Genomic DNA, 144,179 nt, shown 5'->3' on the forward strand with positions numbered 1-144,179 from the left:
AGAGGAGATATATCCTTTCCCCATTACCAAAAGTTTCAACTGCTTCCTAGGTACAAAACCACACCTTCCTGAAATGGTGAAACCCCCAACTATCTCCTAACACAACCTGACAGCTTGTATAATGCACTTACTTATTTTCAATACAAAAATCTACAGCACACTGAAAATTAAATACATGGAGGAAGTGTAAACTAAAATGACTCTCTCTGTCACTCTCTATCTGAAACACCATCAAGGAATACTGTGGTGGTTGGAGAGGCCTCAGAGGGGAACGAGATTGGGGGATGGTACAGCACAATTCTGGGCTCCTTCACACACAATTTAGGTCTGTCTGCTGCATAGGATACAGGATTTTCTACATTTGTACAAATAATTCTTGATCTGCAGATTGGCTTGCAAGCCATTCATGCAATTATTTGATATTTGAAATTAAAATTGTGTTGTTTAGTTTTGACAGGACATGTAGATCACATGCTATTAGTTCTGTTCCTAGACTGGATGAGAGCAACTCTTAGTAACAAGGTTCTGGTGTGAAAACTCAAAATTCAAAGTTCATAGTTTGCATTTCAGGAATCTCGGTGTTGCCAACTTTTGCAATTTTTTTGTTAGTCTTGCTCTATTTGGTATTTTTCAGTTCCAGAAGTGAAGGGACAAAGTGAAAATCTTAGTTATCATTTTTTAAAAAAAGAAAGTTTCTAGCCCTCAAGGTTGCAGAAAAAAGCTTTACAAGGTTGCAGAAAAAAGCTGACTCAAGTGTACCCTAATGTCTCAGAAACCAGAAGGCAAATAAAAAGAATCCCACATTAATGCTAGTTGAATATTGTCCATCAAAACTGTTTTTCAATGGAAAACTAGGTTTTCAACTAAACAAAATATTTAATAAAAGTTTCAGCTATCTTTGGGTAATTTCAATGTTTCACTGAAAAACTTTAACACGTGAAAAACCAAAATATTTTGGCCAAAACCCAAAATATTTCAATTCAGAATGGCACTGCTGTGCATCATTAAGGTTGTAGTTTAGGTGCCTTATTCTCCTACCCTATGAGGTTGATACATTCACATTGTGAAGGTGTTTATATTGAAGCCAACTACTTGCAACAATTTTTATGAGGCTTGAGGAATTTTTTCAATTAAAACTTTTAAAATGCAATTAAATGTTTCAATTCATTTTGAATTTTTAAAAAATTCATTTAGATTTTTTTTCTCTTACTTTTATGTGTCTCCCTCTTTTATACACTTGAGAAGGGGAAGGAGAGTAAAAAGTGGAAGAATGGGCTTTTTACTCACATTTTCTTACTTTTTTCCCCACTGGAAAAGTGGGGAGGAAGTAGGGGAAAATAGTTTTAGAGATGAGAGAAGGGGAGCATAGAAAACAAACAGATCTGAAGCTTTTTCTAAATTTTTTTTGTTTTAAAATTTTTGTAACAATAAACATTAAAAAATGTGTATCAAAACAATTTTTTCTGCAATTTTTTTATGTTGGTTGCAAAGACCTTTTTAGTTATTAAAAATTGCTACCATTTTTCTCTAACTTTGGTAATGTGAGGGATGCACAAACAAGACCAGCCATCAGACTGACACTGCTGTTTGGCTAAATCTCCTCTAGCGTCTGATATAACACAGATGAATGCCAAAGATTTATGACTCTTGAGATCTAATTATTTTATATCTTTTATCCTACATAGCTGCCCCCAAGTTGTCAAAGATGAAACACTGTCAGTAATGATGAATGGTGAAGGTGCAGAAGCAATGTTTAGGATCCAGATGTTCAAGTTTGTTGGCATCAATTACAATGACATTTTCCTACACTGCACAGTTCAGATTTGTCACAGTACAGCAGCTGTTTGCAAGCCAGTAAGTTTTTTATATATCCATGTGTACATGAGGATTGGGGTGGGGTTATTAATTGTTATTATTATTATTGGGCCAACCTGAGAAACTATGTGGTCTAGTAGACTGAGTGCAGATCTGGAAATCAGGAGCTCCTAAATTCTAATCTCTATCACTTGATGGGCGGCCTTGAGCAAGACACCTAGCCCTCTGCCTCCACTTCCCCACCTGCAAAATTAGAATAGTAATCCTTAGTGTAAGTTGGTAGAATGATTAAACAGCAAACTCAGGAGCAGTCAACATGGTTTTTATTTAAGGATATTGTTTATAACCAGAAATCAAATCAAGTTAACCAAGTAAAAAAGAGTAATAGAAAACTCCCTCCACCAGAGTTTCAGCCAAGTTTCCAACTCTGGTTGTGGACTCCATTCCCACTGGCATTCCCCCTCCCCACCCCAATCTCCCAAGTAGCCCATTTTTAAGTCCTTCCCTCCTGTGCCAAGGGAGGGGGAGCTGAGCTTACCTCCTTGCTCCCTAAGGACAACGGTGTGCCCCTGCACACCATCACACTTGCATAATTCTCAGCATTGTCATGAGAAATCAATGTTTGTATAGCAATTTGCAAATGTGAAGTGCTATATTAATTACTGTTGTGTGGTGGTCCTTGTTCAGACCTTCCAGAGGCAAAATTCCCATTGACACCAAAGAGTGTTTTGCCTGAGCAAGGTCACATAGTTTGGACTGATTTATAATATTATTTTTAGAGCATCATCAATGTAACCAATATTGTACAAACACCTATGGAAGATGAGGGCCCTGCTGCTGGAAGCTTGCAGCTTCATGCAGACATGTCAGTATGGTAACAAAACATATAGCAGAGTTTGCATCCTTTTCATCAGATAATATAATGTGGTAGGAAAAAGCATGAAATATTAGTTGGTCCTAGAGGAGCTATAACTAAGTGACATTTACCAGCATTCAGCTGACAATTTATGGACTGGTGCCATAGAAGGCAAGTTTTCTAAGGGGATTAATATAATATTCCACCTCAGAACCACACTGTTCCTTAAAACTGTCCATGCAGTTGAATTTTATATGATTAGCAAGGAGATTGATTATATCTTTGCTCGCAATACAGAACAGAAGAGAAACCTTTTGGACATCATAAAGGAAGATATAGTACAGTTTGCTCAGTACTTGTCTGACATTATGGCACAAAATGCAATATCAGCATGAATGATTTTTGATGGTAGATGTTTAAGCATTAACAGCAGCTGCATAATGATAACAAGGCTTTGTACAGTGGTTTGTTTCCTCAAGAATTACATCTGGAAAGCTACCAGGGAGACATATTAAGCAAGAAAAGAAATCAAGAAAGAAGTCAGTATGACATTTTGGAAATTGACTAAATAAAACCAGATGCTTTGTCTGAAAGTCATACAAGACTCAGCATAAGTAAAATATGCCACAGACAATATAGGGTATGTGTCTGTTTCTTGATACATGTGTCATTTGTTGCTATGCACCTAGTTACGTAGACTGATTTTTACAAGATGACCAGAAAACAATGTACACTTTTAAAAAAAAAAAATCAACCTCTTTTGACCTGTAATCTCTTTTCATGTATACTGGTGTAAATTGGAGTAACTCTATTACAATCAATAGCCTTACCCTCACATAAAGCTGATGTAAGTGAGAAGAGAATCAGGCCTTAGATATTTCGGACCAAATTCAGACCCAGTAAAACAAACTGCAGTTCCACAGAGAAATAGCATAGTTCAGCCTCCATTGCAGTTGAATCCTTTTACGCCAAGCCTGAATTTGGCCTCTGGTGTTGGGTAGATTTTTGCAGTCCTTTACTGCTAACCAGTTTTTTTCAGGTTTTGGAACAGGATGAAATTGTGCATGCTGGTAGGCTAATATATGGATTGGGACTTTTTAAAGCCTGACCGAGATGAAAATGCCTATGTGGGCTGGGACTAGGGTGACCAGACAGCAAGTGTGAAAAATCATGACAGGGGGTGGAGGCTATTTGGACTCTATATAAGACAAAGCCCCAAATATCAGGACTGTCCCTATAAAATTGGAACATCTGGTCACCCAAGCTGGGACCCCAAAGGTTGGGAGGATGTGGATCCCAGTTCCTCAGTAGAAAGGTCAGCCTGCAATAGAAGCCTTTAAGTAAAGGCTTTGTAGCTGCACATTGCAGATCTACCCAGGAGGCAGCAGGACTTCTGTAAATGAGCCAGCCCTCTTTCTATAGGTCTGCACAACTCCCACGACTCAGGACATTCACAAATTTCCCACAGTACCACCTGGATAACTGCAGCCCTAGTAACTTCCCTGCACAGCTGTGAGTGGAGGGATTGGTGGGCTCAGAGCCCAACCAATGAACAGAGTTTTATTTTTGTCTCTGCAGCTGACCTGGATGTCCAGTCCCCAGTGTGTTGCAAGGGAGTGAAAGGGTAGAATTTCTGCCTCCTGATTTTTGTTTTGTTAGGGATGCAAAGGGTTTCTTGAATCCTGATCCTTGTTTTTTAAATTCTTGTCTCTCAAACTGTACAGCTATTCAGACATATAAACCTTTTAAGTCCTCTCCTACCCCCGCCCTCCAGATTACTGAGCGCTGAGGAAGAACCCAGTCTCCCACAAGAATGCTAGAGATTCCCTGTCATTGCTAAGTGGAATTCCCCAACATCATCCCCAATAACTAGAATGCCAATATAGTACTTGGCCTGGGAGAAGCCTCTAATTTTGTCCTTGGAAAGGGGAAAGTACAGCATGACTGATTTGACCTGTGACTGCAGGAAAGGGGACATTTCTTCCTCAGACTAGAGATTATCTTCCATGATAGCAAAGACTAATGGACCTGTACAGTTTCCATGGGACAGCAGCCATGAAGGATCATTTTGGCTGGATCAAGATCATTGTTTATTTTGGGGTATAAAATGAGAACAGCCAAATGTATTACTATCTGAAAATTGTCCCTTCTGGATATGCAGGACCTTCCAAAACAATATTTTTAAATATGTGCATCATTGTGCTATTGCTACCCCGGCTACGTCTCCTTCCCAGCAGTATTACTCACTTCTGAGTTTCAGTGTTTTGTACTGAGAGCCCTGTGTCTTTCATAAAGCTGGCAGAGGTGCTCCTGATTTATCCACTTGTGATTTATCCACTTCTTACTGCAGTGCCAAGAGGGTGCTACCCTTTTTACTATAACAGCAACTATCCTTTGCATCTGCAATGCACCAAAAGTTAAACCATAGCTGTGCTTTCTTGGTGTGTGCATATAAAATTGCCCTAGATGGGATTAGGCTCTGCTAAAGAATAGCATTTCTTTGCATTGGATGAGCTAATATGGACCTATTCCTTTAGTCATACCTGTTAATGTTTGAGAGAAAGAAAGAAAGAACACAAGTCCGCAAAGTGAGTAGGTACCTAAGTGGGTTCAGGGGCTTGTCACAACACCCCAAACTTTTAACTATTACCCCAATGCTTACTGTTCTGAAGTCTAGAAACTACATTTCAATTTACTTCTGTATCCAGTACTTTATTAGAGGACCTGGTACCAGACCTGAAATATAAGTACAGCTAGAAATTATGCATTAAGGTATCAGGCAAGAACCCTGTAGTTTGTGATCAAATGTCCTGGTCTGAATCCTATTACTTCCTCTCTCTATTGTTATTACTGAATGTATCTATTTGTAATGATTTGTTCATATAAATACACACAGAAATATACATATACACAGATGAGCAGATCATTGTAAATTCATTCTTAGATGGTAGCTTGTCTTGAATATATAGATTTCAGAGAGCCTTTTGTTTTTCTAAATGATTTTCGTGCTTGTAAAAGTTCAGCAGCAGAGGAAAATGCACCCCAATTTATCCACAGAATAAGTACAGAATGATCAGCAACTGGCAAACTTTCCCATGCTTTCCTAACACTAAATTGTGGGGGATGAGAGAGCAGTTCCATCTCCAAGTCTAATCAATCCTTTGTCTTTTTGCTGACAAAGGCATAAAAGGTGCCAGTTAGTACCATTGTGCAGGTGAGGGATTTTTTTTCTTGTAATATGTACTCTTGTCCACTAAAATTGAACCTACCAAATTCATTTCTAACATGTCACTGAACAGCTCCCAGATGGTAACAATTTAGCTTTGCTCACAGCTAACCCCACTTTGCTTAATGACACTGCTGTTCAGCAAAGAGAAGCGTATGTGTCTGCATGATCAGGTCACTACTGACCTGATCGGAATTTGAGCCAGTGACCTACATGATAAGGGTTTGTGTTCCACTATGACTTTCCTGAATAGCCGATACTCCTGCTTTGGACTTCAGGACAAGCTCTGTCTTAAGTACTGAGTATATGATGTGTGTGTGTATGGTTATCACTGCCCTCTCTTGGAGCAACATGACTCTGCTCATCTCAAACATTGCTCCATTAACAGCATTGCTCTATTCTGTTGCTCCTTCATCCAATCAGAGGACAGTGCTTATCCGGCAAACAGTTTTACGTGTGAATTTCTTTACCTCCCTTTGAGGAGCATGTACGCATATAGGCTTGGATATTTACTCTTTGCAATTTCTTTTGTTATTAGAATTGTACTAATTATGGAAGAATAACCAGGAATAAAAGAGAAACCACACCATTTCCTACCCACACAGTCTCTTATGGTCCTATCAAGCGAAAACTGGCAGATGATGGAGAAGGTAACATAAGTAAGTGATTCATAAAGCCATGTTTCAAAAAATAATGTTTTCTGTAGCCTGGTGTGATCCATTTTGGTATATTTTTAAAATGTCATAAATACTCCATTAACAGGAGAAATTTTTTTAGACACACAAAATCCAGGACATTCAAACTCATGCATATCACAGACAACTTAGCTTCCTTGCCCAATGCACATTATTTTTTATTATGTGCCAGTTCCTGGATGGCTCTGGAACCCTTAAACTCCCAGAGAAGTCAATGGTCCTGTGTCATCACCCATATATGATTATGCCTTATTAGGAGTGAGCTGCAATGGAAACCATAAATATGAGTTTTCTTATTTATGTGATTAAGTAAATCTATGTTTTTATGTCAATCTATCCTTTACCTTACTTCTGTGACTTCAGTGGACCTCCATGACTTATTTGGCTTTAGCCTGCTACAGTGGCAAGGCTGGAGCAGCTTTCAGCCCCCACTCAGGAGCAATGGTGGGGGCTGGAGTAGTGGCTAGGGCCACTGAAGCAGCAGCTGCCACCGTCAGACCAGGAGCCTGGGGTTGGAGTAGAAACAACAGGGCCAGGTTAACCACTAGTGGCGGTCATCCCCCACCACAGGAGCAGTGGCTGCGGTCAGCCTACTGTAGGGATCTGACTGTTCTGTAGCCTGAGAGCACATCTACACAGCAGAATTCTGAGTCTACAGAATCTGCGGCAGCAAGTCTCAGACTCCCGGTCTACAGGCTTTGGTTTGTGGGGTTTGCACTACGGTGTTAAAGATAGCCATGTAGATGTTCCAGCTTGGACCGGAGGAAACTCACTCTCCTTCCTGGGTGTCAGAGCCCAAGTCAGAATGGCTATTTTTAGTGCTGTAGCATGAGCCCAAGTCTACACCTGGGCTCTGACAGTGCCATGATTTTGTCTGTTTTTTTTGTTTTTTGTTTTTCTGTGTAGAGACATACCCTTAAAAGCTAATCTCTGTCCTGAGCTGGGGAGGTCCCCTGGAAACAGTGATGTCCAATTCAGTTATCCACCCAGCTCCTCAGAGTGGTGGAGTCGGAGGACCTGATTCTTCGGTCACTGACACTGTTGTAAATCAGGAGTAATTCCATCAAAGTCACTATAGTTACCACAGTTACACCATTGTAGAAGTTGTGTACCTGAAAGGAGAATCCAGCCCTAACACTCTGCCCAGCCCAGTTGCCACACATGGGATATCAGAGAATTAATTAACCATTCTGATCATCTCCCCAACTTCTCAGCAAAGAGATCAATTCTTTCCCAGACAGAAAAATTCAGAAAGGGCCTAGTGGTCTGAAGATTTCAAGTAGCTAACTGGTCTGAAACAGTAGTACAAATGACCTACTAGATCAAGATAATCACCTCCCCCCATAGCAATCAGTAAATGGAGAGAAGGAGGACATCCACATCTTGCAGAGCAGACTTTTTGTTGTTTAGTTTAAAAACAAGACCAGAAACCTGTTCCTTTCCTCACCTCCACTAAACACACCATATGCCACCTGCAAGTAGAAGGGATAGTGAAGGCTGATGATATGCAACGTAGAAGATGGGGAGATCATTTACATGAATTCATGTTTCACCCCCAACAAGCCTCTTGAACCTGAGTTTCAGGTGTGATTTCCTTCTTCCTGCCATTACACATCAAACTAACCGTCCCCAAGATAAGTGAGTCTAGTGCCCCTCACTTCTGCTGCCTTCTGGAGCTTATGCATTCAATAGTGCTATGTAAATGTTGTTCAGAATTGGATCCTAATGAATTCTTCCACCATTAAGACTGGAAAAACACCTTTTGTCCCAAGTAACAATATCATCAGATGGATTTGATGACAGGGAATTCCTTTGTAAATCCTCTCTGTTTTTTCCCCCCAGATAAAGGAAAACTTCCACCAGTTGAAACCTTGATCCTTGGAGGACTGCTAATGGCATTTTTAGTTATAACTGGAGTCTTTGGAACACTTTTGCTTCAGTCAAGAAGAGCATATCCTCCTATGCAAGTTCAGCTGACAATGTCACATTTTCATAACTCAGAAGTAGCATCATGATTAGCTGATTTCCCCCATTTTACAATATTTGATCCAAGTCACAGCAAGGGTTGTGAGGCCTAACAGGTTGCTGATCTCAGATTAACATTTATTTTATACGTTTATGATTTTTATTTTTGATTCAATTGAAGGCCACAGATTAATGAGGCTACACTTTCCTGTTCATTTTCATAATAAGCAGTACAGTTTATTATGGATTGGTAAAGTAAGGCATGCTGAGAACCTATGTTTTTTGGAGTATTTTAATTTACCACCAACTTGTCATTTTCCCCTATCTAAAAAACCCAGGTATTTTTCACATCCTCCTACTCCACTGAAAAAGGCCACCCCAATTGTTATGGCATAATCACCAATGGGCTAGTGCCTCAAAGATAAACAAACTGTTTCTGACTGAAGCTGATGCTGAGTCACTAGTAGAAGTCATGAAAGGCCTACTTCTGTTTCAGTGACTATGATGGTATTAAAAATATCATTTGCAGGATCGTTAAAGTCATCAATGTTCTACTCTTCCAATCCAATAGACAAGTTTCATTCAGTGGCACATTTTATATTGAAGTACATGAAGAAACTAAATTTCTGCATTCTTTGAGATGAGCATTAATCCTTTGTATCTTGCTACTTGACACTTTTTGACAGACTCAAGGGATATGGTTACATCATGATCAAAATTAGTAGTCTAGACCTAATCCCATCCCTGTAAGTGTTAGAACACTGGACAGGCCAGGATTTGCTATTGAAACCTAGTTGGCAGTTTGCTGTCTACATTAAAAGTTTTAACTATTATAACTGGGCATGGGAATAATTGTGTTGAAAGCAGGGACCCTGACTCAGTCATAATAGTAATGTAGAAGGGAGTTAAAATACCATTTCTTCCTACAAGCAAACAGGTCTTTCATGATTAAAGGCAGAATGCATTGAGGCAACAGTAAGAGAAATCTAACAGGTCATGGGAGCTTCTCAAACCACTTCTCTTATAATGTCAGTGTGCCAAATGCTGAGGCTTAGTATTAGTATTGTTCCTATCCTATGACATTACAAAATGAACCCCAGTTTTACTGCTTGATGTTTTTAATAGGAGCAGATGAGCTTTGCTGGAAAGGATTGTGAAGCGCCACCACGTGGGATTTAAAAAAAAAATTGGGGGGGAGAGGGGGCACGCAAATCTTCCGGTGTGCCTTTGTTTGAAAAGTTGGCCCTTGATGTGTATTTTGAACTTAGTATAAGGTCTCTGTTGTTTATATATATTGCCCTCTGAGATCTGTGCATGCAAACAGTAGAATTTGCATGTGCAGATCTGCAGGCAGAATTCAATACCAAAACTTTTTAAATTTTATACCCTGCTAAATAGAAATACTTATACTTGTAAATCTGTTGCAAACATGTGTTGAAAGCATTTGCACCTATTTTCATATTTACAGCACTCACCAAAACTTTAAATATTTTTGGTGTACACACAATTCTCATGCACAGATTCTTGCAAGAGAAAAACTCTTCTGAACTTGGGTATTTATATCTACTTGCAACTTGAGATAGAGTTTATATATTTTAAATTTATGGGAACAATTGACATGTAAGAAGACTGGTTCTTGGCAAATAATTGGAACCTATTTGTAGACTTGGAAACGTCTAACATTTTACTCACAATTACTAATTTGCAGGAGTTTCTCAGAGCCTGCACACACAACTGAACAGGTTGACACTTGATCAGAGTTTTTATTTCAGACTTGTACAAAGAACTGGATGGCATTTGGCCTGAGACTCAATTAGATTTTGCTTAATTCACACCCCAACCTCCCACTGTTTTTAATAGGAGTTCCACATGCAAAACAATACTGGCCCAAGCATATAAAGAATGAAGTTTCATTCATTTTGGACCTGAGCCAGCAGAAAATTGCCTCCACAGTTGCTTACTCACAGAACCCTCATAGGCCTTCTGGACCATGAAGCACTGAAATACACTGCATACTGTGCTGAAGGAGTACCACCTCTTCTTTAGTAACCACAGAATGCCAACTGTGTGATTCCATCCAGCCTGATCACCCTAAAAGGCAGCTATGCTCATGGAAATTATGTTGATTGGTGGAGTAAATAGCAAGAGCTCCCTAAGCATGAGCAAGTCCACTAATGTATTAATGCAAGGGTGGATTCTCCCCTTGGGGACTGAACGTCTATGGGTGAGATCAGCCAAGGGCATGAACAAGAAGTCCATGTACTTGAAAATTATTCTCCCTACTCAAAAAAGTAATTAGAACAAGGAGAACCACTATCACAATAAAAGTCCTGCCATAGCACACTGGAAATTGGAAGCATAAGTTCTGTACATCAATGTTTTTCAACCTGTGGTCTTCGGACCCCTAAGAGTCTGCAGACTTTGTCTAAGAGGTTTGCAAAAAATTGTTACCATATAACAGTGGTTTTCCACCTGGGGTCTGTCTAGGATTTAAAAAGTGAGCCACACCTCTGAAATTTTTTAGGGGTCTGCAAATGAAAAAAGGTTGAAAACCACTGCTGTACACAAATGCACACAGTACTAAAGAATTAACAATGTTTAGCCAGGTTGATCTCAAACTAGACATAGAATTCAGTTCACATTCCCAGTTGGAGACAGTAGGACTACAAAAACTCCCATAGGGTGCACCAGCCCAAATAAAGATACAGGGCCAATAAATGAGAGTTGAACTTCATCAACTCCTTGGGAATCTCTTTAGTTGTCTGCTGCATAGTTTAAAGGATTTTTTTTTTTTTTTTTTTTTTTTGCTTTTGCAGATAGGAAGGACTGGCTCCATGCCTCTCTTCTTGAGCTTATATGCAGGATACTTGTGTCCTGATCCTGTAATCAGATCTATGCAGGAACAAAGATCTCTCCACAGGAATCTGAATGCAGGATCAAGACTTTATGTAAATGTTGGCAAACTTGCAAATATTCATTACAGGTAAAGCTGGCAGTGCTTCCTATTATTAGACCCTGTTTTCAGTTTCATGTCTTCTCTGTGTGTGTTTGTTATTCTGAGAACGAGAAAAAGTAAGAAGTTATGTTCTAAATAAAAATCCGTGGGTCCAAGTCTGTATTTCTTATAATGCACTTATCAGCTATGGGCTACATCCTGAGAGATACTCAGCATCCACAGCTCACTGCGGGTGTCCAGAATTTCTCTGGATTTGACCCTTCCGTAAGGGTTGGCCTGAGCGATGGCCAGAGAGTCTGAAGAAGGGTTTTGACAAACACATGCAGAAGTTAGACGTGAGCTAAGTGTGTCTTTGGCAGCGGATTACAGGCCCACGCTGCTCCCTCTGGCTTTTCCCATGGGGGCAGAACTTAATTCATTCCAGCTGCTTCACCTCCTGCTTTGGAACAGATTTAAAGTGACAATAAGTTACGTTTAAAACGTTTTCTTCTCCCAGGGCCCGTACCGGGTCACACCGACCGACGGGCCCGTGTAAAACACCAGCCAGCACGTCAGGCGAACACAGCCCCTCCCGCGGCAAGGCACCGCTCCGCCCCTCTGCAGCCGGCGCCCGGCTTCCAAAGCAGGCGGGCCCGTTGCGCTCGGCACGGCGGGTAGCAGCGCCCCCGCGGGGTGACCCTCCCCGTTGTGACGAACATAAGCCTGCCCCGCCCCCAGCCCAACCCCCACTCGCCTGCGTCTGGCCCAAGTCCCAGCCAGAGGCGGGGCGGGGACCGAGCTCCGCGGCCCCAGAGCAGCCCACACAGGGGCGGGGGGATAACATCCGGGTACTTGACGTACACGCGCTCACCTTTTCCAGTGGGATGTTCCATCCGTCCCTTCCCCCTCCCTCCGGCGTGCGTCATAGCGTCACCGTCGCCCCGCCCCCACTGCATGGAACCCGGGGGAGAAAGACGCCGCTGGCAGCGCCAGTCCTGGGGGGGAGTCGGCGCGCGGACTCTCATCCTTTCATCCCGGAACCGGATTGAATGCGGAGGGACTCGCTCGCTCTCTCTCCCTGCGCGCGTGTCCGGCCGCTCGCGCGGCGGTTGGAGGCAGGAGCGGCCGGCAGCGGGGCCGCGCAGAGCCCTGCCCGGGACAGAGCCGCCGCTCGGACGGTGAGTGACCGGGGCAGGGAGGGGTTTTCTCCTCACTCCGCATCTTCCCCGTCAGCGCCGCCAGGGCCAGAGGGGGGCGGGGTCTCTAGTCCGGGCCTGGGGCCGGAACAGCCCCTCGCTGGCTGGCCGGGAAGCGGTGAAAGTTCAGCTGCCGCAGCCGCGAGAAGCTCGGCGACCCATAGGAGAGTCCGGGCGGGGGGGTGGTTCTCCTCTTCCCCACGATCCGAGGGGTGGGTAACCCCGGCCCTGGCTGCTTGGGTGGCTGCCCGGAGCCGAGGCTCTCTCGCTGCAGGGAGGGTTCTCCTGGCTCGGCCCGTGCAGGCCCGCCCGGCAGGGACAACCCCGCGGGGCTCTGTCGGCGGGGGAGGGGCGATCGTGTCACCCCTCCCTTGGCTACTGGGTTTTAATCCCGATCTCAGGGTGTCTGTGGTGGTAACATGCCATTTAGGGTGGCTGGCGAACCAGCTCCACCCCTTTTCCCTTTATGGGCACTGCCTGGGTAGGTTTCTTGCGGAGCACACAATGGCTATGTGGAGGAGACGTTCACCATATGGCGGCTTTCCCTCTCTGTTTAGCCTCCCCGTTGCTGCTGTTAATATTAATAAACACATGCATTACAGTGCCCACCTCCCCAAAGAGTAGGGTCAGGATCCTATTTCGCTAGGTGTGATCCGAATACAAAAAGTCAGCCCCTGCCCCACAGTGCAGTCTTGCTCTTTTATTCATAGACAAGGGGAGCAAATAATTAATTCCTAGTTGTTGCCGAAAGGTTTCTCTGACCCTGTGTGTGTATTGTAAGTGACAGCTCCAACTGTCTAAGAGGGGACTTGGTCCCTGAGTTGCTTAATTCGTGGAAATAAAAAAACAGGGGGCAACTTGTTCCTATATAAACATAAGGAGATGGTATAGCTGAGCACTGATAATACTTCATCTTGCCATGAGTACAGGGAACTGGACTAGATGACCTCTCAAGGTCCCTTCCAGTCTTACCATTCTATGATGATAAAGAATAAGAAACATAAATATAGGGGGGCTGGGCAGTGACTTTGCCTAAAACTTTTAGCTGTAAAAAAAATCATGCAGTCTATTTTGAGATGCTGTAACACCTTTGACATTTGGTAGGGAGAAAGCTGTAGGGTTGGAGAAGTGTTTTTTCTTTGTCCCCTGAAATTCCATTCAGATTTGTCTGAGAAACTTTTCAAATCTGTCAAGTATCAGAGGGTAGCCGTGTTAGTCTGGATCTGTAAAAGCAGCAAAGAATCCTGTGGCACCTTATAGACTAACAGACGTTTTGGAGCATGAGCTTTCGTGGGTGAATACCCACTTCCTCAGATGCATGCATCTGAGGAAGTGGGCATTCACCCACGAAAGCTCATGCTCCAAAACGTCTGTTAGTCTATAAGGTGCCACAGGATTCTTTGCTGCTTTTTCAAATCTGCATATCTCTTCTGTTGTTTGTATTATTAACATGTTAAATAAGCAGCAACAGCCACGTTGAGAGCCGAGGGAGCAGATAACCTCCCCCAGGAAGTGAGGAAAGAGAGAGGTGGGGTGGGCTGGGCTGTGTTCCATTCCCTTTCTCTGGGCCCAGAACATAGCCCAGTCCCCCACATCACCCAGGATAAGAACCTTCTGTCACTGCCAGGTAATGTAACTAATCCTGTAACTCAAGGGGTGTTGCAGTTTTGAAGGTTTAAGGTTCAAACTCTGCAGATGATGTACAATAGTGGGATTGTCATATTTGCATATACTTTTGTTTTTACTTAAAAAAAAAAAGTCATAAGAAATTACACACACAAAACTGTTTAAAAGGATATTATTTAGGTTGCAAAGTCAAACAGCTAAAAGGTTAAAAAGTATCTAAATTTAAGCTGCCTGTGTAATTTTAATTCAGCCTTCTTGTGTGTATGCATTATGATAGTCTTTAATTACATGATCACATACTATTTTTTTTTTTTTACAAGAGCATTCCTTTATTCAGTGTATAAGAATGAATCAGGCTTGTGTGAGGCATTTTGTATGATCTTTGCCTCATTTGTTGCAGAAGTGGAAAGGTATTTAGAGAAGAAAGGAAGAGACTGCAAGAAGAGAGAGAATGATCTCATGTTCAAGGCAGGTGAATGCCACATGAAAGCACAGTTTTCTCACTGCCTCTGTTTCAGACTTCACATGTGATGTTACACAAGTCAAACAAACCAAAATTTTGACAGGGAGCTTCTTATGTATTTCTTATATTATGGGTGCTCAACTTGAAACACTTGGAGCCTGATAGATAGAATTAGGATTCCTAACCCTATACTCATACTTCCAGACCACATTGTATTACTGACAGAGTGCAAAGCATCCACTTTATTTGCAGTGGGAGCACTCAACACTTCTGTTTGTCTGGCATTAGGCAAATCTCTGTCTTATTTTCCCCATCTGGGGATATTGCTCTTATCTCACAGTGGAGATAAATTCATTTGTTAGTGAGGCATTCAGTCAGATACCACAATGATGAATACCCTAGAAAAGGCCATGAAGAAATTAATAATTCTGTGTTCACTGAAGGCTATGGATGGTATGCAGGAGCCACTACTACAGGATAAAAAGAAGTATTGAACAGTTGACTCATTCTGTGAGTGTAGTCCATCCTCTCTGCACTGAATGAGGCAATGATCCTGTTAAAAATAGTATGTGATCATGTAATCAAAGACTATATTGTAATGCATACACACAAGAGGGCAGAATTAAGATTGCATGGGCAACCTCAATTCTTAGATTTTCTAACTTGACTTTGAAAACTAATGTCTTTAACTTTTTTTGTGTATACACTGTAATTATGAAAGTACTTATGACTGATGTATAGTATGTCTGAATATTTTCGTGTTGAAATACCTCTCATTACCACTTGTATATAAAGAATATGCAACAGACATTTATGGATAAGTGGGGGGAATATAATCACATAGAAACCAATTGTTATGTTTACCAAAGGCAAAACAATTGTTCTAAGCACTACTGTAAAATAAATCCTGTCAAATGTTTTTTTAAAAGCAAATATAAGGTATATTGTTGGCTAAATTTCTAATTAGTAAGTTTACTGCTTTTTAGTACAAAATCTTAGCAGAAGTAATGGTCAGTACAAAAACATTTAACAAAGATTTTGGTTCAAGTTGTTCATCAAACTACTGGTATATGTTGCAACAGTTTAAAAAAAAAACTTTATGTAGGTGCTAAAATTATCTTCAGTTTTGCCAATCATACTTAAAGTTAAGGTAAATTTGAGTTGCTTAGAAGTATGCCTCTTATAGAATCAGTAGTCATCCTTGTCATCTCCCCACCCACCCCTGTCCGTCCCCCCCATGTGGGTATGTTTATGTGCTGTGAAGAAGCATAACAGTTTTGAGTGACAGCTCAGTAACAAATGAGGTAGTTTTTTTTAAAGTATGCTTTGTTTACCACAGCCACAGTGCATTGCAATACTCAGAACACTCTGTTTTAGCTGAGTCACTATTGTCATCAGCCCTTGAAAAGGTTTAGACAAGCATGCTCATTTGGAGCCCGTGGATTATATATCTTAGTTTCATGTGTGCTGACTTTTGGAAAATACTTCTGTTTTTAACTGGCAAATATAGATGAGAAATGGGTGATTCATTGTCCTCTAAAAATTATCTCAAAACAGTCGTGAAGAGCCAATCTTTTTTTCTTTACACAATCTTCTTCATTCTAATTCAATAACTATAAAACAGCTAGTATATTGACAGATATGATCATTGGGCAGTTATCAGTACACATTCTCTTTTGTGTTGCTAAAAGGTGCATTCTAGCAACTATTTCAGAGAGCTCTTCAAATTTAAGCCCTTGTTTATATGTCCTTATAACATTCTGAAAGTTACTTTAACATTCTGAAAGTTACTTTGGGGGCTTAGATGTCTCATTGTTACTTCTAGCTCAAAAGTGGCTTTTTAAAGGTTAATGAAAAGCATTGAATTCTTTTTCCTCCCTGGTAAAAAGGGCCTCTGATTTCTGATGCTCTAAAACTCAAATAGAGGGGGAAATAGGGAAAAAACATGCTAGACTCCAATGAGTATGAATGTTTTTGATTGTATAATGAGGCATGGTTTAATGATACTGAAGTTTAAGTGCCTGAAAGTAGAAGGGAGGTTTATTTTCTTAAGTTTTAACACATAGGATGGACTTAAGGGGACTGATCATCCTGCTGTTTGCACATATGTATGGTGTATCCTTCTCCTCTCTGTTGTATGTCTTGTTTATTTAGATTAGAAGCTCTTTTGGGACAGAGACTGTCTTAGTGCACTGAAAAATGGGGCCCAGTTGGGACCTTTAGGTGCTACAATAGTACAAAATAATGATCAGATCCCCAGATACGCATGCATATATGTAAAATTAAACAGCAATGCATTGTACCTGCATTTTAGTGCTTGATCACTAGATACAGGATTTCATCTGTTCAGTTTGCATTTAAATATGCTTGTTCATTCCAATATGGACATCTACAAATGTATGTGTAGAAACCACAGAAATAAAGTTTCAACAAGGTTTTATGATTGACATCTATAATTAGGCAAAGGTCACAAATTTAGATGTTTTTCCAGCAAAAATGTGACAACATGCATGAATTAAAGTATTAAACATAACACATTCTGCAGAAGTAATGTATATCATATATGCAAGAGGGTGTATGTAGCTGTGGTTTTGATTGTGCAGCTAAAAATGTCAACCATCGTGCATTAATGTAGATCTTTGCATTTATCAGTAAAACACAGGTGCATAATTATTCTTATGCTTGTGCAGTGTTTAATTACTTCTCTAGGTCAGACTGCTTCCCTCTCATTTTGTTTCTTAACCTCTGATTTAGCTTGTCAGAACTTTTCTGAGAGAGGGTACAGTCTTAAAGGATACGTTTTCCCCCCTTTGTTTTTGCCATCCCTGTGCCCCATATCCCCTAGCTGCTACAAGCAGTGTGTGGCTACATGCATATGCAGAGCAAAGATAGGGCACTTGAAGCTCTTTGATGCTGCAGATAAATGCTTAACAAAGTCCAATGTCTGGAAATTGAAACTACACAAATTCAAATTGGAAATACAATGCAAATTTTTAAGAGTAATTAACCACTAGAACATATACCCATGGGCTGTGGTAAATTCTTCATAACTTGGAATCTTTTATTCATGATTGGAAATCTTACTAAAAGATATGTTCTTATTCAAGATACCAGTTTTTGAACTAGATGCAGGAATCGCTATGTGAAATCAGTGGTGGTTTTTATGCAGGAGGGCAGACTAGATAAACTTAATGATTGCTTCTGGCCTTAAAATCTATGAAATAGCAATCTCGCGTGACTGATAACTGGCATCAGACAAGTGTTTAAAAACTTACCATCTTTGGTGCTAAGGCTGTTTGCCCTATTCTCTATTAAGATTAATAATAAAACTAATTGCATTTTATTTGTCCTTTTTGGAATATAGAATTTTGCAAAATGCTAGTCATACAAACATACCTGCAGTCTGAGATAGGCAAGCACAGAACTCTTTTTAGAGGATTGTACAAGTAGGGAGTAGTCCTTACGGTACAAAATGTAGCCTTTTATCTTTTTTGATTTCATCTTTTGCAGAGTCTGCAACAATCAAGCAGTTGTACTGAGTTCAAGTTCAGAAGTATTTTATACATGAAGCCAAACTGGCTCTCTAGCTGACATCCCTCTGCCACCATCTCAGCAGGTAGAGTGCTATTGTGCCTGAGCCATGCGCCAAGTATAGCTGCTCCAGGTGTAGTTGTCATGTAGTAGTCCATTGCCCAAGGTTAATCAAAGTTTTGGACTGTTTATTGGAGAATGGGGCAAGACACCAAGAAAGCAGAGCAGACCTGTCACAAAAACACAAAACAGAAATCCTGGTGATTCTTTTTAAAATGACAATGTTAAATAATTTATTTAAAACTATTGGAAAAAGGACTGAATTCCACCTGAGAGAGGCCTGCATTCTGAAGTAAGACTGGTGTCTTGCAGACTAAGACACCAACTGGGGGAGGTGCAATCTAGATGCGGTAGATTTCTTTAAATTATTCTATTTCTGGACTATAGTCAGAAGGTTTTCTGAAGGAAGTATGTCTTAATAAATACTCTGAAGAATGGAGAGATAGTTTTAGGACAAGAAAACAGAGGCATAAGGGGCCTCTAGACAGGCTTATAACTCCTAGAGCTAGTAAAATGTATAAAACTTTCTCTCTAATATTAAAATCTAAAAATGAATAATAAGTGCTGAGGATTTTTATTTCTTCCGCTCAGTCTCACTGCTGGACTTCTTAGAAGCAGCTATAATTTTGCGTCAGACATGATTTTAGGTCATTTGCCTTTCGAAGCGTTATAGTATTTGTTTTGCTCATTCATCAGAAATAGTTTGTTGATGCATAGAACTGTAAGATGCTAACTGAATCTTAGTGTTTTTTTCCCGATAAGATATCATGAAACAGTGTTGTGAATGTTGTTTTTCTGCTTTCTATCTTATAGTGGTTCTAAATAGTCATGCTTTGTGACAGAAAAGTTAGTAGTATGTTACTTGTGTGTTTTCAGAGCTTTCTCTACTGAATTTAGTGATTAAAGTAAGTTTACTGCTTTTTATTCATGTTAGCCATAGAGAGCCAGCACTTTAAGAAAGGGAGTGGAATTTTGTTCCTTCTTGGGCATCAAAAGCCTTGTTTACTAAGTTCTAGTTCAGGGGTAGGCAACCTATGGTACACATGCCAAAGGCACCACGCGAGCTGATTTTCAGTGGCACTCACACTGCCTGGGTCCTGGCCACCATCCGGGGGGCTCTGCATTTTAATTTAATTTTAAATGAAGCTTCTTAAACATTTTTTAAAACCTTATTTACTTTACATACAACAATAGTTTAGTTATATATTCTAGACTTATAGAAAGAAACCTTCTAAAAATGTTAAAATGTATGACTGACGTGCAAAACCTTAAATTAAAGTGAATAAATGAAGACTCGGCACACCACTTCTGAAAGGTTGCTGACCCCTATTCTAGTTGTATTCACCTGTGCAAATGCATTGAGAGCAGTTGCTTTGCACAGGTATTGCTGAAGATGTAAGTGGCCTGTAGAACTTTATGATGATGATATGTGAGAAGAAAAGAACCCAGCATGACTTATAAATGCTATGGGCAAAACCTCTTGTAGACTGAATACATATGATTAGATGTAATTATGAGAGAAATATACAAGTCCATGAAGCTGACTTCACAGTAGTTTTTTTCTGAAAACTGACTATGGGATTATAAATCCATATAAAATCCTGTTCATTGTATATGCTTTGACAATTTATCTATGATCTTTTTTTTTATGCTGCTTTCAGACAGATCATGCCTTCTCAATTCCTTTTTTCTGAACAAAATCTCTTTGTTCAAGTACACCTCTACCTCGATATAACGCTGTCCTCAGGAGCCTCCAGCTTGCTTTGATCTGCCAGAGTGCGCAGCACCTTCCCCCCTCCCGGAGTGCTGCTTTACCGTTTTATATCCAAATTCATGTTATATCGGGTGGCGTTATACCGGGATAGAGGTGTATCTCCTAAAACTCACTTGACTCTTGCTACAGGAAGTGTTAATTTGCCCTTAAAAAAATAAATAAATAAATTCTGGAATCAAGATGTGCACATATCTCAGCTGAGTAGCTGCTTAATCTTGAAACTATAAGCCTTACCCTTGCTAATTCATCCTGCTTGCTGTTATAGTTTTATAAATTTAAAATTAGATTGTAAACTCATCAGGGAAGTGCTATATTGTTTATTTATCTGAAGTGCCTAATACCATTGGGTGCTGTATCTATAATCACATTTTTATCCAAGAAACAATTAAAAATTGCATAATTGCTGTACATCATAAAATAAAGTTCCAGTCAAAGGGCTTACACGTGTGTATTAAATACATACTGAGATCAGTGTCTAAATGTAACTTGTGATTATATATACAGCATTATATATGACCATCTACTTGTTTTAGATAATTATTTCGTATGAATGATTACCAAATAACACTAGATGTGACTGGAACTTGATTAATAGCTCCTTTTTAATACAATAGTATGCATTTACAACGAAAATAAAGATTTTATTTATTTACAGTAAAAAAACTAATACTGGGTTAAATTCCCCTCACAGTCTGCACTTGCTTCCAGCAGTGCAGAAGTGGGGAGGGGAGTTTGAGCAGGAAGTTGAGGCTGCACCCTCTGTTTTGTGGTGACAGAGACTGCATTGGCTTTGAAGAGGTCATGGCCAGGGGATGGCTGTATTCAGCTTATCTGAGCATCTTTGTTCCTCTGAAGCCCTCAGTGGGCATTAAAGCTACCCTCCTTTAGTCAAAACCCATAGGGATGACAGGTTGTGGTATATCACCTGCTTTCTTTTAGGGTAAAACTTCCTTTAGCAGAAGAGTTCTAGTTGAAGCAAGGATATAGAACTTGCATGTCCTTCTGCCAGTTCAATGAATCTGCCTCATTATTTGAAACTTAATAAAATGGAAAAAAACAGTGCTACAACTAATATGCATGCTTGAAATGTTAGTGTAATTATCCTGCAATAGTAGAGAATGAGTTCTTATCTCACTTTTTTCTAACTTGTAAATTATTTTAAACTTTTGAAGGTGGCAAGGATGGGCTGGGGAAGATTATATAAAACTTTAAAAATTTACCCAATGCTTACTAACCTGAGAACTAAATTTACTAGTTAAAATGAAAAATTTCTATCCAAGCATGCATCATGTGGTTTAAAAGAGTAAAATAGGTCTTATCTGTGTTCTGTATCTAACTGTAACATTGTTGATCCATTTTCTGTAATGCACTTGAAGCATGCATTTCATTGGGAGGGTGGATTGATTCACCGCCTTTCTCTTTGTGGGTTCCTTCTCCCGTGATGAATCCTGATGAGTATTTTCCTGAGTTATCTTCAGTTTTTCTTTCTCCTGCTTCCATGTACTTATCTTTTTATCTACATTGTGTTCTTTACCTTCTCTGGTATTTTTTCTCCTTCTCCTCCAGAATCTTTCATCCAATTGTTTTCTAACACATATCATAAATCTTGACCCAATTGGCTCTCCTGGCCACCTACACTCAACACATAAATCCACCCTCTCAAATACAGGGTATGAAATTTTTACCAGACACAATAGACGACTAAATATACTAGTGAAAAACCAGTATGAAAAATGGAAGGGTCAGTAGGGTGGCACTGTCCAGGAGCCATTCCAGATGAGATGCCAAATCTTTCCACATCCTCCCCAAACTACCAGGATTCTCTTCTGGATGTGCTTTCTGGATTCTGCCTTTTGTATTAACTGTCTGGCTGCTAAAAGGAAATGTCTGGCTTCATTTGAGTCCTCTTCTTCATTGACTGGCTGCATTGCCTATTTCTGTTCCTTGTTTTTTCCAAAGCAAAAGTTAGAATGTAACTATCAATTTCAAAGGATTCTGAATAGACTGGTCAATTTTCATTCTGCTGCAGCTTAGAAGATGCTGAGGCAGGGCCAGCTCCAGGCACCAGCATTCCAAGCAGGTGTTTGGGGCGGCAATCTGCAAGGGGCGGCTGTCTGTGTGTTTTTGCCCCCAAGCAGCGCGGATGGCGGGGGAAGTCTGTGTGTCGTTAGGGCGGCACGCGCGTTTCCATGGCGGTGGCAATTTGGTGGCAGCTTCTCTGTTCAGCTGTCCGCGACAGCGCAACTTCTGTCTTCTGACTGAAGACAGAAGCTGCTGCCAAATTGCCACCGCCGCGGAAACACGTGTGCCGCCCTAACGTCACATGGACTTCCCCTGCCGTCCACGGTGGCAATTTGGCGCGCTGCTTGGAGCAGTGAAAATAGTAGAGTTGGCCCTGTGCTGAGGAGCAGTAGAGGAACAAAGATCGGTCAGTCAGCATTCAGGCAGATGCTATAACATCAGTTTATACTTGATTCACATTGGAAAAGTTCCCTTCAAAATCTTAAGGGCTAGTAACTTTTTTTTTAAAAGTTAAAGCAAGTAGGAAAATGGCCTTTTGAGCATCCTGACTATGCAAGTTGTGACAGAATGAGACAGGACAGACAGCTACCAGAGAGTGGTGGAAAAGCGGTTACTTCAGGTCAACTTAAGGACACCTAAGGGCTCCCTGTGACCTTTTAAAAACCCCTTTTCTGGTGTGTGCGTGTGCGAGGGAGAGGGAGAGGGAGAGATGAGAAATGAGAGACAAGCTGCAGCAGGGAGAAAAATCTTCCTGGATGGAAGGCTGCTTTCTTACTTATAAGGGAAGCAAGCCAGCTAACAGACTCTTTGGGGAAGGACTGGCACCTCAGAGCAGCATAACAAGGCAACATCCCAGAGAGGGGACAGGGAGAGGTATTTCCTTTTTATGTTATGAACTTGTTTCTCTTTGGCTGGCCTTGGGCCTACCCTGAGGCCCACCTTGTAAATATTCAAAAATAAAACCTGAGTGAGGAATTTTTATATTCCAAAGTGGGACTGATTTGCTCTAGGCCCCCAACTGCCAGAGGGGGAAACGTTGAGCCCTGTGAAGGTGCCTTGCTACAAGGTCTGAAAGATACCTCAACTTAATCTTGTAAAATTTTGCTTCTCAAACACATAAAACAAAAAAGGCAAGCATTTATATCAGAGGAGAGTGTGGGGGCAAGCAACTATTCACTCTTGAGTTTGATATTGTGTCAGTACAGCAGCTTATTTGTATGATAGAAGAGGCAGAGAGAGAAGGTTCCCTTCACTGCATCCAGAATATTGTATGCCCACAATTTGAAGCCATTATTAAACTCTGTCTTAATATTTGTATTAGCACAACAGCTATCATCATGAGGTTGTTCATAACAGCTGGAATTTTAATCCTTTTCATTATGGCAGGTTTTCAAAGCATGTTCTGGTTGATCTAGTCAGCTGACTATATTGTATGTACAATAACATCAAGTGACCCTTCAAATTCTGAGAGCGGTGGTCACCTCACTGGAACTGGATGTATTTTTAGGTTTCTCTGCTAGTAACAGTCAAGCGTAAATACTTCAGCATCTCAGATGAACTGAACATAGTTGCTGACATTACATAAATCAGAAAAGTACAGCTGTTCGTTCTTTGTATAGTCACTAATTTGACATAAAATATGGTAAAAAACTGGTATCATGTAGGGTAACATAAGTCAGTTCTTTTCAGGGCATGTTCTGTCTGCAAATAATGTTTATATTTTCCCTTGTCATTTCTCATATTATTGCAGCACAACTACTTGATCTGTTTACTCTTGGAGTTTTATATTACTGTTTTTAAAGAACAACTTTCACACAGTGTTAAACATTTAGATATCTTCAAACCTAAATCCTTTTTTACCAAAATTTTTCTTCACTTCAAGTTAACACATACATTAGTGTTTCGAGGTTCTTGCTCTCTGTTTTCAGTGACATAATAGTCACTCATTTTTCATGTAAAAGATTGTAGCCTGAAATTTGAGTAATAAAGATTTCTTTACTTCCTGGATCACGCAGAAGCTTAGATGTGAGGGATATTGTAACTAATGAAAATGGCAAAATAAAAAATGAGGAACTTCAGTAAGTGTGCTAGCTTGAAAAATTAAATGTAGTAATGGCAACTAACTCGTCATTCATATGTTTGATTATTCCTAAAACAACTGAATACTACTTAAACTTAAATTTCCCCAATTGGAAAATGTACGAATTTTGATGTAGACTTAAACATTTTGTGTTATGGGTAAGGCTCAGATTTTGTCTCGGATATTTTTAGTAAAAATCACGGACAGGTCATGGGCAATAAACAGAAATTAACAGACGCTCGTGACTGGTCTGTGATTTTTACTAAAAATATCTCCGACAAAATGGGGAGGGAGGAAGGTCCAGCACCCATAGTGGCTGGGCTACTGTGGGGGGACCTCCTGCCTACCGCCACGGCTGGGCAGCTGCTGTGAGCCCAGCCGCATGTGGTGAGTGGGAGCTCTGGGGGACCCCCAGAGAGGGAGCTCCGGAGTCCCTCTGCTGCCCAGTGGCTAGGAGCTGCTTGGGGCCTCCACAAACAGCAGCTAAGAGCTGCAGGGCTTCTTGCTGACAGCAGTTCAGCTCCGAGGCAGAAAATGTCATGGAGGTCATGGAATCTGAGACTTCCAGAGACCTCCAAGACATAATCATAGCCCTAGTTATGGGCAATTAATTTTTGGGTTACACTGACAGTGTTTTAAAGTATCAGTGAGTTCATGGTTTGTTTAAGCTAGTGAAAGTCCACTGTAGATGTTCAGTGTTGATTAGCAGGGATTAAAATAACAAATTCATGAAAAGAACATCCAAAAAGATTTCGTGTTTGGTAATAAGATATGACTAAAACACTCTGCTGACAAAATTACACTTCTTCAACTGGTGTTCTGAAGTCCTAACTGTGGAGCCTGCAGAATGTTGGTGAAATTGAAGTACTAATTGCCTACTGAAAATGTAAATCTACCTCTAAAAGGTTTTTTAAAAAACATTTTTATTAAGAAGCAGATATACATTCAGTGCAAACACAAAAACCTAGTTAATACTGGGCTAAATTAGTTGAGTCTGCCTAGTATAAATGATTAAAATTTAGTGTCGGATCTGGCATTAATATAGTGTCCATTAAGTTTATTTGAAACGTCTCCACCATATCTTTCCTCCCTCCTCCCCCCAAATAAATTTGTTAGTCTCTGAAGTGCTACAAGGACTCCTTGTTGTTTCTCCCTCCCCCACACACTTTAAAATTTTGTCTGCATATGTGTGATCAATACTTGACTCAGTACTAGTGAGTGCCAGCTAGTGGCTGCGAGAGGAGGCTGGAAACTTAACAAAAGATGAGTTACTAATCACAGAGCTCAAGTTTCACACAATCTAACTTTAAAGACCAATATTGCTTACTAGGGTGCATTAGTGCTATAGTAGCGTGCTCTTGGGTAAACTTGTATAGTCTATTTAAAGGTAGTGTTTCATGATGGCTACATTGACTTCTTTATTTGTTTCACATTTTTGCATTCACAGAGCCAAGCAATAGCGTTTTTAGGGCAGGTCTTCACTACCTGCCGGATCAGATCGGGTAGTGATGGATCTATCGGGGATCAATTTATTGCGTCTTGCGTAGACGTAATAAATCGATCCCCGATTGCTCTGACGTCAACTCTGGAACTCCACCACTGCTGAGATGCAGAAGCAGAGTTGACAGGAGAGTGGCGGTAGTCAACCCTCTGCCATGAGGACACAAGGTGAGTCAATCTAAGATACATCGATGTCAGCTATGCTATTCTTGTAGCTGAAGTTGCGTATCTTAGATCAATTCTCTTCTCCCACCCCCGCCATGTAGACCAGGTCTTAGTGACCAAGTGGAGCTCTCGGAGCCCACTGCCGAATTTGGTTAGCAGGCATCGTTGTTTGATCTGGGCTGCAGCTGAGTTAGTGAAGTCACTGGTCACGTTTAATGATGTTTGTAGTTCTCTTGAAAAATAACTATGGGAAATTGAATAAAGCAGGCCTTGTTGCTACGGGGCTATTTCTTCCCTGCCCGCACACACACACACACCCCAAAAATCTCAGGAGGGTATATAGTGGGGGAATAGATGACATGAAGGGGCAGGAGATACACAAAGGGTCATGGTTGGGAGGCACCCAGAGTATGTGCGCCCAGTTCTTGGCATTTTAAAGATGCTGCATTTTTATTACATATGTCTCTTCAGGGAATATATGTTAATGTACATCAGTGTTAATTGGCTGCCATAGTTTGCATGTTTAGTAGAACAAAAAAATTGGTAAACTGTTGGTTTGGGTTTGTTAAAACATTTTGATGTTGACTTTTTTTTTAAAAAAAAAAAGTTTTATTATAACTAACTTAAATGTTACATACATTTAGACCCAAAACCAAGAATGCTTCACAGTTTTGAAACTTTCCAAAAGCTTTTCAGACCAAGAAACTTGGGATAACTGACCCTTTCCTGAAAATAGGTTTGGTTTTGACAAATCAGCATTTTCAAACAAAAATGTTTCAAAAGATTCCTGACCAGCTCTAATATTTATGAAAGACAAGTTTTGAACATCAAGTTTGGGTGACTAGATTTTAGGGAACAGTTACTAAAAATCATAGAATCGTAGGACTGGAAGGGACCTTGAGTGGTCCTCCAGTCCAGTCCTCTGCACTCATAACAGGGCTAAGAATTCTCTAGACCATCCCTGACAGATGTTTGTCAGACTTGCTCTTAAAAATTTCCAGGGCTGGGGATTCCACAACCTCTCCAGGCAATTTATTCCAGTGTTTTAACCACCCTAACAGTTAAAACGTATTTCCTAATGTCCAGCCTAGATCGCTCTTACTACAATTTAAGCCCATTGCTTCTTGTCCTATCCTCAGTAACCAGAACAGTTTTTCCTCCCTGTAACAACCTTTTATGTACTTGAAAACTGTTATCACGTCCCCTCTCAGCCTTTTACTCTCCAGACTAAGGCTTTGTCTACACTACCAATTGAACGACAAAAATTTTGTCGTTCACAGGTGCTTAAAAAAGCCTCCTCCAAAAGACAAAAGTTTTGCCACGGCAAGTGGCAGGGTAAACAGCTCACTGAAGGCAGGAGTGCTTTCCTGTCCACAATGCGAACCCTGCTTGTAGGGGATGGAAGTATTTTGTTGTCAAAAGTGCCAACAAATAGTGGTTACACTGCCTGACTTTTAGTGACACGGCTGTAGTGTAGACAAAGCCTAAACAAACTCAGTTTGTATTTGAGGACTGCTGGCAATTTGCTCCTGCAACACAAAATCTCATCAGTTAGCCCAGGGGTCGGCAACCTTTCAGAAGTGATGTGCCGAGTCTTCATTTATTCACTCTAATTTAAGGTTTTGTGTGCCAGTCATAGATTTTAACATTTTTAGAAGATCTCTTTCTATAAGTCTATAATGTATAACTAAACTTTTGTATGTAAAGTAAATAAGGTTCTTGAAACCTTTAAGAAGCTTCATTTAAAATTAAATAAAATGCAGAGCCCCCTGGACTGGTGGCCAGGACCTAGGCAGTGTGAGTGCCACTGAAAATCAGATCGCATTCTGCCTTTGGCACCCTTGCCATAGGTTGCCTACCCCTGAGTTAGCCTTTCAACCATACGTTAAATGGCTGGGTCACTTGTTGATGGGGAATTTTGTAGTAATTTTGTAACATCCCCTTCAATAAACTTGCAATAAAGGATGCAAACTGCCTGTGTGTGTGCAGGATGAGGCGGTCCTATCAGAGAAACTAATTCTAATATGGTGAAAGGAATGCTTCCTTTGAGTCACCTGCTTGATGTTCCTTTTCAACTAATGGAATCCGAAGGGGAGGGAAATATTTTTCCATAGCTGTACAGAGGTCATTTTTAAACTATTTCTGTTCAGATTAGAAATTTGTGCATGAGTCTCAACTTAAAAGGAACTCCTGGCAGAATAGCTTATGGAAAATTCTGATATGGACCTTTCTTCCCCCACCCTCCTTTTAATTTTTTACAGTCAATACGTTTTAAAACTTCAATGAAGAATTGCCTTAGACACTGTTGACTTAATCTGTAGGATGTATGCAAGAAGCCTTTGACAAATTGTGTAACTTTAGTGATTGGTAAACTGATAATAGCTCATCTTAATTAATTAACCTCTTAGAGTTGGTATGGCAACTTCCACCTTTTCATGTTCGGTGTGTGGGTGTGTGGGTATGTGTATATATATATCTTCTTACTATATGTTCCATTCTATGCATCTGATGTGGGCTGTAGCCCACAAAAGCTTATGCTGAAATAAATTTGTTAGTCTCTGTGGTGCCACAAGTACTCCTTTTCTTTTTGCGGATACAGACTAACACTGCTGCCAATCTGAAACCTGTATTTACAACATACTATGAAAAGCTAATTTGTTACCTATAAATAAAAACAAACTCTTCATAGTGGGGAAAAATAAACCAGCTGTGTTGTGCCTATCAAGTGCAGCACATATGCTTCTTTGTTAGTAGAGTTCAGAAAAGTGGGTGGCCAAAACATCTGAATTACTCAAATTTAGGGGGCTGATACTTCACATTTTGAAATTCAAGCCAACTTTAAGTATCGGAGCATAGGTTTAAAATCCCATGAATAACTTTCTGTGATAAATAACACCTTAAGTTACTAAAAGTAAAAAATATAAAAACTTGTTAGTTTGTTGGTTGGTTACTGACATTTGTCAGTTTAGACCAATGAAAAAAATTCTAGTCACTTTCATTTCTATTTATTGTCAGTTAATTTCATTTCAGAGTTTTTCTGCAATTGCATACTGCTGCATTTCTTGAGTTGAAAACATTGCAGGGTATATTTGTTTGCCATTGGAAATAAAATCAAACATGGAAACATTTCTGTTGTATTAAATTTAAGTTTTATATTCAGCTTGTTTTTAGAAAACCTATTTATTTTGGTGGGCAGAGGGATGTAAATTTGTTCTGTGTTCCTTTAAATTTCTACAAAAAATTAATGATTTAAGAATATTTTCTATACTTCATCGGTTTAGTCTTTCAGTAAAACATGTCATGAGAATCATGGAGTGATGCAGTATGATGCTTGTGATATTGTGAGATTGCTATTTGTGCTAAAGCAGGGGGTTAAAGCATAAATGAGCAACCCATACATTAATTTTTTCCCAAGATTAATAGAGTTTAACCACAAGAGTTTGGGGTAAACATGGACTGAATGTAAACAGCCCCGTAAGAAAATGTTGCTGAGCAATTGTCTCCTTTACCCTGCCCTCTAACTTTTAGTGTATTCCTCCCCGTATCTTAAAAATGTGTGAGGGAGGGGAAGATAAACTGACTTTGAAACATAGTAATGCAATGTACTTTCAAATACAAATGTTTGCAGTGGTGAAACATGGAATGCCGGGTTTACTCTGCCGTCCAAATCAGAGTAAGGAATCCACCTTTCTAGGGCCAACGTGCTTTTTAATTGTGCGTGCTTCACAATAAAACTTAACACATGACTCCAATTATATGGAGTTCCTTTATTGCTCCCCATCTTCTCACTAGCATTAGCATCACCAAATAGGGAGAAGTAAAAGCCATTTTAGGACACTTGGAAATGTGCCTTTTTGTTTTTACTGATCTGGGAGGAGGGGGTTAGCAAATTAGAAAAGATAGTAAAACTGCTGCACACTAGAGCTTTGAGCAAACACTTTTCATAAAGATATGAAACTATTTTAAAAATTTAAGAAGTGTCCATGATCTTGTGAGGTCACTTTAAAACAGTGTAACTTGATTTCTTCCTTGAGTGGCCATTATATATTCCCACTCACAGGATGCACTAGCAGTGCAGCTCTGCTGGTGGCCATTGGAGTGCCCCCCTACTGTCTTCCCCTCGCTGTTCCTCAAAGTTTTACAGGTAAGATTGTAAAAGGCACCACAACACTCCAACTACCTTATTACCTTCCAGCTGTGGCAGCAGATGGACTAGGAACCTCTCCAGACTTATCCATGTTCTTTAAACACTCAGTGCCTTAGTTAGATTTCTTAGTTAGGATTAATATTAGAAATTTTAGTTCATTTGTTTTCTTTATAAATGTATTTATTACTTCCTGCACCTTGCTTCAGGCTTACTGATCCTATGGTTGATTCAGAGGGGAAGAGACCAGCATTTAAGAGGTTTGCCTCTTGTCCTGCTGTGTTCTCCATCTTGAAAAACTCTAGGTTACAGTTGAATAACCTTCATTTCTCTGTTACATAAGCTCTCTTTTTTTTTTTTTTTTTTGGAGGGGGGAGACGGTAAAGTGTCACTTATTACTGTACTTATGGTTTGTGATCAATTGGTGTAGTGTTCATTTATAACTCTCTATACATTATAGACCAAGAATATGTAGTTATTTGTTTTATTAGTAAACTTTAACAAATACTGAGTTAAAAATTAAGATTGTTTTATCTCCTTTCTCTTCCTGCCCAGAACTGGACTTGAATCATGGAGGAACATCAGCAGCATTTACACTGTGTCAATTGCGTCAGTCGGCGTTGCATGACCAGACCAGAGACTGGAATTTCCTGTGACTTGATTGGCTGCCCACTGGTTTGTGGAGCAGTCTTTCATTCATGCAAAGCTGAAGAGCATCGCATTTTGTGTCCATTTGAAAGAGTACCTTGTTTGAATAGTGGCTTTGGATGTCCCTTTAATGTAGCCCGAAACAAAATCGCTGAACATCTAGAAATGTGTCCTGCAAGTGTGGTTTGCTGCACTATGGAATGGAATAGATGGCCAGTCAGTTATGCAGACCGGAAATCTTATGAAAATCTAAGTAAAGATGTTGATGAAGTAGAGCAGTTAGACATGGCTTTAGCCCTTCAAGACCAGCGCATGCTATTAGAATCCCTCAAAGTAGCAACTATGATGTCAAAAGCAGCTGATCAGATATCAGAACCTAGAGAGCAGACTTCTGTTAAGTCAAGTGCTCCTGACACAATGCTTTCAAATGGGTTGATACCTGCAGATGGAGATTCCTACAGTGCACTTTATCAAGCTACTGTAGAAACTACTAAGAGTTTAGCTGCTGCATTAGATATACTGAACACTGCTACAAGAGACATAAGCATGTTAAGTTCAAGACTATGTATTTTGCCATATGAGATGAATGAAGATTTTCAGATCAAAGAACAAACTACTAATGGATGTATTCAAAGTAAATTGTCAGACCATGAATATCCAGATGAAGATAACATGGGAGCAGTTGGTGGAATTGACTTCGATATTTTGAGCCAAAATTCACAATCGGAACAAAATGGTTCAAGTGATTTTTGTTATGATATAGTGCAAAAACGTGACTTGAATGTGAATCTTGGTAATGCTTCTGCTCTGTGTAATGGTTTTCATGCAGAAAATATAGGTACAGAGGCATTGGACCAGAATGAAGATCTAGATGTGTGTGATTCAAAACCATCTAATGTAGCAAATGGTGAATGTATTGCATCTCCTGATGATGGAGCATTGAAGTCTTGCAGCTCCTTTCCTGTAGCAGCACAACAACTTAGAGAAGTGATAACACCCCACAGTTTATTTAATGGCGCTGTTAACCATATACAACTGCCACATGTGTCCAGTGGAGAGGAAGTGTTAGAGAGGCAATTGGAACAAGAAAGATTGAGAAATGTAGATGTGTTTTCTCTAATTCACCATCGATCATACAATTTTCTTGTTAACCACTGTTGGTCTACACCAAAGGAAGACAAAGCTGTTGATACATCAGATTTGGAGATAGCAGAAGACCCTATGGGTCTTCAGGGGATAGATCTAATCACAGCAGCTTTGCTGTTCTGTCTGGGAGACTCTCCGGGTGGTAGGGGGATATCAGATAGTCGCATTGTTGATGGATATCGCATTGATTTTGGGACTCAAACATTTTCCCTTCCATCTGCGATATTGGCCACAAATACAATGGTAGGGGAAATAGCTTCAGCTTCAGCATGTGATCATGCCAACCCACAGCTCTCAAATCCAAGTCCTTTTCAGACACTTGGTCTGGACTTGGTATTGGAATGTGTGGCTAGATACCAAACAAAACAGCGTTCAATGTTTACATTTGTTTGTGGACAATTGTTTAGGCGAAATGAATTTTCTTCACATTTTAAGAATGTGCATGGTGACATTCATGCTGGCCTCAATGGCTGGATGGAGCAGAGGTGTCCCTTGGCATACTATGGCTGTACATACTCTCAACGTAGGTTTTGTCCTTCAACACAAGGGGCAAAGATTATTCATGATCGCCATCTGCGATCATTTGGGGTTCAGCCTTGTATATCTACAGTATTAGTAGAACCAGCCAAAAGCTGCCTCATTGGTCCATGTAGTGATCATCTGAGTAGTCTGCCTTTTGAGGTTCTACAACATATTGCTGGTTTTCTAGATGGTTTTAGTTTGTGTCAGCTTTCAAGAGTGTCACGATTAATGAGAGATGTATGTGGAAGTTTGCTTCAAGCACGTGGAATGGTCATACTGCTTTGGGAAAAAAGAAAGTACCCAGATGGAAGTTCTTCATGGCAAATAAAAGAAAAGGTAAGGTAATTTTGTGTCTTGGAGATAGGAAGGAAGGTATGGGACATATCTGCTCTTGTTCTGAGGATGACTGTTTTCCCTAACCCCACCCCACCCACACACCCCTAGTTAATTGACATCATGGTGTCTGTTGAAAAAGACCATCTTCTGTGGAACGCAATGCTATTCTGAGAGCCAATTTGAAAAAAAAAAAAAGTGCTACAGTAAGTAGTTTGGTTATCACCTTTTCCAAGTAATGGAAAAAATAACCCCAACTATACATACGATATGATGCAGGCTAATTTAGCTACAAGAAGTCAGGAAAAAGATCTTGGAGTCGTCATGGATAGTTCTCTGAAGATGTCCATGCAGTGTGCAGTGGCGGTCAAAAAAGCAAACAGGATGTTAGGAATCATTAAAAGGAGGAGAGAGAATAAGCCTGAGAATATCTTATTGCCTTTATATAAATCGATGGTATGCCCACATCTCGAATACTGCGTACAGATGTGGTCTCCTCATCTCAATAAAGATATAATGGCACTAGAAAAGGGCAACTAAAATGATTAGGGGTTTGGAACGGGTCCCATGTGAGGAGAGATTAGAGGCTAAGACCCTTCAGCTTGGAAAAGAGGAGACTAAGGGGATATGATAGAGATATCTAAAATCATGAGTGATTTGGAGGAAGTGCATAAAGAAAAGTTATTTACTTATTCCCATAATACAAGAACTAGGGGTCACCAAATTAATAGGCAGCAAGTTTAAAACAAATACAAGGAAGTTCTTCATGCAGCGCATAGTCAACTTGTGGAACTCCTTACCTGAGGAGGTTGTGAAGGCTAGGACTATAACAGCGTTTAAAAGAGAAATGGATAAATTCATGGTGGTTAAGTCCATTAATGGCTATTAGCCAAGATGGGTAAGAAATGGTGTCCCTAGCCTCTGTATGTCAGAGGATGGAGATGGATGGCAGGAGAGCGATCACTTGATCATTGCCTGTTAGGTCCACTCCTTCTGGGGCACCTGGCATTGGCCACTGTCGGTAGATATTGGGCTAGATGGACCTTTGGTCTGACCCAGTACGGCCATTCTTATGTTCCTAGCACATTCAACGTATCCCCAACAGTTTGGGGAATGGGATTTGAGGTAATTCCTGTCCATTGTTTTCTATCATGGTAATATGTAAAGTAATAGTTCTGTAATACTAGGAAAAATGGAAAAATTTATCTAGAAATCATAATATAGTTATGCTTCCATAACTTTATTTAATATATAAAAAAAATTTGAAAGCAGGAATTTTGTCTAATTTTAAATAGTATAAAGATAAGAAATGAAAGCATATAATTCTAAGTTCTATTCAGGTGTTTATAGCATGTCTCTTGCCATGGTATTGAGTGTCTTCGTCAAGTAAATAATTTTGAAAAATCAGGCACTAAGTTACACATTACATGAAGAAGAGCTGAGTACTTGCATCTCCTTTCTCTTCAGTTGGACTTGCAGATACTTAGCACGACTAACAACCAGAACCTTACTTTTCAAACTAGAACCACACTGACTTAAAACCACACAATGTTTTTGCCTGACATGTAACTTCCTGATCAAATGTGCTCAGTTTAAAAGTAAAATGATTCTCTTCTCCATCTCAGCTCCTACCCCAAACTTCCATCCTATAAACTCAGCCTAGAATTTGAAAGTCAAGCTGGATATTACTGACTGGAACTTAGCTGGTAATACTGATTTAGCTGTAACTAGTGGTGGACCCAAATTAGTTACAAAATGAAGTGTTCAGGGTCGTACTAGTTTGATTCTCTGTTTACAAAGAACCAGTTTGATGCTAAGCACATACTTGTTTTCCAGGTGTGGCGGTTCAGTACAGCTTTTTGTACTGTAAATGAGTGGAAGTTTGCGGACATCGTAAGCATGGCTGACCACTTGAAGAAATGTAATTATAATGCTGTAGAGAGAAGGGAGGAGGCTGTCCCGCTGCCATGTATGTGTGTAACACGAGAACTCACTAAAGAAGGACGTTCACTCCGCTCTGTCTTGAAACCTGTACTTTAAATGCAATGTCACTCCACTTGCACATACACTCAAGCACCTGATATAACCTCTATGTAATATTATGTGACACTTTATTAATGTACTAAAGATAATTTCTAGTTAAATCTACTCTGTCACTATGTATATAATGTTTTGAAGTGACATTTATTTTTTATAATACTGTTTAGTTGGAAGTATTGAAAGTTGCCTTAATGTTTGAAAAATTTGGAACTTGCTGGACAGGGTAGTTTTATCTAACTTATATAATTTTAAAAAAAAATCTCTAATGTATTTTTTTTTGATTCACTGGTGCCCATATTTTTGCTGAATTAATACAATTTCAGAAATGAACTTCTATAGGTATGCACATTCAAATAGGATACTTTGAGTTGTAGTGAGACAAGATCCCAACCAAACACATTTTGTGTGTTTGGTCTTGTTACAAATTACTAAACATTCAAAAGCTGAACACTATTCAAAACTTTGAAGTAGATTTCTCAGACAAACCCTTGACTTTTTAAGCACATGTGTGCGAATTTCTTAGTTTAATCAGTGTTCTAGTGCTCATCCTAGTTTAATATACATGTGATCTAGGATATGCATTTTTAAAAATATGTAGCAATGAGCTAAGTGAACTCTGATTTATGGCAGATTAATTTTAGCACAACTTTCTTTTGAAGAGTCAGCAGTGGTTACTTTTCTTGCGAACTAACAGTTATTTCACTTTTGGGAGCAAACCTCTTGAAGTTAAAACTATGAAATATTTATTAGCTGTTAGGTTGGCATTTGAGTTTATAATTTTTTTAAATCCCATTCATCAATCCTATAGTTGATTAAAGGAGAAAATGCTTGAACAAAATCTTTCTATTTCTTGTCATAAATTGGAATATGGAATGCACAACTGTGGATTTAAAATGCAGCTAGTGAAAGGGCTTAAATTGTTTTATGGTATTGTAACATGTATTGTCTTTCATTTCTGTTAATTTGTCTATAAAAATGCTACACTTATTGAGGGCATATTAATTGCCTAAGTGCATCAAAATGTATCATCTTCATAAAATGAGACCGTTTCCATGAGTTGCATGTGGCATATTCAAAATGTTCTGTTCAGTCACATCTTTGATAAATGAACAACTCTAAATTGTTTCCATAGTCTCCTGTAATGTTGAAACTTGCATAGCATTTTGTGACTAAGTATGTACTATGAGAAATGCCCTGGTAATAGCAAAAGTACACTAGCTTAATTCAAAACAACTTTCAGACTTTTGTGTTGGTAACCACGGACTGTTGCACTTGGTAACTGTGCCACACACTAAAACAGAAACAGACCAGAGTTTGGAATGATGAAATACAGTATGTATTTCAATTTTAGGTAAAACAAGGTACCCTTAAGGAGAGAATGCTACAGATTACATTTAAAGCTTGTAACTTCTATAAGAGATACTTGTTTATGGCTAACCTGGCTACGGTTCACAATTACAGCATCTGTGTATTGTCCATTCTGGGTCCAATCCAGCTAAACAGTCATTGCCTTTTTCTGTTCGGAATGCTGAAGGTGCTCCAGAAAGAAACAAAACCCAGTTCTTCAGTGCCATATGACAAAACTGTTGAAGAGCTCAAGCAAAACAAGCTCTCTGCGTCCCGTTCTCTGGAATGTCTGAATCTCTGGACCATGTGTCTTTTTGGCACTTCTTCCTCCCACCTTGGTTGGGAGCAAATGGGGTAAGAACCCTCTGCACACAAAAAAAAGTTAATCTGGTTTCGGTAACTCTCCATACATATCCTTGGTGGTGGCTGCAGGGAACATAGATGATATACTAATTTGGACATACAAATTAGGTTTTAGCTGTAGGTAGAAGGATCCCTATCTCCCTGCCCTCTAGTGTGTTGCAATGCCCTTTACTCTCAAAACCAAGAGAGAGAAACCTCCAGTCCCATGCAGGGACAGTTTCTCTTTCAGCACTGTATATCTTAGCTGTAGTGGACCCTTACTGCTTTTCCCTGACATCCAGAAGTAGCTGTTATACTGGAAGAACTCAGACTATTCAGGCTCCATCTTTAAAACTGCCTCCAACGTAGTAGATATTCACTTAGCCAAGGACTGCTGTGACTTTGGTACTTAGTATTGTTTGTAACTACCAGGATCCTGCTTCCTGTAGAATAACTGGGCTGGGCAGAGGTGTTTCTCTAGAGAGAAGAGGGTACTGCAAGGGCTTATATTGACAGAATCTAGCCTGTAGCTCAGTGCAAATATGCAGCTAAAGTAAAGTCAGTTATGCTGCTTTGTTAAAATAGGCATTCTAAATACTAGATATTTTCATCTTGACAGATAACACTACATTCTCAACACATGCACTTTTGTTCTCAAATATTAGATACTGACTTCTTTTGTTAATATAAGTTTCTATTTTTATGAAAATCCAGAGCTATTAAAATATCAATGATGTAAACAAAATTTCTGCTTGTAAATTGTTTCAGATGCAGGAATATGTTACGTAATTAGTATAACATTTATTTTACACTGCTATGCAGTCTGTAAAACATCGGTAATATGTAATCAGTCTATCAGAACTTTCCTGGTTTTGTTCATATTTGTCTTGGGACTTTAAAAATATCATCTTTCTCATTTTCCCCAAATCCTAACTCCCCTGTTGCAATCTCCTTTACAGCATGTGTACACAGCTGTTACATTCTTTGTCTTTTACTTGATGCTGCATTGCTACCTTTTTAAAATATTATGTTTTCAATCATTATGCAATTTTTTTTGCAATGTCTGTTAAAATTCTAATAAAATACATTTGGAGTTTCCCTTTATTTGGTATGAATTTACCTTATTTTTTGTTAAGCTTCTGAACACTCCTTTCAGTATTTAAATATGGCACTTTGTAGCTGGCTGTTGGATTGCATTTAGGAGTATTTTTAAAATCACATTAACACAAGGGAATTTCACCGTCAGATCAGACTTCTGAAAACTGGAAGATACATTATCTATAAATACACTTAATCTCTAAACCCAAATTCACTTTATACTCCTGAAGAAAATAAATTTTCTCTGAGTGTGTTGATTTCCACATAATGATGTACTTTGATGTTTTGCTTTTGAAGCTGGCAGATGCTGATACGTAGGTTTTCCTCCACCATTAAAGATGGAACTAGATTAATCAAAAGCCACTATCAGTTGTCCTTATAACTCACTCAAAAAGTTCCAACTGAAAGTGATAATAAGGAAAAATTAAACGGACCAAAAGGTTATATTTTATTGGTTGTAATGCTCCCCATGGCCACAAAGAACACTTCAATATCTAGTTTGGCCTATGGCTAAAGTTTTTGGGCATATGGAGAAGGCTGTTGCTTAAAATAATAGTAGCTGCAATGCAGAGCAACTAGGCTGTGAGTAAAAACTATAGTGGAAATAGGCTTTGTACTAGGAATGTTAGGAAAAATGTAAATAAAACTCTTGAATTTTTTTTAATATACTAGGATTATTCATGAAAGAGTAGGACTCCATCCACATAGCAGCTTTTTACTATGCTAAAGACTGGTGTGGGGAGATAGTTTTAAAAATAAAAAGGTTGTGTCCACACAACACATGATTATTAATCATTTAAATCACAGCAGCCTACTCTGACTCATAGCTATATTCCTATCAGTATATAGGCATATGTGGCTATTTTGTTAAGTAAATCAAATTTTCCCTTCTCCACACTGAACATCTCACAATGTGGAGGATGTCACTTTGTCTTTCCTCTGGGGACTCTTCCTGTGTGCATAAGGTGTTCCAGAGGACATACCTGATTAAGTTAGCAGGAAGCCACAGGCAGATTTAAAATGTTTTACCTATTTTGCTGGGCAAATTATTGATAGCTGTGACTGGCTGTTTGGACAATTTGGCCCAATGGGAACTTTGGTTACTCTGACAAGAGGAGAGCATTCAGGCTGAACTGAATTCTTTCCAACAGTCAGAAGGTGTATTGGAGCATCTCTTATCTTGTGGAGCGCAGGATCCAGTGAATTTATGCAGAATGGAGAGAAAATAATGTTCATGATGGTGCAGTATGGTCAAGTGAAAGATGTTGAAAAGGCCTCATAACCAGTGCCCTGTCACTATTTCAAGGAGCTGGTTTGCGTTTTCACAGACCTGCTGTGGAGTTGGTTAATCTCATGGACAAGTGGGTAATACAAACTGGAGGAGGAGAGCAATGAAAGTGCTGATGAAGTGGTCTAGCCATAAGATGAGGACTTTCCCACTTCAGATATTGTTTGTAAGAATGCAGTGAATTCATGGCATGGACAGGGTTGGGATATAGCCATGGTTCCTCATTTATATATCGTGTGTGATGGGGGTGGCGAGATGTGCCGCTGGATCCATCCTTCAATGATGGCAAAAACTCTGCTTCTACTACTGCAGTTTGTTTTTGAAAATTTTACCCTCAGGTTTAAAATTTTTGGCTGCTGTTGGATAAAATTTGCAGTTAACCTGTTTTCTATGCATATATTTTCACAGACTTCTCTTATTGAGACCTTTTACTTTCCATTCAGGGATATGTTAACAAAGGGTTGTCATGACTACATTTAGCCAGAGGTGTCTGTGCCATTCTGTATGTGAATAATCCTTTTGATAAGAACTCCATCCAAGTAGAATCATAACTGCTGGCTAATCTTAGTTCTAAAGCCTGGCAGTGTTACAGATTTAGGTTGCATTATGCACACTAAATCTTTTGACACGCAGACAAGTAAGATGCTCATGATTTAGCCATGCAGTTAAAGAAATCTGACAGCAGATAGTGTTTTATACAGCATGGAAAAGCATGTGCTAAAGCAGGTGCGTGCAAAATGACACCTGAAGGACTTAATTTTAGTAGTACATTTTGATCAAATCTGTTCCAGCGGATGCCATTTTGGGCAAAAACTAAAATAAGGGTAAAAGTACTATTAGTCATATAAACAGAACACCATTCTGCCTCTGTGAGAAGCATGTGTCCACAGACTCTTGTAGTGGAATTGTAGAACTAATACTAATTGATGATGGGAAATGGTGGTGCTATTACACAAAAGTAGCAATCACCTCTGCTACATGTGCATCGGATTCTACTTGTCCATGAATAAGAAATGAAGTTCCAGGATGGCCATCATAATCACTTTCTTATGCTTTTAATCTTCAAAGTATTTTTTAAAATAATCCATGCAGAAAAAAAAGAAGCTTAAATCATTATATTTAAAATCACTGAAAAAGATTTATTCAGATACTATAACGACTTCATCTTGGAAGTCTAGACACTTGCTAGTCCCTGTCTGAACAAACACCCGAGACAAATCTTTCAAGCAGGGAAAGAGGATTCTCATTTTCCGTTTATTCAAGCAGTCAAACAGATGTGATTCAAACATGGTCCTTTTTTATTTATTTTTTTAAGACCATATGTGTAAAATGTCCTAAAAATTATCTCACTCACTCAAAAAGTTAGGAGATACTAAAAGCAATATTTGGAACTGAAGTGGTTTTCTCAACCTTAGCATTCATGCTAACTGTCAATGAGTACTATTCACTACATGAGCTACATAGGTGGGTGTAACTCAGTATGTACAGTTATGCAATATAACTATAGGAAAAGTATTCAAAATCTTAAAATTCTCTTGAAAAAAAGGCAGCTGCAAAGCTACCTTTATCAGCCTCCTGGGAGCTGAGCAGAACTTTCCTTTTCATAGATTATGGTTTTTTCTGAGATAATCTGTTAATAAGAAATCTTTGTTCAAAGAGATAATATATTTATTTTTTGCCCATCCTCCTTGAGTTTTAAATATGGCTGACCTAAAAGGCCCAGTTTTGCAACCCTTCCACAGTTGAGTGAAGTACTAACTCAAGTAGTCCCATTGACTGCAGCAAGACTATGTAGGTATGTGCTTGACAGTCTGAGTGATAGTTGCCCAATCGGATCCAGGAAGTGTGGAAGTGATGATAATACTGAAATATTGTCCCAGTAGCTCCTTGTTCGTTCTTGTAGTAGGACATTATATTTTGCTATGTCTGCAGAAGCATCTAGTCACTTGGGACCAGAGATGGTGTGGCACATTGATCTAAATGAATCTTGTCTGCCCATGGTAACTTGGCTTTTGAAAATGTGTGCTGAATCTCTAATATTAAGAAGGCAATAACATCTAGTGAAGAGGATCTGCCAGATTCTCAGCTGCTGTAAATTGTAGGTTGAGTTCAGTATCCTGACAAAAGGAAGAAAGGAGAGCAGCAGAATACGGGCCCTGGACTTCAGAAAAGGAGACTTTGACTCCCTCAGGGAATTGAGGAAAGGATCCCCTGGGAGGTTAATATGAGGGAGAAAGGAGTCCAGGAAAGCTGGCTGTATTTTAAAAAAACCTTATTGAGGGCACAGGAACAAACTATCCCGATGTGCAGAAAGAATAGCAAATATGGCAGGTGACCAGCTTGGCTTAACAGAGAAATCTGTGAACTTAAACACAAAAAGGAAGCTTACAAGAAGTGGAAACTTGGACAGATGACTAGGGAGGAGTATAAAAATATTTCTCGAGCATGCAGGGCTGTAATCAGGAAGGCCAAAGCACAATTGGAGTTGCAGATAGCAAGGGATGTGAGTGAAGGGTAACAAGAAGGGTTTCTACAAGTATGTTAGCAACAAGAAGGTGGTCAGGGAAAGTGTGTGACCCTTACTGAATGAGGGAGGCAACCTAATGACAGATGATGTGGAAAAAGCTGAAGTACTCAATGGTTTTTTGCCTTGGTCTTCACAGCTTAGTGTCATCTGCAAACTTGCTGAGGGTGTGATCCATCCCATCATCCAGATCATTAATGAAGATGTTGATCAAAACTGGCCCCAGTACTGATCCTTGGGCACTCTGCTTGATACCGGCTCCCAATTAGACATCGAGCCATTGATCACTACCCATTGATCACTACCCATCTAGCCAGCTTTCTGTCCATCTTATAGTCCATTCGTCTATAAGCTGGTATCATGCTTTAGGGGGATTGCCTTGGCAACCTAATCCATAATACAAGGTGTTTGAGAAAAATCACTTATTTATTTATTGCTCAGCATGGATCATATAGAAATAATCACATTAAAATCAGTGAAGTGAGATGCTAAACAATTAGTGTGACTAGATTAATCATGTGGAGTTCATTCAGAGTTCATTCAAACCTTGGTTTGATCAATACATCAAAGATGCTTTGTTTCCTTGAATTTATGTTGGCAACAATGTTAAAAACAAGCTGTGGGATAGTGCAGTATATATAAATGAATTCTTCATAGAATAATAAAGCTGTCTAGGACAAAGACATTTATTCTCTGCCAACATGGACAAAGCTCTTATTAATAATAAACTTGTTCACAGTTAGAAACCTTGTTAGTGACTGAATTATTTTATTAACTAGAACATTCCTGAGTGAAAGGTGATGTCTCTTGGATTTATTACCTAAATTAACCTATTTAACAAATAACCTCTCTTAGCACCAAGAACTATATTAGGAGAAGAGCAGCCTTTTAAAAATGGCAGCTAAAGAAATGTATTTGCTGTTCACTTCCATGTTCAGACAGCTGTGTGATGACAACAGTAGAATATTAAATCATAATTAAAAAAAAGTCATTTGGAGGAAATGAGTAGAGCTTTTATTTAAAGTGGATTCAAATGGTTTGTCATGCAATTTTCAAAATTTGCTAATCAAAGTCAAACTGTTTGCTGCTCCGAATGTTTCTCAATTAAAAAGCCACTAAGTGGTTCTGAAAATCTGAAATGAACTCCGATAGGTGGTAATGTGCAATCCATCCATCACTCTTGTTAGCTGACAGGTAATAAATAGTTCAATTGTTTTCCATTTTATATTTTGATTTGCAATCATGAGGGATGGTATGTCCTTAAAGGCAAAGTTACAATATTTGCCATACTTTCAGAAAAGCAGTAAAGAATTACATTTATACAGTATTCAAATCAGTATCTGGAATTTAATTAGACTATTAGAAACTTGACAGTTGATTCTTCAAGTGCTTGCTCATGTCGATTCCATTGTAGGTGTGCATGCGCCCACGTGTGCGGTCATCAGAGATTTTTGCCTTACTGGTTTCCGTAGGGGCTGTGTCACCCCCTTGAGTGCCGCGCTCACACACTGGTATGTCAGGAGCTGCCAGCCCTACGCCCTCACAGCTCCTCCTTATTGCCCATGGTGGTCAGTTGGACTGCCTTTCTTTGCTCATCATGGACTTGCAGTTTTCCTTATCTTGGACTTTGTGCCGTTAGGCTTGTACATAGTTATCTTTAGTACCTGTTAAGTGTTGTAGTTAGAGTTAGGTCCCAGCGGAGATTTTGCCCCCAGCAGGGCACACCCTGATCTCTGGGCTTTAAGCCCTGCAATTCCTGTAACAGGCCTATGCCTGTTAGTGATCCCCATGGCAGCTACGTCAAGTGCCTGGGGGAAGTGCATGTTAAAGAGAGGTGACAGATTTGTAAGAACTTTCAGCTTCACACCCAGAAGGAGAGGGATATCAGGCTCAGGGCTCTCCCTATGGAATCTGCCCTCCGCCCAGCCTCCGAGCTGGTCCGGCGTGAGTCGCCCAGCATCTCAACATAGGTGCAAAGTGCACCACTGGCATTGGTGCCTGCCCAGCTCCATTCTTCATCACTGGTTCCTAAGAAGAGTGCTAAAAAACACAATTCCCTGGCACCAACAAAGAAGGTGGCAGTGAGCAAGGAACTTGCCCTAAGTCGCAAGCCCGTGCCGGAGCCCCAGTCAACCATTTCTTGCTGGGACTGTTAGCCTGGGGAAAGGTCCAGCTCCAGCAAGTGGTATGGAACTGACTCTCCTGCAGGCACCAACGCCTTTGCAAACTCAGGCGCCGAAGGAGCTCAGGCCTCTCCCCATGCTGACAGCACAACCAGTGCTGCAGGTCTCGACGAGGGCACCCCAAGAGGGCCAGGCTTCCCAGGGAGTGGTGGAGTGCCACCAATTGCTCAAGACAATGGCGTGCTCTCCACCTCAGCACTGACAGAAGCTGTACCATCACCTAGATCATTGTGAACTTACCGTTGGTCTCCAGCGTTACGGTCACTGCCGTTGCGATGTGATTCACCGAAGGAAAGGCACTGGTCCCTCTATTATCAGTGTTGATCACAGTCCTGGAGGTCCTTGCCTCAAGGCCGTTCCTGGTCACCAATGCCATGGGAACAATTGCCCTCCTGATTCCAATCTCCTCAGCACCACCGTTGGTACCAGTCCCTTGGGGCAGGACACCGGTCTCCGGTGTTGGTGGTCTTGAGGCAAACTCAGGCCTTGACAGCCGCTCCGTGGTCTTTGGAAGGGGACTCCTCCAGAACTGAGGGGCATTTCAGCCTGTCGCCCCGACCTCAGTAGCGAGACTGGGCATCCAAGCCAGTGGCGGCATCAAGACAGTGGCAACCAGGACAGTGGCCTGCTCAGTGGCCATGTTGGAACACCTGGGAGGATCTGGTCATGGCATTGTTTCCTCTCAGCTCAATCGTCGGCCGCAGCCATGAAGCAGCAATCATTGGCACCGGGCCTGGCGCCGGAGGCACACCCAGTGTCCAAGGTTCAGGAGGCTGCACCTATGCCTAAGCCATCCTCCTCAATGGAGGAGGAGGCCCAAGCCCCCCTCTATGGTTCATTCCTCCTCCTCATCCCCTGATGAGGCAGCCCTCCAGTGCCAGCCCACCTGACAACTTAAAGGACCACCAGGCCTTGCTCCAACGGGTGGCCGAAAACCTGCGAATGCAAGTGGAGGAGATGGCTATGCAAGAGGACACTCTCTTCAGCGTCCTGTCAGCCTCCACTCCTACCTGTATTGCACTACCCATGCATGAGAGGGTCCTGAAAATTGCCAGAGGAATCTGGCAGATGCCCTCCTCCATCCCTCCCACCTCAAAGCTGGCCAAGAAGAAGTACTTCGTGTTGGCCAAAAGCTTTGAATACATCTATACTCACCCTTCTCCTGACTCACTGGGTGGTCTCCACGGCCAATGAAAAAGAGAAGCAGAGGCACCAACTCCACTCCACAAAATAAGGAAGCCAAAAGACTTGACTTGTTTGGAAGAAAAAATTATTCCACTGGAAGTCTACAGTTTTGGGTGGTGAACCACCAGGCTCTCCAGGACCACTACAACTTCAATTTATGGGACTCTCTCCCACAGGACCGAGTCTGGGAGTGTGTTACTCTGGTTGTGTACTCTGGTGCACCTCAGTGGCCCATTCTGCTCTTCAGATGGCATGGGACACAGTGGACTCAGAAGCCAGGGTGGTAGCAGCTGTGGTGGTTATGAGACACAGCTCTTGGCTTCAGGTCGCTGGTCTCTCACAGGAGATGCAGATCTCTATCCAAGACCTTCCCTTTGATGGGAATGGTCTGTTTTCTGAGCAGACTGATGTGAGCCTGTATAGGGTGAAGGACACCAAGGACACCCTCCATTTGTTGGGTATCCACATGCTACAGTTGGTGCGTAAGCCATCTTGGCTGTCCCTGTCGTCGAGGTCATGGCAGTCTTGCCCCAGACCTGCAAGAAGGAGGGGCAGGGACACTGCTTTTAATCATCACCACCCTTCTACCTCCTGCTCACCTGCACAAGCTAAGCATTCTACAGAGCAGAAATGCTCGTTTTGCTGGTGCGATTGAGAGCAATGCCCCAGCCAGTTCCCTAGATCTTCTACCTTTCCTCAACCACCTGTTCCCCTACTGCTCAGCCTGGTTGTGGGTTATGTCAGACCACTGGGTCCTGGACATAATATCACATGTCTATACCCTGCAATTTTTGATAGCCTCTCCCTCCTATCCCCTCCCCACCACCACCTTCCCCGTCCCTCTCCAGGGACCCTTCTCACAAGCAACTCCTTGTTCAGGAGGTCGAGAACCTCCTGCATCTGGGGGCTGTGGAGGAGGTCCCTGGGGACATGAAAGGGATTCTACTCCCGGTACTTCCTAATCCTGAAAGCAAAAGGGGGCCTCAGACCCATCCTAGACCTGGACGCCTCAACAAGTCTCTCAAGAAGTTGAAGTTTCACAGCGTCTCCTTGGCCTCCATCATCCCCTCCCTGGATCCAGGAGACTGGTACGCTGCTCTCGACTTGAAGGATGCTTACTTCCAAATTTCTATATTCCCAGGCCACAGGCACTTCCTCTCTTTTATCAGAGGGGTAGCCGTGTTAGTCTGGATCTGTAAAAGCAGCAAAGAATCCTGTGGCACCTTATAGACTAACAGACGTTTTGGAGCATGAGCTTTCGTGGGTGAATACCCACTTCTTCATCTGACATGCATCTGATTCTTTGCTGCTTTCCTCTCTTTTGTAGTTGGAGGGTGCCATTTCCAGTTCACGGCATTACCCTTTGGCCTCTCTTCAGCCCTGAGGGTGTTTACAAAGTGCATGGTTTCGGTGGCTGCTTACCTCAGATGTTGCAGGGGTCCATCTGTTTCCATACCTCGATGACTGGCTTATCAAGGGCAGATCTCTGGATCAGGTACAGAGAAGTCTCAGCTTGGTGCACTCCATCTGCCGCTACCTGAGTCTGTTAATAAACACAGAAAAGTTGACATTCATGCTAGTCCAATGCATAGAGTTCATCTGGGCTGTTCTCGATGCCACGTGGGCCACAGACATCCTTCCAGAAACACAGTTTCAGGCCATGGAGGACCTGATTTACCACTTAATAAGGCACCCGCTCACCACAGTCCACGCCTGTCTGTGTCTGGTGGGGCACATGGCCGTGTGCACGTACGTGGTCAGCCATGCTTGACTTTATCTGCGGCTGCTGCAGGCATGGCTGGCCTCGGTCTATATCCCCAACAGACACTCCCTGGACCGAGTGGTCACAGTACTGAGCCACGTCCTTTCATCCCTGAGTTGGTGGTGGGACCCCAAGTCGGTGTTGGAGGGGGTTCCCTTCGCGGCCTCTTCCCTGTTGCTGATCCTGGTCTTTGATGCCTTGGATCTGGCCTGGGGAGCCCACCTGGGCAAACCTAGGGTTGCTGGCTGTGGGACAATCTGGCTCTCCATATCAATGTCAGGGAACTCAGAGCGGTTCAGCTGGCCTGCCAGGCGTTCTTGTCCCACCTGAAAGGCAAAGTGGTGCAGGTCCTGATGCCATGATGTACTACATCAACAGGCAGGGAGGGGTCAGATCCTCTGCCAGGAGGCGCTCAGCCTATGGGACTTCTGTGTACGGCATGCCATTCATCTGATCACCGCCCATCTGCCTGGGTCCAGATCCTTGCAGATCACCTCAACAGGACCTTCTCATCTCGCCATGAGTGGTCCTTCTATCTGGAGGTGATCAGGGTGATTTTCCAATGGTGGGGAACTCCCCAGGTGAACCTGTTCATGTCCAGGCAGAACAGGCAGTGCCACCAGTTCTGCTCTTTCCAAGGTCTGGTCAAGGGTTCCCTCTCAGATGCCGTCCTCATTCCATGGATGGGGGCGCTCATGTATGCCTTTCCACCGGTGCCATTAACCCTGGTAAAGATCAAACAGGACAGAGCAAGAGTCATCCTCATGGCTCCAGCATGGCCCCATCAGAAGACCATGCTAAAACAAGTGTTCTTTATACTTAAATCATGTGGTCAGGACTGTTCTTTTATTTATTGTTCCTCATCTAATTCTGCAGTAATAGCACTGGAAGCATTCATGGGTTGGCACTGATATTCTTAGAAGTTCTTCTTCTTGAAATAAAGTCCTAGGGGCTGGTTTGGGACACTTAGATATTTGGGAGTGCCTGTTGGTTCAGATATACATCAGGTAAGCTTGTTTTATTGCAATTATTTACACCAATCATTAGGGCTGAATGTAGACATTATTATTATTGCTGATAATGTAGAAATGAGAGAGTTTTTCTAATTTACATTCTCAAACTCAAAAAATTAGGGTATAATGGTGTGACACTCTGTACCTCAGGGGAACATCCTACACCCCCATGTTCATCCTTATAATATCATTGTGTGGTATTATAGTGATGTTATAGGTTGTAATTTCCTGTATGTAGTTATGAGGCTGAAAATGTGTCCTCACAACTTAAAGCAAGCCCAGACAAAAAATCTCCAAGAGCAGAGGGGCAGTTCACACCTCATCAGGGCATGTATGGGACAAATCCAACCCAGCCTCACAGGAATAAAGGACACCGGTCTAGGCAGCAACAAAGGATCTGTTGGACTCTCAAGTGAGTCACCCCCATTCTTGGTCAGTTTGAGTCTACGATGAGGTAATGCTCACCTGACCCTGAAGAGGGGGGCAAGCCAAGAGGGAAGGAAGAACATGATAAAAAGGAGAGATGTTTGCCATGCTCTTCCTCTCTCTCTTCCACCTACATCTGCAGACACCACACCAAGCGACTGAAGTACTGATCAAAGGGGATAGCCTGGCTGAAGAGCTACCAGGCAGCCTGTGGTGAGAAACAGCTAAGTTTGTAAGGGCACTGAAAGTCTTAAGATCAGCTTAGAATGTGTTTTGCTTTTATTTCATGTGACCAAATCTGACTTGTTGTGCTTTGACATATAATTACTTAAAATCTATCTTTTGTAGTTAATAAATTTGTTTATTCTACCTAAAGCAGTGTGTTTGGTTTGAAGCATGTCAGAAACTCCCCTTGGGATAACAAGCCTGGTGCATATCAATTTCTTTGTTAAATTGACGAACTCATATAAACTTGCAGCATCCAGCGGGCATAATGGGACACTGAAAGATGGAGGTTCCTAGGTCTGGGACCGGAGATATTGGCTAGTGTCATTCGGTTGCACAATCCAAGAAGCAGTTTACATGCTAGAGGCTGTGCAGGAACAACCCAGGAGTGGGAGTTCTCACAGCAGAGCAGGGTAAAGCTGGCTCCCAGAGTCAAGATTGGAGTGACCTAGCAGATCACTGGTCCAGATAACACTAGAGGGGAACATCACAAATGGTAAATAAGATGGCTGGTTTTGGTTGCTTGTTTGTTAAAATTATTTCAAATGATGATGTTTATTATGGAACACTAATAGCTGCTCCATAGTTAGCATTCAGTCTTGATGTCCTCTATGAGCCCAATTCTGGCTGTCAGAATATCACTTTTCATGAATACTACATTCACACTCCTTCCCCCTTAATATTTTGTTTAGTCAGTAGATTAGCTGTAATTCTGAATGACTAATTTTGGAATTGTATTAAGTACGTGTAGCATAAACAAATAGACTACAATGAAAATGAAGCTAAGTACTCAAAATACTGCTAAGCAATTTCAACATTCCACTACAAGAATTCATTAAGAACTAAGTAGAAGAATGGTTGGCTGGTATTCAAAACCCTTGCAGGAGGAAATAAAAATAGCTGTAACAATTTACATACAATTATACCCATGCAAGCAAAATATTTTACTAAATAAGCAAGAGATTCACCTCAATCGAATTAAATCAATTCTACTGGTAGAATTTCTTGAAGGGAGAAAGATCAGATCAAAAGTTACCTGGTCTGGAAAACTAATGAACTGCTAGTTCAAGAAAGCAATTCTACTGATTTGCAGTTATATGTAGTGAGTGGGATTAAGGAGGTTTTAGAAAACCACATAACTATAAAAATGTACTTGAGGTAATAACTACATGGTTCTCAATTATGCCAATGTTGGTCAGATTAGTGTCTGGCACTATATCTTCAAATCCCTAAATTCTTCAACTTCAGTTTACCCCAGATTCAAAAAGACTTTGGGCATTTGTATTCCATAACACGTGAGAATCTTCTTCTGAGGATAACTATGTGGATATGTGAATGATTTTAATTGATGTATGTAGATAAACTGAAAAGGCAACTTTAAATGGGACAATTAGGTCCTGTTGCTACTTTCCAGTGGGATTATCAGCTACCAAGATATAATTTCATGCAGCAACCAAAAAAGTTAAACTGCTGATGTGTCTCAAATGGCCTAGACGCCAACTGCTTTTTTTTTAATCTAAATAAAGTCAAAGACAGTGAGTACCAAATAGATGAGTGCCATTTGAAAATGGAGAGTTGCATATAATTGTTCAGGATACACAAGGTATTCTGTATTCTAGTATACAAGTCCCTGATAGGGTCAGTAGGAATAGTTCATGTGCTTAAACCTAAGCATGCACTTATGTGCTTTGATGGAGTAGGGCCTTAGTATATTTTATTAGTACAACTATGCCATTTTCATCTAGTTTTCCTTTATAATTATGGATGTCATTTAGGAATTGTAGATGTCTACACACTTGATTATTCCCAAAAACACTTATTAAAACATCTAAACGACCTATATTTTGAATGCATATAATTGCACCTGCAAAATGGCAATCTGAAAACAAATGATCCTCTAATTGTTAATTTAGTCTTAATCTTTCAAATATTTTGAGATTATTTTTATTCCTGAATCCTTTTTGCTATATAAGTAAAATAATGTTTCAGTTCCTATTGAGGCTATGCATACTGTTTACTGTGTTTGTAAATATGCTGTGTGCATATATACATATTATATATAATTAATTTTATATATGGTATATAAAATTGAGAGATTCTAAATAAACAAGGATTAAATCTTGAGTTTCTCTAGCCAAGTAGAAGAATACTAAATACATACCATATGTCATTAAGAAAGGTAATTTTACCTATTTTTGCAAAATATGAAGCAGGCGTATATAGGGGGGTGTGTGTGTGTATATATATACATATATAATATTTATGCTGAATATAGACATAAAACTCAGTGGATAGTGTTGATGTTGACTGAAGCAGCCAAAACTCCCTCTAGGTATCCTTGGTGGCTGTTACTGGGAACACAGCCAGTTACCCTGATGGAACCAGGCAGGCAAAAAATTGGAATTAGCAGAGTAATGCAGTTTAAGTCCACACCAGTGGCTCCTGTTTCTATATTCATGCATATTTATATCCTTTTCCTGTGGATCTCCTCCACATCACTCCCTTAAGGTCCCTGAAAGAGCCACACAGTTGACTCTCTGACTGGCCCTTTCCAGCTAGTTTCCATCACTCCTTCTCAGTGGAAGGTTTGAACAACATCTGATTTGATTAAAAAATTGTCCACTGCCATGAACCACTCGTGTTAAATTTGAAGCTGTAAGGACTTTCCTGGGGAATTCAGAGAAACCTGTGCATAAAGGACTTCAAAATCAGAATATCACTTATGAGATCTTATGATATCATTAATGCTTTTAGTATGATAACCAAAGACACAGGTTCTCTGTGACAAGTGCACTTAAATTAACAGGTTTTAAAGACATTAGGAACTATTGTGTTAATCCAATCTGTTCTCCTGCATAATACAGGCCAAAATTTTCAAACAATACTTCCTGCACGAGTCATAATTGCTGAAAGAGTTACTGCCTAAATTCAGTTGCAAGATTGCTAGTGACTGCTTCAGATAAACCTATAATACAGGTTTTGTATTGAATTAAATATGAAAAAGAAGAATATAGTCGGTGCAATAACTCCTGTGTTGTTTTTGTTATTCAGTTTACTTTACACTCTTCCTACATTTTCATTTTTCAGTATACCACAGATTGTCATCTTTAAATTTCAGTGTTAACGGTCTATTGATATAAATGGGGCAAGTCATGCCTCTCCAGAACTATTGTATCAGGCTGTTAGCAAACTCCGTCAGACATCACTGCATTGATTTACACTCGGTTCATATTTTCAGGCTTTTCTTTGCAGCCATGTTGACTAGAATCCTCAGCAGGTATTATTCTATGTTAGTCCATGGAGTTCAAAAAGAGTTATGCTGATTTATCCCCGCTGAGGATATGCCCCAGAATTTTTGTTTAAATGAAAGATGAAATTCTGGAGCACAATTCTGTGGCTGCAGAATTGCTGAATACAGGGAGCCAAGAAGATGATGAAGGAATGTGCTCAGTACACTGGTGCAGAAATAATATTAAAGTTTATTTAAATATGTAATATTACGTGATAATTCCATTCACCTCTAGATTATGGAATAAAACATGATTTTTTTAAAATACAGAAATACTAAATGCTATTGGATACTTTTCATCAATGTGTAGTCTTATTTTGGTAACTGTAGTGAAATACTCAAATTAGCAGAAGCTATATCCAATTCCTTTAGGACTCATCTTTGACGGCTTGACTCTAAAGAAACATGTAATCAGCCTTATTGTGGTTGTGGGTTGCTGTTTAACTATGGAAATAAAAGATTCAGGATGCAGTATGATATCTTTCATGGACTCCATAACTTCTCTGGATGCCCCTCCAGTGACCTTTGTATTGACACAGGAATAACCTTCTAAGGATAAGAGTGTATTCAGGGTACCTATCTGTTCACTTCTGAATGGATGCTAATTAGATTTGCTTTTCGGGTGTGATGGGTGCTTTCTAATCCCAGTTTTTAATCACAAATCCAATTTTCTTCTATTTTGCCTTTTTCTCCTTCCATGATGAACAATGCTACAAGCTGCTCAGTCACTCTCCTGTGTCAATATAAAGGAGACAACAATAGGAGAAGGTTAGAAGCCTACATTTTTACAGAACTGGAGGAGGTTGTCAAGGCGTGAAATGAGAGTCCGCCTGCACCATCTCCAAATATGATTTGATTTTTTTATGTTGCACACCAAAGAGCACCTAGGCACTGTATGTTTAATAACAACGATGATAAACCAATCTAACTATATTTCCCTCCTCCACACCATTTCCTCCCCTTTTTACAAGGATTGATGGAAACACAGTTAAATGATCCAGGAGGTACAGGGGAAGCCTGACTCTTCTCCCCCTCCTGCTACCACTATTATTATTACTATTATTAACTTTAATTTTTGAGCAGGAAATGGGTTACAGCTGCTATATTAATTATTACAATGGGGTCAGCTGGATCTAGTCTCAAGCATATTCCCATCTATACATAATCCCTTTCATTTTTCTAATACCATTATAACTTCCAATAAAACTATGGAGCTGTAGCTATGCTAAAAGCATAACATTGGGTGCTGGAGAGCATAGTGAAAATCATCTTTTTCTAATTTCACTCTGTTTCCCATGGTTGCTTGGAAACTGACCATGGCACTCCCATGCCCCACCTCCCCTTTTATACAACAGTGGGGATTTTGGTTTGTTCCTGAATTCAAAACACAAAATTGCAGCCACCATTATTCTAAAGAAGGCAAATGAAGCACAATTAATATTACTTAAAGTAAAACTCAGATCTTCCAGATGATTCAGTGCCTAATGTTTTGCCCTCTGCTGTTTGGACTTCTTGAAGTGTTGTTGGTTATGCATAATGCATTTACAACAGAGAACCCCACATAATAGTGAAAACTAAGCAATAACTCTTAAAGCAAGTGACAGGAAGGTAAAATATAGGGAATTTTCTGCCAACTGGTATAAGTTGCTGAAGTGCACTCATTCCTAAGGACACTGCAACTATGCACTGTTACAGATACTACATTAATTGAGTACCATTGCAGGTCTGTTACTATGGTTTGTGTTTGTTTTTGAAAAATGAAAGGTTTATATTAGGTTTGTTTCTACAAAGGAAACATTTTTTCTTTGTAAACACTCACATGGTGTGTGTCACGTTAACTTTGGGTCACTCACTCCTTCATATAACTAATGGAATAGTGTTTTGATGTCACATACAGCCAAATATGTTGTTGTTTTGTTTTGTGCCTCATTTCAAACTGAATCTTTTTTTCTTCTAAGATTCATGCTTAATGGGAAGCTTGACATTACATGGGGTAGTAACAGGTTAATTTAAGACCCCAGTTGTTATAATTAGATTGACTTTGTAATAATAATTTGCACTTACTGTTCTGCAGCACCTTTCACCTGAGGATTTCAAAGTACTTTGCAAACACTAATTAAGTCTCAACACCAGGGTGGATTTGTTTTAAATCAAACTGATTTAAATCACTAATCAGGAAGACTCGATTTAATCATGGATTTCTACATAAAAGTGCATTCTTCTTGGTTGCTATAACCTTAATACATAGTCTTCACAACTCAGAGATAGATGTAGGTTTCATTTTTAGAAGGTACACACTATACATTTTTTTTGTGATTTATTTTGAAAACTTTTCAGATTAGTTTTACAGCTATATCAGAAAATGAATAATTGTTTGGTTATTTCATTTACTAAATGTAATTGAAGCAGATATTTATGAAGTCATTAGAAGGTGAACTATCTCCAATTCAACAGGTAAATCATTAATATTTGGAGGATTTTCTTGCCATGCTGTATTGGGAGGAGAACATCATCGGACAGACATTTAACTTGTTTTATTTAACTAAAACAACAACGTTATGCATTATGGATTTTTTTCTTCAATAGCAAGCATATAATAATTTAACAAAATAAGTATATGAATTTTTGAATTTAGTTATACATTCAAGAATTTTAAAATCAGGTTTGTTTTTGTTAAAACTTTTTAACTAAAATAGTTAAATGAAATATATTTCTTAAAAAAACAAAAATTAAATCAACTATGTCAGTCAGGTCAACACAAGAAACTTAAAATATTGGCTTCTGCAGCTAACTCAGTTATCTTCACCTTCATTTTCCTGTTTGTTCATAATCTGGAAAAGAAAAACAAGCTTTCCTGTTTTTTCAGGTCCCAAACAATTTCTCAGTTTAGAATGAATTAGTCCAAAGGAAGAAAATATTCTTTTTACACTGGCAGAAGAAGCTACTGTTGTTAAAAGTGAGATTATCATTTCAACAGTCTCTGAATCCAAGTGCTTAAGTGACTTCCACCAGTTCACTGGTGTGACTTTCTTTAAAACATCATCGGCAAACATATATTTCTTGAAACGTTCACCCTTAGCTCTGATGTTTATTATAGTTGGCATTATGGAGGAAAGATTGTTGGATGTCCATGTCATAGCCAACTCATCTTCTTCAACAGTTAATATTTTACCCTGGTACCGAGCATTCAGAATATTTGCAAGAAAATGAGCTGGAGATAGTGCTTGTCCCATTTGTTTGTTTAATGCTTGTAATTTAGCTCTGTCATTCCATATTTCTATTTTTAAGATCTCACTCAGTTCCTTCCAAATTTCAACAGCATCAGCAATAAAACAGCTATTTCCCTGCATTTTGTTCAAGGCTACAGAAATAGGCTTCAGTGTTCTCAGCACTTGTTCAACATTTCTCTTAAACCCAATGTTGTGAACTTTGACTGTGACAGTGCTATCTATTTTTTCACGAGTTTGTTCACAAACTGTCATCAGATTAGGCCTCTTCTTGATACGGTGCTCAAAACAGTCCACTAGGGAGTTCCATTGCACGTCTTGTGGGAGAGTTAGCTTGGTTCCTCCCACTTTTTTCAGAGCAGCTACTGCAAAGTGGTTGTTACAGAAGTATTTTGCAATTTCAACAACATTAATCTTTATTTCTGGAACACTGAAGTCTTTGGCTAGGAGGTGCATCAAATGAGCACTGCAATTGTATGTTGTTAGGTTGGGACTCTCTTCAAAATAATTTCTTCTTATCTTGGATACATTTGCAGCATTGTCTGTGACCAAGCTGCATACTAGACATTTGAATTTTTTTTCACAGTTTGTTATAGCTTTTACTGCCACTTCTTGTAAGTATTCTGCTGTGTGTGCATTTCCTGATGTATCAATTGTTTCTGTAAGGAAAACATTCCCTTCTTCTGTTGTCACACAAGCACATACAACAGCATCACTGTGGACATTGCTCCACCCATCAAGACTCAGGTTAACAATTTTATCCTCTAGACCTTTTGCGTACTGCTCAGTTTCTCTTTCATAGACTTTATTTAGCAATTTGCCTGCAACATCTGCTCTGTCGGGTGGACTGTACCCTGGTCTTAATAACTGAACCATGTTAATGAAGTGTGGGTTCTCAATCATACGGAAGGAAGAGTTTGTTGCATAAACAAACCGGGCAATTTTTTCATTATTTCTTTTAAGAATCTGCTGGTTCTTATCACAAATGTATCCATGGATGATGGAGATTTTTTTAATTCATTTTTTGCTACAGGTGATATTCTGTGGCTATGTGACATACACAATGTGACTGAAACACTATCATTAGCAGATAACTCTGAAACTATAGAAAATGATGGTGATCTTGAAGGTGGATAGTCTTCAGAATCCTGTATGTTGAGGATGGATTCTCCTAAACAAAATAAGTCAATGTAGTTATTTAATTATTATTACCATACTGCTCATTTAGTATTACTCATTGCATTCACTGACACTCAGTACTATTTTAAAGGTGAAATTGTAAAAGGAAGATCTGCCTATTTCAGCTATTTATTTTTTATCACAACTGCATCTAAAATTTAGTACCATAGAGTAACAACTATATTTTTTGCTCAAACATGAGAATTCAAGAATAGTCCAGAAGGAAGACAGGCAGTCCTTAAGGCTACACTGGGGGTGGGGTGGGGGGTGTCAATCTAACTTGAAGATTCTGCATGTTCAGATACGTTCCTTTCATCATCTTCAACGCAGCTTCCTCCGGAGAAGGAACACTTCTGATGACATTGTTTCATTTGGGCACCAGGCAGGGCCGGCTCCAGGTACCAGCGCAACAAGCAGGTGCTTGAGGCAGCCAACGGAAAGGGGTGGCACATCTTTGGTGGCAATTTGGAGGCGGGTCCCTCAGTCACTCTCAGAGGGAAGGACCTGTCACTGAATTGCCGCTGAAGAATGAAGCGCTGGCGGTAGAGCTGCAGCCGATCATGGCTTTTTATTTTTTTTCGCTGCTTGGAGCAGCAAAAACGCTGGAGCCAGCCCTGCAACCAGACCTTGCATTTCTTTGTTGCTCGCTTTGCATTTTTTATGCATGGCTGTCTTACCCACTGGTAGAGGAACTTCATTAAAATATTCCCGAACTGGGTCTCTTTTATGGCCTGCTGCCATTATAGGTTTTTCCTTCTAGTGAGAGAATGGCATGGTAGATCTCAAATCAATGAAGGCTAAACTCAGAAAGACCTCAAGACTTGTGGAATATGCTGCTCAAATAATTTCACTTTTGTTTCTACTGCCTGTCCCTCCCTTCTCACATTTAGCTCCAGACTTCTTCTCCTTGTCCAGATCTATTCCGCCCTCAACAATCTTCTATTCATTGAACTTTTTGAAACTTTGCACTTTTACAGAGAGGTAAGGGATTGACTCTGTGTACGCAAATTTGCAGAAGGACAATAGGGTTGAGGTCTGTTATTTCTCACCTCTCTATATTTATTTATTTATTTATTTAAAAACATTTTTGCTGTTAACAAGCTTGTTATCTCTGGAGACACAAATCCACAGTTGAAGAACTGCAAAACTAAGCATCTCTGATGGTTTCTTCTAGACTGAGCACTGGGTTCCATTGGGTAGATAGAAAGATTAACCTGAATAATCTATACAGAAGCCCTTGGAATGCTATAAGGTTGTGTCCCTATTCCATGAACTATTGGAACTCATTTACAAAACTTTTCTTAAACATTACATGGATATATTGTCTCATACTATAGGATTAGAATTTATAATCCCTATTCCATGATGAGATATTTTTGAGCTATAATGTATCTTAATTAAAACTATCTTTAGATGAGTTTTTTCCTCAAAAAGCATTTTATCAAAAAAAATCCGATTTAAATAAAATAATCCAATTTTTAAAAAAATCATTGATTTTTATCCACCCTGCTCAACACCCCTCTGAGATAGATAAGTGGTATGTATAAACCCTGTGAGTGAGATCCTCACCTCCATTCCAGCCCCTTCAATGAGGTTAAAGGGTCAGAATGGTGTAAGGGGGCCCCAAAAGTCCTGTACTCGGCCAAGGAGAATTGCCTTAGTGAAAGCACTGCAGAAGAAAGCCATGGGGATGTCTTTGCAATCCCTGATATATGGGATGTTGCTGGAGGACATCTTGGGGAACGAGTTTGCATCATGCAGTTCTGTAGCCCACAGGGTACTTGGGAAAACCTTCATAGCTTGTACAGGCCCTCTGGGCTTTTAAGTTACAGCAGAGGGCATGTCCAACACCCAAAGCAGCCCAGGATGGGATGATGCATAAGTGGCTTAAAGCCCCCATAGACCCTCTCCTTCTGGGCTGTGACTTCTGTAAGAAGTACAATTTTTACCAAAGTTCACATGCAGCAGAGCAAAGAGTAAAACCCCAGAGTTCTGAGTCCTCACACCATCCCTACTTGAAACCACTAGACAGTATTGCCTTTACAGACATTTTTAATAGTCTACGGTGGTTATATCTTCTTTCTATATTGGGAATCTTTATAATGTATCACTTCCACTTTTTTTTGCCCATTACTGTAGTGACACTTGTAGAGAAATACTTGACTGGAAGGATCTCCTAGACTCAAGGCTGCTTTTGCAATTAACATACAACTATTCTCATCCCTGTCTGGGGTCAGCTATGTTGGTCAAAGTAGGCGGGGATGAGAGTTATGACTCTGGCCTCCATCCTACCCCCAACTGAGGTAGTCTTTTGTGGACCCCCTGTGGTATCTCAGTTCAAGTACTAAGAATACACTCAACCCTGGCACTATTAAATACTTTAAGATTTTTTGACCATCTCCAGCTTTAATAAGTACTGAACAATGTATTTCAATATGCTGCATTATGAATAAGTAATTACTTTTTTTTTTTTTTGGTGGTCATCCTCCAATACCCACTGAAGTCCAATGGGGCATCCTTCCATTGACTTCAATTGGCTTTGATCAGGTCCATATAGCATTAATTACTACCTCTTCATAAAATCACTAGTAAAAACAAATATCAAGAAAGTATAAGTAAGAGAACTACAAACTGGTGTGATTGTGTGAAAAAGGTCATAAAGGCAACGTTAAAAAGATGAATGTTATTTTATATAAATTATAAATGATATTGCCCAAGGGAAAGGTTTTTAGCAATTCGTGTTTTACCAAGAATACCCCAGTGTGTTTCAATATGGTAACAGTGTAACTGTTTTAAATTAGATGAGCAAAGTTATTGCTGCCACAGTTCATTTAATCTCTAGACTAGACTTGGTTTTGAAAATGAATCACATCTTTTCGTATCAAGTCAAGGAAACAAAGAGAAACAGCTTAGATGTTAAAAAGAAAAGGGAGTATTAGCACCTCCAAGACATCTCATTGTGTTCCTGCGGTACTGTGGTAAATGCTAGCCTTATGATTAAAGCCTTCAAAACAAGGTAGCAAATGTCTTTATAGTACTATAATGCTTTATAAACTAGCATATGCAGACACAGTATAACTTATTCAATAATTTCTTACATCTTCACAAACAACCAGTAACATCATATAAGCTTTGCACAACTGAGCCCAATGAGCTCAGATGGCCTTTGCCATGATCTCAGCTAGGTCAATATAATGTAAAAATAATTCAGTTTGATTAAAGCCGTTAGGATTTGATTTAAGTCTTGAGATAGACTCTTAAGGAGAAAGTTTTATCACCAGCTCTTGCTATGACTTACATCCCCTGTACATAAAAATTCAAATTGGCTGGATATTTTCATCGTGATTTTAACAGTCCTGCAATATCTATGTTAAATTTGGCATTTCATTACAGATACAGGCTTCTGGAAAATCAAATACAAACTCACAACAGTAGCAAATTATTTACTCTATAAACATGTTACTGCGTATTCATACTACCCTATGCTTCCTTTTAAACAGGGCTGGCTCCAGGGTTTTTGCTGCCCCAAGCGGCGGGAAAAAAAAAAAAAAGCCACGATCGGCAGCACTTCAGCAGTAGCTCCCCCGCGCCACTTTCTTCTTCGGCAGCAATTCTGTGGCAGGTCCTTCCCTTCGAGAGGGACCAAGGGACCCGTCACCGAATTACCACCGAAGAGCCCGACATGCCGCCCCTTCCCCTTGGCCACCCCAAGCACCTGCTTGCTGAGCTGGTGCCTAGAGCCGGCCCTGCTTTTAAATAATACTAATAACAATCCCTGGTGTTTAGCCCTATCTAATATCACAGTATAAATCTCAAGATTAAGTGCACCTACTAAAATGGATATTTTTGCCATAATTTTTATAATCTATCCTGCACAAAATACACTCTTACATCATAAACCAGCAGCAAACAGTTACAGTAACCTCTGGAGTTATTATTTCTGCTATGCAATAGCTCCAAAACATTGTTGTTCTCTTTATCAACAGAGTTTTATGTGATAACCAGCTTCTTAACTTGCTTAATAGTCTTCCCCCAGACATCACATATAAAAGCTAAATTCTCCACTTCTTTTCTCTGTTATTGTGGTATCATTAGATTAGAGCAAACAGAGATCTGAAACAGTTAAGTCATACAGTTAGACTTTAATTACAGGAGTTGGGTCTGTGCCTCATTTATTGGTTTAGGCAGTTCAATAGTGTTAGTTTCCTATTATTAGCATAATAATTTTAATATCATATTTTAAATCCCTGAGTTCACTTTGTGGTGTTTCTTTAAAAAAACAAATAATGGTTGCTGAAATTTTCTGCAAAGAATCTTTCTTTGATTCTGGGTAGTGCTGTCCAATTAATTTATGCATCTAAAATCAAACATATAAATTAGACAAATACATTTGCACTCCTCCTAAAAGAGTGTGTGTTTTAGGTATAGGATAGATATATACATATAAAGTGTACTTTCTCTCTTCCAATGGTCCTTGCCCACCTGCTGGAATTCAACTGAACATTCCAAGATGGTTCCTAGCAAACAAAATGCATTTACAGAGTCCTCAGATCTTACCTCACTGTCTCATGTCCAACCACAGGCCTCGCTTCCCCTATAACTCCGTATATAAATAATACTAACTGAACACATTACCTAGCATTCTCCACAGGCACCAATCCTGCAAACACTTCTAGTGTGAGTAGGTGTTTGCAAGATTGGGGCCTTAAACTGTAAGCTACTCTGTGTAGACACTCTCTCTTTGTCTGTACAACACCTAGCACAATGGGGACCTAACCTCTACTGGAGTCTTACAGATTCTATAGTATAAACAGTAATGTGAGCAATGCTATATTAAAAAAGGTAGTTGGTTACAAAACCAGTTTCTTTCTATATGAGGAAAGGAATAGGTATTATTTGTTTGAGCTTGCTCAAATCTTTGTTGAAACCCTTTAACTATGTGGTCGGTAGCCAAGGATAAAAGACATCAGGTATACTGAAGATATAGGCTTGTAAAATATTTATCTTAGCCAAATTAGACCTTAGGATAAGTTAGCTATCCTAATTTTAAAAGGTTAAATTAGCATAAGTAAGTTAATAATAAACTTGCTGAGCTTGTGGTTGTTTGTGATATACTGATATTTTGAAAATAATTCTGTTTGGATAGTTGTGTCTAGGAGAGATGACCATTAGTAGCTAGGGTGAAATGTTAGAGACTTCCTTAAGGTAAACTGCCTAATACTATGATGATAAGGTGACGTAAATGTTAATAATGGGAAACTCACAAGTTGACCTATGGAAAATGGGGCACCCCAAAGTAGTGGGTTTTGGAGGTTCAAGTAAGGAAAAGAGGTTAAAACCTCCTTAAATATATATGAACCTAACACATTATAAAAGCTATATCCCAATCTGCATGCCCTGAAGGGCAGATGGCAGGATGACAACAATGGTGTATCCGGATGATGACTAACAGAGGATTTTTCCAGAAGATATCATGCAAGTAATCCAAATGCTAGATCTCTCTCTCCTTTGCTAGATTGCTGTTTGGTTTGCTAGTAAAGGTGATCATTATGAGCAGAGCTGAACCGTGTTGTCCCTGTTGCGACCCCTGTTATCCTGTTGATTATTTCTCCACCGTAGTGGGCGGTGTGGCCGAACTCTCCCGGAGTAAGGCAGGTGTTAGCCCTCCCCTGGGGTGGGTACCAGGTTGCAATCACCCACCGCAGCTCAGTATCTGTTGCACAGACGGTTGGCACCAGCCAGTTTCACAGAGCTGAACTGCGCACAGGCAGCGCCAGACCCGCGCGCCCAGGAGTCCCTCCCCCTTCGCCCTCCCCCCAACACCCTAAACGCGCTCACGCCCACACTTCCAGCCTGAGCATGCGCATGAGGCACGGCACCCGAACGCTCTGCGAGTCACGTGATATCCCCCTTCCATGCCTGGCGCCCGTTTGCCAGCGTGCCACGCGTTTACGTGATGACGACATACACCGGAAGTAAGCCGTGTCTGTGTTGTCCCCCTGGTGGCCGGGAGGTGATAAATCACCCGGCTGGGAGCGGCCCGGTCGCTGCCATGTTGTTCCGCTTCGGGGTGGTGCTGCCGGCCGGGCTGGCCGAGGGGGGCGTGGTGCTCCTGGTGGCCGGCTCGCGGCCGGAGCTGGGCCACTGGGACCCGCAGCGCGCGCTGCCCATGAGGCCCGCGCGCCCGGCGGCCCCGCTCCCCGCCCAGGAGCCCGCGCTGTGGCTGGCGGAGGCGGCGCTGCCGGACGAGGAGGCCGCGGGCACCTTCTGGTACAAGTTCCTGCAGCGCCGGGGCGCCGACACCGTCTGGGAAGGTAGCGGCGGGGCGCGGCCGCCGGGATCCCCCCTCCCGCGCTCTCTGCTGGCCCCTGCCCCGGGCTGCTGCTGCTTGGCCCGTGGGCGGGGGCTCAGCCAGTCCGGACCCGCTGAGAGCAGCCGCTTTGCGGGAGGGGGCGCTGCCCGCCGCCGGGCCGCTCCCGTTGTGTTTCGGTTCTAGGGAGCTTGGGGCCTCCTTCCGCCCCTCCCCCCGGACACCCACACCGAGCTCTGCGGCGTCCTCCCGCTGCTCCCCCTCCGCCTGCCCTCAGACCCATCTCCCCCGCTCGGCCTGGGGTGAGCAGCTCCGGCGGGGGGCGGGCACCCAACAGCAATCCCGATTTCTAACCTAAGGCCTAATTGCACCGAAAGACTAACATGACCTCGCTGTTTCGCTCCGGGCTGCGAGCAGTGTCACGCTGTGCTACGCTTTAAGGGTGCTGGGCCGGCTCGATCGCTGCAGGGCGAAGTCTTCCAATCACCTGTGGATTAACTACAGCGACGGAAACCCCCTTTCCCCCATACAGGAGGCATCTGCACTACCGCGCTGTAGGGGCACAGCTTTGCCGCTGTAGTGTAGAGGTGCCCTGTGTGCCTAGTAATAAGGAAGGAGAGGGAAAAATTACAGATTTTGGGTGGGCATCAGCACTCTGTAATCCCTTTATTGGGATGCGTTTCATACCTCTTGTTTTGCACGTGTGAACAAGCTATTCAGCAATGAAGAAGTTAAATTTGCATTTATTGGCATATACTGTCAATGAAAGGTCTCAAGAAAGAGAACCATGTGCAACCACTTGTATAATGGTAAAACACCGTCCGCTGTACACCTAGGGTGACCAGATGTCCCAATTTTTGGATCTTTTTCTTATATAGGCTCTTATTACCCCCATCTTGATTTTTCACACTTGCTGATCCCTTATGTACATCACAAAGTATTCAGTGTGTGTCCAGTACAAAGGCCAAGAGAAATCAATCTGTTAAGAGCTTTATCACAAAGTTTACTTTTTACAGAAGGAAATCAGCACATAGCGTAAAATTTGCTACCTAACATAACACAAGTCAAACTGCTAATTATAACCCCATGGCATATAAAAAAATATAGCTTTCCATCAAACAATCATTTGACTGAATTGTTTAATCATTTTGTAATTATTATTTGTGCTGTGATAGCACCCAAAATGTGCTAGCTGTTTTTACAGAGAGAGCTCTTCCTTGAAGAGCTGAAGAAGCCAGACACTGATAAAAGATGGGATTATAGTAACATAGTAGATCACTAAGCTCAGTGTTTGACCTGAATAAATCTCTCAATTTATAAGAAATATACTTCCCTGGTAATCAGTATTTATGTAGAGCCCCATTCTAATAAAACTGTCACTGTGGCTCAGATTTTATCCAACAGGGTTACAGCAGTCTGCCCCAAAAATATATAAGTATGTCAATGTAGCTGGCTCAGCTTTCTTTGGAGCAAACCTGCAGCTTTATTTTTCTTGTCAAGGAAAGTTTAGTTCAGAGGCAGTAAGCTTCTCAGTATTTTTCTCTTGTATATTATGTGAAACTCTGAGATTGGTTCAGAGTCCAGAGAATACAGTAGGAGCTTTCTTTCTTATCAGGCAACTTTAAGGATTCTGTCTTTATTGAGGAATCCAGAAAATACGTGGTATGGTAGTAGTAAAGCCTTTCTGCCTTTATCAACAATCTGATTGCTTGAAAAATGTGGGTTTTTCTTTATAAAGTGGAAGGATTTTGGTGCTCATCTTCTTGAAGGTATTAGAATTGCAGCTTCTACTTTTTTCTTGTAGACATAGAATAGTTGAATTATGTATCCACAGAGGATTTTCTAGGATTTCGGTTATGTGCAATCTTGTTCCTTTTAAATTGGTAACAGAAAAGTCAGATAAAGCATCCTGTTTTCTAGATTTTTAAGACCACCAGAAACAATTCCATTTGTCATTCTTCCATATATTTTTTCTTCCACTTTGTGCATTCATAGAGTTTTAATGAAACGGGAAGATTATGATCATCTCATCTGACCCAACACAGGCCATAGAATTATACCCAGTAATTCCTGCTTCAAGCCCAGGATTCATTAAATTTTTTAAAATGAATTGAACATCTGGTCTAGCGTGGTGGCCTTTTGTAGCTGGTGAGCTTTTCCATTACAATAATCAAGGGCAGAATTGGAAACGACATATTACATTACTTTTTCTGTTCTGCCAGTTCCCTGCAGCATTTTCTAGTGCTTTAGGCAATATAGTTTTTAGAGGAACTTTCACTTCCCTTAGATTATATTTACAATACAAACCTGTGGTGGTGCATGTCCACACTAGTCTCTTTGTGTTGGTGGTGTGCGTCCTCACCAGGAGAGCTTCCGCTGACCTCAGGGGCAGTGTGGGGAGCTGAGAGTCTGGTCTTCCATGGGCTTCCAGTGGGCTTCCCCCTCTTCTTCCTGTTCCCCACCAGGAGCCAGGTGGAAGCAGCCAGGGCCTCTGACCACTGGGGAATGGGGCAGGGGGGGGCGCTTGGGCTTCTCGCCCCAGTACCCAGCCAGAAGCAGAATCTGAAGTTACCCTAGCTCCCTGCCAGGAGTAGGGTCCAAAGCTGCCCCAGCTCCCAGGGGAGCTGGTGGTTTCTTGTCAATTTCATGGCTCCTGCAGTGAAATTGACAAGACAGCAGATGTAAAGGCACAGTGTCTACACAGACAGTGTCACCCTAACTACACCGACTTAAGCCTCTCAGGGAGGGTGGAGTTATGATGTCAGTGTTGTACTCGGCTCTGTGAGCTAAGGTCAAGTGCATTTGTATCGGTGAGAGGAAGGCTGTAGGTGTAGTCACTGATATAATTAGGTCATCATAAACTTCCTTATGTCGACCTAACTGTGTAGTGTAGACTAGCGGTTCTCAAACTTCATTGCACTGCGACCCCCTTTTGACAACAAAAATTACTACATGAACCCTTGGGGGGAGAGGGCTGAAACCTGAGCTGAAGCTCCGGCTTCAGCCCCGGGTGAGGGGCTCAGACTTCAGCTTCAACCCCAGGCCCTTGCAAGTCTAACATTAGTCCTGGCAACCCCATTAAAATGGGTTCTTGACCCACAGTTTGACAACCATTGCCTTAGACTGTTTCAGTGACTTTCCCTGTAATATCTTAGACACAAGTGAGAATAGGCACTTAGTTGTTTGCTTAATCTGCTAAAGATCTGATTCTGTGCATTCTCAGTGATGGGAGCTTGAGACTTAGTGTAAGGGGAAAAGATGCATTGAAGGATATTATCTTTTTAAATAAGAAGCAACTTGTATTTTAAAATGTATAAACTACTAAAGTTTAATTCTGTGCACAGAAGAAGCAAGTGACAATACAGCTGTGCTTTGCACATTAGGGAGGATACATATCAAATTTCAGTTATCTGCACATACAGGTAATGGAGGAACACATACCATAATTATATATCAAGGAAAGCAAAATAAATAGATTGTTCGCTGTATATTCTTTTTTAATTTATGTCTTTGAAAACAACTTTAGATGTTTTGATGTACTTGGGACATGTGACTAATGAAATTTGTTATATATAACAACTAAATTAGACATACTCAGCCTGTTTTGACAATTTCTTTCTTTTGCAGAAGTCCAGGAAAGGTGAACTTACGAAATCAAAATCTCTCATCCATCCAAAGGAGCAGTAAATGAGGCCCTTTTCTAGAAGGGGCCAAGTCCAAAATAACTCATTATCTTATCAATGATGTGTGTAATGAAGGTGTGTAGGAAGGCCCGACAGACTTCCACTCTAAAATTACACAGTATATGGCAAGCAATAAAGATAAGTGTTTCAAATTTGCTTTGGTGTCAGTCTGAAGTTGTTATTCTGGAGCTTGAATGAGAAGAGACACTAGGAAAGTGGGGGCAACTTTATCACCAGTTGTGTCAATACTTTTACAATCATTTACTGCTAATAATCAGGATAGGACCCAGGGCACATGCAAGAAATGTGCAAGTGAGGCTTTTGGGTGACTGATTTTGGTCAGAAGAGCCCAATTTAGCTAGGGTGAGTGAAAACCCCTTTTATTTTATTAAACCATCATTCAGCTCCCCATAGAACTTAGCTGCAGTGAGGCTAACCTGTACTTATTGGGAAATGTTTCTCCCCCTTCTCTTTTACATTGTGAAAATGTCTTGAACCAATTTACATGTAACCATGGAGGCCCAGTTGCTGTCCAGTTCAGACATACCACAATATAAAAGCTTCTGTTAATCTCTGGGTGCTTGTTTAATGGGTGGTGTACTGAGTATGTTCTACTTTTGCCATAAATACTCTTTCAGGACTAACATGTATGGAATTTTTTTCTTTATCATGGTGAGTATTCAGCAATCTGAACTTCCTGCCTGGCTGCAAAGGTTGAAAACAGTCTGTGGATTGTCAACATACTGCTGAGCTTTTATGGTAGTCATCGGAGTGGTTCCTCCATTCTCAGTCACCAAAAATGGTTGTGTCTTTAACCCTCAGATTCCTGGATATCATTGTTCTTGATGATAAGGTGTGGAAAGGAGCTTAACAAGAGGCTTTTTCCTTCCAATAATTAAAAAAAGGACTGCAAGACACCCCTGTGTCAAAGATGGATCAATAAACACTTTGACTATTATATTGGTGATCCTCTGTATTCTGTTGTAAAAATTACAGTTTAAAAACAGATCTGGATTCTTTTCTTTAAAAAAGATTTATAAAATATAAATCAACGTGTCAAATGTTCAATACCATCTGTTAAGGTGAAAATGAACCAATTCTCAGGAAAACATTTATAACACAGTTATTAGAATATCTTTAACTCTGAAGGCATACTCACAGTCAATAGTGGGGGTGCTATAGGAGTGGGCAGAATTATTGATTACAAATAGCTGGGCTGAGACACTCCTATGCAACTAAAAGGATTTCCAGCCAGTTAAGTGTATAGCATATTATATCACATCAGTTATGATGTAATGCTTGTTTGTTCCACATTGACAGCTGTAGGTAAGAAAACTATTTTCAAATAGGATTTTAATCTGATAATGTTCCTTAAAATGTACATCAAAATACTGTGTATAATACTTATTTACATCTTCAAAGTATATTGCAAACATAAACTTAATTAATCCTCATAAATATTCCTGCAGGATAAGTAGGTATTACCACTATTTTACAGATGAAGAAACTGAGACACAGAGATAATGGTTCTTCCAAGCCAGTGAGACAGCCAGCATCAAAGCTATAATTATAGATAGATTTATAGATTTGTGCTTAGACCACAAATCAATATGCATCGTGGCCAAAATAAGGCTACTGCAGCTATATTACTTTGCTGAGCTTGCTCGCTATGGCCGTCACCCTCTTTATGTTCAAGTCCCTCCTGAATATACACCTCTGCCAAGATGCCTATGGAAAAATTGATGGCTGACAATGATAAACTGGAGGAGTAATTTGGAAAAAGTTTGTTTCATATAAATATATATATTTTTGCACATAACTATATATCCTATGCACTTTCTACACTGTCTGCCTTTGTATCGAAAGCTCCTTAGAGCAGGGATTGTTCCCTTTTCAGTTTGTAAAGTGTGAGCATATTGTGGCTGCTACCAGAAACAAATACTAATATTTGTGTTTATAGTTTCAGTCTTAACATCATACTAATATAGGGTTTTTTTTTGGTGAATTCAGTTATTTAAACAGTAGAGAACGAGCAGGGCATGTTTAGTATAAAATGACATAATATACACTCAAAGCACTTAATAAACACATTTTGTTTTTCCCAAAATAATCTTGTTCACATTAATCTTCCCACTTTTGTTTTCTCGGGATTCTCTGGGTTCCAAATGAAATCTTGATGATCTCTCATTTTTCTTGCTTTCAGGAACAGCTGATGCCTTATGGCAAACCTTGAAAAACAATTCTATTTAAAACAATTATGCTACAAAGTCTGGGGCTGAGCATGTTGCCTCTGCAGCATCCCAGCCCCTGCCAAGTTGGGTTAGGCAACTGAAGCAGGATTTTTCTGTCTTGGGAAATGTACATCTTCTGAAAGCAGTTCAAAAAGTTTTGTAATTTCAGTTAGACGTAGTTAGTGTTGGTTAATAAAGTGATATAAATAATGGAAAAAATAACAAGTAAAATATATTCATAATTTTCAAGTGGCTTGAGCATTTAATGGTCTGAAAATTGTAGCGGTCATATGGCACATTACAGCTTAAATAACAAAGCAAACTGCATATTTATAGTGAGTACACTCTTTTCTAGTGCAGGAGCGATCAAGCAGGGTTGGCAACTCTTGGACCTATGCGTGAGTTCCTTCCATTAAAATGTACTACTTCTTCTCTCAGTATGGAATAAAAAGAACACTCCATAAATGGTAGTGGATCCTTTGTCCTTTAAAGCCTAGTTCTGTTGGCTACTGAAGAGAAGAGCGTATACTTTCACATTAAACTAATCGGTTAAGTGTCAAGATACTGGTGTTAGTGCCTATATGCCCGGTGTGTTAAAAGTACTGAGATCAGCCATGCCTATGGGTTTAATTGTCGCTCTTCAGACTCCAGTGAGATTTCTTGCTTCCCACTGCTAGGTATGTTTAGTCACTATCTCTTATCAGTGCTCTGCTCACTATCTTACTCAGCATGCACTATCAGTCCAAGTAGGGAGTGCTCCTATGAACGCTGCTCTATTTTTTCTCTGGATTCTGTTGGTGCGGGTCTCAATATTCTGTGTCCACTTCTTAATAGGTGTCTTGTTAAGTTACTCAAGCCCGGGCAATAGTACAAGTTGCTGCATTTGAATTGCCTGATTATATCCCTCAACCAGTCATCGTGCAGGGATTTGCTTTGAATTACTCTGTCCATCCATTTTGAGTTAATGGGTAACGTCTAGATAAAATTGCAGTGTTCCAAAATCATTTTCAAAGACTAGTTTTGGTTTTCTTCTGTTCTGAGCAGTTAAGCAAAGGACTATATCAAGAAGTAGTTCCCAAACTTACTGTAGTCCCCCTTGCGATGAACTGGTGAATCCCCTTTAACTTCTCCCTGTTACATGGTTGCCATGTGCTTTTCTCTCTCCAGCTCTCCTTTCCTTTTCTTCAGCTGTTTCATTCCCATCTTTCCTTCTCTTTACTTTTTATTTTATTGATTTTTGTAGCTTCCCTTCTTTCAATTTTCCCCCACTCAAGGAAAAAAAAAACATGCTGCTTGGAATAGGTGGTCTCCACTTTTGGCTCGGAGGGGCCAGCACACATACTGTAATGGCTGATTGAATGTTACAAAAGAAGATGTGTGAAGTCTGGGATTCTTTTGAGTTTGCAGAACTCAGTGTGTGCTGCTTTTAAGGACTCATTAATTTATTTTTATATCATAGAATATCGGGGTTGGAAGGGACCTCAGGAGGTCATATGATCTAACCCCGTGCTCAAAGCAGGGCCAATCCCCAGACAGATTTTTCCCCAGATTCCTGAATGGTCCCCTTAAGAAGTGGGCTCACAACCCTGGGTTTAGCAGGCTAAGGCACAAACCACTGAGCTATCCCTGGCACTGTGTTAAGAGTGTGGAATTCAGTGACTCTAGCTTGTCAAATTTTATTTAACTCTACAGTTTGTGCAGGTTTCTTCTCAGCACTGTAGCAGAAGGCTAGTAGAAATCTCTGAAAGGGGAAACTTCAAAGGAGTGAAAGGTAGTTAGATGCCTAATTGCCATTTGTGTCTTATTTTAATCCTTGAGGGCAACAGTAGCAGTAGAGCACAAGTAAGAATCTTTCATGATATCTCTAAGGAAGCAGAATTTCAGGCAAATAATTCTTCCTTCCCTGCCCTATTATTCCTTTCTGGTGAAATTCACATCACCTCCTTCCCCCAAACTAATATGTTGATACCCTGGGTGTGGGAAACAGATGTAAAGTAGAAAAACAAAACCTTCTCAACCCTGTTTTTACTGTAGATATTTTACTTGCTGATTATTACTTCCACTAGGTGTCACCATTTAACTTGTATATAACAAATCCCCCCTCAACCGTTGCAGAATGCAGCTACATAGGAATTTAATCAATAGCATAATTTATTTTGTTTTTTAAGGCAATGTGGGCTTTTATTCTCTCCTCTGACACCAAACTTGTTTTTCAATGAGTAATGTAAGGGAGGGAATATCAAGTATAACTGGATGTTAATGTTGACTAATTATGTGTAATACACAATGGTTTGCTGAGAACCTATTGCTTCGTTGAGAGAGAAAATGTTAGCTATATTAATGCTTTTCAGTTGTGAAGAAACATTATTGATATGAGTAAATAGGAATCAATTTGAAATCAGCCCCAGAATCATCCTTTCCTTTTTTTTATGTGACTACATTTAAACACAGTTTCTCAGTAAGGCCTGGTCCACACTACACAGTTAAATCGATTTAACTCTGTACCCATCCACACTACAAGGCACTTTAAATCGATTTTAAGGGCTCTTAAAATCGATTTCTGTACTCCTCCCCAACGAGAGGAGTAACCCTAAAATCAATATTACTATATCGATTTAGGGTTAGTGTGGGCGGAAATCGAAGTTATTGGTCTCATTCCTTTAATGTAGCTACCCAGAGTGCACCGCTCTGAAAATCGATGGTAGCCTAGGACCATGGACGCACACCGCTGAATTAATGTGCCCTAGTGTGGATGCATAAAATCGATTTTATAATATCGGTTTTATAAAACCGGTTTTAGTAATTTCGATTTTATGCTGTAGTGTAGACGTAGCCTAAATTTGTTCAACCACATTTTCAGCTTACAATAGCATATAGTGTTTTATCTTGTCCACCTAAAATATCACTGTGACTTAGTTATGACATGATTGAGAACTAATTTTCATTGATTGCTTCATATCAGTTTACTATATAGCAGTATGTCTTGTAAGTCTTTAAGTTCTGATTCCAGGTGGTAGTGGTGGTGGTTGTTTAAACTGATACTTAAAAAGGAGGCAGGAGGTTGGGGAGCAGGAGATGGTGAGAGATGTGGGCTCTGGGAGGGAGTTTTTGGCTCTGGGCTGGGGCCCAGAGTGTTGGGGTTGTGGGTGTGGGTGCGAGGTGCAGGCTCCGTCTGGGAAGCGCTTAACACAGGCAGCTCCTGGTCTGCAGCGCAGCGGTGCTCAGGCAGGATGTATAGTAGTCAAGCCTATATCTGCTCATAAACTTACCCAGATTCTTTGTTCTTACATTAGAAAGGCATACATGACTGGTTAGAGAGGTCTGTAGATGGTATGTGATGGATTAAATACTTGAAGAGCACTATACAGGCTGGGTTTTATTTCACAACTTTTTTAAAATTTGCCACCTTCTAAAAAATTAAACCAACATTTGTTCCCAGGAAAAAAAATCAATACAATCAAGATTAAATAAAAAGATCCATATATAAAGTGGCCTGAGCTTTTAAAAATATATCCTTTTAGTTGTATGTGGCCTTTTTTCCACAGAGTATTTGTGCTTGTTTTTGTTTTACCCCAAGGATAGAGGGGTGAGTGTAAACGTTGATTTAATTTTTTTAACACTGGTTGTAGCAGGAAAAAAAGTGAAAAACAAATCCTGGGGATTAAAACATGCAGGAACTTTGAAACTACATAATACTGACTTTTTGTGATTATTCATAGATTCCAAGGCCAGAAGGGACCATTGTGATCATCTCTCTGACCTCTTGTAAAACACAGGTCATAGAACCTTCCCCCCGTCCTCCCCCAAAAAAATATACCTAGAGCAGATCTTTTAGAAAACAATCAAATCTTGATTTAAAAAATTGTTAGTGATAGAGAATCCACCACAATCACTGGTAAATTATTCCAGTAGTTAATTATCCTCACAATTAAAAACTTATGCCTTATTTCCAGTCTAAATTTGTCTAGCTTCAGCTTCCAGCTACTGGATTCTGTTATGCCTTAGGTCTGCTAGACTGAAGATCCCATTATTAAATATTTGTTCCCCATGTAGGTACTTATAAACTGTGACTAAAGGCTGGTCTACACTTGGGGAGTGGGTTTCGAACTAATATGTGGAATTCAGCTACGCTATTTGCATAGCTGAAGTCGAAGTATCTTAGTTCGACTTAGCTGACTGTCCTCACAGTGGGGAGTCGACTGCCGCCAGGTAGTATAGACGATCTGGCGGGTAGTATAGACATACCTTAAGTTCCTCTTAACCTGTCATCAGCTCTCAGTCATGGCAGTAGTGGCTGCATTCCTTCTAAGATCAGGAGTGTAGGTTTATCCCTATCTAGATGACTGGCTTGTCAAAGGCTGGTCTAAATGGCAAATGCATAGCATTAACCTGATCCAGTCAATGATCTGGAACTGTTAACACACAAAAGTATCTCCTCTCCCCAGTCCAGAGGGTAGTGTTTATGGGGGCTGCACTGGAATCAACTCAAGCCAGGTCCTTTCTTCCACGTTCCAGGCAATTCGATCAATTGTCATAGGTCTGCTGCTCACACCACCAAACTGTTTGAGGCTTCTGAGTCACATGGCCTCTTGCACCTATATGGTTCACTATGTCAGACTGTGACTCAGAACTCTGCAGGGCTGACTGGCATCTATCTACCCACCAAACCGCCATCAATTGGACTCACTGATAAGAGTGCCCTCCCATGTCCTCAAGTCCCTAGGTAGGTATTCCATTTGTTCACCCACAACCAACTTTCATGCTAGAGACAGATGCTTCGGTCCAAGGATAGGGAGCCCATTTTAGTTCTCTGCCGGGTCTCTGGTCCTCAGAGAACTTAGCTTTACACATCAGTGTCAGAGAACTAAAAGCTGTGCCAAGTATTTCTATCACAGATCAGGGGAAGCAGGCTGTTAGTTGTCACAGACAACATGACAGCAATGTTTTACCTCAACAAGCAGAGGGGAGCCCACTCTTCCCCAGTCTGTCACGAAGCAGCCCTTCTCAGGGAGCTTTGTCTTGCCAGCTCAGTAGATCTAGAAGCATCTTACCTGCGGGGTGTACAGAATGACTTAGCAGGCCACGAGCAGATGGTTTGAGTCACCACAAGTGGTTTCTTCACCTAGTTGTGGCCAGATACATTTTCTAGCTGTGGAGTTTTCCCCAAATAGAGCTATTTGTGACAGTCCAACAGAACGTGTCAGCAGTTCTATTCCCTATGGAGCCACAGCTTTTTATTATTGAAATGGCTCTGGAGGACAAAAACTAAGAGACATCAATGCTAAATGCTATTAAAAGTAGTTTATGAATTATAAATGATTGCTATATCACTTCTTTCCTTCAAACTTATTTATGTAGCTCTGTGTAGCTAGAACTTTTTCATTGCATTGCCACTTTACAGTATCTAAATAATTTGGGACAGCCCATGAGAGATTGTGACAGTAAAGACATCATATAAACTGATTCGGTGGTTTTTTTTGTTTTATTTTTATATCCCCTTGAAACTTGTATCCTGTATTTGTGAAACAAGCATGTTTTAGGAGATACTTCTGGTGGAGGTGGCATCTTTTGGATTAGACTTAAAGGCACAATCCTGATCACTTGCAATAATTAAGATCTCATGGCACTTCTTATATGAGATGGATGTAAACTTCAGTGTCCTAGGTCAATATTGACTGGGTAACTTCATTCCACCTACCTACTTTCTTGTCTTTGGTTTCAATAGGATGCGGTAGTTGTCCTCCCTTCCTGTTTCAAATTGTTGTGTTGCTGTGCGCATTGTTGCTGTATTTCAATGGTGGGTGGAATGACTGACGTGTATGATGTGCATGAAAAATCGCTACTAAAATAATTTGGTGTAATTTTGAATGAAATGCACTGTATGGATGGAGGGTGTTTGTTTAAAAAATAAAACCCAAATGAAAACATACCTCTTTTTTATTTGATTGTTTACTCCTCCACCTCTTTCAATGATAAATAGTGATCAGAGAAAGGAAGCTACTTGGAAGTGACAAAAGAGAGGGACCAATGCCTAGTGAAGACTATACAATGAAGGAGTGGCTACAATTTTGAGTATGGTTGTAGCTCCAGTGCCATGTGGGAAAGGAAGTGAATGATGGCAAAGTTGAAAGGATCATTAACACAGCGGTTGAGGGAATCAAGAATTAAGATGGAGGATTGGGAAGAAAGGAAACAGAGGACCAGGAATCCAAGTTGAAGAGGAAGTAGGTTAAGGATGCAGGGGAAATTTAGTCAGCAGATGGCATAAACCTCAAGAGGGAGGAGGGAAAAGAGTTAGAAATGGGAGAGCAGGAAGCCAGTGCTTCTGCTATTGAGAGCATGATGAATGGGAACATTGCCTGGGTTGCTGCTTTCTCCTTTGATTGGCTGCCATGCAGGGAAAGCCAGTAAGAACAAAGATGAAGGAAGTGAGAGAGAGAGAGAGACATCACAAGTTGTGTCTGCTTTCTAAAAACTAAAGCAGGAGCCCCAGAGGGAATAGGGAAAAAGGGAACTTGAGCAACTCTGAACTGCACTAAAGTGACAGAGGGGTTTGCTCATGGGGGAATTCTGCATCTAAAAATTCTGCCCACAGTATTTTAAAATTCTGCATATTTTATTTGTCAAAATAACACACTATAATCATGCCAGTTTCAATTATTTTGATAACAAAAAAGATTCAAGTTGCAGTGCCTGGAGTCTGAAACTGTACTCGCCCTGCAGAGCTGGGTGAACACAGAGTCTCCTACCCCAACCCCCATGGGACGCAGGACCCACCATGCCCAGGTAAATAAACTGAAATAACACAAAAAGACAAAAATATCACAAAAAATTATTTAACAAGAGAATTTCATGAGCCTCTCCTCAAAATAATCAAATATAAAATGTAATATGATCTCAGACTATTAGAGAAAATTAAGCGAAGTAAAATAATCTGTATTATCAGTGAAGCCTTATAGTGGAGGCCGCATAAGTGGATTTTCACTATAAGCAGAGTATGGTTCAGAAAATATTATTCAAATGGCCAAAGTTCATTGGCTATTATCTCTAAGTCACTTTGCATAAATTAATGTTCAAAACTAGTGCACAGAGTTTACAGTCCAAGAAAAAATTCCTCTATGCCTGTTTCCCCCCAGAAGATAATATCTATGGTAGCCAGTCTCTGTGCTTGGTAAAAGACTTCCATATAAGTGGTGAGACAAGTGCAGTCTTGTTAAATGAACACCAAGCTAGGAACTGGGAACTCCAGAGTTCTTTCTGTGGAACTCACTTGGTGTGTGACCTTGGGCAGAAGGTCACTTACGCTTTCTGTGTCCTTATTTTCTAGTATATAAAATAAAAAATGATTTTTCTATATCTCTGCAGAATGCTGTGCAGTCTTGTCAAGGGATGACGTTAAAGTCCTTTGAGCAGATTAACGTTATATAGTGCTAAGGATACTTCACATGGTGAGTCCAGGGAATCGGACTTCTTATACTTGTACCTTTAATGAATTAAGACTGTTTTTAACTGAGGGAATGGGACAAAAAGAGAGTTTGAAGGGAATAGGAGACTGAGAACAAAATGTCCAAATGTGGGTGGCTACGTGTACCTATTCCCACCCGCTGCGTGTGATGGGGGTTGTGGGTGCCCAACACCTTGGAAAGGACTGAAGGACCACTTCCCAGTGCTCCTTCAGTCAAGTTTTGAGGCAGGGGAGTAAGTTCTCAGCTTGAAGGGCTCCCTGGCCATTAGCCCACGGGAAGGTGGAGGCAAAGGTGGCCAAGTTGTCCCACAGCCCCTCAGAGACCTACACTGTCCCTGCAGAGCGGGGATCACACACTAGGCTGCCTGGTGCCCTCAGGAGAGTGGCCTGAGGAGCACAGCTTGCGCCCAGTCACCATGTTGAATGTGCCCTGGTGCCCGTTGCCTCTGCTGCTCTGCCTGGCAGTGTCCCCCTGAGGAGCAGGGAGCCAAGCCACAGGGCACAGCCGTCATCCCCTGCCAGCCAGGTTCCCCTCCTCACTTGATGTCTTTTGTGCCCATGGGAGCCTCCATCGCAGCTGGGATGAGCCTGAGCAGCAGCAGCCACAGCTGCCACCTCCAGGCTCCTGGGTGCCCACCACCTCCATGTCTTGTGCCTAGCACTGGCAATGTTGCCCCACAACTGCATCCTCTTCCTCAATCTTCAGCAGAGCCGACTTCCGTCCTCTTACTGGGGTTGGGGGGGTGGGGAGGAAGAGGAGCAGCAGCAAATTCTGCATGAAAAAATTAAAAAAAGTTCTGTGGGGAACATTAATTCTGTGCAAATTCTGCACTGTGCAGTGGCTCAGAATTCCAGTGGGAATAAGGGGTGGAGAAAGAGGGAGGAATAAGAGCAAGTGGGAGAAAGGAGGAAAGTGAAAAGGCCAGTGTAGAGTTTGAGCAGCTGTTGCCAGAGGTGAGGGAAAAGAGCGCAAGAGGAAAAGTTAGAATGTGGTGTTAGACTGGGGAAGGGAAGGTCTGACTCTGTTACTATGAAAGGAGAGTGAAGGTTGTAGAGTAAATTGAAGCAGGAGAGGGGACGAGGGGAAGTGATATAGTGATCTGGAGAGTTAGGATAAATAGGTGAAGAGTGATAAGATGAGAAAAGTAAGTCTTGAGAAAGATGGCCGAAGCTGTTGAAGAAGGCAATCAATGTGGCTATTTAGTGGACAGCAGTTAGTAATCATTTATATATTTTAATGAATGTAATATTATATGCTTTATATGTCTAAATTTTTCAGAATGTCAAAGGAATGTTTTGGAATTTCTAAAGAAAAATATTTTATCTAGGGTTGTTCACAGAAAGTTATCCTGAGTAGGTTTGATGCAAGTTTTAGGCTAAGTTCTGTTACCGTTATTGGATCACTAGTAGTCCTTATACAGGAAAGTTGTTCCATGTCTGCAGGATTGGGGCCATTAACCTTCCAGTTTAAATAAGTTTTGTAAATAAACTTGAAAGAAAAAAGAAAGCTGTTGCTTACCAATGAAAGCCCTAACCATCATGTATTCAGCTGGTTTATTTGTGTGTGTTCATAAATATCATTATTTTTCTACTTTAAGGATATTTCTGCTGTGTTCTGCTGTCTTGAAATATTGTTTAAAAGCATCAAGACAAACATACAATGAAAGATATAAAATAAAAATATGCATAAGGACAAGAGTCAGAACATTAAAAGCTATAAGCTGGTCTTGATTGCCATATTTTAATGGAAGTTGCATTGTAGCATTGCGTATGGAACATAATATTTAAGCAACATGTGAGGGAAACGTGTTTTTCTCTCTTGTACTTTTACATTCCTTATTTTATATTAAAATAGTAACCCAGAACTAGGGCAAAAAGTGCTGCATGCAATGTAGAAAATAAAGAACTATTAAATGTTCATCCTAATCATTTGCATTAGTATTTCTCACGTGCTCTCTTCACAGTAGATTTCCTATAACTTTTATTTGTCTCACATATGTGTTCACACCCCATGATTAAGACACCATCACTCAGTAAGCACTAGTACACTGAAAGTAGTGTACATCTGCTCAATTATCGAGCTACACAAGCAACCGTTCTGTTACCTCTTGGGACATCAGTGTTATTCAATCTCATTTTTTTACAACTACAGGGAGTCTACTGAAATATTTTCCTTGTTTTGTCCCTATAAGTTATACTTTTAAAAAAACACAATTTCACTGATCTGAGATATTCTCTGTTTTGTTATTAGACCTTACAAATCTAGCCCAGTGTGCAATATCAAATAAGTGGCAAGATAGAAACCCTAATTACATTTATAACTTTCTTATGCTCCATACTAATTCTTTAATAGAAAAAAACTGTTTTAATCTTTCCTTAACTGTAGATATGATCTGTAGTTCTGAAAATTGATCTTTGTATGAGAAGAAATAAGAAGAAAACAAAGAAAGAAGAAGTGGGGCCGCTATACACTGAGGATGGAATGGAGGTTAAGGATAACCTAGGCATGGCCCAATATCTAAATAAGTACTTTGCCTCAGTTTTTAATAAGACTAGTGAGGAGTTTAGCAATGATGGAGGGATGATAAACGGGAATGTGGATATGGAGGTGGATATTACCGCAACTGAGGTAGAGGCCAAACTTGAACAGCTTAATGGGACAAAATCGGAGGGCCCGGACAATCTCCATCCGAGGATATTAAAGGAACTGGCGCATGAAATTGCGAGCCCGTTAGCGAGAATTTTTAAGCAATCAATAAACTCGGGGGTTGTGCCGTACGACTGGAGGATTGCTAACGTAGTTCCTATTTTTAAGAAAGGGAATAAAAGTGATCCGGGTAATTATAGCCCTGTTAGCTTGACGTCTGTAGTATGTAAGGTCTTGGAAAAAATTTTAAGGGAGAAAGTAGTTAAGGACATAGAGGTCAATGGTAATTGGGACGAATTGCAACATGGATTTACTAAAGGTAGATCGTGCCAAACCAATCTGATCTCCTTCTTTGAGAAGGTGACGGATTACTTAGATAAAGGAAATGCAGTAGATATAATTTACCTCGATTTCAGTAAGGCGTTTGACACGGTTCCACATGGGGAACTGTTAGTTAAATTGGAAAAGATGGGGATGAATATGAAAATTGTAAGGTGGATAAGGAACTGGTTAAAGGGGAGACTCCAGCGGGTCGTATTGAAGGGTGAACTGTCAGGCTGGAAGGAGGTCACTAGTGGAGTCCCTCAAGGATCGGTTTTGGGACCGATCTTATTTAACCTTTTTATTACTGACCTTGGCACAAAGAGCGGGAATGTGCTAATAAAGTTTGTGGATGACACAAAGCTGGAGGGTACTGCTAACACGGAGAAGGACAGGGATACTATTCAGGAAGATCTGGACCACGTTGTAAACTGGAGTAATAGTAATAGGATGAAATACAATAGTGAAAAGTGCAAGGTCATGCACTTAGGGATTAATAATAAGAATTTTAGATATACGTTGGGGACGCATCAGTTAGAAGCAACAGAGGAGGAGAAGGACCTTGGGGTATTGGTTGATAGCAGGATGACTATGAGCCGCCAATGCGATACAGCTGTTAAAAAAGCAAATGCAATTTTAGGATGCATCAGGCGAGGTATTTCCAGCAAGGATAAGGAGGTGTTAGTACCGTTATATAAGGCGCTGGTGAGACCCCATCTGGAATATTGTGTGCAGTTCTGGTGTCCCATGTTCAAGAAGGATGAATTCAAACTGGAACAGGTCCAGAGACGGGCTACTAGGATGATCCGAGGAATGGAAAACCTGCCTTATGAAAGCAGACTCAAAGAGCTTGGCTTGTTTAGCCTGGCCAAAAGAAGGCTGCGGGGGGATATGCTTGCTCTATATAAATATATCAGGGGGGTTAACGTTAGGGAGGGAGAGGAATTATTTAAGTTTAGTACTAATGTAGGCACGAGGACGAATGGGTACAAACTGGATATAAGGAAGTTTAGACTTGAAGTTAGACGAAGGTTTCTAACCATTAGGGGAGTGAAGTTCTGGAACAGCCTTCTGAGGGAAGTAGTGGGGGCAAAAGACTTTTCTGGCTTTAAGACTAAGCTGGATAAGTATATGGAGGGGATGTTATGATAGGATAGTTTAATTTGGGCAATTGATCTTGGATTAGCACCAGATAAGTCTGCTCAATGGTCTGCGGGGAGATGTTGGATGGGATGGGAACTGAGTTACTGCAGAGAATTCCTTCTTGGGTGCTGGCTGGTGAGTCTTGCCCACATGCTCAGGGTTTAGCTGATCGCCATATTTGGGGTCGGGAAGGAATTTTCCTCCAGGGCGGATTGGCAGGGGCCCTGGAGGTTTTTCGCCTTCCCCTGCAGCGTGGGGTATGGGTCGCTTGCTGGTGGATTCTCTGCAGCTTGAGGTCTTCAAACCAATTTTGAGGATTTCAATAACTCAGTCCTGGGTTAGGGGTTGTTATAAAAGTGGATGGGTAGGGTTCTGTGGCCTGCCTTGTGCAGGAGGTCAGACTAGATGATCATATTGGTCCCTTCTGACCTATGAGTCTATGAGTCTAAGAGTGACAGATTGGTCCTTATACCAGTCCAATAACAGAGAAAGTAAATGGATATCATTATGTGATTTTATACTTTAAGGATGATTACTTGAATGTTGTTGCCTTTGTGAGAAGGAATGGCTATTGCTTTTTATTAGTGATTGAACCACATATTGTATGTATAACATAAAGTGTTTTTTTAAAACAACAATTTGAGGTTCCCACCTCATGATCATAACAGGAGCTTAATTATGCCCCTTGGGAGGCTGAGCAAGAGGTACTAGCAGCTGCAGCTCTTGGAGACACAGTACCTTTTAAAGTCATGATGCTTCCTGAGTGCTGTGGGGAGCACCCTCTGTTACACCCCTATAACAGACATAGCCACTGCTTTCCCTTGAGTTGCCCTACTGGCTTCTTGTGCCTCATCCAGTTTCTGGGACCACCAACACTGCTGGCGGAACTAGCTAGTACACCTTCTTATGCTTTCCAGTGTTGGAATTTGGATTGTGTTGAACCCTGATTTGGGTCTTTTTAGCCATCTCCCCTTTCTAGCATCCCCCTGCAGGAAGAGGCATAATTTAGCCTTCTGACTCTAACCTTTAAAAATGGCAAGTGAAAGCATTATAACAATGATCCGGAATTGCTCTTTATCTGTCAAGACTTGAGTTTTCTGTTCCCCTGGCAACTGTTGACAACACCACAAATGTGTAATTGGAGAAAGGAAGTTGTGTTTTCGTTGTGGCTCTGTGCTACAGTAGTGAAGCACAAGTGTGGACAGGGCTCGCTGCTGAGACCAGACCTACACAACATGAGTCTTAAAACCTGGTGCATTGTCTAGTCTAGATTTCTTTACCACATGGGGAGAACTGATGATAGCAACAGTGGAGAATATTAGGAAAAATATCTTATTGTAGAGGAGGCCTTCTGTAGGTACTAGTGATGTCCTCAAAAGTTGCAGGGGGAAATACAGAGCATTGAACTCGGGTGTTAGCAGGTAAGCAGAGAAGAGACATACATTTGAAAAACAAACAGTTTCATCTATCTATTTTGTAACCTTTAAGTGCTTGGAAGTGTCCTGGTGATGATTTGGGATCCTCTACAGCTTTTATTATTACTTCTTTCAAAAGGTTTCGGTGATGGTGACTGCTAAGCATTTATTTTGTGGTTGTGCCTAAGGCCAGTCAGACTGGGTGATACGAATTGTGTTATGCTTGGTGTTCTCCAAACATATAGTAAATGGGAGTCTGTCATAGAGCAGCCCCAAGAGGTTCATCCCCTTTCTTCAGGCTGCAGTACAACAGGCAAACCTGCCTCAATTTCACCTTTCTGTATCCCCAGTAAATCCAGTGTAGGCTCTCTTGATTAAATAATCACATCCCACCCCCGCCGCCCCTTGGGGCTGGTTTATTACCAAAACACAGTTAATTGAATCCCCAACAAAATCTCAAGTGTATTCCATTTCCCACACACAGTCAAAGCAGTCATTAAAATTCAAGACATCTTGTCCCTGGATGCCCCACATACTATGCATCTGACGAAGTGGGTATTCACCCACGAAAGCTCATGCTCCAAAACGTTTGTTAGTCTATAAGGTGCCACAGGACTCTTTGCTGCTTTTATAGATCCAGACTAATACAGCTACCCCTCTGATACTTGATACCATGCACCGGCACCTTCAGCCATGCCCAGACTCTGTCAATTCTCTCCTGTCCTTGTACCAGGACAGTGCAAGAGTGCAACCCTGCTCTTCCCAGGAGAAACCCCACAGCCAGTCTGCTGAGAGAGCATCTTTACCAGGGGAACATCTGTCACTCTCCCCATGGACTTCTCATGATTACTCTGGGTCCAGGGCTCCAGTCCTAGAGATGTCAGTGAATAAGCCCCTCCAATGGTTCCCCTGCCTTCTGCTCTCTCTGGCCTTTGGCTCCAGCTCTGACTTAAAGCTCCCTTTGCTGCTCCTCCCATCTTCAGCCCCCTCCACTCTCTCGCTTTGGGATGTCAGTGAGAAAGCCCCTCTTGCTGCTCTCCTTGCTTTCAGCCCTCCCCCAGGAAACCCCTTCTGGCTCTGGCCGTTCTCATCTGCCCTTCCTGACTCTCAGGCAGCTCTGATTCACTGTCTCTGATTCTCCCTTTTTCTTTATAGCACCAGGTGCTTCCCAACCCTCTTACTTGGGCAGGTGGAAGCACTTGTTTCTGGCAGGGGAGAGCTAGATCTACTTCATTTACTGACGCCAGCCACCCTGCGACACAGTCCCCATTCCAAAGACCTTACATTCATATTTAAATTCCCATTTACTTTGATTCCATGTAAACAATGTTGATTCACAACCTGTGTATGTTGCTGCTTCTGTTTCAGGTAACGGGCCCCATCATGACCGCTGCTGTGTCTACAATGAAAGCAACTTGGTAGATGGAGTTTACTGCCTGCCAATAGGACACTGGATCGAAGTCTCTGGACACACTGATGAGATGAAGCACACAACTGACTTCTATTTTAGTATTGCAGGCCATCAAGCCATTCACTATTCCAGGTAAAAAACAAACAATGAGAATTCTTAAGGGCTTGTTCAATCCAGGCAGCTAAAGAGGAAATTTGAACTGAAAGGATGGATAGAGACTTAGACCATATGGTGCAAATGGGAATTTGTGTGGAACAGAAAGTAATGACCCATTCACATACACAGAGAGGCAACTCAGAAGGCTAAATTTACAGTTCCTCAGGAAAGCTTAATGCAAATGAACTGCCCCTCAGCAGATAAAAATCAGATATATCTGCATAATGGAGAGATTTTGAGTTCAAGCCTACTTTCATTGAAGTCAGTGGCAAACTCCCATGGAGTGAGAGTACTGATCAGTAATTTAAGGTTAAAAACTTTACAGAGCTGTTCTGGTTATTCCAAAACCAAGCATAACAAACCCAGAAAACTCACAGTTAAGGTTATACTTAAAAGAAACCCAAATATGTTAAGTATGAGAGTGCACAATTAAGGCACCCGAACAACCTTCACGTTGCAATATAATGATGTCAAGCAAATAAAGGAGAAGCAATTTCATGGCAAAGACTATATGTGGATTTCGGGTTGCATCCTGTTAGCTATAAACAAATGGTCACCCCTCCCCCACAAAATGTGAGGGTCCACTGTGCCACAGCACAAGTACTTTTGTGGGTTTGCTGCAAGGAATTCCTCTATTAGAGATCTGCAGGTAGCAACATGGGGCTCTGTAGGTATTTTTACTAAGCACTACTCACTTATGCAAGCTTCATCCATGGAGGTTTCCTCTGGAACAGCAGGCCTGTGATCTGTGGTGCAGCATAATTCCTCACACCCTCCTCCTAAATGTGATGCTGTTTGTGAGTCACACACAGTGACTACTCATAGGGACCTGCACTTGAAGAAGAAAGAAAGGTTACTTACTTTATAGTATCTGGAGTTCTTCCAGATGTGTGGTCCCTATATGTGTTCCATGACCCACTCTCCTTCCTCTCTGCTTTGGAACCTTACCATAAGGCACAGTACTGTAAGAACTGGAGAGGCAGGCAGGCAGTCCGTGCCACTTCTTTTGTCCCCCGTTTGGAACATGAGCAGGCACAGGCCAGCAGACACTGCTCAGGCACATGGAGCACACCCATAGTGAATGTGGAATGGGACCACACATCTCTTTAGTAATTCCAGTTACTAAAAGGTGAGTAACCTTTCTTTATGGAAAACATCTTCTTATTCAGAATATCTGTGCCTTGTTTATCTTTGACATCTGTCAGTTTAATTTGATGGGGAAAAATATTTTTACCACTCTGTGCGTTACAGAGCTAATAAAGCTATGGAAGAGCGAACATGGTTCTGGAAAGCCTCAGATAACATCCAGAAATCTGCAGCTGAGCTGATATTGCAGTATTTTTACTAATGGTGATAACTGTAGAGGCAGAAAAAACATAACCTGATTTTTAAGTGTCAGGTTGAATTTGGGAAAAAAATTGAATGTTTGATTTTTAAATTGAGCAGATGAGATAGAGCAAGACTAGTCCTGGAACCCCACCATTATTTGGCAGGGTTTTATGGGCATTTATATGTACTTTAAATACCATAGAGTTATTTCAGTCAGTGTAGAATATAAGTGAAGGTTCTGTCCAGTTAAAATATTAAACAAGTGACAACATAGTCATGTGGTTATTTGGAAGTGTCATGTCAATAAAATCTATTTCTATTTAAAAAATAATATGTACTACTAATAATACCATTAAAGTTACCTGTTATAAATATCAATAAACTTTTTTTTATTTCAAAATGTTCTTGAAAAGGAATTGTTCAATACCTCTCTCTTTCAGGGCTGGTTCCCTGCCACAGCCAATGCAGCAACCCTACTACACTGTAATGAAACATCACCAGGTTCACCATGGGCCTGGTGATTTGGGCTGCTGCTGGACGGAGCAGAGCTGGTGACCCATGGCAGAGAACTTAGGGAAGGGGCTCTGGAACACCAAAAGTTATGGTGGCCGCACTTGTAGCTGCGTTGTGGTGACCATATGCGGTTACCATGGCCACACTTGAGAATCACTGCTATAGAGCAACAGCATCAGTAACAGAACTAAGAAATAATGAGCTACAGAGTAAAAGAGTCATCCCTTGTACTGCAAGTTAAAAAAAAAATCCAAGGCACAAGTTCTTATTAAAAATAAGAAACAAGTTGGGGGTAGTTGTAAAAGGTCACTAAGGACCTGCTCCGTCCACATTTAAGTTAACAGGTGCTTTGCTAGTGATTTTAAGGGAGCAAGAATGGGACGTGAATGATACAAAAAAGGCAGTAATTTTAGCGAATCATTTATAAATTAAATTCAAAAAAGTAATTTAAATCATATTTCTGATACAAAAATTATCCAAAGCTGGGACATTTGAAGGGAAGGCTTGACCATCCATCCTTGAAATTTGAGCTTTATCTAATAATTGTGAACCACAGTCTTAAACTTGTTTACATCTGTTCTCTTGTTTACTTAACAATAGAAATAACCTTTTATAGAATAGTTTAAAAGTTACTTTATTTATGTGTTCCATGTATATTTGCATTTGGTGTCAAATCAATTTGTCTCCCTCACCTGGAGTTGTATGATGACATTACTGGTATCTGCTGTGGGGGAGAGAGATTAAATGCAGGAGATAATTTTTAAACAATTTATAACTTAGTTATTTTAAAAAAAGTGTGTGTGTGCATGGGGTGAGGGGAGAAATGAGGAAGACCACATTATGGGAACAGAGCCTTATCTGTATATGCTGGGCTCATTTATTAAGATGTATTTAAAATTGTACCTATCCCTAACTCTGGTACATGAACAAAATTTTGTTCCAAACACATACAAATCCAAATTGGATTTTCACCAATGAAAGACCTTCCCTAACCTACCCAAATTGAAACCCATCTTTCTCATTAACTTCCCACTGTCAGCCTTTTCCCCACAGAGCCTAGGGGTCTTGTCTTCACAAACATTTAGTTCACAGCAACAAGCTGGGGTGTGAATCTACCCCCACTAGTCTGCCACAGTCTAACTGTTCATGTGGACCCTGCTGACATGCATTAACAATCTGCTAATGTGCTTTGATCTAGACCTGTGTCAAAGAAGACTAGATCAAAGTGCTCTAAATCTCCCTCCTCATTAACTTCCCACAGCCTTCCTGTACAAAGCCTAGGTAAATAGATAGGCATTACAGTGTGGCTTGAAGGTAAGCACATTCAAACTGGGGGAGAGAGAAAATAAGTTTCAGAGATAAGGGATCCCCTCACTGAGAACACCTTGTCCTCAACTTCCTCAGGTGTAAACTCAGCTGATTTCAACTTCTGTGGTATTGCACAAGCAGCCTGATGGTTTCTAAAATAAGCAAGGCCTGACCTTTTTATAGATTCAGACCAGCCCCTTGAATTGCAACCAGAAATGTATGGGAAGCCAGTGCAGGTCAAGGGGCACAGGTATAACACACTGCCTGAGGGAAGTACTGTTGAAGAAGCAGGGAGCTGTTTTCTGTACTTCCTGACGTTTCTGACTGGTCTGCAAGTGTAGTGCCATGGAGAACACATTGCAATAGGCCTTGGAGTTGACAAAAGACATAAGCAAAGGGGGGGTGAGAGGGGGAGTGTGCATCTAGAAAAACAAGTAATAAATGGAAAAGGTCACTGTTGGCTACTGCCCCTTCCCACCGGCCCCTGAGATTAATTAGACATTGGGACAACCAATCAACTTCAACATCTGTATCTCATAACTAGAAAGGTCAGTCAGAGGTGGTTGTTCAAGAGCAATGGGGGAAACTTTTTTGGCATTTGGGACCTAAATTTGCACCTTCTGTGTGGCAGTGCATTGCCTTGCCACTAAACTACTGGCTAGTTTCTTTTTGATGCCTGTTCTAATAATCCTTTAACTATAGTGTACTATATGTGTACATGATATGTATGGATGCATAAACATATAGTTATAGTTAGGCATGGAAGGATTAGATTTTTATTGGTAAATGTCAATTTCACCATAGGCACACAAGCTAAAAAATATTTTCATTTAGTCTCAATTTACAGATAGGCAAAATAAGAAAGCTACTGCTTAAAAACTTATTAGAGTTTGATTTAAGAATATTTAATCATAGAATATCAGGGTTGGAAGGGACCTCAAGAGGTCATCTAGTCCAATCCCCTGCTCAAAGCAGGACCAATCCCCAATTAAATCATCCCAGCCAAGGCTTGGTCAAGCCTGACCTTAAAAACCTCTAAGGAAGGAGATTTCACCACCTCCCTAAGTAACCCATTCCAGTGCTTCACCACCCTCCTAGTGAAAAAGTTTTTCCTAATATTCAACCTAAACCTCCCCCTCTGCAACTTGAGACCATTACTCCTTGTTCTGCCATCTGGTGCCACTGAGAACAGTCTAGATCCATCCTCTTTGGAACCCCCTTTCAGGTAGTTGAAAGCAGCTATCAAATCCCCCAGAGCAGATATTATAATTTTAATTGAATAGAAGATCATAGGGCAGTTTGGTTTAGAATTGTCCAGAGGTGGAGTAATTTCAGAGTAGGATTTTTCCTCGACTCTTATCAGTTGTTAAGCTACCGTTATTATAATTATCTGCATTATGTTTTCTATTAAACCTGAAAAATAGCCACTCTCTAGTACTCCATCAGATTTATTGTGTACTGTGGTATCAGCGGGACACAAAATATTGTCTAGACATTGGAGTGACACTGTGGAATTAACTACCGAAGAATGGTAGATTGTCTGTATAAACATGATGAAATGGGCGAAAAACTGTTGTGACAGCAAATGGGTCTGTCTGAAAACCTTGCCAACTTTGGCAGCCATTAATTATTTTTTTTATGTCAAGCTATTTATTAAGTGATATCCATCAGTATTATTAATGCTCACCTGGTTTGGTGGTATTTTGTTTTCCTTTCTCCTCTTTCCAGGAAATGACCATGCATGTTGCTTGCGTTATTCATATATTCATAGTCCAGTAAACCTGAGATTTTATATTGAGATTTTGCCTTCCTTTGGACATGGAGCAGTTGGAATCATTCCTGATGTACAATGGGAATTTTTTCCAGTGATATTTCATGATTGATTTTGTGTAATTGCCCTGGTATGTGTAGCATGGATATGTGACTATCCTTTTTTAACCATGTCATTGTCATTAAATGAATAATTCTTTTTATGGTTCAGAAATAATTCAAACCCATTAAAAATCATAGAATATTTGGGTTGGAAGGGACCTCAAGAGATCATCTAGTCCAACTGGCTGCTCAAAGCAGGACCCATCCACAAATGGCCCCCTCAAGGATTGAGCTTGCAATCCTGGGTTTAGCAGGCCAATGCTCAAACCACTGAGCTATCCCTCCCCTGCAGGATGTCAAGAACTTCTTAAAAAGAAACTTCGTCCCTTACATCTCCTTTCCCCTCTCTTTCTTTTCCATCAGTTTCACTCTTTTTTTGAGGGGCAACACATTTTGTGGAGGCCTAAGTCTTCCTCCTCCCTGTAAAAATACCTTTTATGGTTTGTACTTCTGACCCCTCCCCTGCCAAAATGGGTTGCTCTCAAAAGCATTCTGTGCCACATTCAAAAATGTCAAAACTGATAAACCCTTTTAAATTTCTTTGTGAATCAGCCCTGGAAGAACTGATCTGGTTGGCTTTCGCAGCCTTACATAGGTGAGGAAACAGAATGAATGTGCAATGCCTTCCTGATATTATTGCTAGGGATCCGGTAGAACTGTGTCAAGGAATCAACCATTGGTCAGAAGAGAGGTCTTGTAGTCACATAGCTGTTACGTGACTTGCAATTAAATGTGGAATCCCTCTCAGAAGTATAAACAACTTCATGGGCCTGTGTCATAAACAGATAGCTAAGGGTTAATGTCTCTTTCACCTGAAGCACCTGACCAGAGGACCAATCAGGAAACCGGATTTTTTCAACTTTGGGTGGAGGGAATTGTGTGTCTGAGTCTTTTGTCTGTCTGCCTGTTTTCTCTGAGCTTTGGAGAAGCAGTTTCTACTTTCTAGTCTTCTGTTTCTAAGTGTAAGGACAAAGAGATCAGATAGTAAGTTATATGGTTTCTTTTCTTTGGTATTTGCATGAATATAAGTGCTGGAGTGCTTTGATTTGTATTCTTTTTGAATAAGGCTGTTTATTCAATATTCTTTTAAGCAATCGACCCTGTATTGTATCATCTTAATACAGAGAGAACATTTGTATGTATTTTTCTTTCTTTTTATATAAAGCTTTCTTTTAAGACCTGTTGGAGTTTTTCTTTACTTCAGGGAAATTGAGTCTGTACTCACCAGGGAATTGGTGGGAGGAAGAAATCAAGGGGAGATCTGTGTGTTGGATTGCTAGCCTGATTTTGCATTCCCTCTGGGGGAATAGGAAAGTACTTTTTGTTTCCAGGATTGGGAACAGAGAGGGGGAGTCTCTCTGTGTAGTTTCACAGAGCTTGTGTCTGTGTATCTCTCCAGGAGCACCTGGAGGGGGGAAGGGAAAAAGGATTATTTCCCTTTGTTGTGAGACTCAAGGGATTTGGGTCTTGGGGTCCCCAGGGAAGGTTTTTCAGAGGGACCAGAGTGCCCCAAAACACTCTAATTTTTTGGGTGGTGGCAGCAGGTACCAGGTCCAAGCTGGTAACTAAGCTTGGAGGTTTTCATGCTAACCCCCATATTTTGGACGCTAAGGTCCAAATCTGGGACTAAGGTTATGATATGGTGTGCAGCGGGTGGGATCTAGACACAATCCAGAAGCCAGTAGGAATATTATATTTTTCTTTTCTCTGCTAAGGGCTTTTTAGCAGAGAGAAACAGTTGGTTTTAAAAGGGAACCAGAGAGAATTTTTTTTTTCTGCTCTCTCTGGCAGTTTGTGGCTTGCATGTTAAGCAAGAAGCCATTACCAGACTGTTAAGGGTCTTTTGTCATGCAATAGCCCTCCCATTAGGAGGCAAGTTCCAGCACTATAGGCATGCAAATAAAGTGGTTTTTCAGGTTTACTTAACATTGAAGATTAGCTAAAGGCACTGTTGCTAGGCAGACTTCAGGAGGCAACAGAGCCTGCAGTGCAGAAGATAAACACCGGAGGGCACCCCAACACAAGAAAACAGGAATCATGACTTCTAAGGCAAAATTGAGGCCGAAGAGCAAATCAAAGAAGCTGAACACAGGCGACAACTGGAAATAAAACAAAAAGAGATGGAGATGAAAGAAAGAGAAGAACAAATCAAACAGGCAGCACACAAAAGAAAACTAGAAGAAGAAGAGTTCGCCCACCGAAGGAAACAAGAAGAAGAAGAGTTGGCCCACCGCCGAGAAATGGAAAAACAACAAAAAGAGAATGAAGAGAAGGAAAAACAGAGAAAACATGAACTGGAGTTGGCAAAAGCTGGGCTGCATGTGCCAGCCAACCCTAACAACCCGGCGCCAAATATTGCTCCACAGCACAGGAAATTTCCCACCTACAAGGCAGGTGATGACACCGAGGCCTTCTTGGAAAATTTTGAAAGAGCCTGTCTTGGGTACAGCATTCCCGAAGACCAGTACATGGTAGAATTGAGGTCACAGCTCAGTGGACCTTTAGCAGAGGTGGCAGCTGAAATGCCTAAGCAGCAAATGAATGACTATAAACTTTTTCAAACCAAGGCCAGATACAGAATGGGGATAACCCCAGATCATGCCCGTCGGCGCTTCAGAACCCAAAAGTGGAAACCAGAGGTGTCATTTCCCAAACACGCCTACTACATTGCAAAAAACTATGAGGCCTGGATAACATGAAACAACATTCAAACCTTGGAAGAACTGCACCTCCTCATACAAATGGAGCAGTTCTTGGATGGTGTTCCTGAAGACATCACACGGTACATACAAGATGGAAATCCCAAAGATATCGCTGAGGCGGGGGAGATTGGAGCCAAATGGATGGAACTGGCAGAAAGCAAGAAAGCTACTGTCAAGGGGAACGATTACCCCAGGGGGCACACAGACCATAAACCCTACAACCGAGGACAGCCAAAGACCCCACATACCACCCAAGTAAAGCCACAGATACCCTACCCTTCAACCTCACCAGTCTCCAGTAACTCACCTCGGCCCAGTGACCCATCAGATGGAAGATGCTTTAAGTGTAATGAACTGGGACATATCAAGGCCAAGTGTCCCAAGAACACCATGCGAGTGCAATTCATTACACCACCATCACACCAAAGATCCCCAGGCCCGGATGCCTCTCAAATACCCTTGGAGCGAAGGGAAACTTTGAGAGTGGGCGGAAAGAAGGTTACTGCGTGGAGAGACACGGGGGCACAAGTGTCAGCTATCCACCAATCCTTCGTTGACCCCAAATTCATCAACCCAAAGGCCAAAGTTACAATTTACCCCTTCATGTCACAAGCTGTAGACTTGCCTACAGCTCAACTGCCTGTCCAGTACAAAGGCTGGTCAGGAATGTGGACTTTTGCAGTCTATGACAATTATCCTATCCCCATGCTACTGGGGGAAGACTTGGCCAACCAGGTGAGGCGGGCCAAGAGAGTGGGAATGGTTACACGTAGCCAAACCAGGCAAGCTTCCAGACCCATTCCTGTTCCTGAGCCGTCCACAGAGGCCCCGTCTGTGTTACCAGAGACCCAGACAGAGGTAGTGGACCCGGATTCCATGCCTACCACTGAAACAGCCTCAGCATCTCCAGTCCCAGGCCCGGAACTGGAACAGCAACCAGCACCAGCAAGTGCAACCACATCTTCAAACTCAACGCCAGAGGGCGCCAGCGAGCCAGAACTGGCAGAAGCAAAAGACAGCCATACCCAAAAGGCTCAGCCAGAGCCTGAAATACCCTCAGGTGCACCAGCGGAGAGCGGTTCACCAGCAACGGAAACAACCCCATCACCTACATCGCTTCCAGAGGGACCAAGGCCAAGTCCACAGTCTGAGGAAGAACTGGTGACCCCAGCCTCAAGGGAACAGTTCCAGACTGAGCAGGAAGCGGATGACAGCCTTCAGAAAGCTTGGGCGGCGGCACGGAGCACCCCACCGCCTCTCAGCTCTTCTAATCGATCCCGGTTTGTTATAGACCAAGGACTTTTATACAAGGAAATTCTTTCTGGTGGACACCGTGAAGAATGGCAGCCGCAAAAACAGTTGGTGGTTCCAACTAAGTACCGAGGGAAGCTCCTAAGCTTAGCCCATGATCATCCCAGTGGCCATGCTGGGGTAAACAGAACCAAAGACCGGTTGGGGAAGTCCTTCCACTGGGAGGGGATGGGCAAGGACGTTGCCAAGTATGTCCGGTCTTGTGAGGTATGCCAAAGAGTGGGAAAGCCTCAAGACCAGGTCAAGGCCCCTCTCCAGCCACTCCCCATAATTGAGGTCCCATTTCAGCGAGTAGCTGTGGATATTCTGGGCCCTTTCCCAAAAAAGACGCCCAGAGGAAAGCAGTACGTACTGACTTTAGTGGACTTTGCTACCCGATGGCCGGAAGCAGTAGCTCTAGGCAACACCCGGGCTAACACTGTGTGCCTGGCCTTAACAGACATCTTTGCCAGGGTAGGTTGGCCCTCCGACATCCTTACAGATTCAGGGTCTAATTTCCTGGCAGGGACCATGGAAAAACTGTGGGAAACTCATGGGGTGAATCACTTGGTTGCCACCCCGTACCACCATCAAACCAATGGCCTGGTGGAAAGGTTCAATGGAACTTTGGGGGCCATGATACGAAAATTCATCAACGAATTCTCCAATAATTGGGACCTAGTGTTGCAGCAGTTGCTGTTTGCCTACAGGGCTGTACCACATCCCAGTTTAGGGTTTTCACCATTTGAACTTGTGTATGGTCACGAGGTTAAGGGGCCATTACAGTTGGTGAAGCAGCAATGGGAGGGGTTTACGCCTTCTCCAGGAACTAACATTCTGTACTTTGTAAGCAACCTACAAAGCACCCTCCGACACTCTTTAGCCCTTGCTAGAGAGAACCTAAAGGATGCTCAAGAAGAGCAAAAGGCCTGGTATGACAGACATGCCAGAGAACGTTCCTTCAAGGTAGGAGACCAGGTTATGGTCTTGAAGGCGCAACAGGCCCATAAGATGGAAGCATCATGGGAAGGGCCATTCACGGTCCAAGAGCACCTGGGAGCTGTAAACTACCTCATAGCATTTCCCAATTCCTCACTAAAGCCTAAAGTGTACCATGTTAATTCTCTCAAGCCTTTCTATTCCAGAGACTTACAGGTTTGTCAGTTGACAGTCCAGGGAGAGGATGCTGAGTGGCCTGACGGTATCTACTACGACGGGAAAAAAGACGGTGGCGTGGAAGAGGTGAACCTCTCAACCACCCTGGAACGTCTGCAGCGGCAACAAATCAAGGAGCTGTGCACTAGCTTCGCCCCATTGTTCTCAGCCACCCCAGGACGGACTGAACGGGCATACCACTCCATTGATACAGGTAATGCTCACCCAATCAGAACCCCACCCTACCGAGTGTCTCCTCATGCCCAAGCTGCTATAGAACGGGAGATCCAGAACATGCTACAGATGGGTATAATCCGCTCATCTACCAGTGCATGGGCATCTCCAGTGGTTCTGGTACCCAAACCAGATGGGGAAATACGCTTTTGCGTGGACTACCGTAAGCTAAATGCTGTAACTCGTCCGGACAACTATCCAATGCCACGTACCGATGAGCTATTGGAGAAGTTGGGACGTGCCCAGTTCATCTCTACAATAGACTTAACCAAGGGGTACTGGCAAGTACCGCTAGATGAACCTGCCAAGGAGAGGTCAGCATTCGTCACCCATGCGGGGGTGTATGAATTCAATGTCCTTCCTTTCGGCCTTCGAAATGCACCCGCCACCTTCCAGAGGCTGGTAGATGGTCTACTAGCTGGACTGGCAGAATTTGCAGTTGCCTACCTCGATGATGTGGCCATTTTTTCAGACTCCTGGCCCGAACACCTACTACACCTGGAAAAGGTCTTTGAGCGCATCAGGCAGGCCAGACTAACTGTTAAGGCCAAAAAGTGTCAAATAGGCCAAAACAGAGTGACTTACCTGGGGCACCAGGTGGGTCGTGGAACCATAAACCCCCTACAGGCCAAGGTGGATGCTATCCAAAAGTGGCCTGTCCCAAAGTCAAAGAAGCAGGTCCAATCCTTCTTAGGCTTGGCCGGATACTACAGGCGATTTGTACCACACTACAGCCAAATCGCTGCCCCACTGACCGACCTGACCAAAAAGACCCAGCCAAATGCAGTTAAGTGGACTGATGAGTGTCAGAAGGCCTTTACCCAACTTAAGGCAACGCTCATGTCTGACCCTGTGCTCAGGGCCCCGGACTTTGACAAGCCATTCCTAGTAACCACGGATGCATCTGAGCGTGGTATAGGAGCAGTGCTTATGCAGGAAGCAACAGATCACAACTTCCATCCTGTCGTGTTTCTCAGCAAGAAACTGTCTGAGAGGGAAAGTCACTGGTCAGTCAGTGAAAAGGAATGCTATGCCATTGTGTACGCCCTGGAAAAGCTACGCCCATATGTTTGGGGACGGCGGTTCCAACTACAAACTGACCATGCTGCACTAAAGTGGCTTCATACTGCCAAGGGGAACAACAAGAAACTTCTTCGTTGGAGTTTAGCTCTCCAAGATTTTGATTTTGAAATTCAACACATCACAGGAGCTTCTAACAAAGTAGCTGATGCACTCTCCCATGAGAGTTTCCCAGAATTCAGTAGTTAAAAAGTGTTCTTAAAATGTAGAAGTCTGTTAGTTATATACTTAGGAGTATATGTAAAGGTGTATGTATTGTATTAATCTGTTTATTTTCAAGTTCTAGAAGGAAATCGCCGCCAGTGAGCTTCCCCACTGTCTGCAATTTGGAGGGCGTGTCATAAACAGATAGCTAAGGGTTAATGTCTCTTTCACCTGAAGCACCTGACCAGAGGACCAATCAGGAAACCGGATTTTTTCAACTTTGGGTGGAGGGAATTGTGTGTCTGAGTCTTTGTCTGTCTGCCTGTTTTCTCTGAGCTTTGGAGAAGCAGTTTCTACTTTCTGGTCTTCTGTTTCTAAGTGTAAGGACAAAGAGATCAGATAGTAAGTTATATGGTTTCTTTTCTTTGGTATTTGCATGAATATAAGTGCTGGAGTGCTTTGATTTGTATTCTTTTTGAATAAGGCTGTTTATTCAATATTCTTTTAAGCAATCGACCCTGTATTGTATCATCTTAATACAGAGAGAACATTTGTATGTATTTTTCTTTCTTTTTATATAAAGCTTTCTTTTAAGACCTGTTGGAGTTTTTCTTTACTTCAGGGAAATTGAGTCTGTACTCACCAGGGAATTGGTGGGAGGAAGAAATCAAGGGGAGATCTGTGTGTTGGATTGCTAGCCTGATTTTGCATTCCCTCTGGGGGAATAGGAAAGTACTTTTTGTTTCCAGGATTGGGAACAGAGAGGGGGAGTCTCTCTGTGTAGTTTCACAGAGCTTGTGTCTGTGTATCTCTCCAGGAGCACCTGGAGGGGGGAAGGGAAAAAGGATTATTTCCCTTTGTTGTGAGACTCAAGGGACTTGGGTCTTGGGGTCCCCAGGGAAGGTTTTTCAGAGGGACCAGAGTGCCCCAAAACACTCTAATTTTTTGGGTGGTGGCAGCAGGTACCAGGTCCAAGCTGGTAACTAAGCTTGGAGGTTTTCATGCTAACCCCCATATTTTGGATGCTAAGGTCCAAATCTGGGACTAAGGTTATGATAGCCTGGAGTAAGGATGAGCTTTCAGAGGTCAGTTTAGCTTTGTGCATGGAATTTGGCCAAATGGATGACAGTTACAAAGAGATTGGAGCTGAAACATACATTTTGATGGTCATTTAAACAGAATTCTTCTCGTAACCAGATGGGTTCTGAAGTTCAAAATGATATAATTTGTCATATGCAATATAGCTATGTCGGTCCCAGGATAATAGAGAGACAGAGTTGGTGAGGTAGTATTGTTTATTGGACCTTCTGTTGGTGAGAGAGACAAGTCGTCGAGACACAATGAAAATAGCTGATAGTAAGATCATTGTTCAGCTCAGCTGAACTAGAAGTGGTGTTATTGGGGGAAGGAAAAGATGCATTAGATTGTATTAAAATAATGCTACTATTTCACAGGAGCAGCTGGCTATTTGTACAGCACCAACAGTATGCTAGGTGCTTGACAGACAGATATGAAGGCAAGGCCTTTGCTAAAAAGAGCTTACAATCTAACCACACAATCTACAACCGCAGCAGTAGGGAATGGACAGTAACAATGTAAAATGAGTGAGCGAGGAAGTTTAGCACCCCTCCTAGTAGTTTCCTGTTTTGTTTTGTTGTTGTTGTCTGGATTTTGTTCTGTTGTATGTATGTGAGAAAGGGAACTGGCTATCTGATTGAGTAGATTATCTAGGCTATGTCTACACTGCAGAGTTTTGTCCCCAAAAGATATGCCACTTTAATTAAAGCATTTTAATTAAACTGCTGTTGCATGTCCACACTATGCTCCTTGTGTCCCTGAAGCACATCCACACTACCAGCTCTTGAATCAACACAGAGAGCAGTGCATTGTGATAGCTATCCTACTGTGCAACTAGCCGCACAGTTCTTTAGGAAGGGTTTGCAATGCCTCTTGGGGCAGGTACTGTGTCACGTGATGCAGGTTTTTCTATCCCATAGTTCCATGGGCATCCTGCTAGATCTTTACAGCAACTACACAGCCACAACACTACATTACACAGCCACGTTAAAGCGCTGTGAGAGTGAAGAGTTTTGTTGCCAAAAGTGGCATTGCAGTGTGTACACGTCCACTCTTTTGTCACCAAAAGCTGCCTTTTGCTGACAAAACTCTGCAGTGTAGACAAGGCCTTAGAGAGATGATTGTGAGTGACTCACTGTGCAGGGTAGAATGTAAAACGACAGTGAGCTGAGATAGGCTGGTGATGTCAAAATGGTTATTTTCCTAAATTAGCTGCCAATGTGTAACATTTGCTTAAAAACATTGCTGCTATTCGAAATGGAAATTCACACAGCTGTGTTGCTGCATAAGATCTCCTTATTTCTTAAGGAAAATAGACACTGATTCCATTTCTTCAGGGAAAAAAGCTGAGGCAAGAAGAGGAACCCTCTTGGCAAGGAAACCATAGGCGTAAACAAAGTGATATAGACAGTTTTCACCCTGTGGGCTATCAAAAGGCGACTCTTGATGGTTCAATTAATCAAATATTATCTGAGATGCCATGGTTAGAGGGAAAATTGGTTTGGGTCACTACTCTTGTAGTTTCTACTTGCTTCTTTCTTTGTTGTCTCTCTGTTCCTCACTGTATTTTTCTTTTGATTGTTTTTTCCCATTTTACTGCCTTTTTATTCTTTAAGGTCCAAGCTGTCAGAGACAGAGCAGCATTGTGCTGCCATACAGATGCAGTTTGTCTACATTGCCAGCTGTGAATGAAATTGACTAGGATTCCAGAATCTGAGTCATTTTCACTCACAGTCAGCACTGTGGGGAAAGTGCTTTTAGGCTAGAATGCAGCGCTATTCTTTCTTGGAAACTGATTGACCATAATCAACAAGCTGATATGATTACAAACTGACCTAGTTTGTTTCCTATGATTTTTTTTTTAGGTGCATACTGTATTTCTGAAACAAGTATCTTCTAAATTACAAAGGCCCAGATTCATAAAGGTGACATAGGTGTTGCAACATTCAGCATTGCAATGCTTAACTTTTAAGTGCCTAGAAAATGATTGGAACACAAATGGGATCTGCAAAGCCTGAATTAGGTACCCAGACTTCCTGTAAAAAGAATGGGAAGAGATAGACACCTAAGAATCTGATCCAAGGAAGCCAGCATGCTAGATGGGGAGCCACCTAACCTAACAAGCTGATGAGAGGGGTGAATCCTAAACCCTGCCCCTCTCTCCCTCCATCACAGCCAGGAGCTGCTAACCTCTGCTGGAGTCAGCTGTGTAGGCACCTAAGCCATTTCTTGCACACATGCCTAACTCTATCCAAAAGAGCCCAGCAGGAGAAGAGGAGGGAACACCTGTTATTCCCCGGTTTGTAGACCATGCTGAGGCTTAGGCAGGCGATAGGTGTCTGGATGTCTTGGGGAGGAAGCAGTGCTCATGCTCCGAGGTAGAAACTTAGGCACCTACAGAATTTTTACAGCAAAAATTGAGGTGCCAAGATAAGTTTAGGCATCTACAGCATTGGGCAGCAACTGAATGGGGCTGTGGGAGGGAAAGGAGGAAGGGAAGTTGTGGATCTCAGTAGCACCTTCCACTAGGCTTTAGGTACTTAGGTTCTGACCCAGAATACCCTACATAAAATAAGCAAACATTGCTTAGCTATTGTAACTATGGAATTAGAGTAGAGAATATCTCTAAAAACTGGTGAACTACAGTTAGCCTGCACAATTTCCCTCATGCCTTAGGAATTTATAAAACAGACAACAAATATAGATGCAGGTTTGCCGCTTAAAAACCCCTGATGTTTGAAAGACAAATTCAACAAGGTTCCTCTGTGTAAAAAAAGAAACCTGTTGTATTTTAACTGTATACAGAAAAGCTATTAGAAATGAAACCTGAATATCTCCTTTAGTTTCCATGAAGTTTAGTTTCAGAAACAGTACTGTTTTATTTCCTGAGAATAAATAAATATTACAGAGTTGCTGCTATATTTTATTGAGTTCTGTTTTATTTCTGCAGAAGAAAACAAAACAGATGAACGGCTGCTGCCTTCCTAGAGAGAAGGTAAAGGGTTCTAACTGAAAATCTCTCATTTTCTGCTTTAATGCTGTACTGTGTAAAATTTCATTTCAAATTCAAGGAGTTAGGTGCGTAACTCCTATTATTGTGAAAGTCCTCAGTGAACCATGACAAAAATTGAGCAAAGTGTTATGCAGGTTGCCAACCTATATGAAATATGGATTTCAAATCCTTTTTATTAGTGTGGAGAAAAACACAGACCAAAAAGAGTTGCAAATTAGAATGAAATGTCTTAGGGTACTTTTTTATTTTATTTTTTCCTGTGGTGAGACTGCATAATTTGAATATGATTATAAGCATCCAGAGAGAAAAAAGGGAGGAAATGCAATGAAAGCATGAATTTAATTTTTAATGTGGAGAAAACTGAAAAGCAGACAAGATTGTGAAAGCAATAAATGTTAGTAGTTGTAGTTCTTTTTAGGTGTGCTCTTTAAGGGTGAAACTTACCCCTTCAAACACCCAGCCCAAATATTTGGACTTTGTACAGGGTGTTGAGTGAGGAAGGAGGAGCAGTGAGATAGCTACATTTACCCATAGAGTCTGTTGGTGGGCTGTGGCCACGAAATCGACTCTCGCAATGGCTGCTGCCTCTCTGCCCTGCAGTTTTGGGCCACTGGATATGTGTATCTCTAGCCAACCCCAAAAATGGCATATTCAGAGCCTTTGTGGAAAAACACCCTGCTCCCCACCAGGTAGTTGTACAGAGTTTCCCAACATGCTACGCCTTTGGTGCCCCTCCCTCTGTAACAGGCTTCAAAGATGTGGAAGGCCTTATGTGGACCCTTGAGCACAACATACACTATTGTTATCACTGCAGAAAGCTAAATCCTTTATTGTTGAACTTGCTGTAACACTAAGGTGCTTCTGTGATGTCCACCTTCCTGGTCTACATATGGGGGATTGAACCAGGGATCTCTAGAGCTAAATGCCTAAGTTGCTACAGTTTGAGCTACAGAGTCAAGGCACTGTAGCTTGGGGCTGTAACAGCTCATATCCTTTATGGTCAGCCCAGAGAGGCATTTTCATCACTGTCCAATGGGTAACATTTCCACCACAGGAGACAGGGAAAATAACAAACAAATCCAGTTTCCTTACTACACTTGTGGTGTAGGAAGTAAGGTTGTCTGTTATCCAGGGCTGAGTAACACTTTACAGCGTTACAGTAATAGTGTTTGGCAGAGGATCTAGAGGTACTTACATAAACTACGGTTGATCACTTTTAATACCTTTATCAAAGTGCCCACAGTTCCTATTTCAAAGCGGATGAAATCATAATCCTAGGCAACAAAGTAAATCTAAGTAAAAAGTAGTTTTAAAAATAATCAGACAACCACTCTTCCCTTCCCAGTGCTTGTTAACTTTATGCTCCCATAGAAACAAACTGCTGTAGACCAGCTTCCTAAAAGTTCTAGTCAAACTAATTATTTCCCCTTCTTGACTTCCAAAGCTTTCTCAGGACTCCACCATATGGTTATCAGTCCTGGCTGAAGAGGACTGGACACAGTTCCTCTAAGGGTCCCTCTGCCACTGGAAAAAGCTCTACCTGTTACTGCACTTAGCCCTCTGTGAGGTTAGGACTGAGCCTCCTGCTACTGTTGGGGAAAAAATCCCTTCCCTACCACCTCTGAGAGTACACCTCACATTGTCATCCTTCCTATTGCCCCAGTGCCAGAAGAGAGTCATAGGTTCCAAGGCCAGAAGGGGCCATTGTGATCATCTAGTCCAGTGGCTCTCAACCTTTCCATACTACTGTACCCCTTTCAGGAGTCTGATTTGTCTTGTGTACCCCCAAGTTTCACCTCACTTAACTATTTGCTTACAAAATCAGACATAAAAATACAAGTGTCACAGCGCACTATTACTGAAACATTGTTGACTTTCTCATTTTTACCATATAATTATAAAATAAATCAATTGGAATATAAATATTGTACTTACATTTCAGTGTATAGTATATAGAGCAATATAAACAAATCATTGTCTATGAAATTTCAGTTTGTACAGACTTGGCTAGTGTTTTTTATGTAACCTGTTGTAAAACTAGGTAGATATCTAGATGAGTTGATGTACCCCTGAAAGACCTCTGTGTACCCCTAAGGGTTTATGTGCCCCTGGTTGAGAACCTCTGATCTAGTCTGACCTCCTGTATAACACAGACCATAGAATTTCCCCAAAATAATTCTTAGAATTTCTATGGTCTGTGTTATACAGGAGCTCAGACTAGATCAGTGGTTGAGAATCCAACGTGATCCTTCATAAATTATTCCAAAAGTTAATCGCACTCTCTGTTAAGCATTTACACCTTACTTCCAGTCTGAATTTGTCTAGCTTCAACTTCCAACCATTGGATCGTGTTATAGCTTTCTCTGCTCTTTAAGGGAAGAGACAGGGCTCTGCTGCTGTTGCACTGAGTGTGAGTCCTGCAGCTGACTTTTCTCCTCACTGCTATCTATCTAGCCCAGAGTTTGAAGACCTGGTAGTAGGAGTGAGCCTTATTCTCAAACCAGTCCTCACGACTCCAAAAGTACTCCTCTTCTCCCTGCAGCACACACCACCTGAGGTCCTCCTCCAAGAGTTAGGAGAAAACCACTCAAATCTATCAATTCCACCCCACCTCAAATCTACAAGTCCCTCCCCACATAACCCAGCCCAATACTTCTTAATGCACCATGCTTCCACCTCCCCAGCACCTCATGGAGGCTCCTGTAGTTAGCTTCCCTATGTGACAGCTGCAGTGGAGATGGTGGTAGTGGCATGTAGGACATTTTATGGCCCCTGGCTATGGAATAGCTAGTTGGGTAGCCATTCATATTTGGTGATAGGCTAGGTGGTAGGTTGGAAAATGAGCTCTGGAGGTGTTGCTCAGGTGGCGTATAAAAGTTATTTGTTTATTTAAAATTCAGAGAAGAGTATTTACTCAGAGATTGACATGTGTATGGCTGACTGAGGCAGCCCCATGTTAAAATTTTGACAGTACACTGTCCCTGTCAATATTGCTCTTCCTGGGTTTATAATTTAGCAATTGATGGGGACATTATATACAATTGAAGTGTCCTGCCATCTTGTCCCCATGATTGTGATTTGGGCTGTAATCTTGTCTTAGAACTGTTTGGAGTTCTCACTGTGGTCAGATGAGTTTTTTCAGATTTTTTTCTATTAGTATTTATAAGGCCTAATGCTCCCATCTGTAATTCTCTAGCATTTGTCTCTAGCTTTCTTAACAATTCTAACTATTCACTATGGTGTTATTTTTTAAAAATATGAATAACTAAGACATTTTAACTACAAATAAACTTGTCCAAGGGGTTGCATTTGAGTGACATTAAGTGGGCCATTTCCATCCTCTTCATATACCACAAATTCTGAATGTGCTTCCTCCAAAAAGCTCTAGGCTCTTCATGTCCAGCAGAGACTTTCAGTCATCTTCACATTTTTACACTGGGACTAGCCCACAAAGCCAATTCTCAGACAAAATAAGTTAATTTTCAATTATACAATTTTCATCTTCGGGGCTTGTTTCTAATGTGTACCCAATGGATCACAGCAGTAGGATTTTGGGCAGTAGGTTCACAGCTGATTTGGGAAGTTTAGATTGTGAAGTTAACTTAACACACAGATGAAACAAGACATTTTCACCAGCAATGCCGTGGTCTTCTGAACTGTTTACTTAATTTTCATCCTTAGGGGCATTAACCAATTTTATAAGGCATTTTAACTTTAAAGGTGCTAGTAGTGGCATCAGTCCCATCATTAAGCACTAATGTTAGAAATCCTGGTTCCCGATGCCAACAGATTCATGGCTCATTCTATCTGACTTAGTTAAGCAACCTGTTGTACCTCACATTCATCATTATTTGTTCTAATTCAAAACAAATTTGAATGCTGGCAATGTGTTGAAGACATATGTAGCAAGTAACTGTTGGCAACCAATGCACTAAGCTGTGTTCTGTAATCAAAGTATTTACATATTAATTCTCTGAAGCCAAATGAGAAACCACTTCATAACTGGCTCCTCAGATCATTTGGCATGAGCCTATTGGACCTGATTCTTCTTTCACCCTGGCTTTTCACCAGTGACACACCATTTCCTTCAGTAGAGCTACACCCAGTTTATACCAGTGAAAGAGAGGGAAAAATCAGGTCCCAGAGGACCAAATTCTGTTTTCTGCTGTATATAGTATGCAAACATCTCCCCAGAGTCAATGAGACCTGAGCATGGATGCTAGAAGGTAAAATTTGACTGCAAATTTCACAGGGCTAACTTTGGACGTCAACTCCTATAAGGCACTGGAGTGTATATAAATAACCATCTGAAACACAGATTTTCTTAACTTTTATGCACAAATGCAAAATGCAGCCTCATGTAACATGGCTTACATATCAGGTGATGGGGAATAGAACGCTTAATTTTTCAAAGTTGAGGATGGTCACATACTTAAAACCTTGCATGACCACGCCAAGTTGTGCTAGGACATTCCCGGAACAGAAGACAGAATCAAAGTAGTTTTATTCTACTATACACCATTTTATAGGGGTGGCTGCATCTCATAAGACTCTAACACAGCCTTATAAGCTCTAAAGAAACTGACTAAGGGTTTTGTTTTTGTTTATTTATGTATTTATTTTACTTACTTATTTCGTAGGGCCAAATTAATTGGGTTGACAAGCAGGAATGTCTCAATTGAATTCAGTGGGGTGTGCCCTCTGCTTTTAGAGGCTTGAAAAATATTGGGCCAGATCCTTCGGTCCAGCTGAGCTCTGATTGGGGCAGAGGAGCAAAACTGGCTTAAATCTACCTTTTCATTTCCTCTTTCCTTGGGGTAAGCTAAGTTCAGGCTGTGATGTAAAAGAGCATAGCTACTGGGATGCTTTAATTCATGCCATCAATAACTGCCCCTTAGGGCTAACTCCATCAACCCAGAATGACTGGAGCATGCTGCACTCTGGTCATGCTTCCTTCCACATCTTAGGGTATGTCTACACTATGGGATTATTCTGATTTTACAGAAACTGTTTTTTTTAAACAGATTGCATAAAGTTGAGTGCACGTGGCCACACTAAGCACATTAATTTGGTGGTGTGTGTCCATGTACCAAGGCTAGCATTGATTTCTGGAGCATTGCACTGTGGGTAGCTATCATAGATTATTAGGGTTGGAAGGGACCTCAGGAGATCATCTAGTCCAACCTCCTGCTCAAAGCAGAGCCAATCCCCAAATCCCCCCCTCAAGGATTGAGCTTGCAATCCTAGGTTTAGCAGGCCAATGCTCAAACCACTGAGCTATCCCATAGTTCCTGCAGTCTCTCCCGCTCACTGGAATTCTGGGTTGAGATCCCAATGCATGATGGAGCAAAACCAGTGTCGCGGGTGATTCTGGGTAAATGTCGTCACTCAATCCTTCCTCCGTGAAAGCAACGGCAGACAATAATTTTGCGCCTTTTTTCCCTGGATTGCCCTGGCAGACGCCATAGCATGGCAACCATGGAGCCCGTTTAGCCTTTTGTCACTGTCACCGTATGTGTACTGGATGCTGCTGACAGACACGGTATTGCAGTGCTACACAGCAGCATTCATTTGCCTTTGTAAGGTAGCAGAGATGGTTACCAGCCCTATTGCACTGTCTGCTGCTTTGGAAATTGGCAATGATGGTTACCAGTCCTATTGCACTGTCTGCTGCTGTCATGGGTGCTCCAGGCTGGCCTTGCTGAGATCGGCTGGGGGCACATGGACAAAAATGGGAATGACTCCCCAGGTCATTCCCTTCTTTATGTTTTGTCTAAAAATAGAGTTAGTTCTGCCTAGAATATGGGGCGAGTCTACTAGAGAACCAGAGAGCACAGCTGCTTTGGGTCAGAGCCCCAGATATCCCACAGAAATGATGAGCTGCATGCCATTCTAGGGGGTGCCCCTGCAACAACTCCACTCATTGCTTCCCTCCTCCCCCACCCCTCCTGGGCTACTGTGGCAGTTATCCCCCCATTTGTGTGATGAAGTAATAAAGAATGCAGGAATAAGAAACACTGACTTTTTAGTGAGATAAAATGAGGGGGAGGCAGCCTCCAGCTGCTATGATATTCCAGGCAGGACATCTCTATTACTCATTAAAGGGTATAGGGGGAGAGGAGCACAGCCTCCCGCTGCTATGATAGTCCAGAATCTCCATTAGACAAGAAAGGGGGTGAGGGAGAGGAGCTCAGCCTCTAGCTGCTATGATGAGGACAGTTACCAGCCCTATTGCACCATCTGCCAGGACTGAATCTCCAGGATACAAAGCTTAAGGAAGGGAATGACCGGGAGTCATTCCCATTTTTGCCCAGATACCCCCGGCCGACCTGACTGAGGCCAGCCAGGAGCACTCATGGGCTGATGATGAGGATGGCTATCAGTCATATTGCACCATCTGCCATCAGGGAGAAGAGAGGAGGGGATGCTGCTGTTTAGCGCTGCAGCACCCCGTCTACCAGCAGCATCCAGTAGACATACGGTGACATTGAAAAGAGGTGAGAAATGATTTTTTCCCCTTTTCTTTGATGGGGAAGGGGGGTAAATTGATAACATATACCCTGAACCACAGGTGACAATGTTTTTGACCCTTCAGGCACTGGGAGCTCAGCCAAGAATGCAAATGCTTTTCGGAGACTGCAAGAACTATGGGATAGCTCGAGTCCTCAGTCCCCCCTCTCTCCCTCCATGAGCGTCCATTTGATTCTTTGGCTTTCCGTTACGGTTGTCACGCAGCACTGTGTTGAGTCCCTGCTGTGGCCTCTGTCTATCATAGCCTGGAGATTTTTTCAAATTCATTGCCATTTCGTCTTCTGTAACGGAGCTCTGATAGGACAGATTTGTCTCCCCATACAGCGATTAGATCCAGTATCTCCCATACGGTCCATGCTGGAGCTCTTTTTGGATTTGGGACTGCATCACTACCCATGCTGATCAGAGCTCCACGCTGGGCAAACAGGAAATGAAATTCAAAAGTTCCCAGGGCTTTTCCTGTCTACCTGGCCAGTGCATCCGAGTTCAGATGGCTGTCCAGAGGGGTCACAATGATGCACTGTGAGATAGCTCCCAGAGGTCAATACCATCGAATTGTGGCCACACTAACCCTAATTCGAAATGGCAATACCGATTTGAGCGCTACTCCCCTCGTTGGGGAGGAGTACAAATATCGATATTATGAGCCCTTTATATCGAAATAAAGGGCTTCGTTGTGTGGACGGGTGCAGGGTTAATTCGGTTTAATGCTGCTAAATTCAGTATAAATGCGTAGTGTAGACCAGGCCTTATATTTGGGAGATGCATCAGGGAGTGGTATAAGGAGAATCCCTAGCCACCTTGCTAGGGCAATTTTCCATCCTTTTTGCATATTGGAGCAGTGGGGGCTGCTGACTTGGCCAAATTCCATTTCTGGAATTTTCTAACATATTCTTCTCCTCAAATCAATATAAGTTGAGGGTGCTCTGCACCTACACAAGTTGCTTAGCACCTTGATGTCAGCATAGGCTCATGTCTGTTATCAGCACAGTATTATTTTTATATCTTAGCCTTTGTTTTCATTTGATTCCATTGTTAACTTGAGGTTGATTGGCTTAATGACTTGTTCATCTTGCAGATCAGTGAACCGGGCTCTTTGATGCCATATTTCATAAATAAATTTGTGAACACTGAATAAATAAGTGTATTAAGCATATCAACGAGTGTTCAAGGGATTCAGAAATTTTGTAGACTGATAAACTGTGTTGTTCTGCAGTAATAAAAGCAGGTGTTTCCTTTCAGTTGCCAAGCCTGCTTCCATCTGAGAATCCCAGATAAGTAGTCCAAATTACATCTAAGAAGAAAATTTGCCAGAGCTTAATTACTTTTCATCAGGGTGCCACAAACAATGAAAGGCGGGAAAAAAAAACAAACCCATTGGAACTATATTGTAGTCTATTTAATTCTCCTAATTTAAAAACCTGCAGATGCATTCTCTACTTAAAAATAAACCTTATAGCTTTAGTAGTAAACTAGGATGAATTTCTAATCACCAAATTATATTCCTTCTGCTTGTGGCATTAGATAAAAATAAGCTTCTGTTCTGGAGTGTAAGTAACCTTAACAAGGTTGCTGCTATGTCATTTCAGCAGTATATGTTTTCCCCATTAATCAGCACTTTTCCTGTGTTGGCTTTTGCTCAGATTATGGCTGTTTTATGTGTCTTTATTGATAAAATTGATGTTATCATGCCTATTAGATCATAGTTTTCAATGAATAAATCATACTGCTGGCAAATCTTTGTATCTTCTTCTTTTACTCCAGCCAGTAGTGTTTCTGCTCATGCTGTGAGTAATTCAGTGCATCTGGCTGCTTTCACTCAATCCTATTCAAGTGAAGCCTGTCATTGTAAAACTTGATCTGACTGGTCTGCAGACAAACTTTATCAGTAAGTCATCAGCAGAATGGGTCAGGTCTTCAGAGTAAACAATTGCAGCTTTGAAAAAGCTGGGCCTCAATCTGCCAGTTCTCCACTTTTTCATTAGATAAGGAGTTATTTTGATTTTTTTTTTATTTTCATGTAAAGTGTATTTAATGGAACACAGGAATTCTCATACCAGATCAGACCAGTGATCTAGATAGTCAAGTATCCTTCAGTGGCCAGTACCAGATACTTCAGATGAAGATGAAAGGAAGGAAATATGTGGAATAACCATCACATAAGGGGATATTCTTCCTCCTAATGGTTTGTTTATGCCTGAATCATGAATGTTTATATCCTTTATATTTTTATTATATGTATAATGGGAGGATTCAATTATATTACATAAACTGTCTAATCCTTTTTTGAACCCTGCTAAGCTCTTGGCCTTTGGCAATGAGTTCCACAGGTTGATTATCCTGTGCACAACACCCCCCCGCCCCAAAATTTTTCTCCATTTTAAATGTGCTGCCTTTCAATTTCATTGGATATCTCTTTGCTCATGTATCATGAAAGGATTAATAGGATTATCCAATTGACATGGCTGCGCAGAGGTTTAGAGGGCCCTGAGGCAAAATCTGAAACTGAGCCCCTCTTTGCCTCCCCCCCCCAAATTACCACTGAGGAGAAATGGAGGGGGAAGGGGAAGTTGGAGAGCAAGTTTGCTCCATTTTCACCCTGCGGTGGTGGCTCAGATCCTGTCCCCACTCTGGACATTGTGACCAGGTGCGCGGGGTTATTTGGGTTTGATCTGGCTGCCCTTCCATCATGATAGAGAGACCTCTGGGCCAAACCTGAGTGGCACTGTGACCCTGCACACTAGGCTGCAGCACCACTCAAATGGAGGGCCCAGGGCAAAATGTCCCTTTTGTCCTCCCTTCCTCAGACAGCTTGCCAATTGGCCTTCTCTATTTCAGTCATTGTTTTATATACCTCTGCCATGTGCTTTCTTATTTGTCTCTCTGTCGTGCTCTGCCTACCTCTAAATAGGCCTATTATTTTCAGTCTCCCCTCATATGGAAATATTTTCATAATGCCAATCATTTTTATCTCCTATCTCTGGACCTTTTCAATTTTTCCTGTATCTTTTTAAAAATGGTATGAGCAGGACTGAATGGAGGACTCCAGACGTGTATTTACTATTGATATGTATAATGGTGTTACCATATTTTTAGTATTACTTTAAATGCAGTTATTTATATAGTCTAACGTTGCTTTCTAAACTCCACTTGGAGTAATGTTTTCATTTTGCTGTCCACAGTGACACATTGTTTTCTTTCCTGGTTGATTTTAGTTAATTTAGAACCCAGTTTTATATGGGAGTAGTTCATATTATTTATTCCAAGGTGTATTACCGCCACTGTTCTGCCTATTTGTTCCACTATGTTTGGTACCTGTGCAATTTTTAACAAACTTCTCTAGTCTTGAATATCCAGAATAATTCTCGGTTGTTTGCAGATTTTGCTCTCTCACTGTTTATCCCCATTTCTTGTGAAAAATGTTGACTGAAAGTCTTGGAGACTGAATTCCTCCATATATCCACATAATAGGTGTAGTGCAGGCAGTGGCATTCCAAGTCAAACCACAGCACAGAGTGTTTCAGTTCTTGGTTGGAGGGAGAGCACATCTAGCTATGAGAAGGTAGGTCAGTCATCATACCCTCTCAATCAGTCTTTCTAAATCTGCTGGCTATGAGGAATTAGGTTTTGGAATAGAGCTGCAACAAACAAACAGAAGAAGAAGAAGAAGATGAGTGGTGGAAGCCTAATCACTGGAATCATTTAAAACTAAGATGAATAAAGTAGGAAGTAATATATCATAGAAGATAGTCTTCATTGAGATGATCATGGACTAGACCCAGTGGATTTAGCTACACTGATGTTAATGGAGTTACTACAGATTTACAGTAGTAGAGTTACTCAGGTTATACACAGATGTAACCGAGGTTGTAATCCAGCACTGTAGGTCCAAGTCATCTGTGATCTCTGAGATACTGTGCTATAATACAATTTGATAAACAGAAGTTGGTCTAATAAATAATATCAGAAGTGGAGAGCTGGCAGAGATAAGACTTCATGCATATCTAGGCACTGCAGAAGTCTGGTATAATGCAGACTGGATTATTTCTATTGCTTTTCTTGGAATGTAAAATAAATTTTTCTTTTGCTATAAATATTGTATTCTTAGTCCCTCAGGAATAAAAGCCTTGAGGGAAGGCTTGGTCAACCTGAAGACTATTTTCTTTGTTACCTCAGCTGAATCACAATGCCTTTTTATCTCTATATATTAGTATTCCTCTTGGCATCCTCAGATTCTTATTTTGATCTTCCTTAATCCAAGTGAGGTGGTAGTGCAGTACCTGAGTGGCCAAGTGAAGTGAATTTCAAGTTTCGATGACATTAGATTACATCTTGAGTGGGCCTCAGAGGAAGAATCCACTGTTCTGTGTTCAAAATAATGAACTGACTGATCTGAATGAGATCAGCAATATAAACAAATTGCAGGTTGAGAGTGACTTTATGGCCAATTACCTGTGTGAAGTACTTTGACTCTGGCAAAGTACTGTGCCTTGACCAAAGCTGTCAGCCATTGGTATAAGCAGACCTTCTGGGATATTGTGCCAGATAATAGATAAACCCTGAAGGCTTGAATCATTCTGTTCTCTACAAGGCCACAGATGCTGGATTGGCTGTAAGCTGCAGATGGAGATCTGGGATTGAAAGGCACAGTGGTGTGGCTCTTTGGTGGGGAGTGTTTGTCAGAGGGTGGAAATGGATGGCAGGAGAGAGATCACTTGATCATTACCTGTTAGGTTCACTCCCTCTAGGGCACCTGGCATTGGCCACTGTAGGCAGACAGGATACTGGGCTGGATGGACCCAGTATGGCCGTTCTTATGTTCTTAGCTTGAAAGTGGCAATCCACTCTGCAAAAATGTATCAGGAAGCTAATTTTTCACTGCTCCAGACTCAGTATGGCCTTATGGTTGAACAAACTATTGCATATATATTGATTACATGAAATAAATATGTGGTTTCAGCTGCCATGATTTAATCAAGACTATAAAGAGTCTTGGAGGAGAATCATCCAAGCACGATATATGTTTGCATAGTTGAAAATAATTAAAGTGTGGAGACAATCAGAAAAGTAACTGTACAAGTGACTTCACAAGGTTCCATGTTTGTTTTCTATGAGTGATAATTCCCCATTGGTTGCCTCAGTTTACAGATCAAAAGGATGCTTTAGTCTGCATGAAGGGGATGTTAATGTTAGTCCTCACTAGTGTGTCCTGAACTTATTGGCCCATGTGTACCCTCCTGCCATCCACTAGAACAGCAGTTCTCAAACTGTATGTCGGGACCCCAAAGTGGGTTGGGACCCTGTTTTAATGGAGTCACCAGGGCTGGCGTTAGACTTGCTGGGACCAAAGACAATGCCCGAGCCCCACCACCCAGGGCCAAAGCCGAAGCCAGAGGGCTTCAGCCCTGGGTGCTCGATTACAGGCCCCCAGCCTGGGTCTGAAGCCCTTGAGCTTCGGCCCTCCAATTCAGGGTGGTGGGACTTGGGTGGGCTCAAACTTTAGTCTTCACTTCTGGTGTCATGTAGTAATTTTTGTTGTCAGATGGGGGTCGCGATGCAATGAAGTTTGAGAATCCCTGCACTAGAAGTTCCTTAGTATACACAAAGGTAGTACTTTTTGAAACAGGAGTACATTGGCATGCACTGGGGACTCTTCTCCCCATACAGCGCTGAGATCCACCACCTCCTGTGCAGACCAGGCTGGGGCGTGTTTGGGGCATGTAGGCTCCATGATCAGCTGTGCTCAAGCTGGCATGCTCCCAATGCTGGTCAAACAGGAAATGGGAAATCAGAAATTCCCGGGGCTTTAGCAGGGAAAGGGCTGTTTTCTGTTTACCTGGCTGCAGTGTTGAGAATGATCTCCAGAATGGTCACATATGAGCATTGTCGGACACCACCTGGAGGCCAATAAAGTCACATTACACAATGCTGCGCCTGCACTTGCAGTCGGCCCATGGAAATCAAACTAAGCGCTGCAGAGGTGGATTACAGAAGTCAACATCAGAGGTAACTTAGGTCGACATAAAGGACACGGTAGTGTAGACACATACATTAACAGGTCAACTTAAGGTAGCTTCCTTCAACCTAACTCCCTAGTGTAGACCAGGCCTTAGTGAAACACAGTGCACAGAAACACTGAGTAAGAAAGGGCCATTTTACTCTGAGAGACAAGACTGGTAGGGTAATATCTTTTATTGGACCTTCTTCTGTTGATGAAAGAGCCGAGACACAGAGCGTGTCTCTTTCACCAATGGGAGTTGATCCAATAAAAGATATTGCCTCTCCCACCTGGTCTTGCTAATGTCCTGGGACCAACACAGCTACAACAATACAGCAAACAACATTTTTGCATTGACATATTCTACCTATAATTTCACTTTAAAAAACCAATGTGTCATACTTTTTTAGGAAGAGAAAGGGATTAATGGTGGAAATGATCTTACATTTACATATCCCCTATAATCTGTAAATGTTTTTCAAACTATATGAAAGGGTTACTTAATCTATCATGGAAAAGTAATCACTTCTGGAGCTGGAAGGCAGCAACTGTTGAACAGCTCACAGCTGAAAATGAGGAGGTCACTCACCACCAGTATTAACCAGTCCAAACCTGGTTACCTAGTGAAATAAAGTGGCAACTTCCAGAAGGAAACAAGTTCATTTTTTTAAAAAGGGCATAATTTTTGGTAAGGGAAGTGAAACTGTGAAAGGATCGTTCCTAGCATTACAATTCTTTAACTTCCATTATCATACAGTTGTGAGGAATATCTGGGGTGAATATATAGAATACAATTACTGAACTGTTCATCAATTTCTGCAGATTGTATTTGAACTAAAACCCTCCTTTAAGTGAAGAGAAAATAAAGGAATGAACTTGATAAAGCTGAATGAAAGCCCAGGCACCAAAGAATGAAATAATCATAATTAGATCTCTTAAATAAACTGACTAAATAAACAAATCTACTTGGTGTTACTGTGCACTGCACGTTATCTATAATGAATGCTATCCTGATAAAAGAACAATTAAACCCAATTAAGTAATACATGCACTGTATACCAAGGCTTTATAGCCATTACTGGTAAACAGAGGAGGGAAGACCAGAAGCCAAATCCTGACCCTATTGACTTCAGTGGCAAAACTCCTGGAGCTGGTCTCAAGGAACCGGTTCATAAGAGTCATCTGGTCTAAATCCAGGCAGGTGACCGCCCTAGTCTTCACTCTGCTCTATGTACTGCCATTTTCCTCCATTCCATTGAATGGAAATATGATGATGTTCAATGGTAAAGCCACCAGATGATTCACTAATTGTGAACTCAGGCACAATAGGGACTCTAGAAGGTCCAAAAGTTCTGGTGGATAGTCTCAAAGCACCTGGCAGATAATCTGGATGTAGAATATGTTTCATCCACAGATTTTCATCTGCATGTATGCTGGATAAGCATAGGGAACATAGGTAGTGTTTTCTCTGTAGCCCAATTTATATATTGCATTATTGGTCAAAGGCAGGGGTGGGCAAACTTTTTGGGCCGAGGGCCACATCTGGGTGGGGAAATAGGATGCAGGGCCAGGTCAGGGGGTTGAGGTGCGGGAGGAAGGGAGTGCAGAGTGTGGGAGGGGGTGCAGTGTGAAAGAAGGGACTCAGGGCAAGGGATTGGGGCAGAGGAGGGGTGCGGAGTATATGAGGGGGCTCAGGACAGGGGGCTGGGGTGCAGGAGAGGTGCAGAGTGTGGCAGGGGGCTCTGTGTACAGGGGTGCAGGACGCATCAGAGAGCTCATGGCAAGGGGTTGGGGTGCAGGAGGGGTGTAGAATGTATAAGGGGGCTTAGGGTAGGGAGTTGGGGGTGGGGTACAAGAGAGGTTCGGGCTCTGGCCCTGATTACCTCAAGTGGCTCTGGGGTGGCTCCCTGCATGCCTGCCCTGTCCGCAGTCCCGTGCTGCTCCAGGAAGCACTGCAGCCCATGGGGAAGAGTGGGCAGAGGGCTCTGTATGCACTGCCCTTGCCATGGTTCCCCATTCTTGGCCAATGGGAGCTGTACTGGGGTGGGGGATGTGCCTTGAGGCAAGGGCAATGCATGGAGCCCTGTGTCCCCCTACCTGGGAGCCTCAGGGGTGTGGTGCCAGTGGCACTGCGAGCCGGATCCAAAGCCCCGAGGGGCCGACTCTGGCCCATGGGCTGTAGTTTATCCACCCCTGATCTAAGAACTCTAGTCTCTCCTGGTTAAATTATCTGCTAGAATCTACACTTCTGTCCCCTGGAAGGGATGATAACTCTGTACATTAGTTGATTGCCAAATCCTAAAACATTGGGGGTTTATTTTATGAATGTACTGAACTCTCAGGAAAACTGTGAGGAAAAATACCTGGTGCTCTTGTCCTCAGAGAACACATTTGTCTTCTTATCATGTACCATGAATCAGTATAGGGAGAGGAGTCACAAAGGTGGCATTAAGCCACCATTTTGCTCTCCCAATCATGGGGTCATCCAGGCACTGATCTAGTCCTTGGTGAAAATTAGCTGCTTCAATTTATACTGACAACCAAGAGCCCTAAGGGGCCATGATGATAGTGACAGATCTCAAATGTGTAAGCAAGTCCTGACTAGGTCCCCTTTTCTGTACAATATCCCTTATGCAAGTGGAAGGTGGGGTGGTGTAGCAGTGACTACGGTGGGTCTGTGTAGTTTTAGAAATGAAGGGATTGTAATCCTGACCATCTCATTTCAACTCTTTTCCCCTTCACCCCAGATACCTTGGAAATGTAAAGTATGAAGAACAGGCATTAGAACAAAAGAAGTGACAAGTGAAATGAATTTTCTGCGGTATAAATGCTAGCTTCCCATTCCCAGAGCTGACATGTTAAAGCTGTCGAGAGTACTTCCACTGCATCATCTACCACTGAGGGGAAGGAAAGCCATCACATTGTAGGCCAGGGCATTTATATGGAGCACTTTAACTGTCTCCCTAATGCTGAATCAAATGAACTGTGTCTATCCAAACAAGCTCACACACATAGTGACCTGGGAGAAACTGCTATCATAAGTTAAACTGACAATCCTCAAGATACAACTTCTGCCTAATAAATGTGCCCCAATGAACCATTTTTATTAGTTCTTTATAAACTTGGGAGATGTGGCCCTGCTGTAAAAACAGAATTTTAAAATCACACTCTTCATCTTATATTAAGAGAGGTGCCTTGATTGTATCCTCTTCAAGGCAGGGACTGTATGTTCCCATATGTTTAATTGGTGCCTAGCATATTGTGGGTGCTAGCAGAACACAGTTATAAGGAATACAAGCCGACGACACTGAATTCGGCTTTCTAGCAATCCTACAGTAGTAGTCTGCATGCTATAATCATTATCAAAGGCCCATTTGCAGAACCTTTACTCCTATTAGTGACCATTTATTCCTGGGGGTAGCACCATCACATTTAAGGGGCGGGTATTTGCGTGAGAATTTAATGATACTACTCAAGTGAATATACGCTCGTTTGTGGGAGCAAGGACTCCACAGTCTGGCCCCAAATGATTAGTATTTGCAAAAAGCTGTGGGCTGTACATCGTTGGACTATTTCATTTCTGAAGCATTTATGTGACAGCTGCTGTCTTGGCCAACACACTGGGATGAAAACAGAGCTGAAAGCATGAGTGGCTACAGCTTGAACTAAAGGGCCAAGGCTCTTTAGGTGGGTGCTTTAACAATTCATATCCTCTGTGGATTGGTGCAAAGTGGGGCTTGTAACACACACTCACTAGTGGGCTACATTTACTTTCATCATAGGTTGAAAGGAGTCATGGAAGCCGATGCCATATTTTTTTTTTGCTGTGAATAACCAAGGGCCTGATTTGCAAAATTACATGTGCAGCTGTGTGCCTACTTTGTGTGTGTGGTTACTGTATCTGCCTATGCAGTTAGGATATTTGTATGTGCCAGAGACCAGGTAAGTGTGTAGCTGATGAGTTAAACATGTAAATACTCTATTAGGGATGCAATCACATTAATTGCTTGTGCAAATTAGGCACCCACTTCTGTGCTTTATTTTGTTTATGTACCAAAGCTTGCTAAGGCATATAATAGTTTTTATGATCATTAGTGATGGGAAAACCACAGAAGGTTTGGAGGTTTGGTTTGTCTAAGTACGAAAAGATGTGTCTGTTTATACAAATTATCCAATCCTCTTGAGTTTTCTTGCAGAATTTCTGGTTCTTCGAGCTTCCAGGGAGCCCAAACTAGTTCACATTTCTGTAGCTAATCCTGGCTGGACTCCAGAATTGCAGAGGCACATGGGGAAGAAGTAATCCAAACTCTTTTGATTATCACAGAAAATATGGCTCAGGCTGGTGGTGGCTTAACCTGATCTGATTTACCTGCTATGATGGCAGTAGCTATAAAACAACAATTGTTATATGACTTACAGTTTATTACTGTCACATTCCACATGATGAAGTGAATTTGGCCACATGCGCTGGATTTAGAGTTTGGTTCTTAAATACAACATTATGGGTTAAATTGTAATAAAACAAGAAGCTTTTTATCACCTGACACAAAATGGGTGTATTTAACAACGTATCTCATGTGCTGCCCAGGTTTTGAACTGGAATGCCTTTTAAACTGACAGAAAATGTGAGTTTTGTGCAGGGGTGGGGAGTTCCTTTGCTGAAAGTGCTTAATGAACTATGCTACAATTTTTTTCAATGCTAGGATTCTGCCAAACATCTGGCTGGGAAGTTGCCCTCGGCAAGTGGAGCATGTAACCATCAAGCTAAAACACGAACTGGGTGTTACAGCTGTAATGAACTTCCAGACTGAGTGGGATGTTGTTCAGAATTCCTGGGGCTGCAACCGCTATCCAGAACCCATGAGCCCAGAGGTCCTTATGAAACTATATAAAGAGGAAGGCCTTGCTTATGTCTGGATGCCAACCCCAGACATGAGCACTGAAGGTAATATTCAAACCTGTCTTACAACTGGATAAGTAATAAGAAAACCTTTCAATGACATGATTACATTGCTTTAGTGTTGCTTTTTTCTGAATAGCTTCTGTTTATTATTAGTGTGATTGTAATTGGAACTTTGTTGTGTTGTTCCTAATGAATTCTGTACACTTTGTCATACGCAGAGAGGTCATCCAAACGATTTCTGATACATATCTTCTGCTCTCAGTATATCCCCATCCCCTCCAAAAATTGGTGACTGCTTGAAAACCTTTTCTTTCTGCACTTAGTGCGAATGCAAATTCATCAGGTTGATGACAATTGGCTTGTACATCAAGACTCTGAAATTGCCATAACTGCTGGTTTTAACCAAAGAGGCAGTGCTAGGTAACCTACTTCACCTCCCTTAGTACACCACTCTCTCTTTGCAGCCGTGTGTCAGCCTATTGAGCCACTGTACTGTCACATACATAATTTGCAATCATATAGGGAATGCATAGCACGCCAACTTGTAGCATAAATTAGGATATGTTATTTGGCTGTTACAATCTTTGGTTCCTTGATAAAAATAGATTAAGTGATAAGAAACCATGTATAAGCAAGAGGTTGGAAAACTTGAGTGGTTTGCCACGCTAGAAAATATACAGGATAATTTTTAATACAGAGAAATATTGGTGTCACAGACAGAGAACTGTCATGTCAGTTACATGCATCAAGAGAGGCAGGAGACTTGAAAGAAAAATGAAATCAAGAATATGGATTGGCTTGGTATTAATGCTCAGCTATGCCATGGAAAAAAGGGAGGGTTTGAGTCTTGTAGTCTCACTGATGGGGCTGGGAGTTCTCAACTCTTGAGGGGAAAAGGTTTCATATTGTTCAACCATGCTGATGAATTTTAAAGGAAATCCCATCTAGTCCTCCATGCCTAGTGATCCTCAACACGGAGCTATGGGAGGTGGCAGCATATGCACATAGTTGAAGAAAATGGGTCATGAGAACCTCGTGGTTCCAGCCGTACCAATTCCATGCCCCCCCCCCACTACACATGCACACTCCAATTTGTGAGTAGGAGTTTTGCCATTTATAGGCCCTAAAAATATATAAGTAGTGTGATTAGGAGGATTTCTTTGTTACTTAATGTTCAGAATTGAGCATGGTATGAAAGGTATGTCAGTGCTCTACACAGAATGTTCCAGTAGATTGCTAACATACTATGATGGCAAAATACACCTCTACCCTGATATAATGCTGTCCTCGGGAGCCAAAAAATCTTACCACATTATAGGTGAAACTGAGTTATTTCAAACTTGCTTTGAATGCGCAGCCCCACCCCCCAGAGCACTGCTTTACCGCGTTATATCCGAATTCGTGTTATATCGGGTCACGTTATATCGGGGTAGAGGTGTATAACATTTTCGCAGGAGAGATTTGTGAATGCAGCTAATTTTGCACATTTCTAAAATTGAGACAGAGACATGGGTTTATGGAGATGCTCTTGTCCCCATCATTTTGGATAAAATGTAAAGTATATTTTCCATATTCTTATTTTAAATTGGGCATATAAGAATACAGTTATAGTTCAGTTAAAAGTTGATTTTTGGATGGGAGGAAACAGTGTTCAGATTAAATACTATACAGCATCCATATCTGAACTGATGACAAACACCATCTTTGTTTTGGCAATGAATTCATTTAATACCTTAATTAGCTGAACTTAAAGTATATTTCATATAAAGTAACCATACTATTACATAAATCAAGTTAGTACCTATTTTCCTTATGACTCTGTGGACCAATTCTGCCTCTAAATTGGTTGAAACATTTATACTTCTCATATAAGTTGTTATTTTTTTAATTATTCTTTGAATGAGACAAGAAATGAAAGGAATCTGGATGGCTTTGCAAACACCGTATGACAAAAGCATTTCACTTCTGGCTCTACTGTTTTAACATAATCTATGGTGGTCTGTGAAATAAAATTGGTTGCCTCAACTCAGTCTGTACTGGGCAGTGGGCCATATAAAAGTAACCTATGGTGGTTCTCAACCACGGGTATGTGTATCTCTGTGGGTATGCAGAGGTCTTCCAGGGGGTACTCAACTCATTTAGATCAGTGTTTCTCAACCAGGGAGTTGCAACCCCCAGGGGGGTCATGGGACAGGTTTAGAGGGTGCTGCAAGTGCAGGGCCAGCATTAGGGGGGTGGCAAGCAAGGCAATTGCCTGGAGTCTCATGCCACAGGGGACCCCTGCAAAGCTAAGTTACATGCATCAGCCCAGGGTGGTGGGGCTCAGGCTTCAGACAAGGTTCACAAATGAAAAACAGGTGCAAGTATCACACTGAAATGTATGTACAATATTTGTATTCCAAACAATTTATTTTATAATTGTATGGTAAAAATGAGAAAGTAAGCAATTTTTCAGTAATAGTGTGCTGTGCCACTTCTGTATTTTTGTCTGATTTTGTAAGGAAGTAGTTTTTAAGTTAGATGAAACTTGGGGGTACACAAGACAAGTCAGACTCCTGAAAGGAGTACAGTAGTCTGGAAAGACTGAGAACTACTGATTTATAAACACGTTTTACTGCAGATCACCATTTGTTTCCAAAGAAGGTCCTGGGTCCAAGTTATATGGACTTTTGTATTACCTGGACCTATTAGCAAAATGTGAGGGTTGAATGTCATTTAGGAAAACTGACACTATAGTTTCACATGTAGGCCATGATTTACAACAGAGATTGGTGATTTTGGGTGCTCAACCAGATGGGGCCTGATTTTTAGGAAGTGCTTCGCGTCCACCCTTTTAAAATCAAGCCTCTGTAAGGCATCTCAGTGTGAACACCCAAAATCGCTAGTCGCTTTTGGAAATCTTAGGCCTAGCCTATGCAAAAGGGTACTTAATTTCTGACAGTGCAGAAAACTTATGTAGACATTTATATTCTCCTACCAGAAAAAGAAGAGAAACTAGCTTTAATAGATTTCTCTTTGCCTGCCACTATGATTTCACAGTATGGCAGAATAGAGAAATATAGTGTTAACAGTGAGCCTCCCTTTCTTGTGTTCATGGGAATGTGCCCTGTTTTCAATCCTAGGAAGAATACAGATGTTGCCTCAGGCTGTCTGTCTCCTGCACGGGCTGCTAGAGAATGGACACATCGTCTACGTACATTGCAATGCTGGTGTTGGCAGGTCTACAGCCGCAGTCTGTGGCTGGTTAAAGTATGTGATGGGATGGAACCTAAGGAAAGTGCAGTACTACGTGGCCTCCAGGAGACCTGCTGTCTACATAGATGAGGAAGCTCTGGCTCGTGCTGAAGATGATTTCTATCAGAAATTTGGCCCTCTTCGCTACTCATGCAAACCTTAGTGGTAGGAAAGCTGATTGGAGGAGGGGAGAGATTCCTTGCAGTGTTGCCAACCCCAGGCATTCAAAATTCATAGTCAGACCACCCAAATTCATGTGTGTGAGTGAGAGAGTGTGTGAAAAATCGTGAGATTTCAAAACAATAATTAGTTTAGTCTTTTTTTATTTGCCTTCTGTTTTTTAGCCTTTGGGGTTCTTGTTTTCAAACTTTTCTCTGCAACCAGGTGGGTTAGGAACTTACTTTGCAAAACAAAAGCTGAGATTCTCGTGTACTCATGTGACTCCAGGAGCTGGGACAAATATCACAAGATACAACCATGTGAGATGGCAAGACTCTGGTAGGAAGAAGGTGGAGCAATGCGGAAGGGCTATGTAAAGAAATAAAAGTCAATGGTGTGGAGGTTTTGTTTTTTTCTGGCTTGGGTAGTCAGGGTTGTTTGACCGTTTCAGGTAGAGCCTTCTGTTTTGGTGTGTTTATGAAGATGTTTCTAATGAAATGGTCTGACTGAGAAGCAGAAGAAGGCATTTGATTTATGCAGTTGTGTTTCTGTAACAAACAACAAGTTAAATTCAGTTCATTAGGCAAGAGCTGCCCTTTCTCTCGCGTTTAGGTTTATAGTTAATGTGATTTAGTAAAATTTACTGCTGTACTTTGTTATGGTGCTGAGGGTATTGTAGATGCTGTGCAGAAAGGTGGGGAAAAGTTCCACTTAATCTACTGCAAGGCAGAACTCCTGGTTTATTAGATTATCCTAGAGTAAGATTTCTGGGGCAGGGACTGTTTTTGTTTTCCTCATCTGTACAGTGCCTGACGCAGAGCCATGATCCTTGATTAGGGCCTCTTGGTGCTACCACAAGATAAATAACAATAAATAAAATTGAGTTAAAGCAGAAGATATGGGAGGTGGCCTGGTGAGCCTATATGCAGGCTGTGCTGCTGAGTTTAGAGTCCGAGGGGCAGTGTCCGTCTCATTCCCCTACTTGGTGTTGCCTGGAAGTTCTGCAATAGCAATTGTCTCTTGCTCCTGTAGAAGACAAGTGCTTCCACTGCTGCTCAGATGTCGCTGTCCCGTTACCTAAACTAGGAAGGGCATCACTAGCCTCCAGAGTCCAAACAAGCCCCATTCAGCCAAAAATAGGTGCTGCAACTCATGACCTTGAGGTGAGGAAGTGGAGAAATTCCTCCTCTGAGGGTCTGATTGGGTGGGAGAATTGCTTGTTAAGGATACAAAAATTAAAAAACTAATTTCTAGAGGCAAGTGGCTGAACTAAATCCCTTTTCCAGTTATTTTTAGAAGATAAAGAGGTGTTAAGAGACACATGACCTTAATAATAAGAAAGTCCTACTACTGGAGACTTGTTAGCGATCTCCCTGTTACAATATGATGGGCACTGTTCACGGAGAATGTCCATCATAATATATTTTGCTTTATCTTTTACCCCTCAGATGTGAAGAAGCTACTGGAAGTTATTTTAAATGTATGTATTTGATCATCACTTTATTTCTGATTTCTGTTTTGAAATAATGTATGTCACCAGTTAGATACTGGATGAAACTATAGCCCAATGTTAAATAAAAGCCTTATGGCACTTCCATAAGTGGGTGTTTTCTCATGTGTTTTGCTCACATTTGTTATTTGTACTCAAGAGCGGACAGTAGCCATTAGAACCATAATTGTTTGTTTCTAGTTTCCCATGGTCTGACTGGAACAAGAATGGGTTTTGTATCTATGTGCCTGACCTTGTGAACTAAAGGGTGTTGATGATGCCCATCCTACTCACAGAACACAAGAGTATGTCAAAATGCAACTCAGCTAGTGACATACGCTTAAGGTTAGAATGTGACTTTAGGCACAGTCCTGAGCAAGCAGTGGTGCCCTGGGGATACTCTGTGTGGGAGTAACTCACACCTGACTCCTGATTCCTCCTCTTCTTCCAATTTGCTCTTAGGAGGTAGTTATTTACCAGTGGCCTATACCAGCAATAAATTACACGCTATCCATGCTGGCTTATCTATGGTGTCAGGTGAGTAAGGGAAGTGGGTCAATTCTTTGCTGCTCCCCAACTCATTCTCTGCTTCTTGCTGACCACTAACTCTGGGAAGGGAGGGAGCAGGCAAGTAGCCCTGCTTCCTACTATGTGCCTGGCCCCAAGATCTGGGTAGGCAGGGGTGAAAGTAACTTAAAGGACTTATCGATACTCTGGAGTCCTTAGGAGGGAGCGAGGCCTCAACAGGAAGAGGCGTGACCTCTACAGGAAGAGGTAGGGCCTTTAAATACCTGGGTGCTTTAAATCAGGATTTAAAGGGGCTGGGGCTGGGGCTGTGGTAGCAGCAGCTGGTAGCTCCAGACCCTTTAAATCATCCCTGGAGCCCTGGGGAGGTGGCGATGGGGCTCTGGCAGTTATTGGGCCAGGGCGGTAGTGGCTGTTGCAGCCCCGGACTCTTTAAATAGCTACTGGTGCCCATCACTGCTACCCCAGGGCTCCAGCAGACCCCAGGCATGATTTAAAGGGCCTGGAGGGGTAGCAGCTACAGGAGCCATGGACCCTTTAAATCGTCCCCGGAGCCCTGCTGCTGGAGCACTGGGGAGGCAGCGGCAGGTCTCCGGCGGCTATTTTAAGGGCCAGGGCTGTAGCAGCTGCCATAGCCCTGGATTTTTTAAATAGCCGCCGGAGCCCCACCGCCATTACTCCAGGGCTCCGGGGACGATTTAAAGGGCCTGGAGCAGTAGCTGCAGCAGGCACCCTGGGCTCTTTATATCGCCGCCTGAGCCCCACCACCGCTTCCCCAGGGCTCCAGCAGTAGAGCTCTGGCAGCAATTTAAACGGCCCAGGGCTCCAGCCACTGGGGGCCCCAGGCCCTTTAAATAGCTTCCAAGGGAAGCCAATCCGCTCCGGTACGGCGCACTGGCTTACTTTCACCTCTGTGGGTAGCCCATGCAAAAGGGGCTCCTCACTCCTTACAGTGATTACATTTGTAATTGTTGCAGGCGAAGGCTAATTGAATTTATACTTCAGGGCATCCAGTGTTTGGCAACAGGAGCCAGCCAGGAATACCCCATGTTGTGCAGATCTGACGTACAAGTTTGTACTACGTTGTGTTCCATATCTTTTTGGACAAGAACGTCAGTAATTTAATATCCAGTGGATATCGTCAACATCAAAGAGCTGCAAATAGCAAAGAAATCGTAGTGCTACATACATGATGGTTCCAGACTAATACTTCTATTTTTAAACACTGATGAGGCACTGAGATACAGTGTGATGGGGGCATGCAGTAGGTGGATTACATAAATAGATTAGATAGATGAAACCAGCCTGCCAAAAATGTATTAGTAAATGGCACGAAGGATTCCCGAGGGTTGTAGCCCACAGTACATAATCTGTAACATACCCACTTGTCACATTGTCCCCAGAGCACTGATTCCTGCCTCCCTATTGAAAGCCACTCTACTAGGTAACACTAATTGAAAGTCCTGCCTGTCAAATGCAATTAGTAAGCACCAGACATTTAAATAATAAAGAGCCCATTGCAAAAGGCTACAGCAACATGAAAGCAAAGGTTTCAAAGTGTTCAATTTTTCCAGCTGCATAATGACATGATAAGCCTGTATCTAATGATTACCTATTAAAATTTTAATCTGAAATGTGTTCTTGTGCTGATTGGATCATACTAAACTGTTTATGCAATTTGAGTGAAAGGATGAGGGCATTGCCGCTGTTAATATGCTTGTATATTTCCTCTTGAGAGTGGCACCTTTATGGCTAGACTATATTTAGAAGAGAATAACTCCTAAGAAGGGAATTAAGAATTGATAAACTGCAGTAGTTATTTTAAAGTGGGCAAAATAAATCAAAGTAGTGTACAAGGACAAAGAGAGAAAAGTGATGCAAGAGCTCATATAGGTCATCATCACTGGAAGGTATCATTGGGGAAAACAGATGTCAATTAAAATTGGCACATCAAGTATTCGGTGCCCAGGTAGAAATAAAGCCCTCATATTATTTTATCTAGTTTAATTGAAGAAGCAAATGGAATTTGCTGAATGAACCCGGGCCATTTACAACTCCAGGTTACTAATGATATCTCAATATCAATATTAGGATAGATACTAATATACATATTTATTCCTATGGCCAAATATTGCAAGGCCCCAATTGCTCTGAACTCCCCTCGATATCTTCTTAAGAGGCATTCAGCCCCTCAGAGGGACTTGCTTAATGTGCCTGCGCTTTGTGACTTCATACATATTTTTCCTTCTGAGACCAAAAAATGTTACCAATGAGGAAACAGGGTACACTAACTAACAAAGTAAATTAGAATGGCAGTGTGATCTAGCGGATAGGGGACTGGGTGTCAGGAGCTCTGTAGTCTATTCTTGGCTCTGCTGCAGACAGGTTGTGTGACCCCTGGTAAATAAATTCCCTACTGCTGCTTCCTTTGCCACCCTTTGTCAGTCTTACCTGTTAAGAATGTAAGCTTCTTGAGGCTCACTCTAGGTTTGTCGTGTGCAGAATGGGGCCTTGATCTTGGCTGGGGCCTTTAGGTGCTTTACATTTAGTTTCAACGTCTCATTATTTTTTTCAACTGTGTTCTATGTACTGCAAAAGTTACCAAAGAAACGCAGTCCCTGCCCTCAGGAGCTTACAATCAGACATCTGCATACACTCCTCATGCAAGAAAAGCCATGGTGGAAGCCAGGTGCCCAGGAAAACACTGATGTTCCCCTCACTGAATTTAAACCAACATTTTTCGGTGCACAGTGCTGGGAAATGTGAGACCTGTGTGTGTCTGGAATAGTCTCCCAAGGGAACTGATAGAAACCCAATCGCTGAAGAAGCACAAGCACTAGGAAAGGTACCATAGGGAATAATCTTTCCCTCATAAAAGGATGGACTTTAGCACCTACCACTGTAGGTTTTTTTTCATCTCTGCTTTACAGGATTGCACAATGACTTTACTGTTATGCAGTTGGGAAAATTGTTGATTTGATATAGTAAAAAGAAAATTGCCATAAAATCTGTGTTCCTCTCCTTTTATTCCTTCTTACTAAATTGCCATGAGATGTTGCAAAGCTAATGTAGAATTTAAAGCAAAATAACTCCATACCACTAATCAAAGAAACACCGGAGCTATGTAATGGGAAATCCTGACTATATAAGTAAAAGCAAAAGGACTGTAGAGAAAGCACATATCTGGCAAGCAGATATCAGCCTTTAAAATGAAGACAGACAAAAGTCTGCTCTCTGCTTAACAGGAATTGCATCCATGTAGTGAGAGCAGGCACACTCAGGTAAGTGTTTCTAATTCTCTGCATTTGTGTTCTCATGGGTAAATGAACAGAAGTGTATTTTTTAACATATTCAGCTAAAGGAATTTGTTTTTGTTTTTTTTCCTCTGGTACTTCAGGGAAAGACACTATTTTAGGGGGCACAGTTTTGAATATAGTATTTATAAAATGGTTAATTGAACTCATTCTTCTTGATGTCAATGGCAAAACTCCTATTGGCATCACTGTCAGTGAGATTGTCATGACATATATTACTTCTGAACAAATTTTATTCTCAAGTTTAACCACAGAAAGCAAGTCTTAAAAGTCAGTAGCAGCGCCCTGCATGGTAGGTGCTGGCTGTGAATGCACTTTTGTAGGTGGTGATTTTTTGAGCATTAAAATCAACTTGTTTAATAAAGTCAAGCCCCAGGAACAGATGTTTTGATCCTAAACAGGATGTGTGGGATTGTGTTTCAGAACAGGGTAAGTAGGTGGTGTGACAGATGCAGACCTGTGTGGTACAGGAGTCTGGTCCTATTGGCATCCAGCGGGGGTGGGCGGGCGAAGCCCGCCCACTTCTAAAGGGCCTCCCCTCAGCCTAAGGGGAGGACCCAAAGGTCTGGGACACCAAGTAATTACGGGGGACAACTAATGAAAAAACAGGATCGGGAGTGAGGTCATAGGGCTAAACGAAGGGAACCCGATGGGGACACCGAGCAGAGAACCCCGGACAACGCCCACTGCTCCTCGAAGGCGTCAAGGGAGCCAGTGGACGCCGCCCAGAGGAACTCTGCCCGGATGCGTGAGCAGACGGAGGAACGGAAATAGGCCCTACAGTCGCAGGAAATCCCGTCGGCCAACCTCCTCTCCCTGGTGTTGTAGATGGCCAGTTTGGCCAGGGCCAAGAGGAGGTTGAGAAGGAGATCCCGTGACTTCGTGGGGCCACGGATGGGGAGCGTGTAGATAAAAAGGTGAGGGGAAAAGTGCAACCAAAAATGCAGGAAAATATTCAGGAGGAGCCGGAACAGGGGCTGCAACCTGGCGCACTCCAAATAAACGTGCGCCAAGGTCTCCTTCTCACCACAGAAAGGGCAGGTGCTAGGGACAGATGTGAACCGCGCCAAGTACACGCCCGTGCTCACGGCTCCGTGAAGGAGCCGCCAACTGATATCCCCGGCGGGCCTCGGGACCAGGGCAGAGTACAAGCTGGCCCACCGGGGCTCCTCACCCTCGAGAGGCGGCAGGAGGTCCCGCCATTTGGTATCGGGGCGGGACGCGAGGGTGAGGTAGTGAAGGGTATGGAACACGAGCGAGTACAGATGTTTCCGTGGCGTGGTCTGGAATAAAACCGGCTGCAGATCATGCAGCCGGCTGGCAGTGAAAGGGTGAGGGGGCCGATTGGGTCCACGGGGCAGGGGCCCGATAAAAATGTCCACGGGGCCTGGGGTGGAGGGTGGGCGGGGCGTGCCCTCTCGCAGGACCCGGTCGAGGTAAGCCCGAGCAGCAGGCAGTAAAGCGGCCTTCACCTCCTGAAGTACGCGCTGGGGAGTACGAGATCTGGAGAGCCCCATGCGCTGAGCGAGCGTCAGGGGATCCAGCCAGTCTCCCCGGTCGTAGTCCAGGAGGTCTCCGACCCTGGTGACTCCCGCCGTGACCAGCCTCTGGCACATCGCGGGGGACTCCGCCACCTGCACACGAAGCTGGGGATTGTGTAGCAGGGGCTCCGCGTGGAGGTCAACCCCCACGGTGGCCGCCACGGACCTGGTCGTTGAAAAGAGCTTCCAGGTCCGGAGGAGGTCTTGGTAGAAGACCGGCAGCCTGGAGAGGTCTCGCGGAAGACCTCTCGGATGGAGGTAAAAGAGCTGCCGGTCGTATCGGAGCCCTCGGAAGCGGCGGAGGAAGGCGTGCGCCAATACGCTCCACGCCGGACTACCCGCACCAAACAGGAGCCTCTGCAGGGCCTGGAGGCGGAAGACATGGACCTGAGCGCGTAAGCACTTCAGGCCCTGCCCCCCCTCCTCCAGGGGCAGGTGGAGGACCCCTGCAGAGACCCAGTGCGTCCCTGGTCAAAAGAACTCCAGAATCGCCGTCCGGAGGTTGGCCAGGAAACCCGGGGCCGGGACCAGGGTGTTGAGCCGGTACCAGAGCATGGACAGGACCAGTTGATTAAGCACCAGTGTCCTCCCCCGAAGGGAGAGGCACCGGAGTAGTCCTGTCCATTTCCGGAGCCGCTCCGTCACCCTGCCCTGCAAATCCTGCCAGTTCTCCGGCGGAGACGGATGCGTGGCAGAAAGGTAAACGCCGAGATAGAGCAGTGGACTCGCACTCCACCGGATGGCCTGAAGTGCGGGTGGGAGGGAGCTCGCCTGCCACCCGTCCCCGACCACCAGGCCAGAGCTCTTGACCCAGTTGACCCGGGTGGAGGAGGCCGCCGAGTACACAGCCTGGCAAGCCTCCACCCGCGCCAAGTCGCCCGGGTCCTGGACCACGAGGAGCACATCGTCAGCGTATGCCGACAGGACCAGCTGCTGCCCCAGCTCCCGAAGCACCAACCCAGTCAACCTCTTGCGGAGGAGACAGAGGAAGGGCTCGATCGCCAGAGTGTACAGCTGGCCCGAGAGGGGGCACCCCTGCCGCACTCCCCGCCCGAAGCTGACCGGCTCGGTCAGGGTCCAGTTGAGCCTGACCAGACACTCCGCAGAAGCGTACAGCACCTGGAGAAAACCCACAAACAGGGGTCCGAAGCCGAACGCTTGCAGAGTGCCCAGGAGATACCCGTGATCCATCCGGTCGAACGCCTTCTCCTGATCCAGGGACAGGAGGGCGAACGACAGACCATCCCTACACCCCAATTCCAGAAGGTCCCGGACCAGATACAAGTTATCAAAGATGGTGCGGCCCGGGACGGTGTAGGTCTGGTCTGGATGGACCACGTCCGCCAGCACGGACCCTAGCCGCATCGAGATGGCCTTCGCAACAATTTTGTAGTCCGTGCTGAGGAGCGAGACGGGACGCCAATTCCGTAAGTCGCGGAGGTCCCCCCTCTTCGGCAATAAGGCCAGCACGGCTCGCCTGCACGAGAGAGGGAGGACCCCGCTCTGCAAAGCCTTGGCCCAGATGGTGACCAGGTCTGGGCCGAGGATGTCCCAGAACACGCGGTAGAACTCCACGGTCAGCCCATCCAAGCCCGGAGATTTATTGGTGGGCATGCGACGGAGGGCCTCCGAGAACTCGGCCAGAGTGAGAGGCAGCTCTAGCCGGTCCCGGTCGCCCGTGCTGACCGTCGGGAGCCCGTCCCAGAGCACTCTGCAAGCGTTAGGATCGGTCGGATCCGGGGAGAAAAGAGTGGCGTAGAAGGCCCTGGCCCTCTGGCACATCTCCGCCAGATCCGTGAGGGGGGTGCCGTCCTCCGCCAGGAGGCAGGTGACGTGCTTCTTGGCCCCCCTCCTTTTCTCCAGGGCGTAGAAGAAGCGGGAGCCGCGATCCATCTCCCAAAGGAGGTGGATGCGGGATCGAACAAAAGCACCCCGGGCCCGATGGTCTTCGAGGGCCCGGAGCTCCTCCTGCTTCTCCCGGCACGCTCCGCAGAGGGATGGATCCTCGGGGTTGACGGCCAGACACCTCTCCAGCTCCAAGACCTCCCGCTCCAACTGCCCTATCGCCGCATCCCTCCGTCGGCTGGCACCCCGAGTGTAGTCACGGCAGAAGAGCCGGGCGCTCACCTTCCCCAGATCCCACCACCACCGCGCCGAGGAAAAGGCGCGCCTCTGCCCTTGCCAGGCCAGCCAGAACTCCCGGAAGGACGCCACGAAGCCCGCATCCTCCAGCAAACCATTATTAAAGGGCCAATAGGCCGGCCCCGGCCTCTCCGCGCAGAGAGAGGCTGTCACGGTGGCAAGGTGGTGATCCAAAAAGGGGGCCGGCCGAACGCTGGAAGAGTGGGCCCGTGAAAGGTGGAAACGTGACAGGTAAATACGGTCCAGCCGGGAGTGGCGCGACCGATGGGCCTCCACCCGGACGAAGGTGAACGTCGAGATGTCGCCCGGGTGGTGGTCGCGCCAGACGTCCACCAAGGAGTGGCGGTCGACAATCTCCCGGAGGACGTCCGCAGCTGCCGGGCACTGCTCGGTCCCCGAGCGGTCCCGTTCCTCGAGGGTGGTGTTAAAATCCCCTCCCAGGACCAGGCACTCACGAGGATCCAGGGAGCCTGCTGATAAAAACGTAGCCTCTCCGGGCCCGATGTTGGGGCGTAAACGTTGACGAGATTAACCACAAGCCCCTCCATGCGGACCCGGAGGTGCAGCAGGCGACCCGGCACAGCCTCGGCGACCCCTAGCACCTCGGGCCGTAGGTCGGGGGAGAACAGGGTCGCCACTCCAGCCGCGCAGACAGAGAAGTGGCTAAAGTAGGCCCCATCCCCCCACTCCAGCCGCCAGCTAGCTTCAGCGGCCGGATCCGTATGGGTCTCCTGCAGGAAAACCACAGAGTACCCCCCCTCCCGGAGGAAGGAGAGCACCTGGCTCCTGCGGAGACCCATCCTACAGCCTCGGGTGTTTAAGGTGGCAAGGATGATCGGCGCCATGAGGAGGGCTGGGGGGGATCCTCGCTGGCAGACACGCCCACGGCCTCCGGCAGGCCGCGCAGCAATCCGTGACCAACCCCGAAGGTGAGTAAGGAGTCACGGAAGACACGGACCCGCCGGTAGGCCGCGGCGGCCTGCTTCCCGGTCCTCCTACCCTCCCCCATGAGGGCCCTCGCGGCCCGGAGGACCTGATGGAAATCCTCCCACCGCTGGAGCGCAAGATGGACTTTGTTCCGGGAGCCACGGACGTCCTCGAGGAACTCCCGCAGCTCCTCCCTCAGCGCATGGGGGGGCGGGGTCACTGATCGATGACTGGCCCCCAGTGGGGCCCCCGTCACAGCCCCGTGGCCCACCAAGGCAGGTAGGCAGGGGGCAGATCCCCAACGTGGCAGCAGATGGACCGACGCCACACGACCCGCCCCGCTCTCAGATTCAAGAAGGGGCGGTGGAAGGAGAACAGCAGCCCTTGGGGGGTCGGAACAGGAAAGAACTAGTGAACCCGCTCTCTGGGAGGTATTGCTAGGGGCGGCACTGGCATCACAGGAAGTGGGGGGGGACAAGGACAGAGCCAACAGGAGTAGGGCGGGGATCAGGGAGAGAATCCGGGAAGGAGGTAGAGGCAGGATCTGGAGCCTCCATAGGTGAGACGCCGGAAGGTGGCTCCTCCTGGCCAGGCTCAAGGATCTGAGAAGTGGGCAGGTGACCCCTATCGATGCCGGGCTCAGCCACTGTGGCACGTGCGGCAGCCTCGGCATCCAGAGAGAGATGGTGGTCAATGGGGTCCCCGCTGAAGAAGGAGGGCGGGTCCTCCACACCCAAGAGGGACACCCCCTGGGAAGCGGGGCTCGGCAGCGGGGCACTGGCCATCGCCCCAAGGGGATCGGCGGCCGCCAACAGAGTGCCACCCGCAGCCAGGTTGATAGAAGATTCCAGGGGACCCTCAGAGGTGGGAGCAGAAACAGCGGGTAGGGGAAGGGAACCCAGGGACAGGGGGGATGTAGGGAGGTCGCCCAGATCGAGGCCCGCCGGCAGAGGGTCGTCCTCCCCCTGCGTGACCGGGGTCAAACCCAGGGCCTCGATCTCCGCGTAGATGGGATGGAGATCACAGTCCACCACCCCAGAGCCCTCCCCGCCAGCACCCGAGGCAATACCCACCGCGGCGCTCTCAGAGGCGTCAAGTGGGAAGGGGGCGAGAGAGGCTCCCTCGGGGGCTTCCACGGGAAGGGACCCTGGAGGAGGGGCGGTGTTACCTTCCGGTGCTGCCACAGCATCCCCAGCCGGCTCCACACAACGGGAGTCATCAGGGGGCAAGGCAGAAGACTCGTCATCGGTGCCCCCCTTCCTGCTCTTCCGGGGGGCCTCTGAATCCGAAGGATGTAAGCAAACTCGAGCCTTCCGCTTTCCCCGCTTCCCCTGCACTAAGGACCAGCCCTCCATGGCATCATCCGGGGGCCGGCTAACAGGGGTCGGCTCGGGGGGCAAGGACAATGGCTCAGGGACTCGGGGAGGCAGTGGTGGGACAGCAGAAACCGGGGAGGATTCCCCCTGGGATGAGCCCTCTCCCACGTCCGGCGGTAGCCCCGCCACACCCTCCTCCACAGAGGTGGATCGAGAAGGAGGAGGAGGGGCAGCTTCGGGTGCTGGGCAGCCAGGGGCACCAGCGATGACAGGGCCGGCGCCTTGCCGGGGCTCGGGGGTCCCGGACGCTCCTCCGTGCTGGGCCAAGGGACAGTCCCTCCGGACGTGCCCCATCGCCCTGCAGAGGTAGCACCGGGCCTCCCCCGTTGAGTAATGCACCCGGTAGTGGGCTCCCTGGTAGGGGACCAGAAAGGACCCCTCGAGCGCCTCTCCGCCACGTGCTGCCAGCGGCAGTTGAAGCTGCACTTGCCAGCGGAACGAGAGAACATGACGGAGGGCGGAGTCCTTGCAGCCCAAGGGGAGAGGGCTGATGACAGAGATGGGGTGTCCCAGGGCAGAAAGGGCGGGCAGCAGGGCGGCATTGGGCAGGAAGGGAGGGACGGAGGTCAAGATTAAGCGGACCCCCAGGTCTTCCAACGGCTCCAGGGGGACAAATACGCCCCCCACCGCCAGGCCCATCTCTACCGCTTCCTGGGCGGCGGCCTCCGAAGCCAGGAAGAAGACCACCTTCCCGTACATTTTGGAGGCCGCCACGATGGCCGTGGGCCCCACCACCCTCGCCAACGCCCGCACGTAGGTCTCCACTTGGGGCGAGGCGGGCACCAAGAGGCAACGGACGCCGTGCTTCCTGGTCAAAGTGGGAAAGGGGCCCCGGCCGCTGTAGATGTTGGCGGAAGCGGCGGTCGGAGGAGCAGCAGCAGGCGGGGGGGCCGCCGCCACCTGGGCGTACGCCCTGGGGGCCGGGGGAGGGACACCTGCAGAGCTGGTGGAGGGAATAGCGGGGAGGGATGCCGCAGCCGGTAGCGGGGCTGCGGCAGCGGAGGCAGTCTCCGCCATGGAGGGCCTGGCCTTTTTAGCTGGGCCCTTACCCTTCTTCCCACCCCGACCCTTCCCACCAGCTGGGGGGGCTCCCTCCGAATCAGAAGGGGCGAGAGACGTGGCAGCAACGGAGGTCTCCCCAGTACTCGCCGCCACCGGTGCCCTAGCAGGGGCGGTGGTAGGTGGATCGGCAGCGGCAGTCGAGGTAGAGGCTTGGGCAGTGGACACGGGGGCAGGTGGAGGAGGGGCAGTGGGAGCATCGCGAGGGGTCTCCCCCGCCGCATCCCCCGCCATAACGAGAGCGGGGAGGGGGACAAAGAGCGAGGGGAGGGGAAGGAGAGGAGGCGGCCACCCCTCCCTGCTAGGCTGCAGGCAGGGGAGGAGGGCGCCAGAAGGGGAAGGCTAAAGGGGCGTAGGGAGCAACCAAGGACCTAAGGGTGGGATTGTTTCAGGGCACCAACGCAGAGGGGGGTTCCGGCTCCTCCAGTTGCACTAGGGGAGCGGGGGGGGCAACAGTAGAGGGGAGTGCAGTGAACAAGGGGAAACCAAATGGGGAAGGGCACAAGCGCCTGGGAGGGGGCATGGGTGCACGGGGGGGGGGACCGATCAGGGCTGGGGGAGCACAGGGTGGAGGGAAAGGGCGAGCTGGGATTGGGGTAGGGGGACCACAGGGACAGCTGTAGGGCCGGGGCAGAACTATCAGGCGGTAGGGGAAATAGGTGGGGTGGACAAATGTGGCAAAGGGCAGGGGATCAGTCCAGGAGGAGGGGGGAGGTGGTGCACCCACAGGCACTCGTGCCAAAAAGTCAATGTTTGGCTGCTGCTGCTGCAGGCCCAAATGGTGGAAGTGGGCGTGGTGAGCCAGGCGAGCAGCTCAGACCCAGAGGCAGGAGTCCAAAGCAGAAGGAAAACAGCCAGCTGGGGTGGTAGAGGGGGCAACAATGGTGGTGGGGGCGAAGGGGGACACGGATGGACCGGTGGCAGGCTCCAAGCCACACCCCCGCTGCCCCAGCAGACACAGTCCAAACCCCCACCACAAGAGCACAGTTCGAAAAAGACTCAGTCCAGAAAAGACCCCTCCACAGTGGTCTTTACATGGTTTCCCAGCAGCAGGCGGTCCCCTTCTCCTTCCTCTCCTCCTCCGGGCACCAACAGCTCCCCAGCAACTGCCCCAGCAGCTCCAGGTGGTGGTGGTCTGGTGTCCAGGCACGAGGGACCCCGCTCAGAGGATGGTGTCCTCAGCAACAAGAGGTGGGGTCCCTCACTCTCCTCCTCTCTGGGAAGCAGGCCAGCAGCCCCGCCCCCCCCAGGGGCTGTAGGTGGAGGAACAGAGGGGGGAGTGGGAACCACCAGCCAGCCAGCAAACAGACAGCAGAGAGAGGGGTGGGTGGTGGTGTCTAGCCCAGCCAGGGGAGCAGCAGGAGCAGGAACAGCAGCAGAAACAGCAGCAGCGAGGGCCCAGTACCCAGCAGGAACAGCAGCAGCGAGGGCCCAGTACCCAGCAGGAACAGCAGCAGCAGCAGCAGCCCTCTCCCTCCTTCCTCTACACCAGAGCAGTCAAAGGGAGAGCCAGTACTAGCCCCAGGAGAAGCAGGCTTCTGTGCCCTGAGGGACCAGAGCAGGGGCTGCACTAGAGTAATCAGAAACCTGCTAGAACCAATTAAGACAGACAGGCTGATTAGAACACCTGCAGCCAATCAAGGCAGGCTATTCAGGGCACCTGGGTTTAAAAAGGAGCTCACTCCAGTCAGGGAGGGAGGAGCTAGAGGAGAGGAAGTGCGTGTGAGGAGCTGGGAGCAAGAGGTGCAAGGAGCTGAGAGTGAGAGGGTGTGCTGCTGAAGGACTACGGAGTACAAGCGTTATCAGACACCAGGAGAAAGGTCCTGTGGTGAGGAGAAAGAAGGTGTTTGGAGGAGGCTATGGGGAAAATAGCCCAGGGAGTTGTAACTGTCATGCAGCTGTTACAAGAGGCACTATAGGCAGCTGCAATCCACAGGGCCCTGGGCTGGAACCTGGAGTAGAGGGCGGGCCCGGGTTCCCCCCAAACCTCCCAACTCCTGATCAGACACAAGAGGAGTTGATCCAGACTGTGGGGAAGATCACTGAGGTGAGCAAATCTGCCAGTAAGTGCAGGACCCACCAAGGTAGAGGAGGAATTTTGTCACAACTGGTGTCAGGGTGGGACTTTGGTGTGCACAGCACAGCAGAAGAAGGAGAGTGATTTTTTTTTTTTTAAAAAAGGGATGACTTAGTATGGGCATTGATACAAGCTACGGCAGCCCAGCAGGAGGCTACCCGTGTCCAGGCAGCAGCACAACAGGAGGCAGTGCGGTTGCAGCAAGAGACTAATTGCCTGCTGATGGACCAGGCTTCTCAAGACCGGGCTATGTTGCGGGAACTGGTAAACCAGGTAAAGACCCTTACAGAGCTGAACTGCAGCCGTGATGGGACGCAGATCATACGGGCCAGCCATTGGCTGCAGGAAATGACGCAGGAGGATGATGTAGAGGCATACCTTCTGGTTTTTGAGAGGACAGCCCTACAGGAGGCCTGGTCTAGAGATCAGTGGTCTGGCATCCTTGCCCCATTTTTGTGTGGGGAGGCCCAGAAGGCTTACTATGATCTGCTTGAAGAGGCTGCAGCAGACTACCCCCAGCTAAAAGCGGAGATCCTGGCCAGATCTGGGGTAACGACCTCAGTGCGGGCCCAATGTTATCACGAGTGGAGGTACCAGGAAAACAAAACCTCACAGTCCCAATTGTATGACCTCATCCATCTCGCACGAAAGTGGTTGCGAATGGAGTCCCGCAGTCCGGAAGAGATACTAGCGGTTCTGGTCATCAGCTGATACATGAGGGGACTACCGCCAGACCTTCGTGCCTGGGTAAGCCAGAACGAACCCTCCACCTATGATGAGGTTGTTGCACTGGTAGATAGGCGAAGGACGGCGAGGGAGCTGACCCGACCAGTTAAGGAAGAGGCACCCCGGATTAAACTAGCAGCACCAAGCCCTAGAGTTCAGGTGACTGGCCACCAGGAGGGCTCAGGTGGAAAACGAGAGGGGCTGAAGGCCCACCAGAAGCCACAAAGAGTCGGAGCACTGAGGGAGAAGAGGATCATGAAGTTAGATTGCCCAAACCAAGAGACCGGGGAATGCCTAGGGCTCCATACAGATGTTATGCCTGCGGGGAGTGGGGACATATAGCTGCGCAGTGTCCCAATGCTGAGGAGCCGATGCAGTGTAACCTCGGGAACTGGGCAGACCCATGATCCCAAATCCACCTTGTTGGGGTCTCACTAACCCCACATATGTACACCAGACCAGTGAAATTAAATGGGGTAGAGACCACGGCACTGGTTGATTCGGGGAGTGCTATCACGCTTATCTCGGGGAAGTTCGTCAAGTGTAGTCAGTTGCTGTGGGCTAAGCGTACAGGGATAACATGCGTCCATGGGACAGTTGGCTATTACCCCACCATCCCAGTAAAACTCGAGATTCAGGGGAACACTACTGAGGTAGCAGCAGGTGTAGTCCCTAAACTCCCATACCCGGTGTTTATAGGGAGGGACTTCCCAGAGTTTGGAAACTTACTCCCAGTAGGAGGATTGGAGGAAAAGGGGAATCCTGAAGTTAGTGAGGCATCCACAGTAGACTGTCAACCCGCAGTCTTCTCTGAAATATCCCCAGATTTATTTTGCATTCCCAGACAAGGTAGAAAGTCAAAAAGGGAAAGGAGGACAGCTAAGGCCTTGGGAACCTGAATACTGACTCAAAGCCAGAGGGTCGCTCTCGTAGGTAGGCGGACCCGAGCAGCTGAAAAGGAAGCCCCCCAGGAGGGAGAAGCACCCAAGTCTGACCCCCACCCTAACGCTTCTGAACCAGTAGAGGCAACAGAGACTGGGCCCCTAGATCTTGGGCAGATTAGCCCAGGGAGAGGAAATTTTGGACAGGACCAGGCTGAAGACCCAAGGTATGACAACATTAGGAAGGAGGTGACTGAAATAGATGGGGTTCCCATGGAAGGGAAAACCCAGAGACCAGGACCTTACTTCATAATGAAGAAGAATCTTTTATACCAGGTTGCACCAGTACAGGGGCAGAAGGTACAGCAGATCCTAGTACCTCAAAAACACCAGAACGCTGTATTAAGTCTTGCTCATAATCATCTTTTTGGGGGGCATTTGGGGGTAGAGAAGACCCTGGCACAAGTGCTATGATGGTTCTTCTGGCCCGGAGTTCATGAAGAAGTGCAGAGGTACTGTGCGTCCTGCCCAGAGTGTTAGCTGCACAGTCCCCGTTCCCACCTGAGGGCACCTTTAGTACCCCTTCCCATCATAGAAGTCCCCTTTGAGCGAATAGCCATGGACCTAGTGGGACCCTTGGAGAAGACGGCTTGGGGCCACCAATATATACTTGTTGTTTTGGACTATGCTACTCGCCACCCAGAAGCCGTCCCCATGCGGAACACAGCCTCTAAAACGATAGCCAAAGAGCTGGTGGGGATCTTTGCCCAAGTGGGGCTACCAAAGGAGATATTAACAGACCAAGGAACCTCATTTATGTCAAAGCTAATGAAGGACCTCTGTACGCTGCTCCATATACATACCCTGAGAACTTCAGTCTACCATCCATGGACTGATGGGTTGGTAGAAAGGTTTAACCGAACCCTCAAGGCTATGATACGGAAGGTGATATGTCGGGAAGGGAAGGATTGGGACACCCTATTACCCTATCTTATGTTTGCTATCCCTGAGGTACCTTAGGCCTCAACTGGGTTTTCCCTCTTCGAGTTATTATACGGACGTCGCCCCCGTGGCATACTAGATATCACCAAAGAGATCTGGGAAGAGGAACCCAATGAGGGGAGAAATATAATAGAACATGTAATATAGATGCAAGACCGGATAGCCTGGGTCATCCCTATTGTACGGGAACATTTGGAAAAGGCACACGAGGCCCAGAGAACCCATTACAATCACCAGGCAAAAGTCCAACAGTTCCAAACAGGGGATCAGGTGATGGTGTTGGTACCCACAGCAGAAAGCAAGCTTCTGGCCCAATGGCAGGGACCCTATGAGGTGGTTGAACCCATGGGAGAAGAAACCTACAAGGTGCGGCAGCCAGGACGCCGAAAACAAGAACAGATTTATCACATCAACCTTCTGAAATCCTGGCATGCACAAGAGGCATGCATAACTGTCCAAAAAAGACCTAACCCAGGAAAACAAGCCTTCCAAACAGGTGAGAGTGTCTCCCTATTTCACATCAGACCAGAAGAATGAGGTGTCTGAGATGATCTTTCGGAACCAAGATATGTTCTCGACAAAATCGGGTCGAACAACCAAGACATATCACCACATTGTCATGAACCCTGGGGCCAGAATAACAATGAGGCCCTATCGGGTGCCAGCAGCGAAAAGGGAGGAAATAAAAGCAAAAGTAAAGAAAATGCTGGCTCTGGGGATCATCGAAGACTCCCACAGCCAGTGGTCCAGCCCAATCATGCTGGTGCCCAAACCTGATGGCACTACAAGGTTTTGCAACGACTTCTGGTGACTAAACGAAGTGTCTCCGTTTGACGCATACCCCATACCTCGCATAGATGAGCTAGTGGACCGTCTGGGTAATGCCTGGTATTTGACTACTCTAGACTTGACAAAGGGGTACTGGCAGATTCCTCTTGCGGAAGACGCAAAGGAAAAGACTGCATTCTCTACACCAGAGGGTCTTTTTCAATATACTGTCCTCCCTTTTGGACTACATGGGGCCCCAGCTACTTTCCAGAGCCTCATGGACAAGCTGTTATGCCTGCATAACAGTTATGCTGCTGCCTGCTTGGACGATGTGGTCATTCATACCCCAGACTGGGAAACCCAACTAGAGAAGGTGGAGGCAGTCCCTGATACCTTCAGGCGAGCTGGCCTTACAGAAAACCCTGCCAAGTGCACTGTAGGGTTTACAGAGGCCAAATATCTTGGCTACATTGTGAGAAAAGGTCTGGTAAAACCCCAAGTGAACAAGTTGGAGGCCATCCAAAATTGGCCCCAACCACGTCGCAAGAAACAAGTCCGGGCATTCCTAGGTGTAGTGGGGTATTACCGACGATTTATCCCCCACTTTGCCACAAGGGCAAGCCCCCTGACAGACCTAGTGAAAGCCCGTGGACCTGATCTGGTGAGATGGTCTGACGCAGCAGAGGAAGCATTCACAGACCTACGGACTGCCCTCTGCAGTAATCCCATACTGATAGCCCCTGATTTCACCAAGGAATTTGTCCTGCAGACAGATGCATCGGAAGTGGGGTTGGGGGCCATTCTATCACAGATAGTCGGGGAGGAAGAACACCCAATTCTCTACCTCAGTAGGAAACTCCTTCCGAGGGAACAAAAATATGCAGTGGTAGAGAGAGAGAGTGCCTCGCAGTAAAATGGGCCATGGAAGCATTGCGCTGCTACTTGCTCGGGCACAGATTTGTCCTCGTGACCGACCATGCCCCTTTTCAATGGATGCAGCGGAACAAGGAGAAGAACACAAGGGTGACCAGGTGGTTCTTATCCCTCCAACCTTTCCAGTTCTGTGTGCAACACAGAGCAGGGAGCCATCACGGCAATGCCGATGGCTTGTCACGTGTGCACTGTCTGGCTTTGCAAGCTGACCAACCCCTTGGTGTTGAGCAGGGGGGAGGGATATGTGACAGACACAAACTTGTGGGGTACAGAAGTCTGGCAGAGGGCAAATATACTGGTCACTGGATGAGTAGTTTTCTGTTCCCTTAGTGACCAGAGCAGGGGCTGAGCTAGAGTAATCAGGAACTTGCTAGAACCAATTAAGACAGACAGGCTGATTAGATCACCTGCAGCCAATCAAGGCAGGCTAATCAGGGCACCTGGGTTTAAAAAGGAGCTCACGCCAGTCAGGGCGAGGAGGGAGACAGAGGAGAGGAAGTGCATGTGAGGAGCTGGGAGCAAGAGGCACAAGGAGCTGAGAGTGAGAGGCTGTGCTGCTGGAGGACTAAGGAGTACAAGCATTATCAGACACCAGGACGAAGGTCCTGTGGTGAGGATAAAGAAGGTGTGTCATGGTATAATTCCCCAATCTGAACTTTAGAGTCCAAAAGATGGGGTACCAGCATGAATTCCTCCAAGCTTAATTACCAGCTTAGATCTGATAAGCTGCCACCACCCCAAAATATAGTGTTTTGGGGCACTCTGGTCCCCCCAAAACCTTCCCTGGGGACCCCAAGACCCAAATTCCTTGAGTCTCACAACAAAGGGGAATAAACCATTTCCCCTCCTTTCTTCCTCCCAGATCTTTCCCGCCCTGGGTACACTAGGAGATCACCATGATTCAAACTCCTTGAATCACAACACAGAGAAATGAGGTTTTTTCTCACCCTTCTTTGCCCCTCCCAGGCTTTCCCTCCCTGGGCTATCCTGGAGAGATAGACAGATTCAATCTCCGTGAATCTAGAACAAAGGGATTCCACCTTTCCCCCCTCCCTTCTTTCTCCCTGTCTCCCACCAATTCCCTGGTAAGTACAGACTCAATTCCCTTGAGCCTCAACAAGGGGGGGGGGAATCAAACAGGTCTTAAAAAGCAAAACTTTTAATAAAAAGAAAGAAAAAAAGTAAAAGTTGTCTCTGTAAAAGTTACAGGGTATTTCAGCTTATAGGCACTAGAGAGAAGCCTCCCCCCAGCAAAATACAATTTAAAATACTTCCAGCAAAATACACATTTGCAAATACAGAAAACAATCAAAAGACTATAACCGCCTTTTCTACTTAATACTCACTATAAGAGACTATAGCAGGGAGATTGGCAAGAAACCTGGTTGCACATCTAGTCCCTTTCAGGACCCAGAGAGAACAAAGCAAAACCCAAAACACACAAACAAAGGCTTCCCTCCACCGAGATTTGAAAGTATCTTGTTTCCTGATTGATCCTCTGGTCAGGTGTCTTAGGTTCCCTGTTTGTTAACCCTTTACAGGTAAAAGAGACATTAACCCTTAACTATCTGTTTATGACAAGGTGTTTGGAGGAAGCCATGGGGAAGTAGCTCAGGGAGTTGTAGCTATCATGCAGCTGTTACAAGAGGCACTATAGACAGCTGCAATCCACAGGACCGTGGGCTGGAACCCGGAGTAGAGGGTGGGCCCGGGTTCCCCCCAAACCTCCCAACTCCTGATCAGACAGAGAAGAAGTTGATCCAGACTGTGGGGAAGATCACTGAGGTGAGCAAATCTGCCAATAAGCGCAGGACTCACCAAGGTAGAGGAGGAACTTGGTCACAGTGGGAAAGGCACTTCCTAACGTATGCCTAAACAAATAGACGCATCAAAATGTGTGTGACTTGATGCACTCTTTGTTGTCAGACAGAAATTGTGCTGCTACAGCACAGCCTCTCAAGTATTTCTGGGAGAAGGACTCCAAGTATTAAGCCAATAGGGTGGCCAGACAGCAAATGTGAAAAACTGGGACAGAGGATGGGGGGTAATAGGAGCATATATAACAGGGGTAGGCAACCTATGACACGCGAGCTGATTTTCAGTAGCACTCACACTGCCTGGGTCCTGGCTACTCGTCCGGGGGGCTCTGCATTTTAATATAATTTTAAATGAAGCTTCTTAAACATTTTATAAACCTTATTTACTTTACATACAGAAATAGTTTAGTTATATATTATAGACATAGAAAGAGACCTTCTAAAAACATTAAACAGTATTACTGGCACGCGAAACCTTAAATCAGAATAAATAAACAAAGACTCGGCACAACACTTCTGAAAGGTTGCCAACCCCTGCTATATAAAACAAAGACCCAAAAATCGGGACTGTCCCTATAAAATCAGGACATCTGGTCACCCTATAAGCCAGAGCCCTAGAGTGGGAGAGTGTAGTTGAAGCAACAGTAGCTTCAAAGTCAGTTAATTATAAGTTGATTGATTTTTATATTTTGCACAGGTACTAACTCTCTCTGGCATAACTGACCAAGTGCATAGAGGGCATGTCGTGTAGTTGGAAGAGATGTGCCAGGGAGAGAAGCAAACTAGTCCTTTTAGGAGCATGTAGATGGGAGAGGCCCAGTGTGATCCAGCATTCAGGGGGCCAGCCTGGAAATCATTGACTTGCTGCATAAGCTTGGACAAATCACCTCACTTTTCGGTGCCTGAGCAACCCTGTCTAAGGCTGGTGATAATGCTAGTCTCACCTAGGGCTTATAGCTGGCTAGGGAGAAAGAATCAGTGAATCCAGCTATAGTGGCAGTAAAGACTCCACTGAGAGCATGGCTCTGTATTAACAGCGTAAGCTTGTAATTAAAAGTTAACAGTATATTAATATACGTGATTGATTCAACTATCACACGGACCCCGTCCTTCCCTCCAAAACCACCAAACCAAAACAAAATATTGCCAACTTGATTGCAGCCACAGACATCCTGTGGCCTAGTTACTAAGAATCCTGACTCTCTGGCTCTGTAATGTGCATATACTTTACAGAAAAGGTCTAATGTTCCAACCTGGAATAGGCTGTTTCATTTCAAAACAAGGAACGGATTCAAGCCTCAGCAGGCAGATGTTCGTTTTGTCTTTCCTTCGTAATAATACTTGGGGGCTCATATAGCACTTCACATCTGAGGGTTGTTCAAAGTATCCTTCAAATACTAATGAAATCAATGGGAGCTGTGAGTGCTCAGCATCTTTGAAAGTCAAGCTTCCTATTTCCTAACTGTGGATCTGGGTGCTTAACGTTAGGAATTGATCACAATAAATAAATTAAATAGGTACCATACTGTGTTTGTATGACAAATGCTGTAGAATTGCTTTACAACACAATATGACAAAACATTTTGCAGAATGAGAGTTGGGCCTGTACTAATAAAAGAGGGAGATTTAATAGCAATAGTAAGAGAAGATGTGACTGGAGAGGGAGGGACTGTTCCAGTTACACAGGGCAGAATGAATGACCTTCCAATGTTGCAAGGTCACATGAAAAGATCCAGGAAGAGGTGGCTAAAGCTGGGGCAGCAAAGTAAGAATGAGGAGAAGAGGGAGAGCAAGGAGTTTGTGAAGAGTGGCAAAAATCTTGAGGACAATTTTGAAATGAACAAGAACCCGGTGAAAGGTTCAGTGGATGGGGTAATAGATGGTTCTGCTTCTGGGAGTGAGAGCAGTGTGACCTCAGCATACAGGTTACCTCTGTTATTTCTATTTGCTTTGGAAATTTCCTTCCCCTTATTGCACAGTTTAGTGTATGGAAGGATAAAGATAGAGTGACTGAGGAAATGCTGCATTGAGACTCAAAAAAAACCCTGGCAAACTATTTAACAAAGTCTGCCAAGATGATTGTTTTAAAAAGGAAAAATTTGATGAGGCTTGTCTTGATTGCTGAGAAGAAATAACGTGAAACATGACTAGAATACACTTTGGAAAATGCTGAGCTCTGCCATTTGTGAGCTTCTGCTTATGACATTGAAATAAAAAATGTTATTTCAGTCATGTACATGATTCTTGTTCTCCATTCCTGACTAGTCCTAACATTAGTTTTGTTCCAGATAAAGGGTCAAATACTGATCTCAGAGACTCTGGTATATATCTGGAGTATCTTCATTGTCTTCAGTACTACTCCAGATTTACACCGCTGTTGCTGAGATCAAAACCTGGCCCACCATGTGCAGCTGTCATACTCTCCTTTTCCTAGTTACTTCCCCCACTCCAGGCTAAAGCACATCACCTCTGCGAAACATAGAGCCAAATCACCAAAAGCTGCTTCCAAAACTGTAAAAGCAGCAAAGAGTCCTGTGGTACCTTATAGACCAACAGACTTCCAAAACTGGTTCTCCATGTGCTGTTGTCAAGACACTGAGTTCTCCCTATTTAAGTCTGTGACAAATAAAGAAAAATCCACTGGCATTATCAGAATATCAACACGGATGAGAAAAGCAAAGAGTAACCTGAGCATCTGTCCTATGAATCTGTTAGTCGATGACAAAAGAGGAGAGAAAGAGACATGAAAGGAAGATAATTGAGAACCTGTTTATACCTATACAAAGTACACTTGCTTATTATTATTATTATTTTGGTGAGGGATGTAAGTGGACAGTAATTGAGGTAAGTTGCAAGTAATCAACCATTCTATTTGTTCTTTAGAATTATAAAAGCCTTGCTCGAGTGTACAGGACACATTCTCCCCCCAGTTAGGACCTGATCTAGCAAAGCACTTCAGCACACTATAAATATTAGAATAATCCCATGGACTTCAGTCATAACATTTCACATGTGCTGAGGTGCTTTGCTGGATCTCAGCTTTAACTAATGATGAGATGATTTCTAAATCTGTGTATATCTGCCATCATAATGCCCTGGCAAATGATGGCTAGCATTTAAAAGTGCACTCAGGACTTTGTTGTCTGTATCACAGTCTCAATGTAATAAATAATACCAGTAAAATGATCAGATGAAATGGCTTAATTTTTCCAGGGGATTGGAAACTAAAAGAAACTGAAACTGGTTCTTCCACTTTACTATGTCTGAAATCCATATTGTGCTTGCTAACTATGTTGTGCAAGCACTCATACCGAAATGTGGCATGTGTTGTATATATGCACAATCCCAGAATGAGGAGAACGTGAGAAGAGCAAAATTTCAAAGACTGACAGTCACACTCATTTTGAAAAGGATATGTATAAGAACATAAGAATGGCTGTACTGGGTCATAATAAATAGTAATTGGAGATATACCAATCTCCTAGAACTGGAAAGGACCTTGAAAGGTCATTGAGTCCAGCCCCCTGCCTTCACTAGCAAGACCAAGTACTGATTTTTGCCCCATATCCCTAAGTGGCCCCCTCAAGGATTGAATTCACAACTCTGGGTTTAGCAGGCTAATGCTCAAACCACTGAGCTATCCTTCCCCCCTTTGGGTTAGGTCAAAGGTCCATCTAGCCCAGTATCCTGTCTACTGACAGTGGCTAATGCCAGGTGTCCCAGAGGGAGTGAACCTAATAGGTAATGATCAAGTGATCTCTCTCCTGCCATCTCCACACTCTGACAAACAGAGGCTAAGGACACCATTCCTTACCCATCCTGGCTAATAGCCATTAATGGACTTAACCACCATGAATTTACCCAGTTCTCTTTTAAATGCTGTTATAGTCCTAGTTTTCACAACCTCCTCAGGCAAGGAGTTCCACAGGTTGACCGTGCACTGTGTGAAGAAGAACTTCCTTGTATTTGTTTTAAACCTGCTGCCCATTAATTTCATTTGGTGGCCCTTAGTTTTTGTAATATGGGAACAAGTAAATAACTTTTCCTTATTCACTTTCTCCATCTCACTCATGATTTTATATACCTCTATCATATCTCCTCTTTTCCAAGCTGAAAAGTCCTAGCCTCTTTATTTGCTCCTCGTATGCGACCCGTTCCAAACCCCTAACCATTTTAGTTGCCCTTCTCTGAACCTTTTCTAATGCCAGTATATCTTTTTTGAGATGAGGAGACCACATCTGTACGCAGTATTCAAGATGTGGGCATATGAACTTCAGAAGCATAACTGCTGAACACTCCAGTGACTACACTGACCTTGGCAGAATCCTGGGGCAATCTTTCATAAAGACCTGCAGTTCTTAGCAATGTTTCACATGTATTATGCTGTGACGATGCTGTTCTGGCGGGACCCAACTGAGAGTGCCAATTCAGGACCAATTGCTCAAACA

At 43.2% G+C, this 144,179-nt stretch overlaps 3 protein-coding genes and 2 long non-coding RNA genes across 11 annotated transcripts; 4 read left to right on the forward strand and 1 right to left on the reverse strand.

The window, feature by feature from the left end:
* The first annotated feature begins 12,401 nt into the window (after nt 1-12,401).
* Nucleotides 12,402-37,535, forward strand: FBXO30 (F-box protein 30). Of its 5 annotated transcripts, none has more exons than XM_050949591.1 (5): nt 12,402-12,670; nt 14,154-14,315; nt 18,288-18,393; nt 30,609-32,705; nt 34,539-37,535. In XM_050949591.1, the coding sequence occupies exons 4-5, from the start codon at nt 30,624-30,626 to the stop codon at nt 34,740-34,742; spliced, it is 2,286 nt and encodes a 761-aa protein (XP_050805548.1). In that variant the 5' UTR covers nt 12,402-12,670; nt 14,154-14,315; nt 18,288-18,393; nt 30,609-30,623; the 3' UTR covers nt 34,743-37,535. The 5 variants fall into 5 exon arrangements, with proteins under 5 accessions (XP_050805548.1, XP_050805549.1, XP_050805550.1 ...); XM_050949592.1 differs by lacking the exon at nt 14,154-14,315 and adding an exon at nt 25,692-25,912; XM_050949593.1 differs by lacking the exon at nt 14,154-14,315 and having other exon boundaries at nt 18,288-18,441.
* Nucleotides 37,536-53,775: 16,240 nt separating this feature from the next.
* LOC127049204 (uncharacterized) lies at nt 53,776-61,473 on the reverse strand. Of its 2 annotated transcripts, XM_050949762.1 has the most exons (3): nt 58,292-61,473; nt 55,180-55,822; nt 53,776-55,146 (listed from the first exon to the last, which is right to left on the reverse strand). In XM_050949762.1, exons 2-3 carry the CDS (start codon nt 55,552-55,554, stop codon nt 54,217-54,219), a joined length of 1,305 nt encoding a protein of 434 aa, XP_050805719.1. In that variant the 5' UTR covers nt 55,555-55,822; nt 58,292-61,473; the 3' UTR covers nt 53,776-54,216. The 2 variants fall into 2 exon arrangements, with proteins under 2 accessions (XP_050805719.1, XP_050805718.1); XM_050949761.1 differs by lacking the exon at nt 58,292-61,473 and having other exon boundaries at nt 55,180-56,461.
* A 316-nt stretch (nt 61,474-61,789) lies between these two features.
* On the forward strand, nt 61,790-120,446 carry EPM2A (EPM2A glucan phosphatase, laforin). 2 transcript variants are annotated; one of them, XM_050949849.1, is made up of 4 exons: nt 61,790-62,144; nt 82,414-82,588; nt 115,562-115,803; nt 118,884-120,446. In XM_050949849.1, exons 1-4 carry the CDS (start codon nt 61,883-61,885, stop codon nt 119,156-119,158), a joined length of 954 nt encoding a protein of 317 aa, XP_050805806.1. In that variant the 5' UTR covers nt 61,790-61,882; the 3' UTR covers nt 119,159-120,446. The 2 variants fall into 2 exon arrangements, with proteins under 2 accessions (XP_050805806.1, XP_050805807.1); XM_050949850.1 differs by lacking the exon at nt 61,790-62,144 and adding an exon at nt 75,396-75,502.
* Nucleotides 62,431-65,979, forward strand: LOC127049341 (uncharacterized). Its single transcript, XR_007773934.1, has 2 exons — nt 62,431-64,288; nt 65,768-65,979. It is a non-coding gene; the product is annotated as an uncharacterized LOC127049341 (long non-coding RNA).
* Nucleotides 82,596-87,192, forward strand: LOC127049362 (uncharacterized). The gene is made up of 2 exons (XR_007773963.1): nt 82,596-85,755; nt 85,795-87,192. It is a non-coding gene; the product is annotated as an uncharacterized LOC127049362 (long non-coding RNA).
* Nucleotides 120,447-144,179: the final 23,733 nt, after the last annotated feature.

Source organism: Gopherus flavomarginatus, chromosome 4 (genome assembly GCF_025201925.1).
Source record: "Gopherus flavomarginatus isolate rGopFla2 chromosome 4, rGopFla2.mat.asm, whole genome shotgun sequence".
Classification (NCBI taxonomy): domain Eukaryota; kingdom Metazoa; phylum Chordata; order Testudines; family Testudinidae; genus Gopherus; species Gopherus flavomarginatus.

What these genes read in the sequence shown, in the direction of transcription:
- EPM2A (XM_050949849.1), top strand. Translation starts at nt 61,883, where the DNA reads ATGTTGTTCCGCTTCGGGGTGGTGCTGCCGGCCGGGCTGGCCGAGGGG. An exon ending in CAAGCCATTCACTATTCCAG is followed by an intron (nt 82,589 to 115,561) that starts GTAAAAAACAAA and finishes TTTCAATGCTAG; the next exon opens with GATTCTGCCAAACATCTGGC. An exon ending in CCCAGACATGAGCACTGAAG is followed by an intron (nt 115,804 to 118,883) that starts GTAATATTCAAA and finishes TTTCAATCCTAG; the next exon opens with GAAGAATACAGATGTTGCCT.
- FBXO30 (XM_050949591.1), top strand. Translation starts at nt 30,624, where the DNA reads ATGGAGGAACATCAGCAGCATTTACACTGTGTCAATTGCGTCAGTCGG. An exon ending in CATGGCAAATAAAAGAAAAG is followed by an intron (nt 32,706 to 34,538) that starts GTAAGGTAATTT and finishes CTTGTTTTCCAG; the next exon opens with GTGTGGCGGTTCAGTACAGC.
- LOC127049204 (XM_050949762.1), bottom strand. Translation starts at nt 55,554, where the DNA reads ATGATTGAGAACCCACACTTCATTAACATGGTTCAGTTATTAAGACCA. An exon ending in TCACAGACAATGCTGCAAAT is followed by an intron (nt 55,147 to 55,179) that starts GTATCCAAGATA and finishes TATTTTGAAGAG; the next exon opens with AGTCCCAACCTAACAACATA.